Genomic DNA, 142,139 nt, shown 5'->3' on the forward strand with positions numbered 1-142,139 from the left:
CGTTTTGGTGTGCCGGCTTCTCATTGTGGTGGCTTCTCTTGCTGTGGGGCACGGGTTCTAGGCGCACAGGCTTCAGTAGTTGCAGCACACACGCTCAGTAGTTGTGGCTTGCGGGCTTGGTCACTCTGCGGCATGTGGGATCTTCCTGGACCAGGGCTCGAACTCGTGTCCCCTGCATTGGCAGGCAGATTCTCAACCACTGCTCCACCAGGGAAACCCCAGATTTGGAAGTTCTGATTGGCAGGGCCTGGAGCTGGGGGTGGGGTGAGCCCTACTAGAAGCACACGTATGAGAGTATGATTCCCTGAAAGAAACTGAGGGGGTTTAGATGGTAGATAAGATAATCCAAGCACACACTAGAAGCCAGTAGTTCAAATGGTTGTTGTTAACTTTTGAAGGGTTAAAAACCACATGATGACCAGAACTTTATCTCTATCCAGTGAGAAACAAGCTATTTAAATAGTCACCTCAAGTCCATTTTTCTCTCTGACCCCCAAAAAGACTATGAAAACAAAAATGTGCCTAAGATGGGTACAATGTGAAGAAAAGCTTCTTATCACAGAAGAGAAAAAGAGAAAGGAAAGAAGAAGGAAGGAAAGGAGGGAGGGAGTGAGGGAAGGAGAAGAATGTTCTTCTTAAAATCTTATACGTAGAAAAACCCACTCCACCAGAAGACATAACAGCAAAACAGAAGAAAAACTTTGCTAAGGAATCTGTGTCCACATCAATTCTGTCATTAGGAAGAGAGTCTAACGCTGCTTGTGGCCATTCATGCTCTATAAAAATTGAAAAATTTATGTTGATAGTTGAGTTTTATGAAAGACATGGTGGGTTTTGGACCAAGGTACTATTTTCCAGTGTAATTCTCTTTTTCTTACAAACAATGAATTCTTATAAACAATGACTTCCGCCGGAAGGTTTTAGACACCTAGGATTCCAAGGATTCTAAGGCTCTCCTTCCCGCCATGCTGACATATTTGAAATCCACCCCAGGGTCTTTCCCAATGGACTCCTGAACAGAAAGCAGTGGACTACGTGTTTTACTGCAAGGGCACTGTGAAAAGGAATCAGCACTCCCTACGGCAGCAGTGCAACAGTTTTCACTGGTTCTGGAAAATTCTAATCCCAATTTGAACCCATATTTAAGCCTAATTTAAACCCATGCTGATATGACCAGTAGGAACTGATTTTTTTGAAAAAGAAGAAAGCAGCATGTCCCTGGCCACATGGAAAGCCATGTGCACACAATAGGAAGAAGTCCAGGCAAATCTCAGACCTCCAGGCAGACTTTTCTGCTCTTCATGCTGCTTCCTAAGCACCGCTTGCAATTTCCAAACTGACCTCACCCTTAAATTCTCAAACTGACTGAATTTTGTTAAACTCTCATAGTTTGACATTGAAATATTCACTGTCGTGAGGACAGCCTTATGCAATTGGGGTTCTGTGCTGTGCAGGACACCCCAGGGTTGGAGCTAGCTTGCCTGTCCAGCCACAGCATCCCTGGGGTCACACATCCCACCTGGCACGACACCCAGTAAGCAGCTTGTTTCCTTCTCAGAGCAGGTTCTGCTTGGGACTCTGCCCCTCTTCCCGGCTTCTAAGCCTAAGACAAATTATACTTGCCCTTTGCAATCCAGCCCTGAGGATGTCCACCCCCACCTGCGTCCCGGCTGGGTCAGGTGGCTGTCCTGTGTGCACCCTGACACCTAATTGACTACTTAACACGCTACAGAGTAATTTCTTGTTCCCACGGCTGTCTGATTCTTAGATAAAAGGATCTAGGTTGTACTTATGTTCTTATCCCAGGCTCCTAGCACACTGCCTGCTATATAATAAGAATTCTAGACATATTTGTTAAATGAGTAACTGAATAAGTGAGGAAGGAAATGAATATTTATTTAGAAGTATTTCTAGAAGTTTCCGGAAAGCCACAGAACTCCTTTCAGCTGACTTTTTTGTCTATCTCCCTTCTGGATTCTGCACATGCACCTGTGACATCCTAGTCATGCCCCTGTGTGTATGAATTAATTAAGGACACCCAGCAGGATGGAGGGCTCAGTGTCACAGCATTTTAGGGTGGGAAGGATAGAGGCTTCCGAGAACGGCAAATAGGTCACCCAACATTTTCTGACCAAACAGAGACTCTCTTGCAGCTCATGACTTGTTGAATTCTGAGCTGAGTGGGGGAGCAGCTGAGGATGGAGGAGCATCTGAACGCCCCTTGATTCCCTGCATCCCTGCACAGTCACTGGGCTTTGGGGGCCCAGCACCTGTGAACCTCTCCACCGACACCTCTCATGGCTCTCCACCTCACTCTTTCATTTCAACTGCACTGCTGTCATGGCAGTTCCAGAAGGGCATGAAGCTTTTTCTAGCCTCTGTGAACTAAAATATTGCCTGCCGTACCAGTAAACAAAGGACGTTGCAGCCATCAAGCCATCACATTAAAGCTGCCCGGATGGTGAGCCCCAAGGGAACTCTGAATGGAGGCAGGATGCTCCCCCCCATCGAATCATCAGGCTGAAGCCACCCACCCCACGCATGGTGCACCTGAGGAGACTCAGGATAAGAGAGCACAGGATGCTGGCCCCAGATAGCTGAGGTGCACATCAAAGGAATGATTTCAGTGAGCCCAGACTCTTGCATCTTCCCATACGTTAAAAAAGCGCTACGCTCCTTAACTTGAGATACCTGCTTTTCCTTTATTAACGGTAATCTTTTGATGTTCCGGCTACCTGGTCTTTGTTGCAAAAACTCCTATATATCCTGGCTCCCTCCACCACCCTGCCTCTTCAGAACAGTTTCTTAGCGTTATCTGAGATATTGTGCCCTGGGCTTGAAGTCCTCGGAATGTCTGCCAAATAAAACATAATGCTCAACCTTTACGTTGTGCCATTTTTTTCCATCCACACCTCCAAGTCTTTGCATATGCTGTTCTCTCTGCCAGGCGTGCCCCTCCCTGATTACTTTCACTTTGGGTCTGATGTCCCCTCCCCTGAGGGCCCTCTCTAGCTGTCCTACCTAAGTCAGGTGTCTCTTTATCTCTTGGCTCAGGTGATTTCCTTTAGAGCATGTGCCACCCACAGGCTTGTCCCTCTCCTTCTGTCTCAAACCACCACTGGACTCTCAGCACCACGAGAGCAGAGCCAATGCTGTCTCGCCCAACCTCCTGTTCTCAGGGCTGAGCCCAGGGCCTAGCACACAGGTGTTCAATAAATATTTCTCAAGTGCACAACTGTCACTCTTTAGGCTCGTGGCTCATGCCGGGAGCATCTTCTCCCTCAACTGAAATCCACAGAGGGTACTCAGCCAGGCTAGGGTTTTCCCAAGGACCCCCTCTTCACATTCTGAGTCAGAGACAGCAAATTTGAAATTCCATTCGGCCACATTGATGATATAGATTCCACTGGAAAAATACCTTATGCCTTATGCTCATCTTTTCTCCCTTAGCTGTGTTTTGTATCTTTTTATTCTCTTTTCCCCATGATGTGGACATTGGGTCTTTACTGATTTCACTTCACCAAAAGAACATCATTCTTGGGGCTTCCCTGGTGGCACAGTGTTTGAGAATCCACCTGCCAATGCAGGGGACACGGGTTCGAGCCCTGGTCTGGGAAGATCCCACATGCCGCGGAGCAACAAAGCCCGTGAGCCACAACTACTGAGCCTGCGCGTCTGGAGCCTGTGCTCCACAACGGGAGAGGCCGTGACAGTGAGAGGCCCGCGCACCGCGATGAAGAGTGGCCTCCTCTCTCCACACCTGGAGAAAGCCCTTGCACAGAAACGAAGACCCAACACAGCCAAAAATAAATAAATAAATTTAAAAAAAAAAAAAAAAAAAAAAAAAAAGAACATCATTCTTTTGATTTCCTTGTTGAGAATGCCCTTGTACATAGAAAGATACTTTCACCATGAGCCCACCTGAGATTTCTGAGTAGTTACTTCCTAATGTGAAGAATATTTTTACAGGTGGCTAGAATGCTACAACATTAGCAAGTTTTGGTAGAGTTCAGGGCAGTATATATCCCTTAGGAGTTATTCTTGTTTGAGCTGTTATTTCTGGCAGTGCTGTAGGTACTTTGGGAAGCCCCAGGAATGAATCTTTGGTGGTGATGGTTGGTGTGGATTACGCTCACACCACCGCTGCCTTAAATAAAAGCACTGCCATGTTGACGGCCCAAATCCACTCCAGCCTCCTCTAACTTCCTGTGCATTTCACTTTCCTACACACAGGAGACTTCCTAAAACGGCATTTTCTCCGATACACTGAGTACATGCCATTATAGAGGAGCTCACACTCCTGGAGAAATTTGGCAGGTGAAGTCATTTTGTGAAGTCTGAAGGTCATTTTCTTGGACTCTCTCATCAACACTTTTCCCTCAGGGTAATGAGGTCAGCTCCTTGGGAACTAAGGTGGCTTGCAAAACGGTACGTCTACGTACCGCTGATATAAAACCAGGAATGAAAGAATAACTTGTAAGTATGTGTGTGTATACATGATAACAATAGATTATATTTATAAATGCTGTATGCTCTACGCTGAGCAATTTGCACAAAATATTTCATTTAATCCTTGCAAGTACTGTGCCCATCTCAAGATGAGAAAACACCCAGCCATTAAGTGGTGGGGCTGGCATTCGACCCTGGGCAGTTTGATTTCAGTATTCTATTTATTTGTGCGTGTGTATATTCATATATGTATATGTACACACATCCACATCACACACATGCATCATATATACATACACACATGCTAACGTATATGTAAATGCTTAAGAAAAGTTTCTGGGTGGACACAATACTCTGTTAACTGTGGGAAAGGGTATGAAATTGGGGGTCGATGCCTACTTGTTACCCTACTCCTCTAATCATTTGAATCCTTTGAAACAAACATGGATTATTTCTGTACTTAAAAAAACAAGTTATCGATTTTGCTGAATGTGTCTCCACTAGATATGCTTACTGAGTCACTGAATGTTAAGTATGGTTCATGTTTTTTTCTTTTCTTTTGCCTTTGGAAGGGCAAGTAGGAAAAACTGGCAGGATGAGAAAGCATAAAGTTAACAGGAGCAGCATCCTGAGACCTCCCTGACTTCCAGAACGCCAAGGACAGAACAACTTACCCCTGGCCATGGGACACTGTCTCTCCGGCTCATTCCTGCCTCAAATCCAAGAGCTTCAGCCGTAAGAGTACAGGAGAATCTGTTCATGTCTTTTTCGCAACTGTCTTTAAACATTCTGACTGCCAGGGCTTTCCTGGTGGCGCAGTGGTTGAAAGTCCGCCTGCCGATGTGGGGGACACAGGTTCGTGCCCCGGTCCGGGAAGATCCCACATGCCGCGGAGCGGCTGGGCCCATGAGCCATAGCCGCTGAGCCTGCATGTCCGGAGCCTGTGCTTTGCAACGGGAGAGGCCACAACAGTGAGAGGTCCGCGTACCACAAAAAAACAAAACAAAAAACCCCAAAAAACAAACAAACAAAAAAAAACATTCTGACTTCCATAAATTCATCCTCTCGAAGGATGCCAGCTGGTTTGAAGATGCTCATGGCACCATGATACCAAGTACTGGGTTGGTACAGCTGTGGACACCATGAGACATGCTCTTTGTCCCTCAAGGTGAACGGAGCAGGCGCTTTGCTTATTTGCACTGTACCTTGCATTTCTACCGCAATTCATTTTTTGTGCATTTTAACACCTCTTCCTCCCTCACTGATCAGTGAACTCAGCTTTTCCCAGACTGGACCTTGACTTTCTTATTTGATTGTTTTTGTGTTTTGCCCTTGCTCCCTTCCTCAGCGTGGCTGCGAGCTTTTCCATGCGTTGGGCCATTTGTGTGCTTCTGGGAATTGTCTTTTCATACCCTTTGTCCATTTTCTACTGGCCTGTCTTGTTCAGTGCTTTACAGGCATTTTTACACAGTAAGGCTATTAGTCATTGGGAAAAGCAGTAATGATAGTAGCTAAAGCATAACGAATGCTACTCTGTGCCGGGCCCTCTGCTACGCACTTTACATGCTCCACTGAATTTTCATTCTCATTTAGGAACCTCAGTCACAGAGATTCAAGCCCAGCAGGCTGGCTCCCAGGTTAGTGCTCCAAACGTGTTCTTATACCACTAAGGACATCCTGGGCCCTCACACGCCCTAGACACCCTCCTCCTCTCTGAGGCTTTTCTACCTGTCCTTTCAGGGTGACTGCTTCCTTTTGAAATCTGCAACATATATTTTAGGGCTAATTGTATCCATTTTCAAAAATTCAATTGTCCTAACACATAGATGACACCCAAATCAGAACACCAGTCTCCACCCTTCCAGATCCATGTCTCTATCTTCCTGTGTCTCCTTCTGAAAATTCAACACGGACTTCAAGTTGAGTGGTAGAAAACCAGATCCCTGAGGTAAAGGGAGGTCTCCAGGGCCAAAGGAGCTGCAAGGGCTTGGGATCCAGAAAATACTGGGTTTAAATGTAGACTCATGCCCCAAGGGATCATGACAGTGCATAGGTCTAAAGTCACCTACAAAACGGGAATAGTAATACTCTTGGCTTTGCTAGGTAATGGTGAGGAATGACTCAAGGAGTGTCTAGTTCTGGCCACGGAACAACAAATGTTAGCGTTTCTCCCGCTAAAGACCTGTGTTTCCTTCTGGTTTCTGCGTTGCAGGGGCCTTCCAGGCCTGCAGTAGGGTAGTTGGTGGTCCCCTAAGTGGTTAGAGCCCAACTTCTGGAGTGGCCTCGGGTCAAATTCTGGTTCTACCAGTTTGTTGCTGTCAAATTAATTCTCCAAGGTTCAGGCTACTCATGCGTGAAATGGACTAAGGAGGGTAGCCAAGTGTGGGATTTCTTGAGGATTAAATGTTCCAGTCCATGGAAAGTGCTTGCCACACAGTAAGTCGTGCGTTCATTCACAGAGCATTTATTGAGTACCTGCTACGTGCCAGGCATGTTCTAGGCGCTGGTGACCCAGCGGTGTACCGGCCATTGAAAGTGTAAATGGCTAGACGCTATGTATTCCATTTGCGATCTGCTTAGCAGGAAGTTCTTTGTAATTCTCGATGTGACTGCCTTTTTCTAGTGCTTACTTCTTAAACTTTGCGCTGGTCCGCAGTCTCACACCTGCTTTTTTTCCACGGTCCTAGACAAGTGTGCTGTTAAGAAAGATTTTGAGAATTAGGAGCCACCGTCCGCGGCCTGGTCAACGCCAGCTTGCGGATCCAAACCTCACCCAGGAGTCTCCGCTTGGGGCTCCCAGAGAAGGAGTGGGAGGATGGAGATGCCAGGGGCTTATGAGCGCTGCCAAAATGTCGCGTTGCAACAGCCACTTCTAGATTTGCTCGGTATCAAGGACCGCGATCCCGGGGGCGCCCGGCCGCCTGGACCTCGCTCCCTGGCCGCCGCCTAAAGGAGGAAGAGGAGGAGACGACGAGGCCGGATCCCCGCCAGGGCTCGGGGAGACGCGGCGCCAGACCCAGCCTGCGCGCGCTCCCCCTCCCGGACTCCCCGCGCGCCGCGGCTTGGCCACGCCCCTCCGCCCTCGCCCCGCCCCCGAGGACCCCACCTCACCCCCGCCTACCGGCCGCCGCGGCTTGCCCCTCCCCCAGCCTCCAGGCGACAAAGGCTCGGCCCCACCCCCTGCTTTTCCACCCCTCCACCCCGCCCTCCCCCCGGCGGCTTCAGATAGGCCCCGCCCCTCCACTATAGCCTCGCCCACTAATTATTCACACCCCGCCCCGCCTTTCGACCGCCTTCTAGACCCCCGCCCCCTCTGAGCTTGCCCCGCCCCCTGCTAGTCCACACTCCGCCCCTGCCTCCCGGAGGCCCAGGCTAGGACCCGTCACCTCCTTCTCCAGGTTTTCCTCCCACCCCAGTCTCCCCAGGGGGCTCGGCTCAGACTCTGCCCCCGCCGCCCAAGGCCCAGCGCCGGCGCAGGACCACCCCTCTCCCGCGGCCCCGCCTCCGAACCCCCCGCCCCCTGGACCCCGCCCGGGTCGGGAGACCACCCCTGCAGCCGGCTCCCTGGTCCTGGTCTCGCGCGCCCCGCCCCCGCCCCCGCGGCCCCGCCCCGGCGCGGGGACCACCCTCCGCCCGCGGAGGCGGGGGCCAAGCGCTCGGGGCACTCTCGGCTGTCCCGGCCCTTCGCCGCTGCCGCCGCCGTGCGGTGGTTCCCGCGGATCCGCGCGCGCCGCCGGCCGGGAGAGCTCTCAGACTGCGAGGAGAGCCGCAGGAACCCGTGGGACGCAATGCGAGCCAGGTAGGCAGGCTGTACCCCGGGCCGTCCCCTGCGGGCCGCTCCAGCCCCGCGCCCAGCCTCTCTCCCGCGGCGCCTGCTGGGGTTCGGCGGGTTTGCACGCCTCGCGGGCGCCGCTCGTTCCCCCGCCGCCTGAGTTTGGGGCTCCGGGGTGCCCGGGCGCGGCTAGCGCCGGACGTCTTCGGGAAGCCTCTCGCGCCCCTCGTGCTCCTGGGGGACCCAGTCACCCCGGAGCAGGCGGACGAGCCGGGGTACCGGGCCCGGAGCGGCACTCATGGCCCCCGCGTGCGCCCGGGGATCCCCTCCCCTGGCCCTAGCGCCTCCCGAGGCCGGCCCTGAAGGGTGGCCCGCCTCGGCGACCGGACGCGTCCTCGGGGCGCTCGGCTCGGGGGGCTTGGGCGCTCCGAGGGCTGGAAGGGCCGGGGCTTCCTCTGGCGCGGCCCTGGGGAGGAGGGAAGGGCGCGCGGTCCCGGGTTAAACTTGGTGACAATGCATATTTCAACTTCTTCGGAGACCTCTCATTTTAGGATGGAAATGAAAACCCCGATTTCTGTCTTGGCCGTCCGGGAACCGAGCAGCCGCGAGGTGACAGCGCCGGCGGCGGGCGGGTGGGGACGGCCGGCAGAGACGCACGTTGCTGAGTGGTGTTTCCCGGGAAGCCCGCTCCGCGGTGCGGATTCGTGGTCTGTAGGATCCCAGCCTTGGAGTGCGACGACTCCTAGCCCGGGGCCGGTCGTGCAGCCAGTGGGACCAGGCCGCGCTGGCCCTTCCCCGGGGTGTTGGGCGGCCGGCGGTGCCGCCAGGGGGGCGCAGCGGGACGGCGGCCGGGCTTCCTGCGTGCGGAGAGGCCGGTGGAGCCTCACCGGTCAATGAGATTTAAAAACGGAACGCCGGGCTGGATTTTATCCGTGCTTATTCTTTCCAAGTTAGTGCAGCAGATCGGTACCGTGTGCTTTGTCAGTAGTAAGAAGTTCGCATAACTTTTGTTCCGATCACAAAAGCAATATATTCTCTGGGTAGAAATCAGAAGTATAAACAGTAAAACAAACCATCATTGATCCCACAGTCCCTACCGGCCTCAGTATTTACACTCCTTGATATTCACATTTCACAGGCTCGCCAATCTAATCGATAAGTTTACCAGTGGAGCCTCTCTTGACTAAATGAAAGCAATCCCTTTGGGCAACTCTCCCCTTCCCACCCTCCTAAATGGGTTTGTCTCCGAGCACCAAAGTTTGGGGGTGTTGGCCAGGCTCCCTTCTCAGGCTGAGTCCCCTTTCCAGTGTGTGATGTTCTCCATGCCTTCTGTAGGCTAGAGGTGGAGAGAGAAGCCAGCAGTCAGCTAGACCACTAGCTCAGACTGGATTGGCTGTGGTTTTGGTTCCTTGCCTTGAAAAAATGAAGGTAATGATTCTCAATCTGCTGCTCAGAGCACCATAAAAGTTAATGGGTGGTTTGCAAAGCGTTTTGACACCCTTGGGTGGACAGGGACTGTACTTTGCGGGGCTGGGGGTGTCCCTTGCTTTCGTCATCAAATAAAACAGTCTATCTCCTACTTGGCCATCCTGACCAGGAAACGGGCGCCAGGAGTGACTGGTGGGGTCTGGAGAAGGTTCCTGGTTCCCTGCTCAGTACAGTCGGCCCAGGCTAAGCCCCTCAGAAAATTGGGGGCTTGGAAGGAGACAGAACTCCCCAATCCACCTTCCCTGTCTGCTTTCTGCACGTGGGCAGATGTGGAGAGTGTAAGGGGGCTTTGACGTTAAGACGGGACCCAGGATTCACAGGCCTGATGCCCGGCCATCCAGAATGCCGAGGCCTGCTGATCCAAGAGGGAACAGTTAGTTCTGGGAGAAGGGCTCAGGCTGTGAACAACCCTGGCTTCCTAGACATTTGTTTTATGGCTCTCTTGTTTACGAAATGAACAATGACTAGCTCAGATCTGCCGTGCCTGAGGAGCTTCTGTGAGCTTTAATTTTTTTCCTGTTGTCCCAAGCCTCTGGCATCGTGCTTTACAGGGCTTTTTAAACAATTGGGAGAAACTCATATCATTTGTTAACGTCTGATACCGAAAGCCGGAGGTGCCACACAGGTTGCCTTTTGTTCCCCTTGCAAAGCAGCCGTGAAGGAAGCTCCTCTTTCTTTAGCAGGTCTCGAGGGCTCCAGTTTGTCACTTGATAGTTTCATTTTTTTTTATTGTCGCTCCCACCAGCACTTTGTTCTGCCCAATGTCTAGTAGCTGACCACAGCCCAGACACAGGGGGGACCCAGAAAATGGTCTGAACAAGTTGCTGATAAGTGTCATTCCGGGGCTCATCGGCTCTTAGTACTGTGCCCCGAATTTTCTCCGTGTAGGGAGGAAGGGGGGAGTCTTCCTGGATTTTCTTCTCTGCTGCTGTTTGCTAACTGGATTTCTGGTTACCCAGCAGCCTGGAATTGTTTTCCTGCCGGCTGCTTCAACGGACCTTTTTCTTATTCTAATGGTTCTAGTGTGAGGATAAGATTTGCTAACGTAAATGGGGTTTGCGCCCCGGGTTCTGGGAGGCCACTCCTGAGTTAAAATCCTGGCACTCAGGCCTGTGAAGTGTGGGAGGGTGTGTGCGCTTCCTTCTTCCCGGGGAGGAGGCCAGCTGGCTTCCCTCAGCTTCTTAAGGGGAGCCCTTGGCCCAAACAAGGTTAGGAGTTAACCGCTGTGCTCGGCCCTGGCTGACCTCACCCCATGCTCGGGGTAAACCTCCATGGCTCCGTGTTTGAGGAACCAGCCATGTGCCTGCCCGATACTCAACTGAGGAGAAGCCGTTGTTCAGCCAGTGGGCCATGCTCCATCCACGTGGGTTTCCCTTAGCTTTGTTATTTTCAAATTCGACACCTGAATTGGGCCACGTTGCAGTTTTTCTTCTGAGAATTGGATTCAGGCCCCTGGGATGTTTCCTAAGGCCCCGGAGATGGGCACTAGGACTTCTTTGCCCTGAGGTCACTGTGTGATAACCAGGAACTGGGAAGGGTCACCGTGCAGCTAAGTAGACTTCACCGAGACTGCGTGGCCCGGAGGGGAGCCCGGGGTCCATCGAGTGTTGCACTCAGCTTCCAGCGAGCTGGGTCTCCCGCCTCCCCAGCTGTTTGCGCAATAGAAGCCCCATGTTCTCCCATCACACCCTGGAGAGTAACAAAAAAAGCAGTTCAGCCAGCCCTCACACACAAGGGAACCATCCAGCTACTTACTCAGGGTCTTCCGGGGAGCCCAAGCCTGCTTCTCCGTGGGCCCTGAGGGCATCGTGTGTTACTGGACTGCATGTCTGATGCCATGAGGATCAGCGTCTCAGGGGAAAGGATGTCGCGGTGTTCAGCCTTTAGAAGGCAAGAGAACGCCGAAGGTATTTTAGAAGCAGAGTGTGTGATGTGTTTCTAGGAAGGGTGAAATTCCTTATCGTGCCTCACTGCTTCCCATCCACCAGGTGTAGAAAATAGCTTCCCAAACCTTCAGTAAGAAAATATGGACTTGTGGGAATAGAATGGTGTCCTGAGTTCAACTAATTTAAGTCGAGATTCGGGGTGTTTTTTAATGGGCATCGCTTGCTGAGGGTTTGTGACAGACCAGGTCTGGTGTGCACACTTTTTTTTTTTTTTTTGCGGTACGCGGGCCTCTCACTGTTGTGGCCTCTCCCGTTGCGGAGCACAGGCTCCGGACGCGCAGGCTCAGCGGCCACGGCTCACGGGCCCAGCCGCTCCGCGGCATGTGGGATCCTCCCGGACCGGGGCACGAACCCGTGTCCCCTGCATCGGCAGGCGGCCTCTCAACCACTGCGTCACCAGGGAAGCCCCGGTGTGCACACTATTATCCTTGCAAAAACAGCGAGGGGTTCCATTTTACAGGGAAGCTAGAACTGAAATAGTTGCTCCAATCTGCTCGTCCCAGTAAGTGCTTGATTTGAATCTAGACCTGCCTGGGCCCAGAGCTCTTCATCACAGCTCCCAGTGTGCCAGAACGAAAGAAACAGGTCACAACTTCGGGAGCATGAAGACACAGGCATGGAGATAGCAGAGTGCCTGCCTCCCTTACACAATGACCAAAAAAAGGTGATGAAATCTTTAAAACCCTAGGAATCTTCATTGTCTAAATGGAAAGCAACCCGTTTGCACCTTTGCTCCCCGGGAGCCATGCCCTTGCGCCCGGTTTGCAAGATAAAGTTTGATGTATTTGGAAGATAGCGATTTTGGAGGTGGGACAACTCAGAATCTGCTCTGAAGTTTGTCCTTGTACCATGAAAAGAGGGTATTCTGGGCAGATGAGGTCACTAGAATAAGATTAAGATTATGGGAAGGCTGTTAAGTAAATGTAAGATAAGGGTCCACCTTCCACTTTACAATCAAATAAAGGATATACTAATGAGATTATTTCTATCTGCTCCATCAAAGCTGGGTCTTCGGGGAACTCTCAGAGCTGATGCCTGGTAGCCCAACTCTTCTGAACAAATTGAAAAGAATCTTTTCCGTGAAAGGATTTTTGTGGTTCCATATTCTTACTAAATCTCCCTCTCGTCTCTCTCCCCTTCCCTGTTCTCCCAGTCTGCTTCACTGAGGAAAACCCTGCCCTATTCTTATGAAACAGGGAAGCCTCCTAATAAGCTCTGTAGGCCTGGAAGGAATTCACATGTTCCCTTTCCTGGCTTTTTCCATGTTGCAGGTCCCTGAGCCCTAAGTGTGCTGGTCAACCTGCTCCCAGGAAAAAAAACAGAGCATCTTGATGGTAGCATCTGTCAACTGCCCTGGTGTAAATCCTCCCACCATGAAATCATGGCTGATTTCAAGCTCCCAGTTGGGTTTGGCAATATTACTAAGTATTTGACAATCTGTGTAGCCAGTTAGAGTGGGCTGCAGCTTGCCTTTCATTGCACTGAGCTCACCAGCACAGCCCCCCTTGTAGAATGGATGAAATGGTTGCCTGGCTTCTGCTTGGACCGCGGCTGCCCAGGAGCTGTATGTACGGAGAGGATTTGGATGTCATTGAGTAGCTAGTTTGGCCAGCAAGAGTAGAGTGCTTCAAAACTCAGACTCCACGTTAAAGTCACCTGGGGGATTTTAAAAGCTGCCCAGTGGAATCGGCTTTCTGTGTGTATCCAGGGTTGAACTCCACTGATGTAGGGAATTTGTGTAAGAAGAAAATTAGAGGGCTTCCCTGGTGGCGCAGTGGTTGAGAGTCCGCCTGCCGATGCAGGGGACATGGGTTCATGCCCCGGTCTGGGAAGATCCCACGTGCCGCGGAGCGGCTGGGCCCGTGAGCCATGGCCGCTGAGCCTGCGCGTCCGGAGCCTGTGCTCCGCAACGGGAGAGGCCACAACAGTGAGAGGCCCGCGTACAGCAAAAAAAAAAAAAGAAAAAAAGAAAAAGAAAATTAGAGGTGTGGTTTGGGATTAGGCATGGTAGACCCTGTATTTGAGGCCAAGGAGTTGAACGTTTTCCGTGTGGGGTGAGGGAAGGTTTGCCAGCAGAAGCCTCGGAGCGGAGGAAGGGCCCACATGTTCCCAGTTGCCAGTCGCCAGTCTGACTCCAGTGGCCCTCCATGGTGGCGGACGACATTGTTTTGCCTTGGTTGCTTCTGCTGGTCTGGAACGGAGATGGGTCTTCGTGGAGGAAGGGGTCAGGATGAAGTGAGAGATCGCTCCTTGGGGAGACGGCTCCTTGGGTGGGTTGGGTGAGCTGACCTCGGATGTTGCAGCAGAGAGCCGGCGTCTAGAGGAGCTTCCCAGGACCATCCAAGTGAAGAAAGGAGGAGCTCAATGGCTGAGGGCTCTTTAACAGTCTCAGCTTGGTTGCTCACGTAAGCTGATCCCTTTTTCTCTGTCATGATTAGCAGTCCAATTATTTAAAATGTAAGAGCTTCCTTGAGAGGCAGCAAGCACGTGGGAAGGGGAGTGTCACTGAACTTCTGAGCCAGGCTTGTGAGCAGGAAGGGGCCAGCCAGGCCCTCAGGTGCAGACTTAAGGAGGCCTCACCCTTGGGTTGTACACACGCAGGGTCTGCCCTGCTGGTCAGGGGTCACCCGTGTGAGAGAGGGCTGGCTCGGGCCTCACTTTCTTAGAGTCGAACCCGTGATCGTGGCAGAGCTCACTGCAGCCTTGAGTGTGGAATGGGCCTGGGAGCATGCTTCTCAGTCACCCCCTGAAGATGGGGCGGGAAGGCCAAGGGGGCGGAGGACAGAAGCAGCTGGAGGTGGGAGAATGTGTACCGTGTGTCCCTGAAGCCGAGGAGAAGGTTGGGGTGTGGAGGAAGGGGATTGGGAGCCCCGTGCAAACAGGACAGTTCTGGGTTATGAATCATCAGAGAAGTAACACCCGGAAGTCTAGGGGCCACTGGGTTTGGCTTGTTAGAACCATGTGACTGTGGTAGTGGGGAAGCTTCTAGAAAACCAAGGACAAGGGGCATAGGCCGCTGAGTTAGTGATAAAAGAAAAAGGACTGTCTTTTGAGGATATCAAGGCAGGAAGGACCCAGAGTGGTGTCAGAGGGCCTGGGATGCTCTGGGCTGCGGAGTCCTGGTCGGGGGCTGACAGGGTGTTAGGACCAGCACGAGCGATGGAGGGTCCAGTGAGGGGGTGTGAGCGGCCCCGTGGGCTGTGAGGGAAGGAGGTGGGTGTGAGCGGTTGTCATCAGGAGGAACTGGTTAGAAGGCTCCCTCCCCCCCATGCCTTTTCACCAGCTTTTTCTGGGGGTTGGCTGGGGGCCTCATTTGCCCCTAAGTCCCAGCTCCCTGAGGCTCCTCATGGAAGCCTTTCCTGACTGCCCAGGCCAGGAGCTGACCGCTGCTTCCTCACCTGTCCGTTGTCCCCCTGGGCGGGGCTCTGCCAGGCATATGGGGCTGCATTGTTATCTCTGCATCCTCGCCGCACAGACAGCACATTCCGGGAACGAAGTGGGACCAGCCAGGATGCAGACCGAGGGTGGCGCCTTACCCAGTAACCGCACAGCAGCAACGCTGAGAGCCCTCTTAGACCTCTTCACAGCTAAGAATTGCGCTAGAGGATAGAAGTAATTTCTATGAATAATGATCCTCTGACTTGTAAACGCTGTCCAGTGGCCCCCTCGCAGCTCTGCCCTTTACCGTTTCATTGAGTCCGGCTTCCCGCCTTTGTTTACCCGTTCATGCTGTTGCCCTTTTGGAAAGGATTTTAATTTTTATAGCTTTCAGGTACAGAGAAGTACAGCTCTTGCTCAACTTAGGATGGGGTCGTGTCCCGGTAAATCCATCGTACGCTGAAAATATCGTCAGTTGAAAGTGCATTTAATTACACCTAAACTACCCAACACCATAGTTTAGCCTTCTCTAACGTAAACCTTCTCCAAACGCTTAGAGTAGCCGACAGTTGGGCTACTGTCATCATCGAACACAAAGCCTGTTGGGTAATCGAGTTTTGAATATCTCATGTCATTGATTGAATATTGTACTGAAAGTGAAAAACAGAATGATTGTCTGGGTGCAGAATAGTTTTCAGTGTGTCCGTTCCTGGCCCTGGTGGTCACTCCCTGCCCTGCGCAGCATCATGGGAAAGCATCAAACCCACATACGCTAGCTCCAGAAAAGAGCAAAATTCAAAATTAGAAGTACTATTTCTACTGAATGCCTATTGTTTTCACACCCTCGTAAAGTCAAGAGATGTAAGTCAGGGACCATCTGTAAGTGGAATATCTGAAAAATGCAGGTACCTTTAAGCATTTTAAAATTACCCTAAGAATCATCGTTTTGACAAGTGGTGTCAAATATTTGTATATGTCCCTTACAGAAGTAGAAAATAAAGGTCCGTGTTTGAACTTAACTGGGAATAATGGTTGGAGCTGGTGTATTGATAGCACATATAAGTAATTCATGTAAAGGGCCGGGCCAGGGCCTGTGATCCAGGGCCACTCGGCAGCCTGAGGTGGCGGGAGTGATGGTGTAAAAGCAGTCGCCTACTGTGGTCTGGTCTCACTTTTCCTCCCCATCATCCCGTCCCAGATATCCTCTTGCAGAAGTTGTGGGGTTTTCCCCCTTGTGACTTCAGAAATCAGTGTTTACGACATTTTTAGGAGGACGGCTCTATTCTGGTTTTGTGCCGGTTGGCAGCCGTTTGGCTGTTTCACCTTTATGTGCTGGATTAGGAAACCAACATTTCAAATTTTGGTCACATTTCAGGCCCATGTTGGAGTCTTCTGTAAATGGCTCTTTCTTTTCCGTCAACCAAATATGAAGTAACACGATTTGCACAACTGAAATTCATTATAGGTGATTCAAGAATTAAGTGACTAACCATCCATCGTGTTCTTCTAAACGCTGTTTTTTTTGTACCCAAGGCATCGTCAGGGAACAGGAATAGCTGAAATAAGTTTTCACGGACTGGAAGGTGACAAGTGAGGGGAGGGGTGGAGTCAGCAAGTGGCACCCCAGTCTGAGACCTGGGATCCAGAATGACCCTGGCTGGTAGGCTGGGGGGACCAGCAGCCAGTGGCTGGAGGCCTCTGTGCCTCTTTGCAAGAAGGCCTTACCTGCCCTAGCTACCTTGGGGGGTGGGGGAGGGAGGTGAAGCATCTTGTGTTCAACATATGTCCTTTCTAGATATATGAATTGTTATGGGAAGAGGGAAAGGGTTTGCTGTGATTTTTCATTCTTTTCTTTAAAAAACCCTGTCTGCTTAAGTCCCCCCCCCCACCCCCCACCCTCCCGCAGCTACTCAAGTAATCGTATGTTCATCTTAGAAACCTTAGAAAATGCAAAAGGAGAAAAAAGTTTCATCCATGGAACTCGCTGCCACTCATGGTAACTGCTCTGGGCATTTTTGTGTCTTTTGGGTATTTTCACGTGTAAATCTAGACTCTTCGAAACAAAACAGGATGGTGGAGTGGGAACTTGTTTTTAGTTCACTAGATACCTGATGTGTAGTAATCCTTCAATCAGTCATTCATTGTTGAATGAACATTATGCTTTTTATTGAAAATTGTTGACATATCTCCAGATTAATAAGGACAGGTTTGCATCCTGTACTTTGCGTCACATTTGTTCGGGGATGCACCCTCTTTAACAAGTCTGCATTCATGGACAGTTTCTAGTGACTTTGAAATTATAAACAGCACTGCAGCGAACATCTTTCAGTACATGTAAGTTTCTTCTTCCAATGAGTTTTATTCTTCTATCCTTAAAATGTATAAAAACCTTTTAACTATATTCACGGTTGAGTGAACCGTATAATTGCTGCTCAGAAAAGCACGTCCAAAGGTAGTGATATTCAGGAAAGTTCCATCCGTGGAAGGTATTAAGTACTTTGAATAAGACTTGGTGAACTTTGAGACCAGTCTTAGCCTTGCTGGGACTCCTTTGGGGGGAATTGATTTCTGATCATCAAGAGTGCTCAGGTGGTCCAGTGGTTAAGACTCTGCACTTCCAATGCAGAGGGCCCAGGTTCGATCCCTGCTCAGGGAACTAGATCCCACACGCGTGCCGCAACTAAGAGTTTGCATGCCACAACAAAGGAGCCCTCGAGCCGCAACTAAGGAGCCCTCGAGCCGCAACTAAGACCCAGCGTCACCGAATTAAAAGAAGACAAAGAAGAGTGCTAATGTTCTCTGCATTGTGAGCTTTGCGGGCAGGGGTTGGACGTGCACATCTCAGTTTTAGGGAGAGCACATACATGCCAGTTCCAGAAACAGTAACATACGGGGGAAACCGAGTGTCCTGAAACCTAGGAGATGTCTCTGGCGGACGTCTTCAGGGCTCACTCCTTCCCGGAAGGGGACGAGTCTGGTTTCCATGCATTCAGCTTCAACAGCTGTCAGTTCAAGCTCCCCAGGGTCCTGTCGCTATGGGCGTTGAGGGATTCGTGGGGCTGCGTCCCTTGATGAGCTGCAGTTTGATCTGGCACACGGTGGTGACACAGACCTCATCTGTGAGACCTTTGGGTTCAGTAAGAGAAGGAAGTACGCAATACCTTCCGCTGATGGTGAGGCTGTAACTTTGATCTCTAGCTGTGGTCTGGTGTCACAGGACTTCTTCATTCTGGCAGGAGAGGGAAGCTGAGTTATGGGCGGAATATCTGTTGGCCTGTGTCCTGAGTGTGGTTTTGCAGGGGGCCTGGCTGCCCCCTCTGTCTTGGCTCCAAGGTATCCGTGAGTCATTGTCGACTAGTGTTACATGAGGCAGCACTTTTCAGGCTGTCCTTTCATGCTGGCTGTTTGTGCTGGGCGCCAGGTCCACCTCATGGAGTTCTGGGGGGCTTGAGAGCCGGGCCCTCTTGTAACTCTCTGGGACGTTGCCCTAGCCCCTCCCTGCCCCCTTGTTAGCTCGTGTTTGACTTGAACTCATTCATTCCCTCCCTCACTCCGAATCCAGTGTGTGCCAGATGGGGGGTGGGGGATTGGGGGGATGGAGAGACCACCAGGGACAGCCTCTGTGCAGGGAATCGGCCACCAGTGCCCCAGGAGAGGAGGCCAAGGTTCCCCGGGTGTGCTGGGGTTTCGGACTGGCTCCCCAAAGAAGCCCTACTAAGTTGGGGGACTGGAAGGAATTGGGTGGTGCCCGCTTGGGGGCAGCGGGTGGTTGAGTGAGTGCCAGGAACCGATAGGGGTGCCGGCTTTCTGGGAGCACCTGGTGGGGATGCGAGAGGCAGGTGGCAGGTGGCTGGAAGGGCAGGTCCTTCTGGGCTTCAGTCAGCTTTGAACTTCTATCTCAGGCCACCAGGAAGACGATTACACGTGTGAGCCTGACTTGCAAGGGGCCCGGGAGGTAAGCTGATGACCGTGCCTCCGTCTCACAGCCCTGATGCCCCGCAGCCGCCTTGGGTTCCCCTCCTGGGGCTCCTGGCTCCCCACTCTGTGACCCACATGGGGCACCTCTCCCTCCTGACCTGTTGTGAGAGTCTCATAGAATCATTCGATTGATTAAATGACCCCCCTGTTCACTTTTAAGTGTTACGCTTCTTACCCAAAATGATGCTTAGAAGAAACTGAGCCAACTGTTGGGTCATTACAAGAGTCCCAGCATCTTATATTCCAGAAAGGAAAAGGTACTGATGAAGATGTGGAGATTTTCCAGATAAAACATCAGAGGGACCCAGTGAGACTGATCAGAGCACCTTGCCCTGGTCACTTGAGTCCCTGGTGGTCTCTGAGCATGGCTGTCCCCCCCAGGACACGGCTCGGGAGCCCAGGCAGGGCGAGTCCTGGTTTTCCTTGTCAGGTTGCAAAACTCACCAGGCCGGGCAGTCATTCCCCTCCTGACCTCCCCCTTCTCTACCCGACTTGGGTTGGCCGCTGCAGAGTCGGAGCTTTGCTGGCCTTCTGGAGGATTTCTGTGTTTAACCCACATTAACCTGGCTAATCCTGTGTCTACTTCTGGGGAAAAACTTCATTCCAGCCTTCTGTTCCAGTCGGACAACCAGCTGCCCTCAACTTGCTCGAGGTAAGACCGTGACTTTATCAAGGTTAAAAGGGACAGAAGTGAAAGCTGGAAAATCATGTCATAAACACCGCTTTTTCTGTCATTAGTGAAATTGTCAAGAAGTTGGCTGCTTGCTAAATGGAGGGTCATTATTATTCTGGAAAGAAGCGGCGTTATTTTGATGAGCAGGAAAATGGAAAGAATAGCAGCGATTCCCTTGGGGACCCGGTGTTGGCAGCCTGAGAGTAACAGGTGAGTCAGGCTTTCAGGACAAAGTGCCGTTACGGCTTAGCAGATGATTGTAAATTAGGGGAAAACTTGAGCATGTGCGACTTTGAATATGTCAGGTTGTTTGCGGTTGTCCTTTGCCTTCAGGTTTTACTGCTGGGAATTGCAGATAGGCAGCTCTGTAGAGCTTGCACGCAGGGCTGGAAGGGAGTGAACAGAAATAACAGTGGTTTGGGTGTGAAAATTGGTGGGCAGGTCTGGGGCCGTCATCTCGCGCCCAACCGCAACCCCCTCCATTGTCTTTTAACAAAACAAAGTAAACTGTAAATTTAACATGTTTTGGAGAGAAAAAGGAGGAATGGTGGCTAATATTTGTAAAACACCTACGGGCAGTCAGTGTACCAGGTCCTCTCATTTACACGTGAGATCCTCCCAAAACGCAGAGGGTTAGGTGGCATTGCTCACATCTTACCGATGATGAAACTGAAGCCAAGAGGACAGTTATCGTGTCCATGGACACAGCGAGTATCGGAATATACCAGGGAGTAAACTTCTATGTGGTCTTTATGCCTGGATGTTAACCAAGGGGGTTATTTACCCAAAACATGAATGCCAGGCCTTACGTGCAGCTGCCCCATTGTGGATACGTGGACTGTTGGAGTGGGAGGATTAAGTGCGTTGAAAATGACACAAAGCCAGACGTCGCCCTGGAGGGTATCCATGCACGAGCACCTGTCAGGTCAGCGCTGCGACACGCCTCCCACTTCTGGCCCCTGTGAGCCCGTCTTAGACAGCGGTACCTTGTTTTTAATGTTATATCGACTCTTTCTCACATCCTGCATTTGAGGATGCCTGTGCCTTGACTCTCTTATCTTCCTTTGAATTACAAGGATACTCAGAAACTTCGGACATAGTTCTTTTCATTGATGGCAGACAGTGCCTGTATCAAACTGATGTAAACATTGCCTGTCTGTGGAGAAAGCATACGTGCTCTCCTTAACGAAGCTAACATTGTCCTTGATAATAGGAGTCGTAAAAAAAAACATGTAACCCCACTTTGCTACCAAACTGTGTTTACGTATCCCCTCTCCTTCGGGTCCTCGTCTGGCTTTCCTGCATAGCACCTTTATGCTGTGCTCGTGATGATGGTAATAATTAGAACACCAGTAGCATATGCCGTATGCCAGCCAACGTCTTCAGCATTTTACCTCTAAACTATTCATCTTTCCATCCTATGATGGGAGGGGCTCTTAGCATATCTGGATCACAAGGAAGCTAGGGTGCCAAAGGGGAAGGGACTTGTCTGACCCACGAGTGCAGAAGCCAGGATTTGGGTCTGAGCCATCAACTTTTACCTGTTCTGCCGCGCACCGGGGGCCAGGTCTCCCCCAGGCAGGGAAATCCTGGGGCCAACAAGGTGCTTATGGGAACCAGGCCGGGGGCAGGGCGGTGGGGGACGGGTCAGGGAACGTGAGGTCTCAGGTGAGATGAGGATGGGCAGGTAACGGCCAGGTGGCTCGTCTGACGGGGACGATTCCCGACCCCCAGCCGGAGCCAAGGCTTGAGCACAGGAGAGAGACCTTAATGCTGGGTGGGGGAGGCGGGGGAGCTGGGCAGGAAGGAGGGGGTCTCAATCTCAACCCCCCCCCACCCACTGCACTGTCACACTTGGCACACATGTGAGCCCTCCTGCTGTGGCCCAGTCCTCTCCTGCCTCCTTCAAAGCTGTCGTTTATCAAGATCTGCACCCATCAGGCCCTGTGCCAGACACTCGGTCAAGGTGTCTTCATGACTCTGCGTGGTAAATGTTTTAGAGGTAAATCTTTGTACCCAAAGAGCTTGTACTCAGGTAACTCTGTTTTATGGTGCTTTTCTGATTAGCCATGACATGTTCAACTAAGAATTAGTGCAGTATGGGAAGCTCCCTGCTTACTGCCACGGTGCCTCCGGTTTTCCTGCCTGCCAGCCATGGAGGAGCCCCACTGGACTTCCCTCCATCAAGCGAGGGCGGCCATCTGGTCCTCTGAGACCCATACATCCACAGCTGACGGGATGAAAGGTGGGCTTTGGTCCACCAAGGGATCTGGGACCCCGGTTACCTTGGTGACCACAGTGATGACTGATGAAAGGTTCCAGGTCTTGCCTCTTTGGCCGCTTGAACTCATGGGGGAATGTTTGGAAGTAACAACATCAGTAGAACCATTGGTGGGCCGTGGGGTGGGTGGGTTTACAGTGGTGTTTCCAGGATGGGGTACTCTGGAGAGGCACCTGAGTGCCTGGCGCCAGGTGGACCCCAATGCCGTCCTTGTTGTTTTCTAAGGCATCTCTCGTTTCTATTTTAATATCCTCTTTATCCCAAGAGTTATTTGTTTAAGTATTTAATTTTTTTCCTTGTCTATTTTCCCTTTTCCTCCCTCTTACTTTCTAGTTAACTTCTGGTTTGACTGTACTGGGCCCAGGGGCTGTCCCATACCGTTTTCTAATTTGGAGAGTTTGGGGGGTTTCAAGAATGCTTCTGAGTGTTTGCGAATGTTCCTTGGATACCCGCACGGCCTTTGCATTTTCTCCAGGACGTGGAGGTGGATGTGGATCATTTAAATTATGCTCGTTGATTATGTTATGTTTCATGTTGTAACCAGATGATGCTCTGTCCGCTGCGCTGTCAGATTCGAGGGTCGGGCTCCTGTTTCCCGACGTGACTGCGGTTTTGTCAAGTTCTCTGGATCAACTCTAGCAGCTTCTCCTTCGTACATGTTCGTTGTTCTTTCAGCATAATTGGATCTTTTGATCGCTTCACCATTTTGTCAATCACAAAATGCTCTTGTGTGTGTATTCAGTGTTTGTGGCCTGAATTTTACCTTTTCTTATACTGCTTTACTGTCACCCCTGCTGGGTCATTTTCAGGCGTGTTTCACGCAGAGACAAGTGCTTCTCCTCTCTGGGTTAGAGCCCCCTCCTGGATGATTCACGTTTGCTGTACTAACTCATACGCCTGGTTGCATCGCTGCCCTGTTCCTTGAAGGGCTTGCTTCTCGTGTCCTCTTGCTGACTGTGGTTTGGAAGGCAGACCCGTGGCCGGTGGCTTAGTTACATTCATTGAAAGGGAGAAATTCCTGCTGTAAGTGCTTGGTGCGTGTTGAGAGCCGTGTCAGGACTCGGGTCTGCTGCTCCCCGGACAGAGTGAGCGTTTCAGCCAGGCTTCCTCCCCCAGGTCCCCTCTTCCCAGGGTCCACAGGCGCCGTTTTCCTCCTGTGATGTTGCATCGGTGACGCTGCCGAGTTCTCTGGTTCTCTAATCAGTTGGGGTTTGCAGTCTTGAGTGTGGTTTGATTTTGTGTGTGTAACACTTGGATCTGGGGATGACTGAGGTGCAGTCAGAGTCTGGCCTGTAGACTTTCGGGGCCCCCTCCCCAGCGCTCGGTCGCTTCTGTGTGTCTGGGAGGTTGTGTGTTGTCACGTGGGCTGTGGGTTTCGGTGGGACCCTGTGGTCACATGGCACTGGGTGCTGGCCTCAGTTGTGCCTGGTGTGGCTCTGTGACCTGCCTTTGCCTGGGAGGCCGACCCCCTCCCGTTCTTGCTGCTCATTCCTTCGTTCCCTCAGCAGACACGCCTGGCGGCTTCAGCATGCTGGACACGGTTCAGCCATGATCTTTGCCCTTTGCCAAGAACTGAGACCACACAAGCTGATCGTGTTTCTTCCTGACCTGCACACTCCGAGGCCTTCCTGGTTTCACAGAGTAAGCCTGACCTTTTAAGCACAGCATTGGGTCTGGCAGGCCGGCCTTCGAGCTTTCTGTCTGGCCTGCCCGTCTCTGCAGCTGCCCACTGGTCCCTGAGATGCCACAGTGGTCCCCAACCTGATGCGTGTGGACCCTCCTCCTCAGGCCTTCAGGCTAAATGTCACACACACACACACACACACACACACACACTCTCTCTCTCTCTCTCTCTCTCTCTCTCACTCTCTCTCACTCTCTCTCACTCTCTCTCTCTCTCACTCACTGTAACCCCTAATGTCTTCCTGTGTTAGCTCCATCTACGCTGGTCACAAAAGTCGCAATCATTGGTACTGAGGACTGGCCTGGATGCCATCCCTCCTTTCCTCCTGAACTTAGGGGGGTCTTGGTGAATCTCTGTACCTCAGCTGGGCTTCTGTCGTTCTCCGAGCATCACATTCACCAATGAGGGTTGCTCAGGTCCCTCCCTTAGAGTCAGTTGGCCTTGGGCTGGGCCCCTTGCATCCTTCGTTTTAAAAGCATCCTAGGTGACTCTATGCCCAGCTTAGAGTGACCCCCCATTGGAACCCATGTCTTGAATGGCATCATTCCTTAGATGATGGTTTTTCAAAAATGTCTCTGTGCTTATTAAATTGTTTTATTGTCAGAATAGAGTGCTTTTGTAACAATTCCAAATATTACCGACACCTGGCAAGTGAGAAGTGAGTCACTCGTCCCCACTGGAGCAGGCTGTGTCTCTGCTTTTAACAACCTTCCTCGGGCTAATTCCATTGTGTTGTGGATTCTTCTGCCGACCTGTATCGCTCAGGTTTCCCGAGTCTGTATTCCCAAGTGGGGCTTAGGTATAGTTTCCTTTTTGGTTTGTTAGCTTTAGGGATCAGGATCACTTTTTGCCTCGTAAAGCGATTGGCAAGGAGACTTTTTAAAACTGCTTTAGACCTATCTTGTGGGGCACCAGGCCCCAGTGCAAAGGAGTTAGATGTGTGTTGCTGCAGGGCGTTGCCAGACTCAAATTCCAGAAACTACGTGAAGAAAAGAAAATAGGCTACTGTATAGGACCTCCCTCTCTTTTTTTTTTTTTTTTTGCGGTACGGTTGTGGAGCACAGGCTCCGGACGCGCAGGCTCAGCGGCCATGGCTCACGGGCCCAGCTGCTCTGCGGCATGTGGGATCTTCCCGGACCGCCCGTGTCCCCTGCATCAGCAGGCAGACTCTCAACCATTGCGCCACCAGGGAAACCCCCTCCCTCTCTTTTTAAAAATTTTATTTATTTTGAATTGTGGTTTAAAAAAAAAAAAGTAGTAAAAAATTTACCATCTTAACCATTCTTTAAAGTGTACAGTTGAGTAGTGTAAATTGTATTCACATGGTGGTACAACAGGTCTTTAAAACTTTTTCCTCTTGGAAAACTGAAACTTACCCATTAAACTTTTCCCCATTTCCCCCTCTCCCCTAGCACCACCTGATAACTAACCACCGTGCTACTTTCTGTTTCTGTGAATTTGACTCTTTTACACGGCCCATATGAGTGGAATCATATAGTATTTGTCTTTTGGTGACTGGTGTTTATTTCACGTATAATGTTCTCAGGGTTCATCCAGGTTGTAGCACGTGACAACTGTCTTCCTTGTTAAGGCTGAAAGAGTCTGTTATGTGGAGAGACCACAACTGGTTTATCCATCCCTCTGTTCTTGGACATTTGTTTCGTACCTCTTGGCCATTGTGAATGATGCTACTGTGAGTGTGGATGGGCACATATCTCTTTGAGATCCTGCTTTCACGTCCTTTGGATCGATACCCAGAGGTGGGGTTACTTTATCGTAGGATAGTTTTATGTTAAACTTGTTTTGTTTTTTCGGTACGCGGGCCTCTCACTGTCAGGCCTCTCCCGTTGCGGAGCACAGGCTCCGGACGCGCAGGCTCAGCGGCCACGGCTCACGGGCCCAGCCGCTCCGCGGCAGGTGGGATCTTCCCGGACCGGGGCACGAACCCGCGTCCCCTGCATCGGCAGGCGGACTCTCAAGCATTGCGCCACCAGGGGAGCGCTATGTTTAACTTTTTGAGGATCCTCCATACCGTTTTCCACGGCGACTGTACCAGTTTACATTCCCACCAACGCCGCACAAGGGTTCCAGTTTTTCCATCCTCGTCCACGCTTGTCAGTTTCTGTGTTTTGCCCGTAGCCAGCCTAAGGGGTGTGAGGTGACTGACTGCCCATGGTTTTGCTTTGCATTCTCTAAAGATTAGTGGCACTGAGCATCTTTTCATACGCTTATTGGCTTAGCCTGCCCTTTTTAGGCAGTATTCAGTTAGACTTTCTGTAAAGTGTTTTTGAGGAGCCTTTTTCTTTATAGGTACTTGTGGTAAAAATGAAAACTCAAGTGAATTGATGTAGATTTTGAGGGATTCTCCCACGTACATGTGCTGGGGGAGCTTATTTCTGATTAGACCATTTAGAAGGGGGAGTTCCTTGTGAAAAGTGGGCACACCCCCACTCCCACCCCCCCTCTTCCCCGCATTCATCCCAGAAAGCCACTTCCCCCTTTGCGGGTTGTTTAAAGAGTCGATATAGTTCAAGTGCGTTGTGATGAATGACACCTGTAAAACACGACTGTCACCCTGTAGACTTGAAATGTAAGAATTGAAGCCACCCAGTGCCTCTAAAGAGGGGCCGTCGGTTGTCTTCTCTGTTTCTTTACAAGTAATCCATGCTTATCACAGATTTAGAAACTACAGCTTGCAGAAGAAATGAAAAGTCATCTGACTGCCTGTCCCCCCATCACTGTCACATGGATGTGGTGTTAAAAACGGGGTCATTCGTGCTCACTCCTGCAGCCTGCTTTTTTCACTCGGCAGCTGTGCGGAACAGCGTTCTCTGGCCACACCGATGTCACCCATGCCATGCGGCTCCTTAGCCATCCCTGGGACGAGCTGAGTGCCGTGGTCTGAGGAGGTGGTGTCAGCACCTCTTCACGACCCCTGCACTGACTGAGAGCAGCAGCTCACCCACTCCTGTGCATTCCAGTTTGGACATCTCCCTCCCAGCCTCGCTGCCTAAGGTGGAATTGTAGCAGGCGTCCTCTGGCTGGAGAAGCACCTTCACGCTGCAGGTTGGTAGTTTCAGGGCTCTGTTCCGAAATGGAGCCAGCAAGCAGCTATCTCCTCACTGCCTGTTCTGCGGTGGCACCAGGCTGAAAGTGATTCCAGCTTCCGGGGAAGAAATGCGCGTTACACACCCTCTGGGACAGGGAGGCTGCCTCGCCCCTTCAGCTGGACGCTTCCCAGAGACCCCCTCCTTTTTCTGAAGCCTGAATTTGGGGGCTGTAGCTCGCACTGCCCACACGGAGTGTGAGCCCATCTCGAAGTGTATTTCCTGCGTCCACGTTAGTAGGTGTGGTTTGGAACCTTCGAGAAGGAATGTTTTCACTTACCTCAGTGGGTCAGCTCCTCACCTGGGGGAAGGTCAGTTGGAGATTCGGGAGAGGCGTGAACTGGATCCTTTGCTGCCCCCTAAAATGTGCAGTGTGGGGGCGGGGAGGGTGGGCGGCCCTGTGGACTCACAGCCCTTGGCTAACAGTTAACCTGAAATGCAACTCTGGGTTTGCCAGGCCCGCTGGGAGCCCAGAAGCTTCTGGAATCTTTAGCTCCACTAAGCCCTGAGGCTCCCGCCTTGATGGGCTGGCCCTTCAACTGCTCCGCGAGGCTGGAGCTCCGTTCCCTCGCTGCATGGACCAGCTTCCTTAGCTCAGAGAGAGTGAGGGGTTCGTGCCCAGCACAGCTGCTCCGGCTTCTCTGTACCCCCCGCCCCACCGGCTTCCCTGTTCACTGACAGGTATTGGGTTGCTTTTGGCCGCTGGGTGGGAGGAGGGGCAGGAATTAGGTGGCTCTGAGCCAGCCTCTGTGCCCACCCTGGGGCATGCAGCTCATCCTTAACCGCTCAGGCCTGCTGCCCGAGGCATGTGGCGATTTGTGATGGGGATAATCGTAAAACTTAACCCCGATTACAGGCGCGCGTGGCGTGTGCCTGGCTCACATCTCAGCCCAGCTGGTAGCTGCCTGGCACCCCGAGGAGACAGGGCAGGGACATGGGTGTGTGTTGGCTGGGGTGCGGTGATTTCTTGGGATTGGCTTGGTGCAGAGCTGGACGTGCCTGCCACTGTCCAGCAGCTCTGTTTTGGAGAGCTCTTCGGGAGAAAGGAGTTTGGTTTGGGTTGAGCTGTTTTCCCCAACAGGAATCCTTCCAGCCTGTGAGCGCTGGGGCAGCGCAGTACTGAGCCCTCTGCCCGCAGCTGCTGCCCCTTGTCCCTTTCACAGTTGGAAAAACTTCCCTGGGGAAGTTCAGTCACATGCCAAGGCCACCGTGGCAGACCTGAACGCAGACATCCTGCTGCCCCCGAGCTTGGGGCCCCTTCCATCCAGGGCCTGAATTCCATCCTGTAACCAGCTTTCACCTTCCCTTGCCTGGAGGCTCATGCCTGGTTCTAGAATCCTACCTAGGAAGCAGGCACTGTGAACCTCTTCATTCAGCGTTTGGGGAAACCGAGGCATCAAGAAGTTTCCCCCAAACTTTGAGGGTCAAAAATCGAACAAGAGTGGTTTGACTTGGAGCCTTCTCTCTTCCCTCCCCACCCCCCAGCCACTTTGCTGCTTCTCTTCCAGAAAGGACCTAAAAGAGGATGTGTTTCTTTCCTCCCGTCTCATCCTCGGGGATCCTCCACCCAAAGTTTCCAGGTCGCACACAGACGCTGAGCAATTCTCTGGACTGATTGATGACTCCAGAGCACAGGGGTCTGGGGCAGAGTTCAGTGTCAGGGACAGTGTATGTCCCCATACATGCCGGCGTCTCCTAGGGTTCGGGGCCCAGCTCTCATCCAGTGACCCCTCTGAAGGACACCCACAGACTTGAGGGAGTTCATCAGGTAATCCATCCATCTGTGCAGGGGGGCCCCCCAGGTCACCTGGCCAGGTACGTATAAAGGCCCAAACAGGACAGGTGGTATTTGGGCCCTTCTCCTAGAAATGGCTTTTTTTTTTAATAAATACAGGCCAGGTTTTCACCTCTATTTATTTATCCAGCCTCTCAGGTTGTGACTTCCTGTTGATGTTACAGTCAACTGAAAGTTCTGAGTCGCCAACTTAAATCCTTAGGAGAGTGGAGGGCAGTGTGTGTGTGGTTGAGAGGCCTTTACATAGAGCTTCCTGCAGCCATGCTAGGCTTTTGTTCTCTTGCGCTTGGGCTGAGCACTTCTGTTGCTTGTTTTATAATAAATAGAAAAGCTTGTATTTTTTGCCCTTCTGGCTGGCAATGGATGTAGGGGGATCTTTCAGCGGAGAAGGAGGGACGGACCTGGAGAAGGGGGTTCACAGAGGCCAGGCCAGGTGACCAAGGTCAGCATCATCCGTATTAAGTCCTGTTGACGGTACGTGCCCTTGATACGGTGTGATGAGGGTACTTCACCTCTGCCCGCTACCTCCCCTGAATCCACAAACCTAGTCTCACCATGAGAAAAACATCAGACACGTTCCAGCTGAGGGGCACCTACAAACTACCTGCCTGGTCCTGCTCAAAACTGTCAAGGTCGTTGAAAACAGAGAGCGTCTGTGGAATTGTCACAGCCCAAAGGAGCCTCAGGAGATAGGGCTGAATGTCCTGTGGCACTTGGATGGGATCCTGGAGCAGAAGAAGGACATCAGGGAGAAATTAAGGGAATCTGAACAAAGAACGGACTTTAGATCGTCATAACGTGTCATCCTCATTCGTCGGCGAACGGGCTGTCCGAGTTAATCTTTGGGAAGTTATAGGTGTTGGTTGGCATATGGGATGCTATCGTTTCTATAAATCTAAACCTATTCTGAAAGAAAGTTTATTTTAGAAAAGAGAACGGCGGCAGGGAAGGCCAGTGGGTGGCAGGGATTCCATGGCACGGCTCTCAGGCCAGGAATGGGCCTCTGCTCTTGCATCTGCTTTGTGCACTGACCGCAGCTGGTGTCCGGAGGGCGCCCTGCAGTGCCGGCCAGTGGTACCGGCCACCCCCTGCCAGGGAGAAGCCCAGGCCTCCACACCCGGGCTAGTAGCTGCCTTTTCTGCCAAACGTGGTACCCAGCCCCCTCCAGGTCAGGCCGTGGCCTGTCTCTTCCAGCCAGCGTGTTCTTTGTTCTCTCCTGGACCAGACTTTGAACAGTGAGCTGCTCTCCCAGCCAGCGGGGCAGCCGGCTTCCAAACACAAACACAGGTCATCTCTGCCAGGTGAACTTGAGAAAGGCAGCAGAGCAGCGGGGACAATGGGCCTGTTTATCAACTGCTCTCAAATTCAGAACGTGGAGCATTAGGCTGGCGGTGGGAGTTGCGGTGGTGACCGAGGGTCGTGCTCATCCTGTTAGCAGCTCAGGGGTTGATGCACGGAAAATGGCATGAGCTGGTGAGACTGTCTCTGCTCCGAACATGGCTGATGAAAGTCTGCACGGCTGCATCGAGGCATCTGCTCCTTTAGGTATTCTCTGCTGATGCGGTGAGTCAGGGCTCAGGGAGTGAGCGCTGTTACACGCCCAGCACCAGGAAAGTCACTGGACGCACATACACACGCATACACACGCATGCGGGCACAGGGCCCCTTCACTGGAGCTTGTAATCTTCTTAGGCCAGAAGGCTTTCCTAGAGGACCGAGCTCCAGGACGGCATGGGGACAAATGTCCATCTCCAGCTGGACCTGCCGTCCTCCGGCCAATCTTATGTGCCTAGGAATTGCCCGGGACAGCGGCGTTCCTGACCAGCTCCCTAGTGACAGGGAGGAGGTGGCCGGCGTGGGGGCCGCACTCTTGAGTTGCAGAGGCTCAGTCTGGGCTGGTGGGGGGTGACTTCTGCAAGGAGTGGGGCTCATGCTTCTCCATGGGGGCTGGGACTGAAATTTTTTCAGGTGGATATATCGGGAGGTAAGCCTGAACGTGAGTACAGGGATGAGATTGAGCTGGCAAGCGACAAGGGGGTGGCAGGTGGGAGAGCAGGAGAGTTGGCAGCCGTCCTGGGCAGCCCTTGTGTGCACACGTGGTCCCTCATCGGAGAGTAAAACCGCGAGCACCTATGTAGTGTCGACCGAGGACCCGGAGCTGTTCTAAGCGCTTCACATGTACCATTCAGTCCCCACAGCAGCCTGCGAGTTGGATGTCCATTTGGATGCTGTTTTTGCGCCTTTTTATTTATTTATTTTAATTAATTTTTTTGGTGGGGGGGCCATGCCGTGCAGCACGAGGGATCTGAGTTCCCCGATCAGGGATCGAAATCGTGCTCCCTGCAGTGGAAGTGCGGACCGCCAGGGAAGTCCCTTTTGTACCTTTTTAGAGATGAGGGCAGGTCTGCTCCTTGTTTGAGTCCCCACTGGTGGGAGGAGGGTGGGAGCTACGCTCCTGGACCCCGGGCAACCCACCCAGCCCGGCACCTGCTCAGGTGGGGTTTCCCAGCCGATGTGTTTACACGGACGAGCATCAAACCGGAGCTTAGGGTCCCTGCACTGGGTGAGCTCCGGGTCCTGGGAACTTCTGGGGTCCCCCATCTCTCAGACGAGCGCTGGGTCCAGAGGCTGACGTACGTGATGGACATAGAGCCGGGATGGCTGCTTTGGTGTTCTGACCCCACCAGAGGCCTCTTCCTTGCTGTCTGGGCTTTCCCGAAGGTTCTCTCTTCACCACTCTTTGCTTCCCAAACTCAGGTGTGCCGATCTCGTCCCTGACTGAGACTCTCACAGTAGTTTGAGTTAATACCACCACATTCCCCAGCCCTTCCTGGAAGAAACTCCTTCAGATTCCTTACATGCTTCGGGTGTGCTGTGAAAACACCTTTTCTGGTCTTTTCAGCTCTTCAGTGCAAGCAGGCTGTGCAGCTTGTGGAGGATTTTCTACAGAGAGCCTGATTTTTCGGTACTGAATGTTCCCTGTGCCTCTGCCGGCTGTGGGACAGGAGCCCCAGGAGCAGTGTGGCCGCCTTGCCATGGTCCTCAGGGGCTTTGCTCTCATGGCCAAGAGCAGCTTCACCTCCCTTCCTCACGCCATCTGGAAAGCGCTTTGTCACTCATTCATTCAACAAGTATTTGAGAGCCCGCTGTGTCCGGGGGTGTAGGGGGCGGGCAAAGGGCAGGGCTCCCCGCACAGTCTGCTTTCCGTCCGTGGGCAGCAGGGACCAGATACCCTTTCCCTGCACCTCACGACCTCCCAGGCCCAGCTGGCGTGCACTTACTTGGTCATGTGTGCTCACCGGACAGGGTCACCCTGTGCGCTGCTCTCTGGCTGGGCTCCTTCCCTGCTGCAGGCTGCAGTCTCGCCCATCAGCCCACGTAGAAAGTTCTTTTGTTCCATGATATTGCCATGATTGAATCCATGCCGCAGCCAAACAGGATGTGGTCTGGGTCACTCCCAACTTCCAGCAACCGAAGGTTCTTGTTTTCTGCTGCCTGAAGAGGGACAAACCCCACAATCACAGGGCACTTCAGGGCCCTGGGTGGGGGAGCCCTGGATTAATGAAGAGCCCAGCTCAGCAGCGTCTGGGACCTGCGCCTTGAATTGCAGGGGAGTGAGCGGGAAGAGGTGGGGCGAATTCTGAGAGTCTGTAATCCAGCCCAGGAGGACACGGCTTCCAGGTGAAGCTGGAGGCCTGTGAGTTTGGTTCGGGAGGAGGATTTCTAGGTGGGGCCCTACTTCAGGTCACAGCTGGTCTGTTTCTCTGCAGGGCGAGGTGAACGGGAAGCAGTGGCTGGATCCCCAGCCCTGCAGTGCTTGTCCCTTCTATTCCGTGGGGTATCAGGGGCCAAGCCCCTAAATCTTGAATAGGTACAAATAAAACTTAAATATCTGGGATGAATAGCAAATTGCAGAAACAGTGAACACTCGTATAGACTGGTATAGCCTCTACCAAGGCCAAGAAGTGGAACTTTACCCTTGACTTTGAAGTTCTGTTGCCCCTCCCCAATCCCAGCGCCCTCTCACCTGCCCCCTTCCGAATGTGTTTTATCTAATATGCCATAGATGTTCAAAGTAGTCCCTCAGGAATTTTGTGGTTGTCATTCCCTTGCTATTTATAGTTGTACAGCACAGCTAGCATCGTCTCCTTAAGCAATATCATTTGTTTTTCACGTCTTCTCATTTATGTAAATGGAACCACACGCTATCTGTCTGTGGCTGGCCATCCCTAATGTGGCCCCCGTAATCTCCACCTGCAGGCATTCACAGCCTTGTGTCATCCTCCCTGGGATGTGGCCAGCCTAGCAACCTGCTTCTGACTGATGGAATTTGTCCAAAGTGATGGGTGTCCCTGCCACAAACAGGCTACATAAGATTGTAACGTCCTTCTTGAGAACGGACTTTCTCTCTGGCTAGCTTTGGCGAAGCAAGCTTCCATATAGAGGGTCCCACATGGCAAGGAGCTGAGGCCCTCAGTCCAACAGCCAGCCAGGGACCGAGTGCCGCCATGAAGCATGGGAGTGTAGGAGGAGAGCCTTCCCCAGTCGAGCCTTCAGTGAGACCCCAGCCCGGCCCTAGGCATTGACTGCAGCCTGAAGCAAAGGACCCAGCTAAGTCACACCTGGATTCCTGTTTGTGCTCTTTTGTTACCCAGCACTAGGTAACCCATAGACAGCCTTCTGAGTGTTCCCTTCTGGCTCATGTGTTCTTGAGGTCCACAGCTGCAGTTCTCTGACACGGTTTTCCATGTGTACTAGACCTCAGTTTCCTTATTCCTTCTGCTCTTGGGGATCAGAGCTCTTTTCAGCACTTTGCTGTTACAAGTCGCCTTTTCAGTATAGCATCTCTATACCCATCTATGGGACAAATCTGTCTGTGGGATGGAGGGTGTCCCCTTCACGTCCCACCAACCACATTCCGGGTCATTCATGTTCCACATCCTCACCATCCCTCCATCCCTGATGTTGTCTGACTGTTCATTTTGGGAGGAGGTCTGATGGAGGTGAGAGGGCTTTTAATTTACGCTTTCTTCATTATCAGCCATAAACTAATGTTTATTGGCTGCTCCAGTTTCTTCTGATCTGAAGATCGTTTTCATGGTTTTTCCTATTTTTCTTACCGTATTGTAGTTCTTTGAATTTTCTGGAAAATAAGCCTTTCTTGGCTGTGAGCATTGCAAATATTGCCTCCCAGTTTACTTGCCCACCCAGGCTTCAGAAATCCAGCAAGTCACTTCCCAAATCCTGTCCTGGGCAATAATTTGCAGAACTGTTTTCCAGGCGTTTCCAGTTCTGGCCCATGGGTCCTTGGTCTTGGCCAAGGCATCGTGCCTGCGAGATTAGGTCCCACGTATTGTAATTATTTGTTGCTGCCTTCGCAGGGCGTCTCTCACTTTCTGTTCCCCTCCTGGCTCACCCTCTGGTCTGGGAGTGCTTTCCTGCTCAATTTGCTTGCTTTAGTCTCTTAGTCATTTTTGGAGAAAATCTGAGTCAGCACTGGACCTCGGGCGGGCGCGGGGTGCACTCCTCCCAGCCCTGCAGCTTTAAATCTGCATTTCACTGTGGCCCCTGGAGGTGGGTGTTTTACTAAAGGAATGCGGGGTCTGGGGAGCCTGGGCCCAGTGTGTTTAGAACGAATGCATTCCTGGAGGAAGTTAAAATTAGAAAAAGCGGCTACACTTCCTGCCATTCAGCCGCAGTTGGCTGGTGTTTGTTTGCACAAGGATTCTTCTGGTAACAATCTGGGGTCGGTTTCTGGTGGAATGTGAGGTGAAGTCATGATTTTCTGGATGGAGGTGATCCGTTTCCATGGCAATCTTTGTTGTCAGAATCACGGCTTTGTTTGTGGATTCTTGTAGAATTATGCTGGCATGAAAAAATATTCTTGAAACGACTCCTTTTTATAGCCAGCAAGAAAGGTTTTCTTTTTTGAGAAAGCTCTTTAATGGGAAGTTGATACCGTGGAGTGCATCTCTTTGTCAGTGAATTCTGGAAGGAGCGGACCTGGACCCATGGGGGCTTGGCTCACCCTGCCCCCTCCCAGGGGGGCCACCTCCCACCTCTCCCCCTGAGGCTGGACTTTTTTGGGGGACCCCCTCTGACTGGCACAGCCTGGGGGCCCACCCTCGCACCCCCCTTCCTCCAGGTTTAGCAAGTAAGAATGTACTACATCCCAGTATGTTTGACTATTTGGGACATACTTAGAGTAATAAAATTATTTGTTGTGTATCTGAAATTCAAATTTAACTGGGTGTCCTGGATTTTATCTGGAGGCCCTAACACACCCCCTCACCCCCGGTGATACTTTGTGGTCCTCGGTCTTGGTCTGTCTTGGTCTCTCCCAGATGAGGAGGGATGTCGCCTGCTCTTGGCTGGCTGGTGGCACCTGTGGCTTTTCCAGGGTTGTCCCTTTTGTGTTTGGACACTTCTTCGTGCCGGCGCTGGGCCGGTCGCTCTCACCTGCTGGGGTAAAGCTTGCGGTCAGGCGGTCATGGATCATGCTGCACCCATTTTATGGATGGAGGGCGTGCTGGACGGCTCGAGTAGCTCATAAACATCAGAGTCCTCCTGCTTTGTCACTCGAAGCCCAGAGGCTGGAGGGCACAGGAGAAATGGAGCGTCATCTTCCCTGGAGAACAGAAGTGCTCCTCAGAGGCTCACACCCAGGGAACCAGAGGCATCACAAGCTCTCCTGCACCGGACTGCCCAGAAGTGCCGTCCCTTAACGGGGGGAGGTGGCGTGCGTGTCACCAAGACCTGGAGTCACATGTCTCTTTGTGGGAGCCCTGGCTAGCCACTGGGCCTTGAAGGAGGAGGTGGGATGTGTGTGTAGGAGTTTTCTGGTGGGTGGCTGATCTGGCCGGAGTGAAGGGAATTGGCAATGGGTGCTAAGGAGGCTGGTGGGATGGGGCCAAGCTGGGGAGAGCTTAAGCTGGGGCAGAGAAGCCTGGCCCCCAGGTGGGGTGGTGGCAGGAGGGAGAAGGGCACTTTGTGTTCATGGGTAGGGGAATAATCGCTGAAGGTGAGGGAGCCGGGGTATGGATGGTGTAGGTGCAGCTGGGACCATCCGGGAGGTAGCTGATCATTTGCTTCCAAACTGGGATGCAGATCACAGGTACCTGGGGGGACTTTTCTTCTATGTTCAGGCAACAGGTGCTAAGAGCATCTTACCTTGTGCTTCGTGCAGGGACTGGGATGCAACATTGAGTCAGGAGGGTGGATTCCTGCCCATGGACCCTACAGATGAGCTTATGAAAGATACAGATGCTGATTCCTTGAGAGGATTCTGTAGCAATTTACTGAGTGCGTGCTGTGTTCCAGGCGGTTCTGGATGTACAGCATGGAGTCCTTGCCTTCAAGGAGCATTTTCTCTGGTGGAAGAGAAGGGAAATAAACAGATGATAAACAAAGAATGTTGGGAGTGATCCCTGAAGCCAGGTGGAGGCATGGGCGGAAAAGCTGTGTTGTTTTGAGAGGGTGTGTAGTAGGCTGAATAATGGCCCCCCAGGGGTAGTCACATGCTAATTCCCGGAACCTGTGCATGTGACTTTAGATGGCAAAAAGGACTTGGCAGGTGGGATAATTTAAGGATCTTGAGACGGAGAGATTACCCCGCATATCCGGAGGGGCCCTGAATGTAATGTAATGACCAGTGTCATTTTATGAGAGGGGCAGAGGGAGATGTGATTACGAGCAGAAGGCCATGTGATGATGGAGACAGAGGCAGGGTGCTGGGCTTTGAAGGTGGAGGAAGGGGCCACACGCTGGGAATCCAGGTGGCTGCTAGGATGCCAGCAGGGAAACGGATTCTCCTTTTAGAGCCTCCACAAGGCACCAGACCCAGCAATACCTTGACTTTTTTTTTTTTTTTTTTTTTTTTTTTTGCGTTACATGGGCCTCTCACTGTTGTGGCCTCTCCCGTTGCGGAGCACAGGCTCCGGACGCACAGGCTCAACAGCCATGGCTCACGGGCCCAGCTGCTCCGCGGCATGTGGGATCTTCCCAGACCGGGGCACGAACCCGTGTCCCCTGCATCGGCAGGCGGACTCTCAACCACTGCGCCACCAGGGAAGCCCAATACCTTGACTTTTGCCCAGTGAAACTGGTTTCAGATTTCTGGCCTCCAGACTGTAAGAATAAATTGGTCTTAAGCCACCGAGTTTGTGGCAGTTTGTAAAAGCAGCCTAGGAAAGTAACACTGTAGCCTGGGGATTGGAGGAGGTGCCATTCGAGCAGAGCCCTAGGTGTAGGTGACCGAAGGTCCTAACTCATGATGCTTTCAGAAGGTGGGGGTGGGCTTCCCTGCTGACCTGTGGGCAGGGACCACAGGGCCTGAACCGGGATACAGGCCCAGCTTAGAGTCAGAAGTTCCTTGGGAACCATGAACTCTCATGGCCTCCAGCCTGGACCTGAGTGAGCCGCAGTGCCTTTATACGTTTTTAATGTAAAAATGTCAGTCGGGATATAAATACCCTTTGCTTTTCTCCAGTTTTAGCTGAGTTGTAAGTGTATCTTATTAATGGAACCAAATACTTCCTTGGCTTTCTAAATCGGGGATTTCTAACAGTACAAAATAGCCCACCGGCTCTGACCGGAAATGACCAGGAATGTACACGCACATCACTCAGCTGGGCTTGTGTCTTGACCAGAAGGCCCCCGGTGGCCTAGTGCCAGCTTGACATTTGCCGTCTGTTCTCGTTTGGGACCCTCGAATGCAGAGCCTGAGGCGAGGACTTGGGGATTGGTATTCTGGGGAGAGGTGGTCCCCAGAAGCAGGAATGGGACACAGGAGGACGACATGAGGAAGTGGGGGAAGCAAGTGCAGGGCGAGTTACTGCTGAGCTCGTGGTCCCCGTGACTGCTGGGGACCCTCCTGAGGAACCTTAGCATCGTCCCTCTGGAGGACAGGGGCTGTCCTGGGGAGTATGTCCCTGCAGGCTGAGTGAGGGCTGTGGGCCTGGCTGCTGTGGAGGGGTTGTAGCCGCCCATTTGGAGGGTATCTTGACAGCACAGCAAGGGGGTAACTGATTGCACACAAATCCAGTACGGTGTGGCCTCCACGAAATCCAGACTTGACTGTTCCCCTGTGGATCGTGAGAAAAGCAGGTATTTCAGCCCCGTCCAGCGAGAGCTGAGACAGCCACCAAGGTCTGTCCTCACGACTGTCAGTCACCAGCAAAGCAAACGGTGTTCAGACGATCATTGGAGAAATTTCAGATGTGTGTGGGGAGTGATGGGGACCCAGAGGTACCGAGCACCTCACCCGCAGAAGGACTTTTGACCCCTGTGTGTAGCATCCTCTCTTGATACCTGTTTGGAGCCTGGTCAGCCCAGGTGGTACCCTCTCCGTGTCCCAGGAACCCCTTCTCCATCCAGGGGTTCTCTCTCCACCTAGTTCTGTACTCACACCAGCAGCTTTATGTCCTGGCATCTTCTGTTTTCAGCCTTGTCTTTTATTTAGGTACCTGCTTTCTCTTAAACTTCCACTATAGAGCGCAGGGCCCACATGTTGTATTGATGTTGTCCATCCCTCTGTAGTTTGCAAGGAACAGAGCCGGAGTGAGGATTTGGGAGATGACGGAGGGATCTGTTGACACTCTAACCTCATGTCCCTCAAAGCCAAATGAGCACCAGCCAGGAGAGCCTGAACTGTGTTTAAAGTTGTGTTATCCTTTTACACCTAACTGGTGGTTGCTTGTGACGAAGGTAAGAATAAGTACCTATGCAGAGCAGTCAGTGGGAGGAGAGACTCATCGTAGAGCTTCAGGTGGCTCTGGCGGGGAGTGAGGGACGGTAAACACAACCCACCTTTCATGTCACATAATAACTACCTGGGCTGGAGGGTTCTGACCAGGACCTGATTCCACACTTGCTCACTCGTTCCAGCCTGTAGTTAGGAGCTGGGGGATCGGAGAGAAATGACTCCATGGAGCTGTGCCCTTTGCCCAGCCTTGCTGGTGGTGGGGAAGTGTGGTCACCCAACCCTGTGTCCACTAATGCAAGCATCTGCCCAAATGCCCACCACTCCAGTGGACAGCCGGCCATTGAAATGGCTTCTTCAGGTTGGCTTTTTTTGTTTTAAACTTTTTTGGGGAAGATTGCATTTTTTTAAAAAGTCGTTCAAAAAGTAGGATATTCCGGGCTTCCCTGGTGGCGCAGTGGTTGAGAGTCCGCCTGCTGATGTAGGGGACGCGGGTTCGTGCCCCGGTCCGGGAGGATCCCACATGCCGCAGAGCGGCTGGGCCCACGAGCCATGGCCGCTGAGCCTGCGCGTCCGGAGCCTGTGCTGCGCAACGGGAGAGGCCACGGCAGTGAGAGGCCCGCGTACCGCCAAAAAAAAAAAAAAAAGGATATTCTGCGGTTGGGGACCACCTTGTATTTCTGGATAGCATTGTGCTTATCTCAAAGAAGTGATTAAGAAACTGAGGATTTACTTTGGGGGAAAAAAATAAAACTACAGAATGGTCCTCTTATAACCAGAATCAGGTCTTGGGCTTCAGAAAATGTTTGTTGCAGTGATTCTGTTTCTGACCCAGTTTCTACATGTCTTTGAGAGTAGGACTTGTTTTCTAAAAGTAGGGGGTGGTCTGTGATATTGCACTACGTAGCAGATTAACGAATTACAAATCATTCGATGCTCTTATAGAGTAGGTATTCCGCCCTTTCTCCACCGCTTTGGCTAGGTTTATGGAACTGAAATGAGCCCTCTTTGCAAAGCTCAGCGGGGAAGGGGCCTCTCGGGGGCCTTTTTCTGGGTGAGTCGGGCGTGGAGGGGAATTTGGGTCAGCTGGAAAGGTCCGCTAGGGTGGCTCCAGCTGTGTTTACCCCCTCCTGCCTCTTTCACAGTTGCTAAGGTGAGAGGTTGCCCGGGTGAAGGTCCCCAGGAAGAAGAATCCAAGAGGTCAGAGGGTGGGTGGTCCTCATCGCGACAGCTCTGCCCCAGCTCTCCCCGAGGTCAGGAGGGGTGAGCCAGCAGGAGGGCAGCTTTGAGGAAGGAGGTAGCTGTTGGGATTCTGGCAGAAAGGGACCAGCGCTGGACACCATGTGTGCAGGGGCCGAGGCTGCCACTCACACAAGGCCGGGTAATTCCCCGCCCCACCTGGCACCGAGGAGCAAGGGTACACATCCCGGGGTCCCACGTTCAGGGGCCGAGCTGGGATTTGAGGCCCTGTTCCAATGGAGTCTGAGCTTCCACCACTGACTTGTCCCAGGATTTTCAGCCTCTTCTACGTTTGTCGGGAGGCTCTTTGCTCTGTGCCATCTCCCAGGACTGGCACAGAAACTCCCTTCCTGTGGCTCATAAACATCAGGCAGGATATTGCACTTCTTCCTACTTTAGTAGACTTGGGAAGGGGGTGTGTGGTTATAACTGCTGTCTTGGAAAAAGGAAAGAAGGAAGGCCGTTCAATGTGGGAGCCCAGGCCGGCATTTTATACCCTCCCATGGAGACATCTGGTCTGACTGCAGCCTGCTTTGTCTTTTTCTTTTTTAATATTTTCTTTTTTTATTTTTTGGCCAAGCCACGTGACATGTGGGATCCTAGTTCCCTGATCAGGGATCGAACCCGCGCCTCCTACATGGAAAGCACAGAGTCATAACCGCTGGACTGCCAGGGAAGTCCCTGCAGTCTCCTTTTTCTGCCTTTGTTTTCTCTGCACTTGACTGTTAGTCTGTTCATCAAGGTCAAGGGGGCTGCTCTGCACCGGGGGTTATGACCCCAGCTTCCCATTTCTTGACCTCGGGCAGTCATTGAAACCCGTGTTGAACCTCAGTTCCCTCGTCTGCTGAAAAGGACACAGTGATGCCGGCCTTGCCCACCTCCAACCACCAGGAGGCCAGATGGAGAAGCACCTTGTCAGCTACCGTGCATGATATCAGTGGTTTTCACAGTGTGGTCGAGGGACCAGCTGCACCAGCATCACCTGGGTGCAAGTTAGAAATGTATATTCTCAGACCCGGCTCAGGCCTCGGCCGGTGGAGACCGGCAGTCTGGGTTTGAACAAACCCTCTAGGTGAGTCTGATACGTGCCCGTGGTTGAGAACCACTGCTTTATTCACATGTAAGAAGTTAAGTTCTCAGCCATTTATGCCATAAGCATTTTGCGAGTTTTGCACTATGTTTTTGGCTTAAATCTCTGGACTTTTATGTTTCAAAGAAGAGAAAGGCAGCGTCCCTGCCCTCAGGGTGGTCCATAGGCTAGTAGGAAAGAAGGAAAGCGTATACTCTCATGTGACATGGAGAAAAAAGATGATAAAGTGGGCAAAAAGAGAGAAAAGAGTAATCTCTCGCGTGATATGAGAGCCCTTTTACACTTGAGGAAGCCAAGGCCCAGAGTCAACTTAGGTCATGGAGCAAAGGTTGTCAGGCCAGTGAAGGGTGGCGCTGACCTGTGAGCCCACAGGTCTGACTGGGGACCATCTCAGAAGCCTCCGTTTCCAGGCTGCCTTCCTTCAGGTGGTAGCTCCCACACCCAGCCCCGGGCTGGCGCCGGCTCCCCGATTATTCAAAGGATGAGGTTACGGTCAGAATCAAACACATATATATGGAATCTAAGAAAAAAAAATGTCATGAAGAACCTAGGGGTAAGACAGGAATAAAGACACAGACCTACTAGAGAATGGACTTGAGGATATGGGGAGGGGGAAGGGTAAGCTGTGACAAAGCGAAAGAGTGGCATGGACATATATACACTACCAAACGTAGAATGGAGAGCTAGTGGGAAGCAGCCACATAGCACAGGGAGATCAGCTCGGTGCTTTGTGACCGCCTGGAGGGGTGGGATAGGGAGGGTGGGAGGGAGACACAAGAGGGAAGAGATACGGGAACATATGTATACGTATAACTGATTCACTTTGTTATAAAGCAGAAACTAACACACTGTTGTAAAGCAATTATACTCCAATAAAGATGTTAAAAACAAAAATAAAAAAACAAAAAAACCGGGCTTCCCTGGTGGCGCAGTGGTTGAGAGTCCGCCTGCCGATGCAGGGGACACAGGTTCGTGCCCCGGCCCGGGAAGATCCCACATGCCGCGGAGCGGCTGGGCCCGTGAGCCATGGCCGCTGAGCCTGTGCGTCCGGAGTCTGTGCTCCGCAACGGGAGAGGCTACAACAGTGAGAGGCCCGCGAACCCCGCCCCCCCCAAAAAAAACCTAGGACTTCCCCGGGCAGCACTCCCTCACCAGCTTTTACGTGGTGATCATCAAGACATTGGATTTAAGCCTCCAGCCCCTCTGGGAGCCCAGAACTGTGACCCGGGTCAGATTGTAAAAGTCCCTAAGTCATTGGTCAGTGAGTAGAAAAAGTTAGTCTAAGCCTGGAAGAAATAGAATTTTTTTTTTTTTTTTAATGGAAAAAGCCAGTGTCCGTGGATCTTCCAGTCTTCCTATATGGGGTGAAGGTCTTTCTCTGAGTGTGAGTTTCATGGCTGTGTCTGGCATGGACCACAGCCTAGTACATCCTCTTGATTCCCCATTTAAAGTCAGGTGACAACACAAAGGCTAGCAAAGCTGAGTCCAGAGTTCTTCTGGAGTTTTATTGTTTTTTCCTTAAATGTTTAACGTGGTCTAGTTTACCAGCCTGTTTTTAAGCGATTCCCTATTATCGAGTCTTTTACAAAATATTCCACCTGACCAGTCCTGGAAACTGCTCATCTCACATAATTATTTATGTGATAATTAAATCCATTAAAATGTCCATAACAAGGCCCACCAGCTCCATCCAGTGGGAGCAGAAGCCTAAAGGAGGAGGAGACAGCAGCCTTCTGGCCACAGGTGTGGGCGCCCACATACCTGAGAGACAGTGGGCACAGGTCACACACAGGCGCGTCCACCCTCTTCCCCGCCCTGCCAGGGAGGAAGGATGCTCAGAAACGCCGGCCACGCACAATGTACTAAACCACCCACTTGATACCATGTCAGGCACCAGGTGGGAACCCACAGATGTACAGGGTGAAACCGCTGTGGGCGTCTGGTTGATGTGTGTCTCAGTAATACCCCTTTTGTGCTTCACATTCAATATTGGTTTCATACACGAGAGAGGAAAGGGTATTCCTTACCGCACCATCTATACCATTTGAAATGTTGTGAAATTTTAGGAGAGGTAGGTGAACCAGTTCCGTATTCTGTGTAAGAAGATTCTGCCCCATAGATCAGGCACGATTTCACTTGGCTGCATCACCCACCACGTACCTAAATACTGTTCCAGTGAACAGTTTTACAAGTGTTTATTTTGTTAGCATTAAATACAAAGGTCAGTCTGCAGAAGCGTGATTTTTCTCAGTTTTGTCAATTGGTTGCCTTGTAGTTTCTTCCATAAACAATGAAAAACCAAGGGTGAAGTCCACGGCCAGGCCACAGGACCCCGATGTGCCCTGAGCATCCCTTGCAATGCCTTGAGCATCCCATAGCGCTACAATGGTGCTAACCTGCGCTCAGGGCTTGGGGCCGGGAACCCTCCTCACTGGAGGTTGGAGCCAGCTCCAGGAAACAGTTTCCAGTGGATGAAGTTTACCTTCGGGCCATTCCTGTTTCCGTTTGGAGCCACACCTCCCATTGTTTGCCTTCCCTTCCCTCTTGCCGTCTCAGATCCTACCTGCTACCTGGCCAGCCCTCGGCCATTCGGCTATGCACCCGCCGTGGGTGCTGCCCACTTCTCTGTGGCTTGAGCCTACCCCGGCCTGGCCCTCTGCCCCGTGGCCTGTGTAGGGCTGGTGTAGAGCAGGGGTCGGCATACTTCTACTGTAAAAGGCCAGGCAGTAAGTATTTCGGCTTTGTGGCCCCTCAGGTCTCTGCGGCAGCTACTTTTGACACACAAAAGAACCACAGACAAACCGTAAAGTAACGACGGGTGTGCCTGTTTTCAATAAAATTATATTTCTGGACACTGCGACCTGAATTTCGTATAATTTTTATGTCATGAAATAGTCTTTTGATTTTCTCCTCCAACTGTTGAAAACTATTCTTCATTCACGGGCAGAGACACGTGTCGGGCTGGGTTTGGCTCTGCTTTGCGCTTTAGCGCTGCTACTTTGGTGTTTCCACGTGTGGTGGGTCAAGGGTGGGTGAGAACCTAGCCCTGCTGTGGAGGGATCCCAGTCTAGCTCTTGTCAGATGCTGGATGTAAAGGATCCTTTGGCTGGTGGATTCGTCTGTCTCCATCGTGACGGTTGGAAACCTAAGGAAAAAGCTTCCTGGTTTTCCAGTCTCCCCAAAACCACCCTGGAAACGCTTCCTCTCCAGCTTTGAAGAACTGTGTTGTGCGTCTGCGTGGATATAGGGCCACTGAGCACATACTGGGATTGTAAGAACAAAGCACACAGGTGTGGGTGTTCAGTGACATCAAAGGACCATGTAGGTCCTGCCCCGAGAGGCTTGGTCCTGCAGCACGGACGGCTCTTGTGCGGTTAACACAGGCCAAGCTGTAGGTCGAGGTGGATCTGAGGTTACAGAGCATTTTTGAATCTGTCACTTTCAGCTCTGAAGACAGGCAGCATGGTGAGAATTCCTAATCCCATTTTGCAGATAGGTTGTATTAGTTTGCCAGGGTGCTGTAACAAAGGACCACAAGCTGGGGGGCTTAAACAGCGGAAATTTATTGCCTCACAGTTCTGGAGGCTGGAACTCTAAGACTGAGTGTCCGCAGGGTTGGTTCCTTCTGAAGCTGTCCCAGAGAAGCTGTCCCAGGCCTCTCTCCGGCTTCTGGTGGTTTGCTGGCAACCCTTGGCTTGTAGAAGCATCACCCTGACCCCTGCCTTCATCTTTATGTGGAGTTTTCCCTGTGTGTGTATCTGCCTCCAAATTTCCCCCTTTGTAAAGACACCAGTCATATTGGGTTTAGAGTCACCCTAATTGACCGCATTATAACTTGATTACCTCTATAAAGACCCTTTCTCCAAATAGGGTCACATTCTGAGGGTCTGGGGGTTAGGGCTTCAACATAGGCATGGGCTGGGGGGCATAATTTGATTCATGACATAGGGCAAGTGGAGAGAATGGCTGAGTGTCTTGTTGGGGCCTGTCCTGGGGTGAGAATTGAAGACAGGGCCGTCATCTCTGTCTTTGTTGGAATAGAGTCTACTGTCTAAGTTTCTTGAACCTCTAAGTTTACCTACCGAGCTTTCCAGATTTCCTCAGGTAGGATTAACTCTAGCTACATCGTCAGCTGAGATTGTAAGCTGCGGCTAAAACAGCTACTAAGTGATACGTGAGGGCGCCCTCAATGCTGTTCTCACTGGACTGTAGTCATGCTTGGAGGCTCTGGAAGACAACAGTCTTCTCAGCATTGCTTTTTACAGCTCTTTGGTTCTCGGAGATTTCCCCCAAACTTCGGCTAATAAAACCACTGATGTGTCTGGAAACAAACCAGAAAAGCAGGGAATTAGGCACGTGCTACACTCCAGAGCTTTGGGCTAACTTGGTCCACATACACTAAGTCCCGTGTTTTCTTTTGGGGGCCATGGGGACTGATGGGCCCCCTGGTGTCTGGCGGCTCCCTCTTTGAGCGAAGGACCACACCCCTCTCCTGTCAGGAAAGCTGGTCTTTGTGCAGAAACCTGGGGCTTCCAGAGAGGTAGAGCCTGGAGCTGGGGAGGTGGAAAGGGGCCGGCTGGTCCTGTTCACCTAATCCCCCCACCCCACCCTGGACCTCATCGGCATGACTGTTCACGGCCAGAGCTGTGAACACCAACTGGGTAGAGCGCTCCAGGTGTGCACTTGTACCTGCCCATGGCCCATCCAGGAACCTGCCAGGGTCCATTTGAGGGAACAGAGCTCAGTTTCAGGGCCGTTGGGCTGTAAACAGAAGCTCTGTACCCAGGAGCCTGCTGGAGTAGACAAGAGAAAAGCCCAGTGGCTCCCCAGGCCCTTGCCCCAAGTGCTGAGCGGCCCGGCGCCTAAAGACGCAGTGAATGAGGATGCTGCAAATGGACTGAGAGGGGAAACATACTTCTCTCTTCAGAAAGACCTGGTGGCGGTCTGCTCTGGTTCCGCAGAGTGTACAGTCACTCTGTGTCTGGGAGATGGGCTTTAGCGTGAGCAGTGACGTGGATGCCAGAGGCCAAGGCCGTTAGCTGCATGGAGATGCTCTTTGCAGGGAGATCCCGTGGCCTCGCCAGCCCCCAGCCACTTCTTGCCCTTCCAGAAGGGCCTGCAGATGGACCCGTGCAGGGGTCAGAGGCCCAGCAGTGTGGGCCCCTGATCGGGATGTAGGGTAGAAAGTCCCATCCCCCAGCCTAGATACGGGGGCTTTGGGGTTTATAAAGGAAAGGAGACATCCAAGTTTTTAGGCTGGTATAGTGACTTGAAAACGAAAAAGAATACAATAAATGCATACTGTTCTCACCATAGAACAAAGTGGAAAGATTCGAGAAGTCTGAAAAAGCAGCCAAACACCATAAGCCCACTTCTGAGAGGCCACGTCTGCAATGTTTCACTTGCCCCGGGTCTTTTCAGTGCCTCCACCCCCTTAATACAACAAGGTTCCCACCTGCTCTGTCTTGACAGTCTTTGGGGTACTGCGAGCCCTCTGATGATACCCCGAGGTCCTTGGACCCGAGAGCAGCGTGGCGGACGCATCCAAAATCTGCGTGATGGGTGGACAGCGGCCTCTGGGTCCTGAACATTCTCCCTGATCCCTGCATTTTCTCATCTTCTCAGGATCTAAACCTTTTGTCACATTTGAATATATTTCCTCGGTCGTTGGTGCCTTTTTCGTAGCATTCATCGATTTCACTGGAGTTTTTGCTTTTGCCTTTCTGGTTTCATACGTTGCTTGTGCGCTTCGGTCTGTCTCTACCTCGAGAGTTAACTGTACACCTGCCGGATTTTCTCTTTGCTTCTAGTTGATTTCCTTTCGTGCCTCCCTCTCCCTCCCTCTGGGCTTTCTGTACATCTGGAATTCAATGAACCGTGGAAGCCCCAAGGGGAAACGATGTTCTGAAGACCGGCCAGCTGCCCCGGCATCTCAGGGGATAATCCTTGCCCTCTGGTGATGCTCCTTGTAATTGCATGTGAATCATTTACGTAGCTGAGGGTCTGTTCTGGGCTGTCTGTTCCTGCGAGGACAATGATTTAGGGAAGGTATCCAGGATGAAATTTCCTCCTGTTTCACAGTCTGGCCAGGCGCAGGCTTTCTGTAAAGCTCGGAGCAGCTCTGTTACTGCCGTCCAGAACATCGGGGTGGCGGGGGGCTGCCATGCGGTGGTGGTACCTTCAGTTCCACCATCCGTCACCATCCTTGTTTAAGGAATCTGTCACAGACATGGCCTCCATGGTTACTTGTTAGTACCCACCTCCTAAATGACCAGCAAGTGAGGAGGAAACCCCACTGCTGGGAAGGCATCAGGAATACATCTTTTGGGTTCAGCTGATTATTCTGTTGAGCCAACACTGCCCGTCTCTGCAGCAGAAATAACAGCAGGTGAGGGAAGATGGTGCAGTATCGGGGAGACACAAGCAAAAAAAGCCCTTGTGGCAACCTGGGCTCCCAGAAGACAATGGTGACACAGGTCACCATGCAGGTTTACTGTGACGCCCTCTTGGGGTCGGCCCCCTTGGAACGGACCAGGGGTTGGGGGCAGAGGGAAGCCCTTGGAGACCCCACAGACACTCTGGCCCTGGGACTACACTTCCCACTCGTCCGGGTTGGGAGAGGGGTGGCGGGCATCCTTTCACCCCTTTGTAGCTGCCCCAGGGCGGGGCCGTGATCTGGGGGAGGATGCCTCTTTACAGGAGGCAGTTCTAGGAAGCTTGGCACACTCCCAGCAGCGGGGATGCAAAGGGGTCCCGGTGCCCCATCCCAGCGATCCACCGCTGTCCTCACCTTGCCGATAAATGCAGTTTAGAACATAATCTGCTCTTGGCGTGGAACAGTCTTGGAGGGAAGAGGTGGAAATGAGTTCTTCAGCTGAATGAGACTCTGAATCTTAGTCACGTTTCCCCCTTTTGTCTGGTAGCATCTTCCTCCTCTGGACAGAAGGCCGGGTCCTGGTCGTCTGACGTCAGAGAGCTGGGGGGCCCTTGCATGTGAGTGCTGCAGACAGGGCATCTGATGAGCAGCCGGACCGGGGCCTGCCGCGTGGAGGCAGCTGTGTCGTGACCGAGAGGCACAGACCCATGTTGGGAGACGGGCCCCGCGTGCCCACAGAGCCTCTCGGGAGGGAGAGGTCACTTCCCCATGACCTTTCTCTGCCCTTCCCGGCTCTGCAGCCCTGTCTTCACATCCTCATCAGCTCTCCGTGTCCCCACGTGGGAAGGTCAGATGTCGCCGGTGTGCCTGGCACTGGCGAGTTCCCAGAACAGCCCCTGGTTTCTGTTTACCTCCGCCACGTCCCTCTCTGTGGCCACCGATGGAACGTTCTCGCTCTCCCCAGAAACCAGCCGGGCAGCTTGTCCTCCTCCCCCGAACAGCCGGGGGACGGAGCCCAGGTTGGCTGTCCTGTGTGTTTACACAAAGGAGTTATTCTTGAAACCTAAGAGGTTCTGAGTTTCCCGAACAATGGCCACCAGTGACGAGGTGCGACGCGTTTGGCTGTGTGGGTCTGGGAGAGGTTAGTCCTGGGAAGGAGTGCGATGGCAGGAAATGTTAACAGGAAGCATTAGCCCGTGTTCAGGAGTAAGAATGGGAGGCATCCGGCAACTCCCAGCAGAAGGGAGAGTAAGGGTGGCCGGGTAGAATGTCCTCGGATACTTTCTCGGCTGTTTTTTTGTTTTTTTGTTTTTTTTTTTTTGCGGTACATGGGCCTCTCACTGTTGTGGCCTCTCCCGTTGCGGAGCACAGGCTCAGCGGCCATGGCTCACGGGCCCAGACGCTCCGCGGCACGTGGGATCTTCCCGGACCGGGGCACGAACCCGTGCCCCCTGCATCGGCAGGCAGACTCTCAACCACTGCGCCACCAGGGAAGCCCCTTCTCGGCTGTTCTTGATCTTTATTCCTGCGGCTGGCAATACTAGTAGGAAAAACCATCTTTTGTAAAATCAGTTGAGGAAGATCATCTACATAATATGGTGCAGACTTCATGTGTTTTAAAAAAATGAGACTTTCCTCTCCAGGTGAAAGGAGTGGGTATAAGTTAAAGGGGTCATTTGCAGACCGGGGTGAAGAGGGGAGTTGAGACAGAACAGCTCAGAGGCTGCTTCCTTTCAGGGTCAGGTTTGAATAATAAAAGCCGTTCCAAATAAAGTGCTTGAATTAGTGAAGGTTATTCTTTACATCATGTGTGCCTTCTGTTCACCTGGGGGAAGATGATTGGCTTTGGTTCAACTTTCTTCCCTCCCCACCTTTTATATCACATTTCTCTGTTTTCCAGTATCAGCCTGTGCTTTAGGACCGAAAGAATGTTTGAGGACATTTGCAGGTTATGACCCAGGGGCTTTTAATGGTGAGTGAGGAATTCAGGAGTGTTCTGGTCCCAGGGTTAATCCTCACCCTGCTGAGGTCTTAGAGACTTAAAATATTTCTGCCCAGGAAGCAGCCATCAGCAAGCCCCAGTGAAAGGCATCCACATTCCTCACATTCTTTTGGACTGGCATTGGCCTGAATGCTGGGGTTTCTGAAGTCCAGCAAGCAAATATGCAGCTGGGTTTTTTTCTGTAGATAAACGTGATAGATGCCAGCGGTGGTGTGGCAGGGCTCTCTGCCTGACCTCCGCAGGATCCTACCTCTGCGTTTGAATTGGGGGTCTGGTGCAGACCCCCTCCTGAGCAAAGCAGAAGAGGAGGTCAGTGGGGCCCCGCCTGGGACCGCTCTCTGGCTCTGGCACTTCCCTCGGTGTCATTCATGTGGTTTGCTTTTTCCGGCACTGAACCAGGATACCCGGGGCAGCAGGACTTCTGGGAAGAGGAAACAGGAGGTTGAGATGGACAGCCTTCCATCTCAAGATGAGCTGAAGCAGCGCCCGCTGTTCTCCTCTTGTCATTAGGGGTTCCTGGGAGTCTGGAGGATCGCCTCTGCTTGCCTTGGAGATGACAGATGGGCCCTGTGCGGAATTTAGGGGAGTGGGCATGTGTCTCCCAGCATTTAAAGAGACCACCCACTGGCTGTGGCCAAAATGGGATCTTGACATCTGGCCGATTTTTGTGGCTTTTTTTCCTCCAGAAACATACATGCAGTGTTTCCTCTTTGCTTCTTAATATTCAAGATCTGATTTATCTCAAGTTCATTGTGAGGCAGAACTTCCCAGGGTTTTGCTGGTGCCTAACTTTGTGATTTGAATGTAATTCCACCTCTGTTATCACTGTCAGGAATAGTTTATTGAAGGGCTGGTGGATGCTGCTCTTCAAGGTGTGATGGACCAGGTGAGGGAGAAGGAAAGATGCCTGTGAAGGACCCTGCGAAGGACCAGTGTAACCGGCAAGTAACAGCTTGGCCCGACAGCTCCTTGGGGGGTGTGCCAGCCAAGGAGGAGCTCTGTGGGGAGACGGAGGTCAAGGCTGGTTCCCGTGACCCTGCCAGTGGCCGAGGAAGCGGGAGCTCCAGCCTCCGCTCACCCTCCTCTGTCGTATCTCCTCCAGCCCAGGAACACTCCATACGTCCTGCCCATTTTACAGACAAGAAGTGAGGCTCAGAGAGTGCCTCACTCAAGTTCAAGTTCAGAGAGTTATTAATAAGCCCGTTTGTGTGCCCCAAGCCATCCTTCCTTATTGGGAGCACACACGAGCTACGTGGGCCAGTATCCTCGAGTCCCACTCTGGTCAGTAGCTGTCCACTGTGAGTCACAAACGTGAGCCACGTAGGTAATTTTTAGAGCAAAAATAAACAGATGGAATTAAAGTTTTTCTCTTAGAACTGTAAATTTACTTAAAACGGGATACAGTTAGGAAGTGAGCTGGATGATCTCAAAGGCTGGTGCTGTCCAGCTGCCTGGACTTGTCCATTCTTCCTGTCCGGGGACTCTGGCCAGGCACCGTCTGGACCACGTGTACAGTCACTGACAAATTCTTGCTCTGCAGGGGTTACTTTTCAGATCGGGGATCTCCACATTTTCTGATTGTGTGAGTTTGTTTTGTTTTTTTGATGTGAAATTCACATAGCATTCAATTAACCTTTTAAAAGGGTACAGGGCTTCCCTGGTGGCGCAGTGGTTGAGAGTCCGCCTGCCGATGCAGGGGACACGGGTTCGTGCCCCGGTCCGGGAGGATCCCACATGCCACGGAGCGGCTGGTCCCGTGAGCCATGGCCACTGAGCCTGCGCGTCCGGAGCCTGTGCTCCGCAGCGGGAGAGGCCACAACAGTGAGAGGCCCGCGTACCACAAAAAAAAAAAAAAAAGGGGGGGGGGTACAGATTGATTGGCATTTAGTGCATTCACAGTATTGTGTGACCACCACCTGTCTCTGGTCTCAGAACATTTTCATCACCCCAGAAGAAGACGGCCCTCCCCATTAAGTAACTACTACCATTGCCCCCTGTCTCCATGCCCTGGCCACCACTAATTGGTTTACTTTTGAGGTTTGAATTGGGGGCCAGTCTGTATGTAAGGGAGATCCTGGCTTTCAGGTGTCCTCAGGACAGAGCAACCAAGGCTGGCATCCCAGGCCTGCAGGGCCCCTCTGGAGGTGAGGTCTGACATCACAGGGGTCGGCAGGCGATCCACTGCGGGGATGGGGACCCGGCCCCGCATCCCCTGAATGTAAGGCAGTGCTCAGCCTCCTTCAAAACCTCTGTATGGATAAGCCTCACATAAGTGCTGCCGCATTAAATAAAGGCTGCAGTTGACTGTGAGGTCAGGCGCCACGGAGTGAAGCCTGGAGAATGCGGGCGGGTGAGAAACCCACGTGCTCCCCCAGAAAGGGCATCTGCATCCCTACAGGCCTTGTGTTTCAGTCTCATCACCAGCCTGCCTTTTCACCCTTCTTAAAGCAGGCGTGTCATGAGGACCGCTGAGACATTTTTAACATACTTGAGGCTCTGGAGATAAAAGAGGTGAGACAAAGAAAGATTCCACCGTCGTTTATTCCCAGAGCCTTCCAGTCTCGCTGAAACCTGCTTAGACTACAAAGAACTTCCCAATCTAATCAGAAAACCCCAGTTTCCCTATCTCTGGCTGGAGTTTTCCCCTTTTGTTCATTATTTAAAGTCGACTGGGCTGACTGCAATTTAGGAAGGACAGAGTGGCTGTATTTCATTCTTGGGTCAGAAAAATGTCTATGCAGAGAGCTTATCGCCTTGGTCTTTTCCAAGCAGAGACAAATTTCAGTTAGGAGCACATAAGCATTTTGCATAAATTAATTTCCTTGGTCCTCGGTTTCCTCATCTGTAAAGATGGAGCCAGTCTCAGAAGGTTCTCAGAGATAAAAAGGAATCGAATATGCACTCAAACTTGCTCAAGAGAAAAAGTGGGGGGATTGTTGGAAGGATCCAGAGATCAATCCCCCAGATCACAGAAGACCTGGCAACTGGGATTTAAGAAGTGAAACTGCTCTTCAAGAATCGAATTGCATGTTCCCCTGTCACCCAGCCTCTGCTGCTCAGCCAGTGTGCACCTGGCCTAGGAATGGCCACCAGCCAAGGCCCAGCAGTCCCGTGCAGGACGTGCCCCTGGGCCACTTTTGACTTTCTCAGCTCCCTGCTCTTAGAAGTGGGTTGGGCCCCACTGACCCTTTTGAGCTGGTCCTCAATTGCTGGGTCGGTAGGCAGACAGTGGGTTGGTTTACCTATACGTGGTATCTGTTGCTGACCCATCGGAGGGGACGGGGCCATGGGGTGTCCAGGCTGGGGGTGTGCCTGGATCGGGCAGTGAAACTCCCAGGAGAGTGAGGAGGTGGCTCGAGGGCTCAGTAGTTGCGGCACGCGCGGGCTTAGTTGCCCCTGTCGACCACCTGCACAGCATCTCTGATTTTCAGGTATTAATCAGAGCAAGCCCAGGTCAGCTACAGTCCAAAGGTGATTTTCATAAGCCAGGTCCTCCCCATTCTGTAAAGGAGCAAATATTGGGACTGAACAAAAAGCAACAGAAATAATAACCAGATAAAGGAAAGAAGAGTTTCATCTGGGCTTGGGCTGAACACTCTTGGTCAAGGGCAGACCTTCAGGCCCTCAGTCAGACCCAACACGGGCTTATCTCCCGGTCACCTTATCTCCAAGCCGGTCTTAGGTCTTCCTCCAAGTCAGGGTTTTTGAGGGCAGAAATCATTTGAGGACTCTGATAAGGGCTATGGGCTTTCCCTTTAGAAAATCAGCTATACCTGTAAAGTTGTACGTATCATTTTGGGGTCTTGACCCTCTAAATGGACTGACAGCTAGAGGTCCATAAGCCCCACGGGGACACACCTGTTACTGATAAAGATTGTGTTCAATGGGCCAAGGCCCAGACCATCAGGCTCCATCAGAGGACACCCCAGAGATCTCTAGATTTCCAATGGACTTAATGTAACTTGAGAACCAGGCCTCCGTCTGCTTAGGCATAAATATTTGTCACGAGGCAGGTTTGCATATGTCGCTAGGAAATAGTTTGCCCTCCTTGGGATGCTAAGTTTTGGTAGACATTCTTCAGGGTACCACTCAAGAGTGAACTTCAGAGTGAATCTCACTAAGCTCCGGTTGATGGGATCCTGGCCACAGGGTGTGGCCTGGACTCTGAAACAAGCCTGTCCGCGTGCAAATCTCAGTCACTAAAGCTGTGTGGCTCTGCCCACCGGCCCTCAGTGGTGCCTTAGTTTGCTCTTCTGCAGAATGGGGATGGGGGCTGCAGTTAGGGGAGGGTGGTGCCTTCACAGTTCGCTCCCGCATCGTGGTGGAGAAGTGGATCTGGTGTAATGAAGGTGAACCCACAGGGGTGAGGACGAGGGCCTGCAGGCTGGGAGGCCTGAGTCTCTGCATCCAGGTGGCTCCGGGCCCCCATCCTGTCCTCCTGCAGCTTGCTTTGGCTGCCCCAGTCAGGTCCCGTCTTTGCTTAGCGAGTTTGAGTTGCGTGTTTAGAGTCCTAACCCCCCACCACCACTCCCCGATTCCCCGCACCTGTCCCTACTGGGGATGCCTTGCGCTAGTGGGACCACAGTGCTTGGGGGCTCTGGGTCAGCACCCTTGACCAGCGGCTGCCTCCTGGCCGTAACTGGGGTGCAGTTCGCCTTGATTCCTCCTGTTACGGCTTCTTCCCTTTGCTGGACCAGCCTCCCTCCTGACTACATGTAGGTTTTTTTTTCTCCATTCTTTAGTAGTTTACCCCGATTATAACAAAAATATATCTCAACGTATACAGTTTTTTAAGTAAAGGTATCTTTTCAGACTATGCTCTGTGCACACACACGTTTTAGCCTGAATTGGATTTCTGATGGGCACATTTTCAGGTGTCCCGATGTGGTGATACTTAGTATATTCATGAAGTTGTACCACCACCACCTCTAGTTCCAAAGCCTTTTACCAACCCAACAGGAGACCTGGGAGCAGCCACGGGGCATCCCTCCCTTTCCCAGCTACTGGCAGCCACTGACCTGCTTTCTGTCTCTCTTGATTTGCCTCTTCTGGGTATTTCTTATAAGCGGAACTGGACAGTACGTGACTTTTTGTGACTGTCTTCTTCCATTTATCGTAGTGTGTTCAAGGTTCACTCACATTGCAGCATGTGTCAGAATGTCCTTCCTTTTCATACTGAGTGATATTCACCATATGGAGGGACCCCGCTGTGTGGGTCCGTTCATCCGTCACTGGATGCTCGGGTTGTTTCTGCCTTTGGGCTGTTGTGAATAGCGCTGCTAGGATTCGTCATACTGTGATGTTCTGACTTAACTTTAACAGAGCCATCTTCGGGCTTCCCTGGTGGTGCAGTGGTTTAGAGTCCACCTGCCGATAAAAAAAGAGCCATCTTCTCTCATTTCCAAGTTCTTGTCGAGACCCCTAGTTTTAGACTCCAGCTCCCTGCCCCCACCAGCTCTGTCCCTCCGCCTGCACGCCTGTCCCTGGCATCTTACAGATCTCCAAGAGCCAGGGCTTGCCCTGGACTTGAAGTCACCCTTGGCGTGGACTGGCTTGGGTCACTGTCCTGCGGTGGCAGGTCTGGTGCTCTCCCCTGTGGATTCACCCATCTGTGAGCTAACACGGCAGTGCCGGGAAACGCTGCTCACTGAGTGAGGGGCGTCAACAGCAGGCCCAGGCCAGGCGCCTCTCCAGATGTGGCCCCTTGGTCGCTCGCATCAGGACCGCAGGGAGGCTTTGCTGCGAGAAAGCAGCCTCCTGGGCCTCATCTGCGGTGGCTGCCTTGGGGCCGCCCCTCGTGCGCTTTCCACACCTGCGGGGAAATGCGGGTGTTGGCCCGGGGGTTCATCTGAAATCAGGTGGGCTCCCTGGCCTCCAGTAGAAAGGCGGGGGGAGGTTGGAGCAGCCCTTCCCTGACTCCCCGGATCCCAGTGCCTTCCTCGCCCTCCACCACCCCCTGCTGTCACTACCCCGGGCATTCCTGCAACCCCCCACCTTGCTGTCATTGTCCCTTTACTAAACTCCACTCAAATGGTGCTCATCTGAGTGACAGCTCAGCCTGTCTGTCCCTACCCAGAGAACCTCAAGGTGGGCCCAGGAGCCTGTATCCTGCGAGGGAGGGGTTTTGACCTCCAGGTGGGTGGGGAGCAGGTAGAGCCCCCGCCGCTGTCCAGCTCCAGCCCTCTGGCTCCGACCCTAATCCTGTCCTGGGCTGGCCGAGCGGGGGCACCCGAGAGAGCTGCCCTCTCTGTACTGGGAAGCCATGCTGGGAGCCTGCTCTCTCTTCCTGCGGGGGGCGCAAAACAGAGAAAGGACGGCATGTGGGAGGGGGGGCTCAGGCTCGCCCCCCCCTTCCTGCTTTGTTCCCATAAGGAGCTGCTTCTTCGTTTCCTTTCTTTTTTCTTTTCCTCTGGGCTTGGGCACGTTCAGAAAACCTCACAAGGGCTACTTGCTGCTTCGGGGGTATGGTACCTGACATTCCTAGGTTTTGATAAAGAATAGATCTACCAGAAACCTCTGGGTTAGCATTTTTATGGGAAACAAAGTATATTCTTTTTCGTTTTTAATGATTTTTAAGTGTAATACAAAAACCTTCCAGAAAGGAAACCAGCCGGACCGAGGCAGCCAGGACCACCGGATGCTCTGAACCATGGGTCTCACTCTGAGATGCTGCCCGGGGCTGCCGGCCTGGATTTCTGCTGGGCCCGGGTCCCCAGGAGGGCGTGAACCCGTCCCAGGATGCGAGTGTTGGTCTGTGCTGCCGCCGGCCTCCAGCGCCACCCCTCGGTCCCATGGCCCTGCCCGTGGACCCAGAGGGGCCGAGACAGGAGATGGTGGAGGAGGGCTCCGGGGGGTCGGGCAGTGACAACAGTGAATTGTCCACGTGGGATCCAGGTAGGATGAAGGTGTGGGGTCCACGCGGTATCTGTGTGTCCTAGGACAAGTTGGTTCTCCACATCTGCTTCGTTATCTCTACTCACTGGATCCCCTTTGGAGATTTAAATTAGTTGGTAAAGCCTGTAGCACAGGGCCTGGCCCAAGATAAAGGGTGTTATCTTCCTAGTTAGGATTCAAACGATTTCTGTTTTTGTAGGGTCAGGGTGGCCTCGTACCTGAGAAATTGAGTAGGAGATCCAGATGGCAGGCAATTTGAAGGACGTGGGTGTCCAGGTGAGGCATGGGTAGTGCCCCCAGAGAAGGCACGGAGGGGATGGGGAGCGGAGCTGGCCAGAGAGCAGGTGACGCCCGGAGAAGGGGCCAGTGGGGTGTGGCCTCAGGACCAAATCCTGCATGCACCCTGCTTTTGTAAATAAGGTTTTATTGGGACCCAGCCATGCACACTCACTGTGGCCGTCTTTGCCTTTCAGAGGCAGTGCTGAGTGGCTGGAGTTGAGGCCAAGGGGCCCACGAAGCCCGCGATCTTCCCCGTCTGGCCCTTTGCAGCAGTGGTGTCCTCAGGGGACATTGGCAGCGTCTGGAGACATTTTTGCTTGTCACAGCTGAGGTTGGGGGCAGCTACTGGCATCTAGTGGGTGGAGGCAGGTGTGCTGCTGGCCATCTGCAGTGCACAGGACGGGTCCCACAGCAAAACATGATCCGGCCCCAAATGTCAGTAGTGCCAAAGTTGTTAAACGATGCTTTCCAGAAAAAAAAATTCCTGTTTCAACTAGAGAACGGACTGGTTTGGGGGAGGTGGGCGGTGCTTTTGTTGGAATGGGGATGCAGGAAATGGGGCAGGCTCGGGTGGGGGAAGATGAGCCAGGCATGCTGGCCCTGAGGTCGCCATCCTGAGGGCGTGTGGGAGGTGCTGCAGAGACAGGGCTGCCAGGCAGACCAGGCTTTGGGCATCAGCAGAGACTAGGTGGTCCCATATCCTCCCTGTTCCCTGGGGTGGCTAGGCCTCCTAAGGAGAATGCTCCAAGTGACAAAAGCAGAAGGGCAAGGATGGACGCGGGCCATTGGACACTTGAAGGCAGACAGAGGAGGGGAAATCTCGGAAGGAAGGGGAAGGACCAGCCATGCAGGTGCTGGGAAGACACCTGCAAGACAGGTCTCAAGGGCCAGCTCAGAGAGGAAGGAGAGGGCCGTCACCCTGGGAGTCCATGGAGAGGTCAGTGGTTAGAAAGCCGCCCGGTGAGACGCACACAGGAAAACGCCCTCAGGACCTGGGGCTCCGGTGGCCTCATCACCAACCCCAGTGGGAACAGTGTGTCCAAGGCTTGGGGCAGGAGCCGCCTCGGGGGAGGGGAGCAGCAGCTCAGGGGCCGTGCAGAAGGGCACCAGCGCCAGCCAGCGAGGAGCCCTGGGCTCTAGCCAGCTGCCGGTTCTGTAGGAAAGGGAGCCCCGGTACCGCCCGGTGACAGAGATGACAGAGGGCAGAGCCTTCCTGCGGACCAGGAGGAGGAGGAAGGATGGGGAGGGGCGGCAGCAGGGAGAAGATGCCGCTAAGAATCCGCTAGACGGCTGGGTATGAATGGTGACAAAACAAAGCAGAGGACGGGAACGGTTGAGGAGGAGCCCCTTTCTACTGTGGGTAATTTTTTTCTTCCCCTGATCCTTTTTCTTACTCTCTGTATAAAATAATCATCCTTGGGCACTTTTTAGTTGGAGGCGAAAGGAAAGCTTCTCCGACTGCCCTCTGGCACCAGGTCACACTTTCTCCCTGGCCCAGCGCCTCTTCTGTGTCACCCTCAGAACTGGAAGGAAATTAGCTGATTATCAAAAGGCCAGGGACCTGGATTCCAGGGCCTCTGGTGAACTCACCCTCCCCGCAGGAAACCTATCGGGTAGGCTGGATTCCATTTCATCTCTGCCTGGTACAGACTTGTAGCAGAGGCTCTGCAGAAAAACAGGGAGTGATTTCACGCCCGGTTTGTTAATTTATGCATTGATTACAAAACAGAACAAAACCACAGAGCAGACACTTAGACTGTCCTGCTCTGGTCTCCAGGAGCCGGGCTGCGGTTGGCCCAGCGGACAGGGGAGGAGCAGCTGGGGGTCTCGGAATGGTCTAGAAAGGAGCGGCTCCAACCCTGCCGTCTTTGCGCTGGGCTCACACCAGCCTCGGGCTCACGCAGCAGGCCCTGCAGCCGCCCAGCTGGGAAACCTTGGACCCGTGACCTAGCTTCTCTGCACCTCGGTTCTCTCGACTGTCGTTGGAGGGAATGGTCAACCGTCTGTGTCATGGGGTGGCTGTGACGTGTAAATCAGTGCCTGATTCTAAGAAGCACATGGGGTGGCTGTGACGTGTAAATCAGTGCCTGATTCTAAGAAGCACTTACAATAGTGCCTGACACACGACCAACAAATGCTGTGGGGGTAGGGCGGGGCGACAGGCACACCTCGTTTTATTGCACTTCGCAGATACTTTTTTTTTTTTTTTAGCAAATTGAAGGTTTGTGGTGACTGCACATCGAGCAAGTCTGTTGGCTTCCTTTTTCCAGCAAGAGTTCCTCACTTTGTGTCTCTGAGTCACGTTTCAGTAATTCTTCAACTATTTCAAACTTTTTTTTACTTTTTAAAATAAATATTTATTTAACTATTTCACATAATAACTATTATATTTGTGCTGGGGATCCATGACCAGTGATCTTTGATGTGACTATGGCAAAAAGACAATTCACTGAAGGCTCAGATGATGGTTACCATTTTTTAGCAATGAAGTATTTTTTAATAAAGGCCTGCACATTTTTAATTTATTTTTATTTTTTAATAAATGTATTCTATTTATTTTATTTTTGACTGCGTTGGGTCTTCATTGCTGTGTGCGGGCTTTCTCTCGTTGTGGCGAGCAGGGGCTGCTCTTCGTTGCGGTGCGCGGGCTTCTCATTGCGTTGGCTTCTCCTGTAGCAGAGCATGGGCTCTAGGCGCACGGGCTTCAGTAGTTGTGCCACGCGGGCTCTAGAGCGCAGGCTCAGTAGTTGTGGCGCACGGGCTTAGTTGCTCTGCGGCATGTGGGTCTTCCCGAACCAGGGCTTGAACCCATGTCCCCTGCATTGGCAGGCGGATTCCTAACCACTACGCCACCAGGGAAGCCCCTGCACATTTTTTAGACAATGCTGTTGCACAGTCAATAGACTATAGTACAGGGTGTAGAGTAACTTCTCTATGCACCAGGAAACCAAAAGATTCATGTGACTCGCTTTATCTTGATATGTGCTTTATTGCAATAGTCTGGAACTGAACCTGTGTTATCTCGGAGGTCTACCTGTAGTTTCCCAGGGCTGCATAACAAATGACCATAAACTGCATGGCTTTGAATAACAGAAATGGATCCTCTCAAATCTGGAGGCTGCAAGTCTGAAGTCAAGATGTCTGCCGGGCCATGTCCCCTCTGAGGGCTCAAGGAGGACTCCTCCTTGCCTCCTTCCAGCTCTGGTCGTTTACCCACCATCTTGACGCCCTCTGGCTTGAGCTGCATCACTTCCATCTCTGTCTTCGTCGTCATGTGGCCATCTTCTCTCTGTGTGTCTGTGTCTCTGTATCCTAGCATCTTATAGGGACACCAGTGATTGATTTAGGGCCTGTCTGTGATTTAGGGTTCGAGCATATCTTTTTGGGGGGGACACCATTCAGCTGACAGCAGTGGATGTGGTTGGCTGTTTTACCTGTATTATGGTTTCTGTCGTAGTTCATGTCTGTGTCTTCATCATTTCCACGATGGTCTTGCTTTTCTTTGTGTTCTTGTAGCAGCTAACAAGGTGCATGACAAGTGCTCAGCACCCCTGTAGTTAGTGACTTAAATTAAAGAGGACTCCACTCGGCTTCCCTGGTGGCGCAGTGGTTGAGAGTCCGCCTGCCGATGCAGGGGACATGGGTTCGTGCCCCGGTCCGGGAAGATCCCATATGCCACGGAGCAACTAGGCCCGTGAGCCATGGCCACTGAGCCTGCGCGCGTCTGGAGCCTGTGCTCCGCAACGGGAGAGGCCACAACAGTGAGAGGCCCGCGTACCGCAAAAAAAAAAAAAAAAAAAGGACTCCACTTCTGATAACCTTCAGGTTTTCAGGACAGACGTGAAGAAGGCTATGAACATAAGAAGTCTTGCTTTGGAGAAGCCGCCCCATTCATATACTGTGAGATTGGAGCAACCTGTAAGCCCTTGGTTGGTGTAAGTGCTACTCATTGAGAGATTGTTGCTGTGTGCCAGGGATGCTGGAGGTCCTTGCTGATCTCGAGCTCACAGCCTGGTTGGAGAGACACACAATTAAATGAGCAGTTACAGCCACGCAATTAGGTCCTGTTGTAGGGGAGCCCGGGGTGCCAGGGCTGGTGACCACAGATGTGGTGTTGGCAGAGGGCAGCCTATTGCTTTAAGGACTTGGGACGTCCCTCAGGCTCTGGCAGCTCCCCGTTTGCCCTAGCATGGGCGCACAGGGGACGGGAACGTCCCTGCACCTGCCCACGGGTCCCCGCGGTACGGCAAAGTTTAGTGACTGACGCAGCGACTGACCCAGCATCTTCTCCAGCCAGTCTGTCATCAGAGTAGGCTCTGTTTGCCCCAGTGAGAAGCGTAACAACAGTTTAGAACGTGCTCCGTGAAGTTATTTTAACTGGAGCTGAGGGTGGAACCCGAGTTACCTGCCAAGTTTTCACCCGTATTGTTACTGGATTCCCTTATGTGGGTGTCTTAGGTAAAGAAGGCCCCAAAGGGCTTGACGCCTCTGTGTCTAACTGGGCATGTGACCACTTCACTAGACACGAGGGACATTCCCTTAACTCCCAGCCAGCGTCCCACAGAGTCCCAGGCCACTCTCACAAGGGCTCAGGTCTCACCTGCCCGGCCGGCTGGGCCGAAGTCCCCGCGGGGCTGCTCTGGGCAGGAGCCAGCCCGCCGCCTGCCTCTTGCCTGGCCTCCCCCGACCTGCCTCCCCTTGTCACTCCACGTCCAAGGTGTTGTCGTGTCCCCGGAAGGTCACGTCTACTGGCATCTCGGAATGTGACCTTCTGTGGAAACAGGGCCTTCGCAGATGTAACTGGCTTAGTCAAGGTGAGTGGACCTTAATCCCATGACTGGTGTCCTCAGAAGACAGCCACGTGGAGACACAGGGAAGGAGGCCACGTGAGGTGGAGGCAGATTTGGGGGCATCTGCAAGCCAAGGAAAGACAAGGCTTGCCTGTGACACCACGAGCCAGGAGAGCGGCCTGGATCATATTCTTCCCGAGCTTTTGGGAGCAGGGCCTGCAGAGACCTTAACTTCAGACCTCTAGCATCCAGAGCTGGGAGAGAACGGTTTCTTTGTTTTAAGCCACCGCATTTGGGGTGATTTGTTACAGCAGCTTGGGAACCAGCCTGTCCGAGGCCTCGCTGACCCCAGGGCACCTTGGCGAGGTGTTAGCCAGCACAGCACGTCCCGGGGGCCCCCGGGGACTCGGAGCGGCTACGTGGGGAGGGGGAGGGGGAGGGGTGGTCAGGTAGGCCTTTGTCTGCGTGGTTGGGAAGCCGATCATCGAAGACCCTGGTGCGTGTGGGCACATGGGGGCCAGGCTTGGGGCATCGGCTGCAGGTGATGCCAGATAATTCTGTCTGGCGCAGTGAAACCCTCCAGTCGGTGGAGGCTCCCCGGAGGCCTGGTTCTCAGCCCAGCTCTGTGATTAGCTCCCTAACTGCAGGCAGAAACCCCACGTTTCTGCTTCGGTTGTTTCTTTGTACTTCTTTATACTCTGAAAGGCGTGTCATGTCATCGTTGAACTTTCGTACGTCATGCATCCTTGAGGTTTGATGCCTGCGTCACCCGCACTCCTTCAAGCGGTGTCACCCTCACCCAGTGGCTCCCTGTGCCCCTCCCCATCTGGCCCCGCCTCCTCCCGCCATCCACTCTTGCTGACGTCTGAGGGTCCACCTGCCTGTTCTCATACATCCTATAAGACACGTGCTCCTGGGTTTGGCTTCCGTGTTCAGCTTCATGCCCCGGGCCCGCCTCTGTGTGGTGTGGATGTGTATTTCCTATCAGTGGTGCCATATGAATGTGCCCCCATTGGTTTATTTTCTCCTGTTGGTGGATGTCACGGTTGTTTCCAGTTTGGGGCCATTATGAAAAATGAATCCAGTCCAAACATCTGTACTCGAGCCCTTCTGTGGACATCCACTTCCTTTTCCCTTGGGTGCGTGTGCCTGGGGTGGAATGGCTATGTCTGGTGCATGTAAAGTGTTCATGCTGCGCTTCATGCAGGTGGATGGTCAGTGGATGATTCCTCCATCTGGGGTAGGAAGTGATGGGGCTGGGCAAGGAGCAGGTAGGCTAGCGGGTGGACCCGTCTCCTCCCCAGACCTGTTCTCACGCCTCCCCTTTCCACCCTTCTGACGGAGCTGCTTCGTATTTACCTAGTTCTGGCTCAAGGTTTCTGCAAAGATTTTCTTTGAAGAATGTGTCCTGCTTCTAAAAATAAAACCTTGCATGCTCCCAGGACCCTCCTGATACCGGAAGTTCTCCCAGGTGCTTGGTATTCCTGTGATCTGCTTCAATTCAGACTCAACGCCCAGCGAAGTGCAGTTGGATCTGTTCTGGAGGCAGCGACAATGACACCAGGAATTGGGGTTGAAGGCCGTGAAGAGGTCCTGGGATTCCTGAGGCCACATCAGGCTGCTCTGTACTGGGCCCTCTGTCTGGCCTCCAGCCGTCACTTCCCTGTTAAAACACATGTGGAGGGCTTCCCTGGTGGCGCAGTGGTTGAGAATCTGCCTGCCAATGCAGGGGACACGGGTTCGAGCCCTGGTCTGGGAACATCCCACATGCCACGGAGCAACTAGGCCCGTGAGCCACAATTACTGAGCCTGCGCATCTGGAGCCTGTGTTCCGCAGCAGGAGAGGCCACCGCAGTGAGAGGCCCGTGCACCACGATGAGGAGTGGCCCCTGCTTGCCGCAACTAGAGAAAGCCCTCGCGCAGAAACGAAGACCCAACACAGCCAAAAACAAATAAATAAATTAATTAATTAATTAAAAAAAAAAAAACACATGTTGATCCCTTCGAGGTCAAATGCTTTTTAGGGCACAGTGGCCCATGAATTCACAGAGCTTACGTCACCCGCATTGCGGGCTTGTGCCTTGTGGGGGATGAGTCATCCATCTGGAGAGTCCCTGTGTCTGTGCTTTGTGTAGTCTGCAGAACTTGCCTCCAGGACTTTAGTTCCCTGGGTGTGTTGACCCAGGACCTTGTGTGTAAGACCCAGAAACTGCCCTTGGGTGGTTTTGTGATGGGTCGGGGTGTGGGATCACTGACAGCAGAGCCGTTCTGGGGAGGATTTGTTGAAGGGTAGATGGGTTTGGCCAGGGTTAGAGGAGCCAGAGGGAACCTTCCCGGTAAGGTGAGTAGCATGCCCAGCTGAGTGTGCTGAATTTGGGGAGGGGACCTGTTAGCTGGCTATTGGGACCCTTGTAGCTGGGGGTTGGGTGGGCATGAAGCAGGGGGTTGAACAAGTGGGCTTTTTTCCAAGAGGTCGGTGGGGACCTCAGACCACTATTTGAAGTTGAGGCAATGGGGCCTGGGTTCTAAGTGAAAGGACTGTTGTAGGTTCTTTGGTGGCCGGTGAGTGAGTCCGGGCTGCACAGTGATTCTCTGCCCTGTGTGTGCATTAGAATTACGGAAGAGCTTATTAAAAATACTGCTGAATCTCCAGGGTGGGACTGTATTATTCGAAAGCCTCTCCAGGTGGTTGGCATTGGCATCCAGGGTGGGGAAACTGTTAAGAAGAGCCCTTTGGGGTGCAGGGGTGCCAGACGTGGCTATGGGGTGGAGCGTGGGAGGTGGAGATTGGAAATGGAAGGAAGGGAGCCAGAGAGAAGAGGTGGCAACACACCAGCCCGGCTCAGACTTAAAGGTAAAGGAAGAGGATAAATAACATTAATAACAACAGCCCTCACCGAGGACAGTGGTCATCAGAGGGGCGATATTGGGGGACACTCGGCAGTGCCTGGGGACATTTGGGTTGTCTGGGGGTGGGGATGCCCCCAGCTTTTGGCGGGTGGAGGCCAGGGGTGCTGCCAGGTATCCTGCAGTGGGCAGGGCGGTACCCACAGAGCATGGTCCCATCCAAAGTGTTTCTGGCGCCAAGAGCAGGAAGCCCTGCCCTGGGGAGGAGAGCTGTGTGCTGGCTCACCCCTAAGCCCGTGGCATGAACCAGCAGATTTTATCCACACGCTCTGAAGAGGTCAAGAGCATAAGTTTCCCCAAGTTACAGATGAGGAAGTGGAGGCCCCAGGAAGTTACGCCCATCTGAGGGGTTGCATAAGGTACGAAGGGGAAGTCATCGAAGGTGAGCAGGTGGGGACCTGGGTTTTGAGTAAATGCCAACGCCTCCAAGTGAAAATGCAGAGACTTTGTGGTTTGCAGGAGACTTTGTAAGTTGGTTTGAGTCCCTGATGCATCACTGGGGACATCAGTGCTGGGCCCACGGGCGTTCATCTCCAGGCACGATGACGAGGAATGGTCCTTACTGAGCGCCTCCTAGGCGCTCACCTGGTGAGCCAGATTTTACTATCTTCCTGCTGCAGGTGATACAAATAGATGCTCAGAGAGGTTAAGTCACTTGTCCAAGAGCACACAGCTGGAGCTGCCGGTCACACTCCGATCTGGCTCCAAAGCCCTGTGTTTCCTTCTTTATAGGATGCTGTCAGCCTTAATTTAGTCCCCCCTACAGGCGAGGAGGAGGAGGAGGAGGAAGACGCCGGTGATAAAGGATCAGGTGAGGAGACCAAGGGCCGCGCTAGAAGGCCAAGCAGGACCTCGGGGAACAGAGCTGGGCCTTTCCACGTCCGGGCTGGAGGCAAGGTGCTGAGCGTGCAAACCTGCCATGTCTCCCCTTTGTGGTGAAAGGAACGGCTTATCCTCTAGGCTGTAGAGACGGTTGGCCTGCGGGGAGAGGGTGAGCTTGTGTCCGCTCACAGCAAATGTTTCCAAAGCAGCCTTTTCCTCCCTGGTGTTTTCCCAGTATTATTGTAAGTCGAGGAATGAGGGAAAGTGGGATTCGGCTTGTGCCAGAAGACGTATTAACCCCTAAATGCCCGTCAGCAGGCTGTGTGGCCTGCAGGCCTCTGCCCTCCCCGCTGGCCTGTCACTCCCTCAGCCGGGCTTTCTCCTTCCGGACAGTGGGCCCCATCGAATCTCCGTTGTATCCGGAGCTGTGCTCTCCTGCCCCCTCCGTCTCCGTGCCCCTGGGGAGCCCGAGTGCCCCCTGCAGCCTTATCTGTCGCCCTCAGCTGCTTTCCCACTCGGCTTCTACCAGCGGCTGGAAATTTCTGTCAGGGTTTTGCCTCTGCGCTGAGACTACGTTGGGTGTCTTTCCGTGTTACTAAATGTTTGTTCCTTTGGTGCATGTCCTGCTGCAGACCGGTTGGGCCCCCTCAGAAGGAACCTGACCTCGTGGCCTCGGAGCCCCTGCGGTGGAGCCCGGGGCAGGGGGCTGTCCCCGGTTCTCCCCCCAGCTTAGGGGACACTGGCCTCCTATTTTCTAATGGTTCCAGTGTGTTCTCAGTGAGTCGAAGTGTTCGGAGAGCTCCGGAATCTTGGTGAGAGTAGCTTGTTGCACACCCCGACTTATTTTGTTGCCACCGAGAAATGCCTCTGCGGGGCGCTTGCGGTGACTTAGCAAGATTTTCCACAGTAACACTCGGGATATAAAGGTCCGATTGCCCCCAGCATCAGACTCAGCCATCAGGAATGTGAGGTGACTGGCAGTCGGGCGATGGCCTGGTAGTTTGGGATCTTAGGAGAGAATGTTCTGAAAGTGTGGAGGCAAGACCACACTTTGCAGAGGCCGGGACTCTGTTTTGGGGTCTTGGCTTTCATTTGCTTCGTGGAGTTCCATTTGTGTTAGATGTGACAGAAAGAGAGGAAGTGGGGGAGAAGCTCGCTGGGGGCAGGAGGGCACACCGGCCAAGGAGAGTGAAGGTCTGAGAAGCCGAGTCTGTGTCCATACCCCTAGGAGGGTGTGTGACTTTCCTGAGACCGCCAGAACAAACTGCCACAAACTGGGTTACTCAACACAACCGAAATTCATTCTGTCATGGCTCTGGAGGCCTGAAGTCCGGGATTGAGGTGTCGGTAGGGCTGGCTCCTTCTGAGGCCGTGAGGGAGAAGCTGTCCCGGGCCTCTCTCCTTGGCTTGCAGACGGCCGCCTTCTCCCTGTCTCCACGTCACCTTCACTCTGTGCCCGCATTTCCCCATTTTGTGAGGACACCTGTCATGTTGGAGGAGGGCCCACCCGTAGCACTTTATCTGAATGTGGTCATCCGCAAAGACCCTGTTTCCAAATAAGGTTGTATTTGCAGGACTTCAGCATCCTTTGCGGGGGAACACAGTTCAACTCATAACAAGAGGGTATTAGAAAAATGTGAGCATATGTGACTTCTCAGTGCCATCCTCTCCCCAGCCTGGTGGCTTTTAAGTTTTAGCCAAAAGATGCTTGCTTAAGTGCTTGACCTGAACCCCTTGGTCGGGCCTTAAATAGTTCAAGCAAATGGAAATAAGGTACAGTGATACTAAACTTTCACTACCCACAACCCACAGTTGTAGTCACTAGCAATGGAGATAGAATTTATGAAGTGATTAGTGGTTAATAAAGAAATTATACTACCTCATTTAGTAAAGCACCTATGAGCTAAGGAAGTTTAGTTCTTTGCTCCAGTGAAACTCATAGCGTTCCAGACCGTGGTGGTGTGTGGAAAAAAAAGAGGTGTGTCTCGAACTTGGTGAAAAGTACAGGGCTTATGCGTGAACTGGGTCAGTGTAAACAGCATGACCACAAACTCTGTGGGGGTGTGTACCGTGCCCGGGGGCCCCTGTGCCCTGTGTGTGACAACACGTGATTCCCATGTGCAAGCTCTCTCTATGGTCCTCTTGCACTTGGGGACAGTGAGGCACAGATGTAAGACTGAGCATGGCTACGTTGGTGAGTGGTCAGGTGGGTTTTTTTCTGATGTGTGACATTGACCTGAGTCAACCTGAGTGGCGAGAGGTGTCAGAAGTGAAGTTTGCAGGACAGAGCTTGCCAGCCCGAGGGAACTACCAGTGCAAGGGCCCTGGGACAGAAATGAGTTAAATTCGGAAACTGAGTGCACAAGAAGGAAACGAGGCCGTGGAAGAGCAGGTGGGGCCATAGTCACGTAGTCCCAATGAGGAGGTTCGATTTATTGTGACTGCAGGGAAATGCCCCTGGAGAGACTTACTTTGCTGAGGGGCCCAGCTGCTCTAAGGAGAATGGTTTCGTGGTGTGTTTGGGGGGCCGGAGGAGCAGGGAGACCAGGTGGGAGGCTGCTGAGGTGAGTCCAGAGAGACACGAGGTGCTTAGCTGGAAGCAGAGAGCAGAGAGAAGCGGTCAGATCCACATACTTCGGAGGTGGAATTGCTTGGACTTGTGGAACTGCCTGGATTTGAGGGGTTTTGACAGAGTCCGTATGGTCCCCAGAGCTTAATTTACACTCCGCCCCTTTACAGGAAGAGTGTGCCAGTCCCTATACACTGTCCTGGCACTCATGTTTAAATAAACAGAGACCCACCATATTTCTGGAAGAAAAAATAAAATAGTATAAAGATGTCAGTTCCTGGGGCTTCCCTGGTGGCGTAGTGGTTGAGAGTTCGCCTGCCGATGCAGGGGACACGGGTTCGTGCCCCGGTCTGGGAAGATCCCACGTGCCGCGGAGCGGCTGGGCCCGTGAGCCATGGCTGCTGAGCCTGCGCGTCCGGAGCCTGTGCTCCGCAACGGGAGAGGCCACAACAGTGAGAGGCCCGCGTACCGCAAGAAAAAAAAAGAAAAAAAAAAAGTCAGTTCTTACCATTGCTGTGCCAACAAAAACAAAAACCAACTGGGGTAACTTTTTTGAAGGAATGAAGAGGTGGGAAGACATATTACTTAATTACTTTGAAGTTCATTTGGAGGGAAAAAACAGGTTCAAATAACTGATAGGAGACTTTGAAATGGAATGGTTCTTGGGGGCTGGTCCTTCCAGATGGCCAAACTTGGTAAAGCTCCCGGAGTTACATAAGGGCTGGTGTTGTTACAAAAATAGGCAGACTTATGACATGGAATTGGCCAGATTCAAACCCTGGTGTCTATACACATTTAAAAAGCATTAAGGTGACATCACGGAGGGGCCAGATTGTCCGGGAACTGATAAAGGAGTAATCGCTTAGCTGTTTGCTAATTAATTTTGTAAAGTTCCTTGCTGAGCAGCAAAATAAATTCTTTGTACATTGAGGTCGGTCCACACACCATTTTTTTTTTTAAATAGAGGAAAATAGATGTGAAATGTTTATCACATTTTTCATTAGGGGAGCCTTTTCTGTGCTTCAGGGTGAAATTACAAAGGAAGGATTGATAGGGTCAGAGAACTCTACCTAAAGTTAGCAAATGGATGGGTGTGGGTGAGCAACAGTGGGGAAGATATTTGAAACTGATATTAAATTTCAGACTCGAATCAAGCAGAGGATGCAAAATGATAGTCACGAAGCAGGAAATAAGAAATAAGACGTAGTCCATATTTGAAAGTTTCTGACCCATGGTCAAAGGAATGTGAATTTAAACTTGGTATTTCGTTGCCCAGTTGTCATATTAGGGAAGGTTTTCTCAGATTGCTGGCGGAAGGGTGAAAACAGACCCCCAGTGCTGTCACGAGGATAAATGTCTGCAGCTTTCCAGGAAAGCATTTGGCAATGCTTCGTCCTCTACTAGAAAGTCATCTTAAGAAAATAATCCAAAATTCAGAGGAAGATTAGGGGTAAAGATGGCCACCAACCACCCTGCCGTTTATAGTAGCGGAAAGTTGGGAGCCTTCGGTGAGCAGCAGGTCAGGGGGCTCCCCCTCCTCAGACCTGAAAACAAGCCCCGCTGGTCGGAGCTTTGGTGATGACTTTCCATCGGGAATGATTCTGTTATTGAATCAGGTCCCGCTGCTCGCCGCATCAGTGCTCACAAGTGTTGGTAGAAAGGAAAGATGCCCTTAATCGGAATGCTGGCCATCTGGGGAGATGGTGGACTCCGCGTCCCCCAAAAAACCACCTCCAGAGATTCTGCTTAGCCATGAAAGCTTTTGAAGGGAAACAGGGAAGTCATCTCAGTTAATCACTGAGGTAGGGAGGGTCAGCGCTGTGGCCATCCCCCACTGTGTGCAGGCTTGTGTACAGGCTTGTCAACTCCTCGTGGTCTATCTTTAGACACTATTTTGTTCAGTTTGTTGGCGAAATTACTGAAGGGGGAGCTAGGGAAGAGATCTCGTCATCTGTTAATTACTTATTCTTCATTTCCACTTCTTCCATCTACGGAAGGAACCCAACAGGTTAGGCAGAGGATTTCGTGATCAAAAGATTTGAAAGGTGTGCTAGGGCCAGAGGTGAGTAGTGCATGGGGGCACCTGGTTTAAGGTTAGTGACAGGACAGAGGGGCCTCCTGCAGAGAGCTCTTTCCTGCAAAGGGCTTTCTCCTGCCAAAAACAGCTTCCAATCCTCAGACACCGGCTGGGTGTCCAGCCAGTCAGCTCAATTCGGACACTGTCTGCCTGGAGATGAAGTCTGGTCCCACAGGTTGAGGGCTCAGTCCCACAAGACTGTCCCCCCACCTCCCCACTTCAGACGCCCATGACAAGTCCAGGTTGTCACTTGTGCTTCTGACCAACTGGCTGTAGATTGGAGCTTGCCGTGACCCTCCCTCCTTGGGTTTGATTAATTTGCTGGAGCAGCTCACAGAAGTCAAACATTTTACTAATTAGATTACAGGTTTAGTATAACAAGGTATAACTCTGGAACAGCCAGATGGGAGAGACACGTAAGGCAAGGTATGGAGAAAGAGCGCGGAGCTTCCATGCCCTCTCCTATCATCCCCTCCCCAAATCTCCGTGTGTTCACCAGCCCAGAAGCGTTCAGAACTCCAGCCTTGGGCTTTTACCGGGGGCTCATTATACAGACATGATTGATTAAATCATTGGCCATCTGTAATTTATGCAACTGTGCAGCCTCTCTCCCCTCCGCAGAAGTCAGAAGGCAGGACTGAAAGCCCCCATCTTTAGGTTACCTGGGGGCGGCCCCAAAGTTACCTCATTAACATAACAAAAGACACCTTTACTGCTCTATTTGCTTAAGAAATCCCCCAGGGTTTTAGGAGCTCTGTGCCAGAAATAGAACACAGACCTATATATATATATATAAAATATATACTATAAATCACAATATCACAATCACATATCCTCTGTTTCCTAGTTAGTAGAATCATGAGGCCAGGAGGAATAGGAATGCATTTTTTTCAGTTATTGGGAAAATGACTTTCCCCAAGTCATGGAGCTGGAATTGGGAAGGCTGGATTTAGATCCACTGGGATTAATACATCGTTCTAGGTGCTCAGTCAAGTGTTTGAAAGTGTTAGGAATTAACCCCACAGATGGCATACTGTTATATACGCTCAGAAAATGACCTTGCAAGGCTGCAAAGAACCTGCTGGAATCCTGGTGTTTGGGAAGGAGACTGGAAGTTTATTTTATAAAATGTGTTTTTTTTTTAATTACAAAAAGTAGAAAACTTAGGAAAAATAAAGAACAAAATGATCCATACGATTGCCATACCTGGACGTGGTTGCTGTCAGCATTTGGTGTGAAAATTACTCTTCTTTTTTCTAGTAAACATACATTTCTAAGAACAAAGTGGAATGAGTTTTATTGTGAAGTTTGTGGATTTCATTTTTCTCAGCGTTCTGTTGTATGGGTTTTCCATTCTGTTGAGTATTAGACAACAAATTTTAACAGCTACGTAACCCGTCCTGGAGGTGGAAACCCCTCCTGGATCACTGTAAACCGTGCTGTACGTAAGTCAGTTCACCTACATCTTTGATTCCCTAAGGACAGATAGTTTGAGGGGCAGTGGGGTGGGAGACAGAATAAGAATCCTGTCCTCTCTACTTCCCGTAATAAATATTGATGAAGTGTATAGATCAGTGATTGGTTTATTGCCCGGGATATCTCAATTCGTCATTCGTGGACACGGTAGAACTTCTGTAAAGAAATTTCTTCGTTCCATGAGTTTCATTGGTTGCTTACTGGGCTAGATGCCAGATCCTCGATAAGTGGGTGGATAAAACTGAAACAGTTCTTCCATCCGGGGGCGGGTCTGGCTGAGACGCAGCAGTGAACCAGTCAGCTGAGCACGGACCTCACCTCGGTCCTCAGGAGTTGGGCCGCATGTAGCCGTCTCTTTCCCAGCTCTGGGGGCCCATCGACAGGCTCTCACTGTATTTGCTGGTTGTTTTCAGTGGTGCCGTCTGGTGGGCGTGGCTCTGGTCTCTGCCTGGGGCATGTTCTCACCCTGCTCATCACCCGCCCCCCCACCCCGCTACCACTTTGGTCTCTGCAACTCTTGCCTCCTCCCCCGTCTTCACTTCAACTTGAACTTGAGTTCATCTATCATTAAGGAGAACCCATCAGTAGATTTGGGGGCATCATGAAGCATTAGGAGCTGCCTCCCCAGGCAAGCTAGCTTGTCTGAATCTGGCATTTTTATCTGAGTCTCAGAAATGAACCCCGGGGAAAACCCCTTTCAATAAAAACCAGAAGACCCTCAGTTTCCTCACCTGTAAAATGAGTGGCACCAGCTTCTTTGTGTTTCCCAGAATGGTAGCTAAGATGAACTTTAAAAAAATGTTTTAAGTTAATATATACTAGAAAAGATTTATCCGTATATCTAAGGAAGACCTTTCTTTGTAAAGGATAGAAGCTGCCTTTTTAAAGACATAGAAAGCTGCCTTTAAAATAACTTTCTTGAATAAACTGACATTGTTAAAGTAGGTTGGTTTAAAGAGAAATATTAAATAATTTGATTTTTTAAAACATTTATTTATTTATTTGGCTGCTCCGGGTCTTAGTTCTGGCATGTGGGGTCTAGTTCCCTGACCAGGGATCGAACCCAGGCCCCCTGCATTGGGAGCACAGAGTCTTAACCACTGGACCACCAGGGAAGCCCAGTAATTTGATTTTTTTTTTTTTTTTTTTTTAAGGAAGACAGTAGATCAATGGTTAATGTTTGGAAACCACATGGCCTTCCAGTGCTTATGTTTTGCAGTTTTGTTGAACTCATCAAACGGGGGTCAGGAATCTGAGTCTACCCCCAACCAGCCCGTCAAGTGAATGGGCCTCTCTTCTCATGTCCTTTGTAACATCTGCAGAGATAATCGTGCTTTTTCTTTCTAGTCGCTGGCTGGGGACCAGAGTGGGGAAGTTTTTCTAGTCTGGGCTGATCACAAGATTTTACTCCCCAGCCTGTCTGCTGCAGCTCTTCCCATGTGACTCGGGGAGGCTGACCCCACCCCACCAGACCTCCTAAACCCCATGCTTGGGGAGCACTTGACATGCACGTGTCGGGTCGTCTTTGAACTCCTTGCTGTTGTCAGCAGCAGGGTGATGGGGCAGGAGGACATGTGAGTGGAAGGCATCCACATAGCACACACGGTGTGTTGGGCAAACCAAGGTGTCTGGGCTTCCAGTCCCATGCAGGCCCAGAAGGTCTGTGCAGGCCCGGAAGGTCCCAAGCAGGCCCGGAAGGTGTGGTGGAGACATCACCCGTCCCCCTCCTCTTGGGGTCAGTTTCATACACGTTGTCATCCCAACTAAATGATCAGCAGTTGAGGGAAAGGACCAGGTCTCCATCCACTTGTGTCTTTGGTGGTCCCCGCTGCACGGTGGTGCTGGATAAATGTTTGGGTGGAGCATTTGTCCTTTCAACAGGTGGCACCACACACCAGCTTGGGCCAGGCACTGTGCTTGGTGCTGGAGGATTACAGAGGAGCCAGGTATGCAGTTGGCTTTCGAGGAAACGAGGGGAGTTGTTAGGGAACTAAGAAATCACGTGCAGAATCACAGCTGTGATGCCCAGAATGCAAGCAGTTAAGTGCCCAGAGAAGATGACGGATGAGTCCCCAGAGAGCTCAGAGAAGAGGTAGGATTCCCCCTGCAAATGCACTGTTTGACGGGGGTCCCTGTCAAATGGGTAGGTTCTAACGTAGCAGAAACTGGGGGCACTGTTGGGTCTTCAAGTCAGTGGGGTGCAGAGGGAGATGGAGGCTTAAGGTCAGGGGATGGCTGGGGGGTGTTTGGAGCCGAGTGAAAGAAACAGTCGCTGTGCTTGGAGAGCTCAGGGCATCCAAATGAGAGTTTGACGTGGACATGGAGGGTGAGTTAGTGCAAGGAGGGTCTGGAAAGACAAGCCAGGTTTGGATTGACTTCTACAGACTGTAGGAGCCTCTGAAGAGGCTGAGATTGTTGTTGTTTTGTTTTTTTAATTTATTTATTTTTTATTTTATTTTATTTTTGGCTGCTTTGGGTCTTCGTTGCTGTGCGCGGGCTTTCTCTAGTTGCGGCGAGCAGGGGCCACTCTTTGTTGCAGTGCACGGGCTTCTCATTGCAGTGGCTTCTCTTGTTGCGGAGCAAAGGCTCTAGGCGCGAGAGCTTCAGTAGTTGTGGCACGTGGGCTCAGTAGTTGTGGCTCGCAGGCTTATTTGCTCCGCAGCATGTGGGATATTCCCGGACCAGGGATTGAACCATGTCCCCCGAATTGGCAGGCGGATTCTTAACCACTGTGCCACCAGGGAAGTCTGAGATTGTTGTTTTTACCCAAGAAAATGATGGGATTGGTCCAGCCCACCCTGAAGCGCAGTCTCGCAGCTGGGCATCTAGTAGGCTGGAGACAAGAGGCCAGGGCGTAAGAGGCTCAGGCGCCGCAGAGGCGGTGGAGAGGGGCTTGGCCACCCCTTCCCCTCCCTGACCCTTGCCCGCAACCCGTGATTCTCCAGACTCTGATTTTCTTACTTTGTCACTGGCTGGTGAAAACACCCCGAGTCATTGGGCCAGCTCTCTCCAACGATCACACTTTACACCATAAAAGCAGCAAGTGAGAAGCGGGCACCCACAACTGCGGGGTCCCCTCCCATGCACCCCGTAGAGCCTGAGGGGGTGTTGAGCTTGAGTCACCAGCTTTGGGTGGACAGAGAAGGCCTTGAACGTGTGCATGTTGCCAGCCCAGCGCCTGCACACAAGAGCCTTGTTCCTAGAAGTAGGTGCAGCTCTCGTGGGCTGCTCACCCAGGCAATGTGGTCCCCTGCTCGGGAGGTGCTCGGGGACCAGGACACACGATTCTGCCCGCGAACCTCATCACTCTGCCCAGATGGCCTGCTGGGGGCCTCCGATAGCTGCTGCTGCTGCTGCTGCTCATAAATTGAGGTCACTGTTGAACCAAAGTGAAATACATCCCAGACGCTGGAACGACCAGCTGATTCCCTGTGGTCCCCTCTCTCCGATGGGGCCATGCTCTTTCCCCCCAAAGGAGGCAGCCCTCCTCCAGGCCACCGGGCAGCGCTTTCGACTCCGCTCCAGGTGGATACAGAAGGGTTCTGGAGATCAGGCTCCTGTAGGTGGGAGGAAGTGTCCCGCCACCGCGAAGGGAAGGTTCGAGTTTCACTGTGTAGGACCGTGGTCTCGAAACCGGAGCCTGTGCCTTCCCTGCCAAGAGAGGAGAGCCTGGAAAGGGGACACCAGTCACGTTTTGCCTTTCCACTGGGGCCGTTGCCCAGACCGGTCGGGTCAAAGATCAGGAGGCGGGGGGAGCTGGGGTGCTGTTTGGAGTCTGCGGGATGGGCCTCCCTCCAGGGCAGTTTGCTTTGGAGGGAAAAGGATGTCGTAGACGTCTACAGGCGCGCAGACAGGCTCACTGTCACCCCGCTGGGTCACCACCAGCTCGCCTTCCTCACGGGCTCTTCCTCGACCTGGGGGGGTGTGAAACCAGATGTCCCTGGTCCATCCCTGCAGCCTGACCGGGCATGTCGGCTTCTCCGCGGCAGCCCGTCGGGTTGGGAGCCCAGGGCGTTGGGTTTCGGGCAGTTGCTCACAGGAAGCAGATCAGCTTGGGAGGGAGGGTATCTCTGGATTACTTTCCTCCTTGGGAACATGTTCCTTCTTGGGGAGAGAGTGAGGCGGGGACAGATGGGATGGAGTGTCTGTCCACAGAGCCTGGTGACTGACATCCCTCGGAGCCGGTCGAAACTCACGCTTTCTTTTTAACCCGGAGGAAATGTGATGAAATCAACATGATACTCCTACTCCAGAAATTAAAGTCAAATGTGGAGAATGAGTCATCTTAAACAAGGCACGGAACAGAATTCTCCAGGGAGGAGCCAAAGGCAGTCTCGATGCCCGATGCCCGATGCCCTCCTGCGGGAGGGGCCCAGGCCCAGTGCCTTCCTTCTGCACCTCCTGGGTCTGGGCCACCCGGAGGACCTGGCGCTTGGCCGTGCACACGCTGGGGTCCTGACCAGGGTGCTCTCCATCCTGCAGATGCTCGTGTTCCGTTATTTTTCTTGGTTGGTTTGTTTTTTAATTGTTCCTCGGGCAGAGCGTTGGCATACAGGCCCCCACAAGAATATTCTGGGATTCTAGGATCTGGGGAGTGGCAGATCCACAGGGGTAGCGGAGGGGCTGTGTGCGGGGTCGCGAGTTTGCCACCGGAATCTGTAAATAAGTCTGTCCTTGTACAACGGTGTCATCTGTTCAGAGGCCAGCCCCGTAGTTAGCAGGGAGGCACTGGCAGCAGGCTCTTTCCTCTCTAAGTGAATTGGCCTTCATACTAAAGATAAGAAAACCTCATTAGCTGTGACTCAGTCATTAGTAAAGCTTTAATGTCCCTTCCTGACTTCTTAGACCTGACTCCTACCGTGTGGAGGTGAAGGGGGGAGCGGAGGCTTCCCAAGTCGAGGCGTGGTTTCGGGGGTGGGGGATGCAGGGGCTACCACAGCCTACCCTTCTGAGATGTCCTGAGGTCCAGTGCCGGCCGCCCTGACCAGGAGTGCATATGCAGCTGCAGGCTGTCCCGGAGAGGTGATGGCTCCCAGGGCCCATGGGTGAAGTCCAGACCCTAGTGGAGGGTGGCCGAACTTGTAGGCCAAGCTGCCCACGTACATCCCAGGTGCCCACGCAGCTAACCCATCAGTGTTTCAGAAATGTATAACTTGGATTTCCAAAAAAGGGTAAGATTCCTAAATTTAGCCTGCTGAGTATAATTAAGTCACATCAGCCATCTGGGGGGGCATTTGACACTCTTGGGGGATTTGGGCTCTTTCAAGGAGATTATCCCAGGGATACCTACCACATAGCTCCAAGGCTGTACTCTTTATTTAAATGGAGTTCATTTGTTCATTCATGTTTGAAAGCCTGCTCTGTAGGGAGCAAGGAAACAGGCTGAGTCCCGTGGCCTCGGAGAGCTTACGTTCTCTTGGAGAAATCAGGCTAGAAAGCGAAGAGCACAGGATATGTCTAGTGTTAAAAAGGAAAGTAGGGGAAGAGGGTGGGCTGAGGGATGTTGCTGTTGCAGACACCTGAATGCAGTGAGGGATCCAGTCTGGCGAATAATAGGCAGGGGCCTCCCAGGATGCAGGAACAGCATGTGCAAAGGCCCTGCAGTGGGAGGGAGAGAACTTCAAGAAATGGGCCCAAAGAGCCAGCAGGACCCAGGATGCTGGCCTTGAGGGCACTGTAAGCACGAAGACCTAAGGAGCTTTGGAGGGTTTTGAACAGAGTCCCGACTGACTTTTTTAAAGTCCTGACTGCTAATTGAGGGGTGGACTGCGGGAGGGCAGACAGAGCTGGACGCGTTAGACCTGGTGGAAGGGAGCTGATCAGTGAGTTGAGAGGTGACAGTGGCGTGGAGGTGCTGAGGGGGGCCCAGCCGGAGCTGCCCGTGGTGGCGTGGGGTGGCGTGCGCACACGCAGTGCACACCCTCCACAGAGACGGGTTAAGGGAGGGGCCGCTGGGGACGGACATCGGCTTTGGGGCTGGCTGAGGGAGCCCTTCACCTGTTGGCTGAGATGGTGAAGTTGGGGAGGAGGTTTGGTGCAAACCCCAAGTTGGGTTTGGACCTGGGAGGTGCCGGATGCCCACCAGTCCTAAAGGGGAGCCCTCGGTGATTGAATCTGGCGTTCAAGGGTCACTTGTCAGTAAGTGGGAACCCAACCACATCCACTTGTGCTGTGAGGGGGCTCAGACCGCCTGGGCATTTGGATTTAGGGCTCCTTAGAGTTTTTCCCAGTCAGAAGAAGACACACACAGACACACACACACACCTTCATTCCTGACACGTCCCTCGTGGAAAGGCAGGTGATGAAGATTTCCTAGTATTACTTTCCTAATTTAAAAAAATGTTTTGTTGTGGACATTTTGAAATATGTACATAAATAAGAAAATGGTAAAAATAATTAATAATGAAAGTAATAATAAAAATTAAACTAGAAAATAGAGAAATGGTTAAAAAATAGAAAAAATAGCATAGCGTATAGTAATATATACTAGTATAACATGCAGTGAAATGCAGTGTTAGTGAACCTTTGTGAGCTCATTATAAAGCAGATCAGAGCATCAGGTCATCTACCCCCACGTTCTTTTCTTTTCTTTTTTTAACATCTTTATTGGACTATAATTGATTTACAATGGTGTGTTAGTTGCTGCTGTATACAAAGCCAGTCAGCTATACATATACATATATCCCCATCTCCCCTCCTTCTTGCGTCTCCCTCCCACCCTCCCTATCCCACCCCTCTAGGTGGTCACAAAACACCGAGCTGATCTCCCTGTGCTACGCGGCTGCTTCCCACTAGCTATTTTACATTTGGTCGTGTATATATGTCCATGCCGCTCTCTCACTTCGTCCCAGCTTCCCCTCCCCCGTCCCCGTGTCCTCAAGTCCATTCTCTACGTCTGCGTCTTTATTCCTGTCCTGCCCCTAGGTTCTTCAGAACCATTTTTTTTTTTTAGATTCCATATATGTGTGTTAGCATATGGTATTTGTTTTTCTCTTTCTGACTTACTTCACTCTGTATGACAGACTCTGGGTCCATCCACCTCACTACAAATAACTCAGTTTCCCACATTATTTTCTAATAAAGCAGGGGTTAATTCAAGTGACGTGGCCTTGAACTTGGGCCACTTGAATTTGAGGTTCCAGGATACTGGCTACAGAGCTGAGGTCAGCACATTGAGTCAACCAGGAGCTTGCAGGGCTGTGGGGAGGAGGGTGGAGCAGAAAGAGGGTGGGGAGAGAGAAGACGGTTTTCCTGGTGCCACAGGTGAGGGCAGCGAGCTCCAGGGAGCGGAAGGTGAAACACACATGCTTGAGAAGTGTGTCCCTGGTTCACATGGGGGTGGAGGTAAGTGATAAATCTGGGTGCCCGGGTGAGCCTAGCAGCGGAGGGCTCTGAGTGCCAGGGCGGGAGGTCCACCTTTAAAAGCAAGTCACACCTGGAGGGTTTTGAGCTGCAGGAGGGACCTTTGAGAAAATTAAGGTCACATACGGATTGCACCAGGGAGGGAGTATTCAGGGATCTGACTGCCACAGGCAGCCGCAAAGGTGTGGTGAGCTCTGTTAAGCAGGGCGGGAAGCTGACAGCATCTTGTAGCTTCGCCTCCGGCAGGCGGGTCCCTGCAAAGAGAGCCTCAGCCCTGAGCCCTCACCCTGAGGGTGTCAGCTCCAGGAGGTGCCAGCCAGGAGGGGCAAGCCCCCCAGGCGTGGCCCAGCCAGGCTGCCTGCCTGTCTTTCTCTGCTGTAAAATAACATGCCTGAGGCGAAGGTTGGTGTCTGCACTCTGCAAATGTATTGGTGGATGTCAGGACTGGGTCCAAGGACGGTCTCCCCCTGCCCCTGGGAAAAGTTGCCATTCTGGGCTGCCCACGGGGCATTGAGCATCACGGGACAAAAGGGTCCTGGTCCCGAGGAAGAGAGAGTGAATGGGCGCATTGAAGCTCCTGTGAACGAGGCTTCTGGTGGTCCGGGAATCAGACTCAGACTTCAGTCCCTGGCTGGTAAGTGGCGACATTGTCAGGGCCGCGCAGTTAGTGGCTTCCACCTTCCTTGAATGGCAAGCTCAGTGCGTGTATCTGTGTTTTAAAAGGACTGCACATCTCTTTATGTAGCTGCTAACACACAGTGGCTCAGGGTAATCATTGTATCCCCCATCAATGAGAAAACAGAAACAAGGAATGTCTCCCAGAGTCCCAGTGGTGGTCTGTGCTCTGTTCTCCCTGCCCAGCTCTGAGGCCCTGCTTTCCGCGCCCCTCCCCCCACCGCCCCCGGCCCTCCTGCCTTCTTGGCAGGGGCGGCAGGAATCGGATCGCTCTTAAATGTTAATTTCCGCTTTTCTTGGCCGCTCTCGGCAAGCTGTCCCAGTGTTCTGTAGGGGCCTCAGCTGAGTTCTCGGCTATCACTCTCCCAGCCCTGGGTAAAATCCACCCCATCCGGACTTCAGCTCCTCTGTTGAGGCCGTGGCCGTCTGTGCGGGGCTTTGAGGCGGGCTGGGGTTCATCTGGACATCCCCTCTCCGTTGCCATGTCCACCTGTGTCTCTCCCCTCCACCAGCTCTCTCAGCAGCTTCTCCTAAACTGTGCCAGGAGTTTTGAAAGACAAAACGGCATTGCTGCTTCCATTTATGTCATCAGCAGCCAAAGTTTCTCTATCAGAAGCCTTCTGTGGCTTCCCGTAGCGTCCAGGGCCGAGGCTAGACCCTTGGCCGTCACGTTCTGGCCCCTGCCCTCCAGCTTCTGCAGTGCTCAGCCCGCCGTGTCCTCCAGGCCTGCGTGCCCTGCTCTGCCTGGCTATTCCCCCTGCCCACCCCGCTTAGAACCCAGGCGCACCTCACCTCCTCTGGGCAGCTGGCCCGGTTCTGCAGAGCCTCACTGGTGCAGCAGGCCTTGGGGTCCTTGGGAGCAGGGCTGTGCAGTAAGGCCTCGAGATTGTGCCCGTCTCGGCTTCTTTTAAAACCCTCCACTAGATGCTCCGTAGTGAGTGGGACTTGGTAATACTCCCAAGGGCGGTGGGGGCCAGGGCCGGGGCCTCTTTCACTCCATCTCTCGAAGCGTGGTCAGGATGAGCTGCCCTGGGAAAGCCCTGGCGTCCTTTGTCCTGGCGCGCACCGCTGCTGGGGTTCCCGTGTCCTGAGCAGGAGCCTGTGGGATGGGGGGCCTGGAGGTTGTGCAGCAGGAAGGGTGGTCCCCTCTCTGGGCGTATCTCTCAGTCCCAGTCCCGGGAGCAGCCTGGCCTGGGGTGGGGGGGCCGTCAGATCCCGCAGCTAACCGCATCCCCTGGCCGTAACCGCATCCCCTGGCCGTAACCGCCGCCGCCTCCCAGCTCCTTCCCCTGTGTCCACCTGCCGCCTCCCAAGAGGCCCGGTCAGACCCAGAATCTCAGGTAGGAATTGTCATTAATGTGACAGCCCGTCACACACAGACTGCGGGCTCGAAACCATCATAAAGCTCTCCTCGCCGCCCACCCGCCCACGAATCCCATTTTATCCTCTGCGTTGATTCCCACCAGGAAAGGAGGCTTCATCTTTTGGATCCGAAGTATTTTCACGTTCTCTTGAGTCAGTAAACAGCTCCACACGCGGCCACAGGCTGCCTGGTCGGGGCAGAGCCGTGACAGCCCGGTGACCAGGTCTCTGGTTCGGCTCCGACACAGCACAGCCTGTGCGGACAGAGCCGTGCGGCCACCGCGGCTGATGGGCGGGGGCCGGTGTCCCTGGCTGGAGGGTGGACCCTGGGTGCGGAGGAGCCATGCAACTGCGTGGGGACCGGGAGACAAAGCCCGGCAGCACTTCCTGGCCACAGCTGCCTCGTGCCTCCAGCTGGGTCACTGCTGTCCTCTCCTGGGGGCCCGGCTCCGTGCACAGTTCTCTGCGGAGAGGAGCCCGGGGGCGGGAAAGGGAGTCCGAGCGTGTGGTCACATCCGTTGTAACCTCCCAGGGCAGGCATGGAAGTAACCTGGGATCCCACTCAACTGGGGAAACCATCCAGGTGCTTCACCCCTTCCTTCAAATAACTGGTATGTTTGTGAGTGCTGATGCATGAGTCACAAATAGAAGTAAGTGAGTGTTGTGTATTCCTATACCTTATATCCACAAGTGGCCACGTGTGTCTTATTTGTGTTTGTTTATCTGGGGTCCAGGGGGGACTTAGGGAGCGTGTGGGCAGGGAGCCGCCCCCTCACACCCACTGCAGCGATGCCAAGTGCTGCCTGCCCGGGGCTGGAATCACAGCGGTGGCTGTTCCTACGATGGGACCGGCCACTTTCTGGGCAGAAGGAGATTTAGTTCCCCTTCCCTGAACCCTGGGACTCGCGGTGTGGACAGATCCTGTTTTGTCCTCCTCTTTGACTGTAATGAATGGGCCGGCCAGGTGCTCAAGCAGATCTCACAAGTCTCATTGTGCCCCAGGAAGAGGGAGTGCAAACAGCAGGATAGGGAACACTGCCCGGGCTGTGTGCAGCACGAGGCCAGATGAGACGGGCATGAAGTGGGCATAGAATCCGGGGAGTGAGCCCCACTCTGCTCCCTTGGGCCAGGAAAAGTGACACGGCCTCTGGGGGAAAGAGGGTTCCCACTTGCCATCAGTTTACTCTTTAACCGTGTTTCACTTGCTCAAGGGAAATTCCTTTCTTCCCCTGCTCACAGGAAGAAGCACATTGCAGAGCTGATGCCGTAGCGCAGCATGGTTGCCTGAGACAGAAGCTTCAGCAATTGCTGGAATAAGTGGAGGGGAAATATGAAACCTTAGCCGTTCACCCGGCAAGAGAGTTTCAAGATGGCAGCTCAGCGCATCCGAGCTGCCAACTCCAGCGGCCTCCCGCGGTGCAAGTCTGAGGGGACCTTGATTGACCTGAGTGAAGGGTTTTCAGAAACAAGCTTTAATGATGTCAAAGGTGAGCTCCTGGGAACGGCACTGGCTGGGGTTTGCAAGAGCTCTAAGACCCAAGGACTCTTCTACTTACAGGCTGCCAAGTTCACGTTCAGATCATTAAATCTTAGCTCTCTAAACTTCATCGTGTTATGAATTCAGCCCTGGAACAATAGCCACTTGTTTTGTTTTGATGGGTTGGGAGGTTGTTTTGAATTTTCCTCTTTGTAATGAAACTTCTTCTTAATGCAGAATATGTTTCTCTTTTCATGAGTTTTGGTGACATTAAGGTAAGAGCTTGGTGGTGTACAAAAGTAGGGGGAAGGACAGTGTACTAAGTCGATGAGGTCCTGAGAGCCACTGGAGACTAAAAGGGGGGCCGGGGACAGGGGTCAGCACGCTTTCTCTGCAGAAGGTCAGAGAGTGAATACTTGAATCTGTGTAGGCCGTACGGCCTCTGTCACAGCTGTTTAACTCCGAGATTGTAATGAGAAAGCAGTCACGGAAGAGAGAAAACAAATGGGCGTGGCTGTGTTCCAGCAGAACTTTACAGAAACGGACGGCTGAATTTGGCCCGGGGGCCAGAGTTTGCCAACCCCTGGTTTAGAGGTGGCCCCGGGGTTTCCCTAACAGCCACGTAAAACTGGGCTGGTGATAAAGCCTATCTTTTGGACACCGAGGTGGATGCCAGTGGGTCATTTTCCTTCTGGAGTCCATCCTGCCCTCACTGGCCATGGTCAGTGTCTCCCGTGAGCTTCCTGGCAGCTTGTGCTTCATCGTCCTCATCACCATCACCACCGTCAGTTGACTTTCCCACCACGTTTACCGAATTCTGTTGAAATGATCCATTGCGCTGCCCACAGACAGCTCAACAGCAAGAGCTTTCGCTTTACCTTTGTGTCGTTAGCCCCTGGCACAAAATCGGTGCTAAATAAATATTTCTGGAACTAATCTGCTACCCCCCAGATAAAATCATGATGCACGACCCCGATATACTAAAATCGTAACGTGCCTGTTTCTGCCTTCCTTCTTCTCTCTTCCAGTTACCCTCAACTTCCTCTTCTTCCTGTCTGTCCTTTACGCCTGTGGCCCTGAGCATTGCTTAAAATGTTCTTTTAAAGAAAAGACTAGCAAGGGAGTTATGAGGTTTTATTAATAAGAACAGCGGACCTATTGGGTGTTGCTATAAATAATCACGCCATTTGTTTTTCATAGTCTGGTAATGGGCATTGTTTTCTTACTTTGTAACCCAGCTAGTCATGGTTGAAGCGGGAAACTGGGAGCTCAAGTCATGCAGTTTGGGCTGGGATTTTTTTTTTTTTTTTTTTTTTTTTTTTTTTGCTGTACGTGGGCCTCTCACTGTTGTGGCCTCTCCCGTTGCGGAGCACAGGCTCCGGACGCGGAGGCTCAGCGGCCATGGCTCACGGGCCCAGCCACAACACGGCACGTGGGATCCTCCCGGACCGGGACACGAACCCATGTCCCCTGCATCGGCAGGCGGACTCTCAACCACTGCGCCACCAGGGAAGCCCTGGGCTGGGATTTTGAAACGAGGGGCAGAGAGCTGAATTTTAAAAGATGATGATGATGATAATGCTGATCTGGGAGGAGCTGTTATTCCTAAAAGAACACTGCAGCTGGGGGAGGAAGGCAGGCGAGACAGCTGGGGATGTGAGGAGGGGCTGGTTAGTTTGGGGGGGTCGGGGGAGGAGAGAGACCCCCTGACTCCACTCCCGAGGCGCAGGCTGTGGCCCAGGCAGCATTTCGGCCCAGCTGCCCCCCACACATGCCGATGGTAAGATCGGCTTCAAGGTGGGAATCTATTCCAGACAGAATATCTGCTGCAGAATCTTCTGCCCTAATGAATGTTTTTCCTGCATAAGAACCGAGGCAGAGGGTAGGAAATGTATTATTCAGTGAACTGAACCTCCTGACACCCAGGGATATTTTTCTTGTATTAAAATCAAGGTACCTGGGAATCTGGCAACACTCTCCAGAATTCATTAAGATGGAATTCGATACGGATTTTCCCGCATTTGATTGGATAGAAGCCCCAGCCTTGTGTACACCCCAGGTGTCTGTGGCCCTTGTCTGATAGAGGGCCTGTCTTGGAAGGGAGCTCACACCGCAGTCCACTTCCACGGGGGCCCAACAGGAAGGGGCGCCGTCTCCCATCAGACAAGCCTCATCCTTGAGTGAAATATCTATTACTGCTCCTCTCCTAAGGAGAGTGCTTAGAATTTTGAGTAAAACCATTTTTATTCTCCAGTCTGGTAAGAAGACTAAAGTGATCATTTGCACTGATACGTTTTCTCAGGTTATGTACACAGCCTGCCTAACAGCTTTGGTTTTTAATTTAAAAAAATATTACTGTAAGGGAATTATTCTGGAGGAACATAACAGGAATATAACTTGTGAGGAATTCTAACAAGATTTTAGTAGCTGGCCAGCTTTCTTTGATTTTCACTTGGTTTTAATTTTTATGTGACATTTTCATTAGATGTGTCAAGGAAACTGGAGCCTGTGACTGGAAAACAAAGTGGGAGGGAAAATCTTATATTATCCCCTGACCCCAGCTGACTCATCTGCCTTCTTCCACCTCCCCTCGAAGCCATTATCTTTGACTTGGCTGTTTTTATTCACTGCCCCGCTTCAGTGTTAAGTGATTGCTCTCTGGTGTGATTTTATAGCAGAGGGCACAGCCCAGGGGGATTCTAACTTAGCCTTTGGACAACACCTTGTCCCAATAACATGGATATGACGTCTCTGTTGTAAGCTTACAGGATGAGCATTCATTCCACGGATGTTTATTGGGCACCTGCTACGTGACACAGGCCCTGTTCCAAGGACACCACTGCGAGCAAAACATAGACTAACAGAGCTTACACCCTAGAGGGGCAATGGAGCCCTCTCCGACAAAACCAACATAAATATGTATGGTACATTTTATATTGGTTAATGATAAATGCTATGGAGAAAAATTAAATTAGGAGGGGGCCGGAGATGTCTATTTAAACGTAACATTTTGTGAGTCTTTACCTTGTACTAAGCATCATTGTGCTAATCACTTCATCACCACCATCTTGCTTAATCCTCACCGGTGCCCATCGAGGGAAGGTGGTTCATCCATCGTGAAGAATGTCGGGCTCCGGAGATCACACCACTGCTAAGGGTGTAGATTCAAATCCCAGGTCTGGTGATCCCAGTACCAGCTTCTCCCCGACACCCCAGACAGGGTGGTAGGTGACAGCCTTCGAGGCCCAGGTTCATACCCTGCTAATAAGCATATCTCTGTAATTTAGTTAGTGTAAATAAATAGAAGCTTCCTACTTTATTGCCTGAGACTTTGCTGAGGACATGCAATTTAATTTTCATCATTTCCTTTTATTTATTTATTTTTAAAGATTTTTTTTTTTAATGTGGACTTTTTTATTTTTTTAAGTTTTTATTGAATTTGTTACAGTATTGCTTCTGTTTTATGTTTTGGGTTTTTTTGTGTGTGTGTGGGATCTTAGCTCCCTGACCAGGGATCAAACGCACAACCCCTGCATTAGAAGGCGAAGTCTTAACCACTGGCCCGCCAGGGAAGTCCCCTCACTATTTCCTTTTAAAGGAAAGGGAAACTGGCAAATGATTTTTTTGTGGGGGGGGAGCCAGTTTGGTAGAATAGGATGTCTGTTGACTTAATCATATATTAGGCAAGATGTAGGTGTAGTTCCACTAAAAATGTAGTCCTTTCTTTGCTTGTTTACATAAGCAACTAAAAAAAGTTTACTTTCATTTGTTTGTTTCAGGAAGGCAGCAGACTCCATAAAACAAGGGACAGTTGGGATGGGAGGGTTGGAGAGAAATATATGGGCTTATTTCCATCAGAAAGAAGGTTCTTCATCCTCTGAGTATATGTACTTTGTTATGTATGGGAGGGAGAGAAAACACTGGTTTCTCATTATCTGTTATTTTTCAAAACACACCCTACTTGTTTAGATGACCCTTTTTTTTTTTTTTTTTTTTTTTTTTTGCTGTTCCAATTGCTGTCTACCTTGGTAACACGCAGTTGAACGCCAAGAACCATAAATTAGCTTGAGTTGCTGTTTAAACTGTTGAGATTTTTCAGATTGCTTAAAGAGTTGTTCAAAAAGAATGTGAATTACGACCAGACCTAAACCTTTGATTTTCAAGGGATAACAGAGAGACCATTTCCATGTTGTTCCGAATGATCCTTTAAAAGAGTTTGAAAGAGGGCTTCCCTGGTGGCGCAGTGGTTGGGAGTCCACCTGCCGATGCAGGGGACACGGGTTCGTGCCCGGTCCGGGCAGATCCCACATGCCGTGGAGAGGCTGGGCCCGTGAGCCATGGCCGCTGAGCCTGCGCGTCCGGAGCCTGTGCTCCGCAACGGGAGAGGCCACAACAGTGAGAGGCCCGCGTACCGCAAAAAAAAAAAGAAAAAAAAAAAAAGAGGTTGAAAGAGACCAACCTCAAAAATCTTATTTCATATAAACAGTTTGATGAAGAATGGGTTCAACTTGGAAACCAGGAAACGGGCCTGATAGTCAAGGGAACCTTCCCCCTTGGTTTATGTATTTTATGCTGAAGGCAGGACATGGAATCAGCTCTTAGACACCGAGAGATTCTGTTGCAGGTCTTTTCCAGTCCCTGGTTACATGCAGTGGGTCACTTAACTCAGCATCACTGTGTTTTCTAAGTAAATCACATTCAGCTTCTCTTTCGACCTAGCAGCAGTCCCGGTAAGTCAGTAACAAATAGAAAAGTTGAGTCAAAATGAGATGTTTAAAACCTGGGACATATTGATAATTCCATTATGCTGATTCATGTTTCTGTGGATGGTGGAGAGACCGTGGCCTTTCCACCTGACTCAGACTGTGCGTTGGAATGTGATGGAATCTGGAGAGACAACGCGCTCGATTTAGGCTGTCGGCCAGGTGAATCGCCCACCGGATTTTACTTGGGTTTGTTTCTGTTGTTTACTTGCCGGGCTCGTCTCTCCCTGTGGGGGGTGATGGTTTTCCAGACCTCTCTTCTCCCTGGTTTTGACGATGCTCTGCCGGGCCCTGAGGGCCCGCCCTCACCTCCTGTTCTTTGTGTTTTCCGCAGTGCCTTCTCCCAGTGCCTTGCTCGCAGACAATCCCACGCCCTTTGGAAATGCAAAGGAAGTGATCGCAATCAAGGACTACTGCCCAACCAACTTCACCACCCTCAAGTTCTCCAAGGGCGACCACCTCTACGTCCTGGACACGTCAGGCGGGGAGTGGTGGTACGCACACAACACCACGGAGATGGGCTACATCCCTTCCTCTTACGTGCAGCCCTTAAACTACCGGAACTCCACCTTAAGTGACAGCGGGATGATCGACAATCTTCCAGACAGCCCGGACGAAGTAGCCAAGGAGTTAGATTTGCTCGGAGGATGGACAGATGACAGGAGGGAGTCAAGCAAAACCTACAGTAATAATCCTTTCTGGAACGGTGTCCAAACAAACCCATTTCTCAATGGGAATGTGCCAGCGATGCCCAGCGTGGACCTACCGACTCCCCAAAGCACCGTGGACTTGCTCCTCTTTGATACGGGCACATCTTCATTCACCGAGTCCAGCTCAGCGACGACCAACAGTGCCGGCAACATCTTCGACGAGCTGCCGGCCACCAGCCGCCTTCACGCGGAGCCGACGGTCAGGCGGGACAACCCTTTCTTCCGGAGCAAGCGTTCCTACAGCCTCTCGGAACTCTCCGTCCTCCAAGCCAAGTCTGACACTCCCGCATCCTCGGGGTTTTTCACGGGCTTGAAATCGCCAGCCCCCGAGCAGTTCCAGAGCCGGGAGGACTTCCGGGCTGCCTGGCTGAGCCACCGGAAGCTGGCCCGGTCTTGCCACGACCTGGACTTGCTGGGCCAAAGTCCCGGCTGGGGCCAGACCCAAGCGGTGGAGACGAACATCGTGTGCAAGCTGGAGAGTTCGGGGGGCGCCGTGCAGCTTCCCGACACCAACATCAGCATCCACGTGCCCGAAGGCCACGTGGCTCCAGGGGAGACGCAGCAGATCTCCATGAAGGCTCTGCTGGACCCCCCGCTGGAGCTCAACAGCGACAGGTGCAGCTGCATCAGCCCGGTGCTGGAGGTGAAGCTGAGCACCTTAGAGGTGAAAACCCACATTGTCTTGGAGATGAAGGTTTCAGCTGAGGTGAAAAGTGACATTTTCAGCAAAAGCACAGTGGGCCTCCAGTGCCTGAGGAGCGACTCAAAGGAGGGGCCCTACGTCCCCATCCCGCACACCTACAGCTATGGGGACACGGTCCAGGTCCAGCTGGACAACCTGGAGCCCTGTATGTACCTGGCCATTGTTGCCCACGGCCCGAACATCCTCTACCCTTCCACGGTCTGGGACTTCATCAATAAAAAAGTCACCGTGGGTCTCTACGGCCCCAAACACATCCACCCATCCTTCAAGACGGTGGTGACCATTTTCGGGCATGACTGTGCCCCCAAGACCCTACTGGTCAGCGAGGTCACCCGCCAGGCCCCTAGCCCGGCCCCAGTGGCACTGCAGCTCTGGGGCAAGCACCAGTTCGTCTTGTCCAGGCCCCAGGATCTCCGAGTCTGCATGTTTTCCAACATGACCAACTACGAGGTCAAAGCCAGCGAGCAGGCCAAGGCCGTGAGAGGCTTCCAGGTGAAGCTGGGCAAGGTGAGCCGCCTCATCTTCTCCATCAGCTGCCACAGCGCCAGCGAGCTCTCCGACTTCACCTTGCGGGTCCAGGTGAAAGACGACCAGGAGGCCATCCTGACCCAGTTTTGCGTCCAGACCCCACAGCCACCCCCGAAAAGTGCCATCAAGCCATCCGGGCAGAGACGGTTCCTCAAGAAGAACGAGGTCGGGAAGATCATCCTGTCCCCGTTCGCTGCCACCACCAAGTACCCGACTTTTCAGGACCGCCCTGTGTCCAGCCTCAAGTTCGGCAAGTTACTCAAGACGGTGGTGCGGCAGAGCAAGAACCACTACCTGCTGGAGTACAAGAAGGGCGACGCCATCGCCCTGCTCAGCGAGGAGAAGATCCGGCTGAAGGGGCAGCTGTGGACCAAGGAGTGGTACATCGGCTACCACCAGGGCAGGGTCGGCCTCGTGCACGCCAAGAACGTGCTGGTGGTGGGCAAGGCGCGGCCCAGCCTCCTCTCCGGGCCCGAGCTGAGCACGTCGGTGCTGCTGGAGCAGATCCTGCGCCCGTGCAAGTTCCTCACCTACATCTACGCCTCCGTCCGCACGCTACTCATGGAGAACATCAGCAGCTGGCGCTCCTTCGCCGACGCCCTGGGCTACGGGAACCTGCCGCTCACCTTCTTCTGCCGGGCCGAGCTGGACAGCGAGCCCGAGCGGGTGGCGTCCGTCCTGGAGAAGCTGAAGGAGGACTGCAACAGCACGGAGAACAAAGACCGGAAATCCTTCCAGAAGGAGCTTATGATGGTAAGTGCCCGGTGGGGCTTGGATTCGTGGTGGATGGGACTTGGTCCAGCCTCAGCCTTTCCCTTGCACGTGTGGGAACGGGTGTGGTGTCTGGAGTCAGTGGACCGGTGTCTGCGCCCCCATTCTGCTCCCAGAAACTCACACACACCTGGGGATAGGCATTGACGTGGGACCGGTAGGGGCCCCCAGACAACTCGAAGCCACTGCGGCGAGGGTCATTCAGGTCTCTTCCTGCTGAATTTGTGAGCTCCTCTGGAGGTCCGGAATGCATCTCTGCCTGCGTGGTCAGGGACGCAAGGGGGGCCCTGTGCGCCACCCGCCCCTGTTTAGATCTCTTGGGACAAGATCCATCCTTTCATCAGATTCCCAGCGGGATCTGTGACTCGAAAGTTTGATGAACCACCACACCAAAGTCTGACTTTATCTTGTTGTGAATTTTTCTCTCCAGGCCTTACTTGAAGGTTCTCCCCTCTCTCTGTGTCATTTCCTCTTCCTCCTTCTTGCGTGTGTTTGAGTTGGGGTGAGGACGGCCTCTGTTTTGCCAGCACAACTGGGAACTTGGACCCTAAGAAGTAAAGAGGGGGGAGTCCCACTGCTGGGCACAGCCGGCCCGCAAGCCAAATGGGAAGCTGTCTGGACCCGATCACGGCCTCCAACAGGCTTGTGCTCTGCGCTGGTCATGCCGCCCACAGGTAGTCCACTGTAACTGCCGGTTCGGTTGTGGTGGCCTTGGAGGAGTTACCTGGGAGAAGCCTAATGTCCTCTGGGCATCCCTAGTCAGATCTGTGCCGGACATTCTCTGTCGACTTCTTTCTGTGATAGAAGCCGACTCGAGTCTCTTCCTGGTCCTCATGATGTGGACACGCCCCTGGTTTTTGTTCCCACGGGAAACCCCCAGGCCTCGGTCACAGGCTTTTCTCTCGTGTTCCGCCGACCCCACACAGTTCTTCTCGCCTCCTCTTCTCTGTGAGGTGTGACTCCCAGCGCCCCTGAATTTCTGCTGCTTCAACTCCCCTGCTTCCCCCCAGCACTTGCCATCCTGAGCGAATGCCTGTTGGAACGGATGGGCCAGGCGTGTCTGCGTGAGCGAGGATGCACGCGTGGACGGAGGTGTACAGCTGAGGGTCATCATTGCATGCACGTCCTGGGCTGCCCCATGGGGCTGGGGGGACAGAAGGGATACGGTCCACGGTGGCATGGCCCCTGCTGCAGGGAGTATGCATTGCAGTCCGGCAAGGGATCGGGGCATGAAGAAAGACCCCTTGTCGGTTGCCCCAAGATACTAGAAAGTGCCAGATGCATGGAGCAAGGTGAGAACCTGACATTGCCCGGAGGAGAGAGACGGGAATTGGAGGTGGCATCCAGGGGGTCGTTGGGGGCATCCATCGCTGATGGGTCGCTGATGGCAGCTTCAGTTGGGTGGGGGAGGAGGAAGCCGGCTGTCATGGCAACGGGGAGAGGGGAGGCGGGGGTGGGGATGGGCATCAGAGGAAGCTCTCCCTGCGCTGGATGGGGCTCCTGCACAGCTGGGACCCAGGACCCTCCCTTCAGTGGCTCGCCTCGCCGGCCCACCTGTGAGATCAATTCCCGGAGCTTGCTTCCAGCCCGAGCTGCCCGGTGCCCTCGTGGATGGACCTCGCACAGTGGGCCGGGGTGAGCGTCCAACTGGGATCCTCCGTCAGTGGTGGAATGATGTGCATTCATGGAACATAAGGGGTATTGACCGTTCCTTCTTCACAACTAGAAAATGCTCACCTGGAACCGGCAGAGGTGCAGGATGCATCAACCTAAGCGGCCTCGTCCCGCCCTGGACAGGGGTGGCTCTCACATCCATTTCCTCCTCATTTCTTTTCATCTTTTTTTATTCAACTTGGAGAACTTTCTCTGAGAGCAGGTTTTTCAGGTGGCTTCCTTGGGTTAGTGTGTGTGAGGACGGGGGTCTGAGTGCGTCCAAGACGCTCTCCCTGCCCCCCCGCTCCCCCGCCCCTGCCAGGCCCACAGCCACCAGCACTCCCAGAGAGGAGGAAATGAACCTTGACCTTGGCAGGAACATGGCCCTGAGACAGGTTAGATTTGCGGTACAGAAGTGAAACTGGTTTTGCAGCATTTCCCCCCCCCCCCCCCCCCCCCCCCCCGCTCCTCTCCTATCTCTTCATCTTGTGGGCTGGCAGATTTGAATGGTTGGCCAGACTTCTAGAAACCACAAGCTGATTTATCCCAGCATGTCTCAGGAGTCACTGGAAGCCAGGTGTTTTATTTCCAGGGACGTAACAAACCAGTGAGCAGTCAGGCTTCCTGGGGCCTCAGCCACTGATCTAACCCGCCCCCGCTCCAACCCTGTTGCAGCCAGACCACCTCTTCCCCACCCCTCTCATTTTGAAGGTAGTTTTCTGCTTAGTATGGCTCCTTGGTTTGGAAGCAGTGATTGAATGAATTAGAAGTGGTGAAGGTTTTGGATGGTAAATTTGCGGGGAGATGGGAAGGAAAAAAGAATCAAGAACTGAGTTGTCCATCCCTCCACTGCCCTCAGCATGAGGTCCAGCCCCTTCCTGTTCCCCACAGGCCCTGTAAGACCCAGCCCCGCCTAACACAGCCCGGGGGCCCCTACCTGCCCCTGCACACCGGCCACTCTGACCTTTTCTCTGTATCTTGGACACACCCAGCTGCCCTGCCCCAGGCCTTTGCACATGCTGTTCCCTCTGCCTGGAATTCTCTTCCCCCAGTTTCACGTCGTGGCTTTTTATCGTCCTTCAGATTCCAGCTCAAATGTCCTCTTGTCAGACCTTTCCTGCAACCCTGGATAAAGCAACCTTGTGTCTCTGGGTCACTGACCCTCTGTGTTGTTGTATCATTGTCTTCACAGTGCTTTCTCGAATCTGAAATGGTCTTGTTTACTTGTATTCGTGGTTCTTGTCATTAACCTAACTGGATACGAACTCCACGAGGGAAGGGACGCTGGCACATAGGAAGCAACCAGATAGCTGATGAGTGAATGAATGAGTGAATGAATGAATGGATGCAGGCTAAGAATCTGATCTGGACGCAGTCTCGTGAGGTCAGATGTGTTTCTGTTCTCTGGTTCTGTCCCCACTTCCTATTGTTTTAGCGCATATTTTCAATCTCAGAGCTGGTCCAGAGGCATCTTATGTAACTGTATGACCTCCTGCTGTGCCTCTGCTGCCCTTGCTCACCCGCATGGTGTGACCACCGTGGAAAATGCCCCTCTGTGCCCGGTCCACCCAGCTCTCCAGTAGAAGCCATGCATGTCTGTGACAGAGGATGGCCATCCAACACCGAGGATGCCCCTCCCCCGACTATAGTGAAAATGGGGGGAGGCATGATGCTGGGCTCACCCCAAAGAGAGTGGCCAGAGTGGACAGAGCTCCCAGAGCCCCCGGGCATTAGAGGTCATTGAATGAACCCCTGGAGATCTCTTAGCTGGGGGGACTTGTGGGTTGGAATGGGCACCACCTATCTGAAGAGCTTTTGAAGTCAGATTCTGTTGTCAAAAACAGGCCAGCGAGAACGGGTGGCGGGTATATGGCTGCAGCTTCTAACAGAGCTCAGAAGAGCCATCACGGCCAGCCAGGGGCAGGTGTTTGCGCTCCATACTCATTCAACATTTCTTGGGTGCCTCCTGTGTGCTTAGTGGGGATGCTGGGTGCCGGGCCTTCCCCGGAGGGAGATGCCAAGTGAACAACCACAGGAGTGCAAGACAGACTCGTAATGGGCCCCGAAGAAAAGATCCCCTTGGCATGGGTGGACCAGGGAAAGGCAAACATCCCCCCTGACTCAGGGAGGGATGTGCAGAATCCCATCCAACAGGGAGGGGCTGTCGGGTTGAAAGTACAGTATGGGCAAGGGCCAAGGGTGCAGAGGAATGGGATGGGGTCGAACCAGAGGCTGGGAGAGGCCGGAGGCTGGGTTGAATCAAGATGATGGTACATGGCGGGATGGGAGGGAAGCACGCAGCCACCTGGGCTGGATAATGCTTGTGCTTTATTCTGTGGGCATTGGGGAGGGGGCTGTTAAGTGTTTTAGGGGACGTGAAGGGGAGCCAGGTGGATCCAGGTGTGTCCTGCTCCTTGGGGATCCAGGTGTGTCCTGCTCCTTGGGGATCCAGGTATGTCCCTGCACCTTGGGGATCCAGGTGTGTCCCTGCTCCTTGGGGATCCAGGTGTGTCCTTCTCCTTGGGGATCCAGGTGTGTCCCTGCTCCTTGGGGATCCAGGTGTGTTACTCTCTGCTGCCTTCTAGTCTCAAGAGCCACTCAGGTGACAGCCAGTCTCCCCCTCCCCCCCCTCACCCTCTGAGTATCATTCTTTCAGAATACCAGGACACCTGGCAGTGGAGGATCTAATTTTCACACACATCCCTGGATTCTCCTTTTGTTAAGGCAGTGAGTGGGCGGGTCATTTTTAGCAGAGGTCAGAGATGAAAATTACAGGTCAAACAGAAGTGCTATGAGGCGGGGAGCCCCTCACACACTTGTGCCTGGATCCCTTGGCTTTTACCCACATCTGCCTTCAGACCTGGCCGACCTTAGCAGGAGGGCGCCCTGTGCAGTAGCCCTGGGTGTTTTTCCATCCTGCCCTGGCAGGTGGGGATTGGACGGCCGATGGCCCTGGGTCTGGGTTGCAGCGTGGCCAAGAGGGGCAGTTCCCAGGCCACGTGCACATCAGTGCTGACCGTCAGAGCCTCTGGGGTCCTGGCGTCTGCCCCGCTGCCGTGGCTCACCCCAGGTTTTGCTTTTTTCCAGAATGAAGATCATCCTCATTGACTTCTCTATTTGTAAAAACAGCAGATACTGCTTTTTGCTTTGCTGTTTGCCAGTCCTGAGGAGCAGCAGCAGAAGGCCCCCAGCCCGTCTCCCAGAGGCGGCCTGTGTTAGTGGTCTACAGTGTAGACACTGCGGATGTTCCTCAGTCCCCTGAGTTTGCCCTGCGCTGTCCATATTCTGCATTCTGTACACGCCTGGAGAGCACGTACAGGCGGCTCTGTGTCTGCGTGGAGCCTGCGGGCCCCCCAGCTGGGCAGGTGCCCTGGTCCTCGGTCTCCGGTAGGGCAGTGGTGCCTGGTCTCACCATTACCAACGCTGCTCTGAGCCAGGTCCCGGCCCCGTGGCTCTGCACGCTTGTCCCTGTTCGTTCCGTGACAACATTCTGCGAGCTGTAGGAGCCCTCCAGAGACAGGAGGAGCCAGCGTTGGCGCGTGGCAGTGGGTGTCACTTCGGAGCGTGCAAGGCCTGAGAATGACAGGGAACGCCTTAACAGCCCTGCTGGTGTGTATACACTCTCCTCACCTCTCTGAGACTTGGGTTTCGATGTCGGTGTTTTTTTTGTTTCATGAAGGCAAGAAATGACAGAGTATGTTCCTCTGTTTCTAGGGCATTAATGTTGCTTCTGATACAGTTTGTGGGTTTGGGGAAGGGTTTTCTGAGTGAGGTCGAAAGCCCAAGCAGACGACACTGCTCTGTGTTTGTACCAGGACTTGATGACAGCGCTCAGCACTGAGTAGAGAGAAGGATTTGCCTCGTGCTGTAGAACTGTGTGGATTTGGGTGATGGCCATCTCGCGTGTGTGTGTGTGTGTGTGTGTGTGTGTGTGTGTGTGTGTGTGTGTGTGTGTGTGTGTGTGTGTGTGTGTGTGTGTGTGTGTGTGTGTGTGTGTGTGTGTGTGTGTGTGTGTGTGTGTGTGTGTGTGTGTGTGTGTGTGTGTGTGGAGGGTGGCAGACAGAACCCTGAGGAACCCAGCTCTCTGAGAACTGCAAGTATTTTCGTTCAACAACACGCTTTCAGTGTAAGAGATTATTCCCAACTCGGGGGATTACGAGAGGCACAGTGTCTGTCCTCCTGGCCGGCCGGGAGGGAGAGAGGGAAGGAAGGAAGGAAGGAAGGAAGGATGCTCTGGGCTCTCGGAGAAGTTTCTCTGAAAAAGGGAAAGTTACTGTAGGATATAAGTCAAGGTGGGTGGTTGCTTTAGGAGTGAGGTGTGGGGTGAAATCAACACCGAGAACCTTGAAAACTAATGAAAATAAGGGGGGATGTTGAGATCGGGGAGAGCTAGGGCTGGAGAGGATGGCGTGGGGGGATTCTCTGAATCAGGAGCAAAATCTCTGTATCCCCCAGAAGGGGACACAGTTAACTCCCTGCTGTGCACTTAGGGAGGTTCCTGGGGGCTTCCTGCCAGGTGGTCCCACAGCCCAAGGCTGCTAATACAGGGAGGAGCAGGGTTGCCATGGGGACTGCCCTTCTGGTGTTCCAGCATCTCAGGAATGGGAGCACGACTGGGGTGAAGTGAACATACAGCAGAGTGATGTTTTGTTGTATTTTCATAAAACTGTCTCTTCAAACAGGGATTGACACACTGGCCCGCGGGCCACCTGCTTTTGTAAATGAAATTTTACTGGAACGCAGCCCTGCCCACTCGTTCAAGTGTTGTCGTGCTGTTCTCACGCCCCACTGGCAGAGTCGAGTGGCTGAGGCAGAGATGCCACGCCCGCAAAGCCAAAAATAGGTCCTGTCTTGCCCTTGGGACAGACTTGGCCACCCTGACTTAAGTCATGGGTCACTCCAGCTCGTGAGAGTCCAGCTGGAACCAGCCTTGCGCTTTATTTCTGGTATCACCTGTGTATACTGGTGTGTGTGCAGAAATTAAAGAGGATGCTACAGGGAAAAGGTTCCAGCACCATATCCCTGCCACTGAGAAATTTTCTATTGCTGAGACTTGGTGGGCACCCAAAATGTGCCATTCAGGAAAAAAAAAATGCATGAACTACTACCCCTTGGCAGTGGTGTGGGCAGCGCTGTGCCCCAGCTGTGACCGCTCGGGGCCAGAGAGAGGGTTTGAGTTTCTCAGGACCTTTGTGCCTGCACCCAGTGTCCTGGGAGAGAGCAGCTTTGATCGCCTCCGCCAGGGATACCCGAAACAGAAGCAGGTGACTCTGAAGTGTTCTGTTACCTGGAAAACAAGGCCACCTGCGGAGCCTGCTAACTGAACACACAGACAGTGCTGGGACACTGAGGAAGCCTGGGTGGGACCATTGTCACGGGAGGTTGGCCAGACGCCTTCTCGGGACACCAGGCGTGGCTGGAGGGCACCCTGCCTCTCCTGTGTGTCTGGGCTCAAACCACACCACGCCAAAAGAATTTTTTTTCCTTTTTTTTTTCCCCCTTTTTGCGGTACGCAGGCCTCTCACTGCTGTGGCCTCTCCCGTTGCGGAGCACAGGCTCCGGACGCGCGGGCTCAGCGGCCATGGCTCACGGGCCCAGCCGCTCCGCGGCACGTGGGATCTTCCCGGACCGGGGCACGAACCTGTGTCCCCTGCATCGGCAGGCGGACTCTAAACCACTGCGCCACTAGGGAAGCCCAACTTTTTTTTTTTTAATTTATTTTATTTTATTTAAGTAGAGTTGAATTACATTGTTGTGTTAATTTCTGCTGTACAGCAAAAGGGCTCAGTTATGCATATATATACATTGTTTTTCATATTCTTTTCTACTATGGTTTATCACAGGATATTGAATATAGTTCCCTGTGCTATAAGTAGGACCTTGTTGTTGTTTTTTATTCAAGCAAAAGAATTTAAATCCAGAATTCTACCAATTTATCACACGTCTCCCCCGTACCATAAACACATCCCTGTATACTCTTCACATCTTCTGCAGCACAAATCTAGTAAACATTTAAGTTTTTTCAAACAATTTCACTTGAAGATACCAAAGTTCAGAGACCATTTTCTGAAATCTGTAAATCGTTGAGATGAAGCCTCGTGCTCAGTTCCTGATGTCACGTGGTGCCCACGCAGTTGGATAGGCCATTGGCCTGAGCACCGGGAAATCTGGACCTGCCTCCACTTCTGTGCCCTCGAGCTGTGGGACCCTGGACAAGCCCCCCAGCATCTACGGGGTCTATAAAACAGACACCGTGCAACCCACACGGTGGGTAACAGCTGGGGACAGGCTGCCTGGAGGCCAGACCGGCTCTGACACTCACCAGATATGGGAGCCCCTCCCTTTCCCTCTTGATTTTACCTGCAAATTGGGGTGAGCTTGGCTTCCCTTCATGGGGGTTCTGAGAGGTAGATGCACCCTGCACCCAGCTCACTGGAAATACTCAGTGAAGGTAGTTTATTTAAAATCAAAAATAAAAATCAGAGAAGGACCACGTGGTCCTCAAGCTCCCTTCTGCCTTCCCACCTTTATAGCCCCCTTGGACCCAGGACAGCCTCAGATTGATCTTATGTTTTAAAGGCAAAGATTGAGATGCTGGGCATCAGCCTCTGCATTCAGGGACTCCCCCAAAAGTCACCATTTCTTCATTTGTTAAGTTCCCCCCAAATAAACATAAAACGTAGGTGAGAATACTCAAAAATAGCTGCGTTCTTTCAAGTAGCAGCCCCGCAGATTGATCCTGCACAGATGCCAGGCCGCCTGCGTCTTCACGAAATGTTTGAAGGGAGCGCGTGAGCGGGTGTTTGGCTCAGCTGGGGAGGGGCTGGCTGGTTGGTCAGTTGCTGTTTTTAACACTTTCTCTTCGGAGCCTTGAAGTGATGTCAGGTGCTTGGACAGAGCGTAGAGGGACAGAAAGAAGGCCGGGCCCGGCGACTGGTAGCAGCATCTCTTTGGTTGCATCCTCGATGGCCGGGGACCCAAGGGGGTCTCAGATCCCGTCGCTTCTGCAGGTGTCAGGCTGTAGTCCAAGGATGTGCTGGACAGCAGAGGCTCCACAGATGAGCGCCTGGTCCTCACCGCGCCTTCTCCCCCTGCCTGGGGCTCCATCCTGGACACCCAAAGCTGCACACTCACTGTACCGGCTCTCACCGGACCCGCAGCCCGACACCCAGCAGCCGTCCGTGTAGCTCGCAGCTTGGGGTGATGCGTGCGGACAGGAGGGCTGCGGGTTTGCGCTACTGATGTGGCTTTTTTGCCTTGAGCCAGAAACGCTCATGTGACACAGCCTCCAGCCTGGGGCCGCACAGAACCCACAGGACGTGGGGCCCTGTGTTGGAAGCCCTCCTGACTGACCAGCCCCTTTCCTGGATGGGGGGTCGAGTCCAAGGTGGCCCTGTGCTGTTCGGGCCGAGCCGGGACTTGGGCAAGGCTCTGCCCATTGCCTCCTTCCCGGCTGACGGGCGTTTGTTTCCCTCCTGAGCCCCTGTCCCTCCGTAGTTAGTGATCCCCATCCTAGAGACACTAGACGGCCCTCGCAGCTTTGTCAAGGGAACAGTCCCATCAGTTCTGGAGACTTCCTTGATGGTCCTGTTAGCCTCCCCTCCACGCGAGGCCTTCGTGTGTCTCCAGAACCTGAGAGGCCTGGATCTGAGCCCTCACCTGCACCTCTTTTGCCCGTTAGGACTCCCCACCTGCTGACATCAGCTTGTCCTGCTCTGAGCCCCAGACCGTGCCGAGCTGGCTGTCTGGGCAAAGGGCATCACCTCTCCAGGTGCCCCAGTCAGGGAGGGAACAGATGAACAGCTGTCATCCCACGCATCCTGCCTGTCAGCGTCCTGGGGCTGCCACAACAAAGTACCGCAAGCTGGGAGGCTCCGAGCCACAGAGGTTTATCCTATGACAGGTCTGGAGGTGTCAGCAGTGCTGGTTCCTCCTGGAGACTCTGAGGGGGTCTGGCCTGTGCCCCTCTCCCAGCTCCTGGTGGCTCCAGTGACGTGGCTGCATAACCCCGTGTCTGCCTCCATCTTTACGTGGTCTACTAATCTCTGTCTCTGCATGTCTGTTTCTCTCTTTATGAGGACACCAGTCATTGGATGAGGGACCCACCGTAGTTCAGTGGGGCCTCAGGTTAGCTAATTACATCTGCAAAGATCCCTACTTTGACATTCGGTCACGTTGGGAGTTTCCAGGAGGACGAGAATTTGTGGGCGGGGGACCCAGGACCTCCCACAGATCGTGGTTTTTCCTGCACCTGGGAGTCCCGGCAGTGCCGGCGCTCAGGCCTGGCAGCGGTGAGGGTACCGGCTCGTGGTCTGTGCAGTGCAGGCCTCCCGTGAAACCAGAGCCTGCCCTGTGTCCTGCCTCACGCCTGCTCCCTCCTCCTTAGGCCTTACTGAAGATGGACTGCCAGGGCCTGGTGGTCAGACTCATCCAGGACTTCGTGCTTCTGACCACGGCGGTCGAGGTGGCCCAGCGCTGGAGGGAGCTGGCCGAGAAGCTCGCCAAGGTGTCCAAGCAGCAGATGGACGCATACGAGTCTCCTCACCGGGACAGGAATGGCGTGGTGGACAGCGAGGTGAGTGGGGCTGCCCTCCCCTCCACCTGTAAAATGCAGTGATGATGGTGTCTACTGTAGAGCGTTGTTACGAGGACCACGTAGGTAAAACGTGAAGGCAAGTGCTTGGCACGTAGCAGGCTCTCGCCGAGCGGGAGCAAGTCTCATCCTCCTCGCGATCCTTAGTTTTGTGAGCCCGGGCCCTGGCGGCGGCAAGGCCACTCTCCCATCAAGTGGGACGTTGGAACAGCATCCTCGCAACTGCCCCATCCGTCCCTGATCCTGATCTTAAATTACCTTCCACCCGATGATGCTTGACGGAGCCCTTTGTGATCAGTTCTGGTTGGGGCTCTGCCCTGCACGGTGTGAAATGCATACCTGGTATGTTGTCAGCTTTGGCCAAGGCCGGTTGGGTTCCTGCTCAGGGAGTCTTTGTTTTCTCACTTGTCTTGTGGTGGTCACTTTAAGTTTCTGGAAAGACAGTCAGGCTTGCAAGACCTCGGAAGCCAAAGTCCCAAGAATAAGGGCATCCTTTATGGATGTGGTGAGTTTCTAAATAAATGGAAAGTGCTACGGGAGGTTGGAAGGAAAGAGAAACCCTTTCTCTTTGTTCGGTCGCTACTTGGTACTGTACACCTGCTCTCACACAAGGTGTGTTCTTCCTTCTGTAATGTGCTGGCCCAGGACGGAGGCGGCTTCTTTGGGTTCATTTCACTCTTTAAAAAGTAGCATCAGTGGGGCTTCCCTGGTGGCGCCGTGGTTGAGAGTCCGCCTGCCGATGCAGGGGACGTGGGTTCGTGCCCCGGTCCGGGAAGATCCCACATGCCGCGGAGCGGCTGGGCCCGTGAGCCATGGCCGCTGAGCCTGCGCGTCCGGAGCCTGTGCTCCGCAACGTGAGAGGCCACAACAGTGAGAGGCCCGCGTACCGCAAAAAAAAAAAAAAAAAAGTAGCATCAGTGATGAACAGAGATGCTGGTACTAGGAGAGGTTCTAGGACCCAGTCTCTCAGTGTCCCCTAATCTTTTCTCTCTCTTTTGGTTTTGGACAACTCCACTACCCAGGCCATGTGGAAGCCCGCGTACGACTTTCTACTCACCTGGAGCCACCAGATCGGGGACAGCTACCGGGATGTCATCCAGGAGCTGCACACCGGCCTGGATAAGATGAAAAACCCCATCACCAAGCGCTGGAAACACCTCACAGGGACCCTGATCATGGTCAACTCCCTGGACATCCTGCGAGCGGCTGCTTTCAGTCCCGTGGACCACGACGACTTTGTGATTTGAACGGGTCTCTGACCTCCTGATGCCCTCCCGGAGGGCTGCTCCGGGGCGTGTGCCCTCTGTCTGCTCCGGATGCCCAGGCGGGCACGTAGAGCTGGGGAGGGAGGGAAGGTCAGCTCAGACAGACCCAGGGTCCCTCCTGGCTGGATCCACACCCAGGACCGAGCACACGCGATGTTCCACCGCCTCCTCTGTCACGGGGGAGACCTGAAGGGAATTTCTACTGCAGGTTGTTGCCAATCAAATAGCTTTCTATTTGTTAAGTATAAATTTAAATTTAAATAACTTTTTTTTAAAGTATGGGGGGGGGGTGTACGAGAAAGGTGGTATCTAATTTTTTAATGGACCATAAAGGTAAAAAAACAAACAAGAAAACACTTCATAGGGGCAGATGCTGTTGAGGTTTTTATGTTCTATAAAGACCTTTTTAAATTATGTTACAGATGTATATATGTATTTAAGGGTCATGGGGGCATTTCTGATTGCCGGATTCTCTTTGCATTTCAACACTTAGCACGGAAAGACACTCGTTCAGATGTTGGACCTTTTTGCCTCTGTACTTGTAAAAAAAAAAAAAAGAGAGAGAGAAATCAAATAGGAAACGTCGTGTTTCAGTAAATGAGTGTGGTCCGTGCCGATTCTTTCTGAGGCTGTCCTAGTCCTGCGATTCCCTGTGATTTTTATTACCTTCTGTACCTTGGCCTCGTGTTGCAGTAAAGGAATGGCCACAGCACAGGGGAAGCTTTTTTGAGCTTTAGCAGGAAGAATGAAATCCAACAGGAGCGATTGGGTGCACCTGAGATGAGAAGGCGGTGGGCAGGTGGCATTCTCTACGGCCTCTGCCTGTGCGCCCTTAATCCTGCAAGAGAACTACACCATTTGGAGAGAGGTGGCCCCTGCAGCTCTGAGAGGTCCTGCTTCTCCCCGGGGACAGGGGAGTGCTTGCTGCGGAGCTCGAAGCCTCTCCTCTGGGCACGAAGAAAACATCACCACAAGCACACCCTACGCTGACGTCCAGAGGTGCCTGCTGCCATTTGCCAAATTCTCTACTTCATTCCACTTAAAATGTAACCCCTCTCCCCTCCCGGTGTGCCCATCTCTCCTTGGAAATAAATAGCATAGGGAAATCTCTTTTTTTAAAACAATATGAAGATTTTCTGAGCAGGATGAATATCATCTGAAAATGTTCCCCACATAAAATCTGGGACTTGGCGGACTGTTGCATTGATAACCTTGATGGTTGGAGATCAACTTGCTGGGCTGAATTCTACAATTGCGTTGTGGATGCATCTCGGAAGAGAGTGAGGGACAGGGAGGAAGAAATCCTGGCAGATCAATAGAGCTGATCTCCAGGAAAGGGCCAGGATATGCGCTGTGCTTACATGAGTGATGCTGGGCCATCTGGGGTTCTGGCATCTCATTCTCTAAATCTGCTTTCTGGAAACATGCTGATTACTTAGTATAATAAATGTAAATCCTTTATTGGGCTAAAACATTCTTATATATCTATTGATTCAAATACGGAAGACCAGCTGACTAGAAAACAACAACAACAATTAAAATAAAAAACACTACATGTTTTATGCTGCAAGAACCAAGATACACAATTCCCCCAAATCATCACATGAAATCACCTGACATACTGGTTCTTCACTCTCCGCCTTCAGTCTTCCCAGAGAGCGTCTCTCACTCTTCCCCAAAGAAGAAACAAAACCAGTCGCACCTTAAATATTGAGATTTTTCCTCAGGGGCTTTAAATAGTTTCCTATGCAACATGTCTTGTAGCACAAATTCAATTCTACGAAAGTTGCAGTAAATTTTCTTTGGATATTTTAACATAAGTGTGTGTGGTTTTTTTTTTTTCTGTACGCACCCAGACTTTTAATAAAACACAAAACCTAGTGTAAGTATCTGTGCATAGAACAGTGGCTCCGTCCCAACCCGGTCTCCCCTAGGTGACAGTGTGACCGTTGGTTTAGTGGGTATCTGTTTTCTTGCTATTGATCTAATTGTTCTTGGAATATAGGGATCTCAGTCATCAGCTAACTAATGGGAATCAGTGTTGCCTAGAGCACCCAAAGGGTGCAAGTGGGTGGCTTTCCTTTCTCTTGGTCCTGTGTACCTGGAATTGGCCAATCCCAAACCCACAATACACAGCTGAGGGCCGAGCCATTTCTGAGTGCTGGGCATCTTCATCAGGTTACAACAAGCCAGACTCCCATGGGCCCTGCGCTCACCAAGCCCTCCGAACCAAGCCCAGGGAGAGAACAGGATGAGGGTAGGGGGGCAACTGATGGAGACCAGCCCCACCTGCAGGTGGTGGGGAGGAGTGGGGCTAAGGAGAGCCCCCTTGAGAAGTAACTTTAATCCGAGGCCAAAGGCTGAGTAGGCACCCGTGAGCCCGAGGCCAGGCCAGACCTGGGGAACAGCGTGTCTGCAGCATTGAGAGAGAGAGAGTACAGGGACCGCAAAAGGCTCACCCCCTCCCCACCACGGGCCTGGGGCGTGTTGTACAAGCAAGAACCTCAGGGTGCACCTGTACCCTCCGTGCTTCTCAGTTCCAGCCCCGCCAGCCGTATCCTGACACCCATTTTGCAGCTGACTGACTTGCACGGCTAGTGGCAGAAGTGGAGGTTTTAATCCAGAGCTGTTGTCTCTGGATTAAGTGCCCCCTACCGGGTGGCGTAAAATAACATTTATTTTCTTGAGGTTCTGATGGCCAGAAGTCCAAGATCAAGGCATCGCTTGGCCGTCTGCCCTGTGTCTGCATCCAAACCTCTCCTTTCTTAAGGACCCCGGTCATGGATGAGGGCCCACCTGAATCGAGTGTGACCTCATCTTAGCTTGATTACTTCTACAAAGACACTCTCCAAATAAGGTCACGTTCACAGGTTGGAGGGATGGGACCTCCAACCCATCTTGAAGGACAGAGTTCAACTCACAGCCCCACCTCCTTCTCCCAGGCCTTTGCATGTGCCTTGCTTGGGGAAAGGTAGGGAAGGAATCCAGCTGGATCTCTCTGGAGGTCTCTGCCCAGGTTAATGCAAAAGTCAGAGGGGCAGAGGAAGGTAAATCTTTAAAAGGGGAAACTACTTCAGATGGAACTGGCTAGGTCACCAAACCTACTTTCTTCCTGAGCAAACAGCTCAAGTGTTTTCCAACTTCCCTGGCAAGTAAGTGTGGCCGAGTGACTCAGCGAGTGGCACGTGACTGTTGGTGATACAGGCACCATCAGGCCGGTCCCAGAGAACCTTCCGGGCGCCCCTCCACTGTCCCAATTGAACAGAAGGAATTCCAGGGACCTAAAGGTGAGGAAGAGTCAGGCAGCAAAGCCCAGGTCCCCGAATGACCCCTTTGAAGGCTTTCCTTGCAGCAACCAGAGTTTACATCCAGGCCCCGGAGGCTGTGGAGTTATGGCGGCCGGCATCGCTTTAATCGTATTCCCAGATTACTGCTGTAAACAGAAAAGCTGGAGGGGTGACGGGTTTGCTCTTAAAAGGGAAACATCCCTCTCACACCTGGATGACGTCAGGTAAAGATGAGGAGAACTTAGTCACGCTAGTTTTCCTTGGCTTGCGCACGTCCAGAATTGGGCACTACTAGTCTGAACATGAACGACTTTTCTACTTTTACTGAATATTCTCTAGGCTACTCCAAGAAGCTTGGTTAAATTTTCCAGTTCTTTTTTTTTTTTTTTTTTTGCGGTACGCGGGCCTCTCACTGTTGTGGCCTCTCCCGTGGCGGAGCGCAGGCTCCGGACGCGCAGGCTCAGCGGCCATAGCTCACGGGCGCAGCCGCTCCGCGGCATGTGGGATCCTCCCGGACCGGGGCACGAACCCGTGTCCCCTGCATCGGCAGGCGGACTCTCAACCTTTGCGCCACCGGGGAAGCCCTCCAGTTCTTTATTGATGTTGATTTTGATATTGATAATGGTAATAATTGGCATATAAAGTTATGGTATTTGTAGGTGTTTTTGAGGACCACATATTCAGAAGAAAGACTTCGTTGAAAAAAGCTGTTCTCTGATTTCCCAAAGAAAAGGGCAATTTTGCGCATGGTCAGTTCCTGCCTCGGTCTTCGCCTGACTGTCGAGCAGTCACATCAGACGGGGCATCCACCAAATCGTTTACTTTGTGGTCACCAAGACCCCACCCCTCAGGTAGTCTCCGGTCACCTGGCCACAGCCGCCAAGCCCAGTTTTCGTCCTGGGACCCTCCCCTCCAGGGGTCTGGTCGGCAGATCCCCGCAGCCCAGAGTTGGTCTTCCAGCCATTCCTACTGCCATACCTGCACTTAATGACCTCTGCCTCGTGCCTTTGCTCTCATTCCTTTTTATGGCCAAGCTACTCCAGCACCCTCTCACCTAGTCCACCTGCCCAGGCTCCTCCCCCCTCCGCGGGATACAAAGGAAGATCCAGAGACGCACCTCGTGCCATTGTTTAGTCAGCTCTGGGTTTCCCCACCCGCGATTGCAGAACTCCCTTGACTATCTCCCCTTCTCAGAGCTCCCTGCTTTTGCCTGGGCTCTTCTTGAGGTGAAACACCTGTCCTTCCTTCATCAGCCACACTGAGCTCCTTGGGGCAGTGACCGTGTCTAAACTCGTCTCTGAGTCCCCAGAGCTTTGTGCAATAAATGTGTGTTGCATGAGGGAACTACCCATACCTCTGCCATAAGAATGCATCTCAGAATGTGGATGACTTTGGCTATTGGAGTGGGTAGAATGGGCCTTGTGCTGGGTTTACAACCAGTGTTAAAAATAAGTGAATCTTGTCCAGCAGTGAAGGCATCAAACCCAGCTCATATTTTTAAAAGAATTCAGGGAGTTCCCTGGTGGTCCAGTGGTTAAGACTCCGCGTTCCCAATGCAGGGGGCCCCGGGTTCAATCCCTGGGCAGTCCGCGTGCTTCGACTAAGACCTGGCACGGCCAAATAAATTTTTTAAAAAATAAAAAGAGTTCAAAGGGAAAAGCATGGCAAGGATGGAACTCAATGGAGTGTACACCAACAGCAGTGACACGCCCTAATGATTCATTTCCTGGCACAAGGGCAACGTATATTTGGACCTTGGTTTTTGCTGTAATAAAATTGAGTTTTACATAGAATAGATTGAAATGATCTCATCCTAAATAGTCAAGTAACCTGAATGTTGGGGCAAAAGGGAATGCCAAGTGCCCAGGCTTTGCTTAGCGCCTGTGCTCTACGAAAGGTTGGTTCTGTTTAACCCCCCGGACCACCTTGGTTTCACAAATGGAAACCCTGAGACTCAGGGAAAGCGAACAGGCCCAGCTGGCCCAGTGGCCAACGCCCAGCTCTGTCCACCCCCAGCCGTGCCACATCAGAAGCAGGAAACGGTGTGAAAGCCATTGCTTGAGAAGCAAATGCCCAAAGCCAGAGCCGGGGCAGTTTCATTGACAACCCGGCTGTGGGTCAGGGTTAGACGGGTGTCTCCACCATGCCCTCACAGATCTCTGGCAGGATGTGTGTGCACGCTGGGCATTACTATTTTGTGACCATTTCCCTAAAATCAGGAGTATTTAAAATATTTGCACTTAGCCAAAGTTTTCCCTTTTGGGTTTGTTTTTGGAATTTTAGCTTTATTGAGGTACAAAGAACATGTAAAACAAGTTTTCCTTTTTTAAGACCCAGTCATTTCCACCCGAGAGCTCATCCTTGGTGGGTTACACAGCAATATGCGTGTGCTTGACGCTGCTGAACTTAGGGAACCACTTAAAAATCAGGAAGATGGGGCTTCCCTGGTGGCACAGTGGTTGAGAGTCCGCCTGCCGATGCAGGAGACACGGGTTCGTGCCCCGGGTCAGTCTGGGAGGATCCCACATGCCGTGGAGAGGCTGGGCCCGTGAGCCATGGCCGCTGAGCCTGCGCATCCGGAGCCCGTGCTCTGCAACGGGAGAGGCCACAACAGTGAGAGGCCCGCGTACTGGAAAAAAAAAAAAAAAAAAAAAATCAGGAAGATGGTAAATTTATATTCATTTTACCACAGTTTTTTTAATGTGAAAGAAAAAGGTTATAGCTCCAGTTCCCTGCACCCCCAGGGTCTGGTTATGAAAACTAGGGAGTGAGATTCAGGGCTCTTAACTCTTTTTGTGCCATGACCCCCTTGACAGTTTGATGAAGTCTGTAGACACCTCAGAATCACATAAGTGCATCAAGTAATGTGCATGCGTGACCTGGGATCACAAATGAAAGCAATTATTCTTACATACAGTTACCCAAAGATTTTTAAAAATTGCGATGTGCTTCTTTATGCACCAAATAACACTGCCTAGTAGCAGGTCTCGAATCCCCCCATAAGCTCCACGTAGTGATGAGGATTTCAATAGCTGCAAAAACATTAATGGGCATAAAAATATCTGAGATTTAGAAGTTGTTTACAAAATCACAGGAATTTCTAATATTATAGAGGTTTGTTGCCTCCATGCATACTTGAAGGAAATGCTAATGTTCAGTTAAAAGTTCATGAAAATAAAGATAGAATTTTTTCCCTTATTAAAAAAAAAAAAAAAAAAAAGCTCCTCCTAAGGAAAGTGAATCACCAAGATTTGCTATACCTGTTGTTTGAATTGCTCGTATTAACATTTTCTGCTCCAGGTTGGCAAGAATCGTCTTTTTAAAGCTTTGCTTCTCTGAGCCAATAGCGTACGTAACAGGGGAGAAGACAAACTGGAAGAAATTAGCTGGTTGTCTCTATGACTTTTTAAATATCTCAAGTCATTTTTCTCAACTTTGTATTTCAACTGGTTTGCTTTTTATCGATACAAGAATAGCTATATTCATGTCATATGTATATGGTACAATTTTCAAGTCAATTTTCATTTTGGGGACAGCAAAAGAACCACCAAAACTGAGGGAGCAGCGTAGACCTCAGCGGGATGCAGGCAGCTTGGCAGAAGAGCCAGCTGGCTACTCATCGGTATATGTGGTCTGGGTGCCGTCATGGGCACGCCGAGGCTCAAGGGCGACCCATCAAGGGAGAAGAGTCAGTTCCTGGGCTTCCAGGAGTTTGTAACCCAGAGCAGGGGCAAATATTCAGAACTCAGGGGAGATGGAGGCAGTGTCATGAGAGTGGACCAAGAAAGAATTCCAGGGAGGGGGGAGCCTGTTGGGTGACGGGGCTTTGAATGAGAGTGTGGTTGTATATTTGGGGGTTCTGAGAAGAAACCCCAAGGTGGAGGGGAAATCCTGAGAAGATTCTGGAAGGGCAGGGGAAGGGGGTTACTAAGAGATGCTGATCGAGTACCTTCTGTTTGCCCGGCACTGTCCCAGGCCCTGGGGGTGTAATCCTTGTCCCCGTGGAGCCCACGCGCTAGTGGGGAAACAGCCGGTAAACTAGATCCATGTTCAGTGTGAGGGCAGGTGGAGGTTAAGTGCTATGAGGGATACTGAGAAAACCGTGACCTTAGGGCAAGGAGCGGGTGTAGATCCGGACGGCCTGGAAGGCCTCTGATGAGTCCAGGTTGGGGGACAAGTGAGGGGTTCAGAGGCGCTGGCGTTTACGCTGCTCTACGAAGGGTCGTGAGCAGGCTTGATGCCAGGTTAGACCCAGAGGGAAGGGAAGGCTTCAGGGGATTGGGGTGAGGAGGTGACAGAGCCGGACAGGAGGTGGGGGTCGGATTAGCCAAGGAGAGGCCCGGGGTCCCAAAGCCCCTGCACTGACCTGGATGTCAGGGGCCGGAGGGTGTGGGCGACGGACGGCGGAGATGGACTCGGTGTGGCTTTTGATTGTGCAGCAACAGCGAGGCCAAGAGGGGCCTCTGAGAACACGGCGGGTCAGGACTGGGGGTCCCAGGCGTTGATGAACGGCTTCACTGGGAAGTGGGGAGGAGTTGGTTCAGCATCGTGGTCGGGGAGGGAAGCTGTGGAGGGCGTGGCCGTCGGGGGGAGCAGTTCTAGGACTCAGGCTCCAAACAGAAGAATGGAAGGCGTCACTGAGATACTTTAGACCAAAAAAGCCAGTGAGAAGCTGCAGCAGACAGTGTGGAAACCTGAGCGGACCTCCTCCTCGGGGCTTCCCCTCCCAACACCCGTGCCATCCCATGGACCTCTAAGGCTTCTGGGCGCCCCGTCTCATTTCCTCCCCTCTCTCTTTCCCGGGGCTCCACTTTGGTCCTGGCCACCATCACCTCTCCCGGTACCTGCAACTCCAGCCCCGCCCCCTGAGCTCATCCTCCACATGGCCGCCAGCATGGTCCTTGTGAACTAGAAACCCATGCCCGTAACCCCCACCCTTGCGGGCCGACGAAGGGGTGTCTCCCAGACGCTGGCACACAGGTTCTTGTTGGCCCTGCTAAGCTTCCACCTGTCCCCCCAAAATGAGAGGAATAAGGACAGTGCACGGAGGGCTTTCATGAAAGCCAGATTTACAGAAAGCAGATAACGCTCCCTGATCCTGAGATTAAGCCTTTTTAGTGCTAAGGTGTCCTTTATTTTGGCAACTGATAAAGATAGTAAATTGTCGTAGTTGTTTTAATGCCTTTCTTGGCAAAGTACAATGTTGGCTGATGACAGACACCCGTGTATCCCTCACGACTCGGATCGTCGGACAAATAAGGGAGATACAAGCTGAACTATCTGTTTCCATGGCTCTTTGCTCTTGTGGCAACGCACACTCACACTCAGTACATTCTTGGATGAATGGCTTGTTGAATAAACAACTTCCCAATGACCACTGCTGACCAATTCTCTTGAGAGGATGGAGGCCAAGTACCAAGTGCCTGAACAGGTTTGTGTGTAATTGTAATGATGTTTAAAAATCAAACAAATGTCAGTTTTGTGGCAAGTCCATTTTGGATTTTATTCTAGAAAGTTCTATCTCTACTTGTTTTAGTTCACTGGTCTTTCCACTATAACATTACATATGTTCAGCTCAGCTGAAGCTCACACTTTAGGGCAAAAAAAAAAAAAAAAAAAGTGTTTGCTTTATTTTTCACACAGCAGCATATTTTTCTACACTCCAAGTACAAAATCAGTTCACACCCAAGGTGTGGATGATCACACCTAGGTGAGAATAGCAGGCGTGGGTACACAAGGCCAACACCTGCAGCTTCAGGTGAGCTGTCCTGGTGTCACAGGCCTCCCTGGACAGTCACCTGAGTAAAGCAGGCAGGGTGGTTGCCTGGCAACTCTAAGGAATCACAGGGCCGTCCGTCCTTGCCTAGAAGAGAAAGGGTCTGGGGAACTGAGTCACTTTCATTTTTGACCCTGAGCCTGGTTAGAATCAACATCTGCAGAATGAAGGATTTATAGTAAAATCCTCGCTGACAAGTCCGCTTAATGACATGTGAGATTGAAATGTACAAATGCAACCTCCTGTGTGTATACGGAAATGCTGTATGAAGGTGTATTCTTTGTGCAACTGGGGAATTAATAGGAAAACAATTATGGGTTAAAATAATTTGGAAAATCATATTCCAGTTCTGCAAGTCATTTTTCAAAACACCTTTACATATTTCTAATTATCACGTTTTCTATGTGGTAGATGAGTTGAGAAATTAAAGACAGAAAAGGTGCTGAATGTGTATTGAGGGACTCAGGGCACTTGACCTAGTTAGAAATAATTTACGCAGACCTTGGAGGTTTATGTATTTTTCCCAGGACCTGGGCGACAGTGATCATTTTTCAAATATTAGCTTTGTGGAAAATGCATAGAGATGTCCTGGTGGCTGGTGTCACGATGCCATGCACAGTGTATCTCAAACTATCAAAACAAGAATAAATCGGTTTTGCATTCCGAAATTCATACCCAAGTAAAAGCGACTCCATTTTCTGTTTGTGACGTGATATATTCCAAAATTCTGCTGGAAGTATGACTGGATACCTTTGATGTATCAGGTAGCCCTCTATCCCTGAAAGAAAGAACTTTGCACAGTACTCATATATTTCACTTCAAACAAGGTGGTTTATTAGTATAATTATTCTCAAAATGCCTTCAAAATATATACATTATTCAAAGGTTTATAATATTTACTCTCATTTGGGTATTTTGCAAGTCAATCAGATCAGAGCAGAGCTCTAGCTAAAATATCCTTAATTATTCGGTATTCCCATAGGTTTGGATCCACAACTCTGGGAGGAAGTGAAGTGGGTACCAGCTTGGTAATCTTAAGAAAATGAAATAACTCCACTATTTAAGGCCATTTTAAAAAACGTAATTGCTGTGACCACTGGCCTGATTTTGTGTGTGTGTGTGTGTGTGTGTGGTACGCGGGCCTCTCACTGTTGTGGTCTCTCCCGCTGTGGAGCACAGGCTCTGGACGTGCAGGCTCAGCGGCCATGGCTCACGGGCCCAGCCGCTCCGCGGCATGTGGGATCTTCCCGGACCGGGGCACGAACCCGTGTCTCCTGCATCGGCAGGCGGACTCTCAACCACTGCGCCACCAGGGAAACCCTGGCCTGATTTTTTATGTGTGATCCACGGACCACCTGAATAGGACTCTCCAGCTGGCATTTTCATCTGTATTAAAAATGCAGATTCCAAGACTTCCCAGGGCTTTTGAGTCAGATGCTGTGGGACCTGTACAGGAAATCTGTATTTTACCAAACTTTCCATCTGATTCTTGGGTGCGCTGAAGCATGAGGACAAGCTCAGTTTTTCATTTTATGGTAAAACACTAGACAGAAAAGAAATGTAAATGATTTCTGAGTAGGAGGGGATGGGTATGGATTTCGTTTTGTGATTTCTAAATATTTCCCAGCTCTGGCTCCAGACTCCTCTCCTGGGCGTCCTGGCTTCTCCTCACTGGCCCACTTTTCAGTCACCTCCTCCTGAACCTTAATTAAAATCCAGGCAGTTATTTTCAGGGAGGCTTCTCTGATACGAACGATGTCTCTAGGGCTTGTTGGACTGTCCCTGATGGGAGGAATAAGTGGGCCAGTGCTCAGCCATGGGCCCGCCTCCCTCTGTCCTGGGCCTTCTCAGGCCTCCTATTCATCAGGGGTAGTGATGTTTATCCCCGCTGGACACTGTGCTCCCCAGGCCAGGCCGGGGTTTGGGCCTTACCCCATGTTCTGCATTCAGGGGCTAAAGTCCAGAGCTGTAGGGATTTCCAGCTGCTTCCTGTCCCCATGGGAGGCACCGTGCAGGCAGACGTACAGTCTCTCATTTGGTTAATGCTGGTCCCCAGGAGGACTTTGCAGAAGTCCCTCCCTCCTGCACACCATCCCTGGCTCAACAGACCTCAGATGGGCCTGGGCGGTGTGTGCGGGGTGTACTTGTGTGTGCACAAGTGTGCAAGCACACATGTGGGCCTCTGCGCCAGAGGTCAAGGAGGCTTCTGAGACAGCCTCCAGGCATTCCTTACCGTGGGCAGCACCACCACTGCAGAAGCCACTGACCCCTCAGTTTTATTCCACAGCCACCTAGACAAGTAACAGCCAACACTTAGCGCTTTCTCTGTGTGTCACAGTCCTAAGAACTTTAGAGATTTTAACTCATTTGATCCTCTTGACACCCCTGTGCAACCGGTAAAGTTATTACCCACATTTACAGATGAGAAAGTAAGGCACGAGAGGTTAAGTAACTTTCCCAAGGTCACATAGCTACAAAGTGTGGAGCTGAGATTCAAACCCAAGCAGTCTGGCTCCAAGGTCTTTGCTGAACCCCATTCCTACCATACCCAGGTGATGTTTTCCTGTGAGTCCAAAACCCCAGCAAGAGGAGGAAACAGGGACTTGCATAACTGAAAGTGGTAAAGAGCAAAAATTGTATTTCTGACTTCAGAATGTTCTACGTGGAGATGATGAAAAGTGGGGAGGGGTTTGTAACAGGCTTTTTGTTTTTAATTTCCTTTGGTTAAGCAGATGTCATTAGTTTGTATTCTCTCCACATATTTCAATGGCTGGCATGGAGACAGCACAGAGCCTGCTGAACCAAGAGTGATTTTAAAATCTTCCTCAACAGAAATGTCCATTAACACCGAGGTGGTTAAATAAATCACAGTACGCTTACACAATGGGATACTGTTCAACCATTAACAGGAATAGGCAGATCTGTAATAAGTGGTGTGAAAGGATCTCCAAGATATACTAAGTGAAAAACAAAATAGAGCAGTGACTCTAAAATCTCCCATTTATGGAAGTTACCCACAAAACATTTCTGGAATGACACCCAAGAAGCTCCGTCATGGGGTTGCTAGGGCCTGCAGTCCTGCCTTTGGGGGAAGAGCTCAGTTTTCGTTGTATATGTTTTTGTGCCGTTTGATTTCCTACTCTGTACTAGTGATTTTTTTTTTTTTTGCTAGAGAGAATGATTTATGAAATGAGAATAATTTAGAATTAGTAAGTATCCAAGGAATAAAACGAATACCCCAATTTGCAAAATTAAAAATCAAACAAGTACCTAATTAGCAGCCTGTTAATTCGCACAGTAAACCTTTAGAGAGGGATCATCAGAACTGATTGAACAGGGGCTTCCCTGGTGGCGCAGTGGTTGAGAGTCCGCCAGCTGATGCAGGGGACGTGGGTTTGTGCCCCGGTCTGGCAGGATCCCACATGCCGCGGAGCGGCTGGGCCCGTGAGCCATGGCCGCTGAGCCTGCACGTCAGGAGCCTGTGCTCCGCAACGGGAGAGGCCACAACAGTGAGAGGCCCGCGTACCGCAAAAAAAAAAAAAAACCTGATTGAACAGAACAGAACATTTGCAGCCAGCACCCCTGGATGGGTTTTAGGAAATTCTCTGAAACCCTCAAATGGTGCGCTTATGCTTTCTTTACTTTGGTCTGTGTATCCTCCGAGGAGGATGTCCGGAGTTTTTTTTTTTTTTAGATTCTCACACAGGTTCATGACCCCCAAAGTTCAACAACCACTAGCCTAGCGGCTGTGAAAAAAAGGCGATGTCCATTTCAAAGACTCTCGTATGCAGAGCATTAATGAGTATGAGAGGGACTCATAGGTACTGGCCTTGGTCAAATGAAGCCCACCCACGCCCAGGGCACGCCCTTCCCGGATGTTTCCAGCAACTGCGTCTTGCGCATATCACATACATGACATGCATCTTTCTATCAGTCTGCCGGGACCACTTTTGGCTGAATGCAGCTGACACCGGGCCGAAAGCGGCTGTGCCGAAGAAGGGGTTTATTTTTCTAACTTGACCAGTTCCCAGGCTGAGTGCACGGTCCAGGGCTGATGCACAAGCTCAGGGAACTAGACTTTCATCTCCCTTCACCGCCATCCTTAGGCTGTGGCTTCATGCTGCCTCTCTGGGTACCAGGTGCATTTTCCAGTCAACAAGAGGGGAAGAGGGCAAAGGGTATGGGATCTACCAGTTGTCTATCTTTTTCTCACGAGGGAAACAAGAACCTTCCTGGCAGCCGCACTCCGTAGAATTCCTTTGTGTTTCATTACCGCATACTCAAACAGCCCCCCGCCCAGCCGTAAGGGAGCCTGGTGCGGGGAGCATTCTGTTCACTAATTGGTTGTCGTGTAACCATAAACCAGCTCGAAATCCTGTTAGGATGCAGGAATAGGGACCAGTGCCGATTGCACGACCTCAAGTGGAGCCCGTACATATGCACGGGAGCACGTGTGTCTGAACCTATGCCTGCACCGTGAAGCAGCAAGCATGGATTATTCGGTCAGCTGGGCCTGAAAACTGGCCTAATACCTTCATTGTGAAAGTACAGCCTGGGGCTGTAACTGACAGACCTGCATCCATTAACGCCATTAGAGTCAAAGCTGAATATCATATAATTTTAAACTATTCCAATGTAACTCCAACAAAAGTGCATGACACAGCTTGGGACGTGGTGAAAAATTCCTGATGGAAGCAAACCACATTTCTTTTTCAGTTTTATTGAGATATAATTGACGTACAGCACTGTCTAAGTTGAAGGTTTATGAGTTTAGTGAGTTAGGTTTATAAGTTTAATGGAAAATACATTTTAATAAAAATGACCTACAGGGCTTCCCTGGTGGCGCAGTGGTTGAGAGTCTGCCTGCCGATGCAGGGGACACGGGTTCGTGCCCCAGTCCGGAAAGATCCCACATGCTGCGGAGCGGCTGGTCCCGTGAGCCATGGCCGCTGAGCCTGCGCGTCCGGAGCCTGTGCTCCGCAACGGGAGAGGCCACAACAGTGAGAGGCCCGTGTACCGCAAAAAAAAAAAAAAAAAAAAAAAAAAAAAAGACCTACAAGAAAAGAATAAATGAAGCAGCCACCTGTGCCTGATTCAGCCAAAGTTCCAATTCTGCGCAGACTCTCCAGGGCACCTCTGTTATCAACAAAAAATGCCATGAGCCTGGCTCACATTCTTCACTGTGAAAAAAACAAAACAAGGAAGCCTTTTCTCTGAGCTCTTTTCCTAGACACCACCAGATACCATATAACAAGGGTGGATTTCTCCGAACTAGGACCCGAGGCCTGGGGTTGGGGCCGGCAATGATGTGGGTCACCCGCGAAGAATTTTGATGGAAGAAAAGTGGGTGCTGGAAGTGATGAGATGTAGGTCTTGGACCAAATGACCAAACGGGTGTTTAAATGTACAGAGAGTGACTGTTCAGACAGTGCCATAGAATTTGAGTTTAAGGAAATAATACTGACATTATTATTGTGATGATGCCTCAAATGCTAACTAAAAGTTTTCTCTGCACAGGATGACAGCCAGCCTCCTGGGATCACACCTACCACTGCCCGTCTCTCTCTGTCTCTGTTTTGGGGGACGTTTTGGTAAGAAATTTTTGCAATGTGGTGTTTCTCCAAAAGCCAAGCACCCACTAATTAATGGTAACATTTCACCAGAAACTAAGTATGAATATAAACTTAAAAACATTCTCTCCCTTGTGAAACTTCCATTTTCTTTACATTAACTCTGAAGTTTTACTTTGAAAACCTTGTATTTTAAAGAGATGCTACTGGAAAATCTAGTGTTCAAATTTTCCCTCCTGTTTATGACTATATAATAATTGTTCTGAACATGGTAGATTTGTCTGGATCAAAATATAATACATGTGGGAAAAAATACCGAGTGTAATATCCTTACAGAAGTACCCACAGCTTAAGAAAAAAGAGTAAGATTTTCTTTGTTTCCAAAAGAGAAAACTCAAAATACATGGATACTTGCTCAGCCTTTTAGAGAGATTATTTGAGAACGAATTCATAGCTTCTCTTTCATGGTTACACAAGATGGTATTTTTTAAGTCTTCCAAAGTACCTTTGATTTATATTTTCTCTACACCCAAAGGAATAACTGTAAGGTGATTCAAAAGCTGTCGTTTTGGGAAATGTCAGTCCTTTCATTTAGTTTCTGAGGATAAATTTAAATCCCTGTTTCTTTAACATAAATATTCTTTGTTTATCACGGCTCTAAAATATTTTTATAGAGGTGGATTCCATGTAGTCTGATTCTTTAAGAGTATTTTGAAGCATTCTACGACAGCTTGTGAATCTTTAAAATGTCCCGGTGGGAGCTGCATACAAAACTAAAGAGACACCCGGGAAAAAATGTAGGCGCTGTAAGTGCCATGGCTGAAGTCAGCCCACGAGCATGTGCTGGGTGCCTGGCACGGCCCCTCCTCAAGGTGCTCCGGTCTCTCCGATGAGAGACAGCCAGCATTTCCTCATCTGGACAGACTCGGGAGGACCAAAATAACGTGATGTCAGGCCATACAGTGCCATACCTTAGCAGAGAACTCTTTGGGGACAAGATGAACAGAGGATCACATTTGAGACCTGAAAAATCCCATCTGGGAGCTGCTCTCGGTTCCCTGACGCCTCCTTGGCATGCGTGGGGTCCCCTCCTTGGAGACAGCTCTCTCTCCATCGTCTCCTTCCTGCCCCGCCCCCAGGGAGCTTCTTCCCCAGCGTGTCCTAGGGATGCTCTTCCATCCCTGGCCTTGGTTGTTTCCTTTGGTAGACCCATGACCCTTTCCTCCAGAGAACTGATCTCACTTTGTAATTACACCTTCTCTACTATGATTGTTTTCCTTGACGTCTGCACCCCCATGAGACTCGGGGCTCTGTTCCCCAGGGCACCCCTGGCTGCACAATAAACACTTGTGGGGGAAGAAAGGAAGGGAAGGGGAGAGGGCCGCTGGGGACGGGACGGGGCGGTGGCAGGGTGGTCGGGGGCGGGGGTCACATTGCTGAGCCACCCGAATTCCCGCATGGATGGTCTGGTCTGACAGCCCCTACAGAGCTCAAAATTGGAACTGAACACAGAATTAATTTGGCTGCGTGCTTTGATTATATCCAAAGGCAGCCAGCCAGCCACTGCCAGCCGGAGAGCACGAATTTCCTTCCTTTGGAGAACTCGGCCAACCTCCTTGCGGCTCCTGCACCATTTTTAATGTCGCTTTCAAGCAGCATCGTCTGTCGTGCCTAGAGTTGCTTAAAGGAACAAAACTGCCATCGCGTTTTATAAAAATAATTTTATACCCAGAGATCTGAATGTATGGTACGTTTCTGAAAATTGCCTACAGGTGTCTGGTTTGAATACCATTGCCTGTGACTTTACAGCTCAACTTCATCAAAATAGAGGGCTGCCATAGACCAACAGGAGCTCAGCTGAAGTTCCTTTTAGTCTTCTGGAAAAACTTAGGAATTTTAACTGCACTTACCAGCCTTTTGCTGTGCAAAACAAATATTTTCCATTGCTGCTTTTTCCTCCTGAGTTATCCATGCACATCCAGTGTTAAATGAAGAAAGACAAAATGATGCCTGAGTTCTGCAAAGTCAACCTGAACCTCACATCAGGGGAAATGCTTGATTCTTTGTGTTACAAGTGGAAGTCCATGAGGAGGTCAGCTCAGAATGTTGGAGATACAGCTGCATCTGCGAACATGAGTGGCTGTGGCTAGCTCGTATCCCCCTGGCTGGCCTGAACCACATTCTAGGAAACCCACTTCCACCCTGGAAGATCAGATGTGATCTCCACCAGGCCAACCGCTCACCCAGCACTTGGAGAAGCCTGCTTTGCCCTGCACCTGAGCGCTTGAGAGAGAGAGAGAGAGAGAGAGGAGGGTGGGGAGTTTCCTAAAGAGAAAATGAGTGGGGATTTCACTGCTCATCCTCCCTTCTTGTTGACTGCTCTCAAACAGGTTCATTTGTTTTGAATTCACACTCTTAATAAAAGTAGTTTTGTACCAACACCTCTCTACTCAAGCACTGTTGTTGGAAATTCGAAGCCCTCTGTGCCTGCCATGGAGATCAATGCAATTTTGCAATGTATTGAATCCAGATACTATTATATGTGGGTAGTAGACCAAGTCTTCTGGACTTGCTGTTGGACAGTGGCTGGGGAGCAAAGGATACGTCTGTTTCTATTTTTGGTTTTGTTTTTAGCCAGTGAGCTTGTTCATTATTCATTCTAATGATGGAATTCTTTAAATGTCTTTCAGGCATATAGGAACTGATTCCCTCTCCTATTCTGGTTTATTGTTGTTTCATTTTGTCCACTTTTTTTTTTCTTCCTGTAAAGATAGCACATGAAGAAATAATGAGTCATGGTCACTTCTTCCCTTCGGTGTCCCTCATATTGGACATAAAACACTGATTCTATTTTTGTCTAGGTCTCATTTCTGTCTCGGTTCATTTTGTAGAAGAAGCTTCTAGACTGGTTATATGACTTTTTTAAAAGAAATGATAAAGTTGGACTCTTGTTTCTAGCCAGGAGGTGTAACCAGCTCTGAACTTGCCTACCTACCATAAACAACGAGAAAACTGGACAAAATACAGGAAACAGCAGTTTTCAGACACTGGACCAATGTCAGTGTGTCAGTGCAGGATTTTGAGAGAAGGAAAACAAATGAGGTGAATGCCACCATGGCCCCAGATTTCCACCGGGAGGCACTTTCTGGACCACAGCACAGGGAGAAGGAATCCAAGCAGGTCGTAAAGATCTCGCTGACTTGAGCATCAGGGATTGGAGTTCAGAGAGGCCAAGGAGGCCAGAATCTGTAGAACAGAGTACTGGAGTAGAACGAGCTACACAGAAAAAAATGCTCTTTGCGAGGCCTCCTTCCGTGCCCTTGAGTCTCTGAAAATCATAATGTGCCTGCATAGGACCAGCTCTCCAAGGTCAGGGAAACAACTATTAAGGGGTTTGTAAGGTTAACCATTTCCAGACCTCACACAGTTCCAACCAGTCAAGTGGAGAGAACTCACAGAATGTACAGGGCATTCAGACAAGAACTCAGAAAGGTCATGCATTAGTCATAGATAAAACTAGCCCAACAGTAAAGGCTACTCTAAACCTGTCATTAAAACCTTAACAGCAAGACTCAAAAATATCAATCTGATTCAAAAATAATTTAACAGACTGCCAAAAACCCTGCAATACTATTTAAAGGAAGACCAAAGAAACCCCCCAAAAAACTGGACATTCAATAATGCAATAGTCACAATGTCCAATATCCAGTCAAAATTTACTACATGCAAAGGTGTGAAAAAATGTGACACATCACCGTGATAAAGATCAGTCATAGAGACAGACCCAGAAATGTTGTAGATGATGAAGAAATGATGGAATTAGCAGAGAAGGACTTTAAAACAGTTGTTATAAATATGCTTAAGAATTTTAAAGAAAGTAAGAACATAATGAAGAGAGAAATAGAAGATAAAACCAAAGGAAACTGATAAGCTGGATAATACACATCTGAAATAAAAAATTCTCCATACCTTTGCCAATCCAGAGGAACTAATTTCTTTTTATCTTTTAATATGAAAATATCTCAAACATACACAAAAGTATAGAAAAGAGTATGATGAATTCCCGGTGCTCATCACTCATGTCAACCTTTACCCAAATTCTACTCTTTGTGTTTCATTTAACCTCTTAAAGCTTTTTGAAAAACATCTGGAGTATTGAAAACAAATCTCAGATAGCATATCATTCCACTCATAAATACTCCAGTGTTCATCGCTAACAAATAATTGATCAAGGCTAAACACACACACACATAATACCATTATTACACCCAAAAGATTAGCAATAATTTCTTTATATTGCCTGATAACCAATCTACCTTTAATTTTCCTGATTGTCTCAGAAGTGCCTTTATGGTTCATTTGCTCTACTCATTGCTTTCGGATAACATGACTCTTAATTCTTTTGTAATCTTAGCAGTTTACCTCCTCTTCTGGTTTTTCCATGCCAGTTATTTCTTAGAAACAATCTGATCATTTTCCAGGTCACTTGTCCAACAGAATGTCTCACTTCTGGCTTTGGCTGGCTGACGCATTGGGGCATCATTTAAATCTCTTCAACTTCACATTTATTGTGAATGGGCAGTTAGTTTCTAAAGGCTTGACTGGGTTCAGGTTCAATCTATCAACAATAGTACTTCTCAGGTGGGTCTGTGGCCTTCCTATTGCAGAGCTTCAGGGGGTACACGATGTCTAGCTGCCCCACTTTTGGCAACATTAAGATAGATGAAAGGCATCAGCTGTTGTCAGCCTGCCAACTCTTCATCTAATGGTTTTAGCTGGCCCTTGGAATGATCATTTTAAATTATCTTTGCCAATTTGATAGCCGAGAAATGAGAGACATCTGTTTTAGTTGGTTGATGTTATTTGTTGCTTATTTTTCAAGTCAAGGGATTCCTCCACAATTCATCTCCCTACCTCCTTGCCAGGTCTCCTTGCTGGGTCTTGATCATCTCTGGTCTACTCCTCGTCTTGCCCTTCTCCTCAAGCCCTTTGAACTGCTTGATGCAGAAACCATTCCATGCACAACTCCTAGGAATTGTCTGCACATTCTGAGCCACCGGTAGGTATGAGGTGTCAGCCCCTGATTCCAGCTCACTGATGGACAGTCTGCAAAGCCACCAATTCTACATCCTGTCTCTGTCATGGTCCACACTGCAGAATGGGAGAAGTTTAGTGGAACATTAAGTCTGTTCATTCCTAACTCACTTCTTAATTTCTAGATCCTCTTTCTAAGACAGAGTCATGAGTCTGTATGGCTGGACCATGGGCAGTTTGTGGAATAGACACTGTCCTGGATCACAATGACCCCTCCCCTCCCGAGTCGGCTTTGGGTCACCCTCTGCTCTTTCCGTCTCCTTCCCCTTCAGATGACTTATCTCCCAGGAAGCTCCAAAGGCTCTCAACAAACGTGACCTTGGTGACATCAGCCCAGAGGCCACAGAGACATGCCCAAATCTGTCTCTCTTGGGATGAGCACAAGTTAGTCTGGGCCTCGGGAACCCTGTCCCCAATAAACAGTGACATAGAGCAATGTGGTCGGTATTCTCAGAGTTATGAGGCACTGCTACCAAAAGATTTTTTAAAAGGATAACAATGTAAAAAATCTTCTTAGTAATCCAGGTGTCTTTGTGAAAAATGTTGAAAATCCCCCGTGGGACTTTGTAGGAAAGAAAGACCTGAGAAGCACTGTTGTGACTGCTTCCACACCCACCCCTCGCCCACAGGGAGCGTGTAGAGCAGCTACAGGGCAGGCATGTCCGTTCCCTGCCACAAGAGACTCTCTTGAGCTACAGGTCCTGATCAAGGACATGTTTTGGAATTTGGTGTCTTTTGTTTTTTACCAGTTTTTGTCATCTACTGGTTTGAGGGGATTCCAATACAGAGTCCCCAGTGGAATGGTGAGGGGCACAGGGATGGACTCCAGCTAGTGACCATGGCAGCAGTGACATTCACACATCCGCGGAGCACAGAGGGGGGTAACGGTTGAGTCTGGAGTGCTGTGAAGGCAGGATATGGTCCCTGAGTGGCCCTGGGTCCCAGATCCCTCTCTCAAAAAGGCCCCCAAGGGGAAATCATTCACACCTAAAAAATAGCACAATGAAGGACATGGGATTCTCTTACTAATCATTCACATAGATGCTTCTTTTATCTTTGGAAAAGTGATGTACAGGTGTTGCTGCCCATTTCCACAATGAGGAAATATCAGTTCCCACTCAGCTCCTGGCCCCAGGGCCCCGCTGAGGCCACTGGCCGCCCCCTTCCTCAGTCTGTTTCCCCTCTGCCAGCTCCCCAGCCTGCTTCCTTCTCTCCAGCCAAAAAGCCAGTGGATCCCAAACACTCTTTGAATAGAGTCGTCCGATTCTCTTCTCTCTCATTAGAATGGATTTATTCCAGTGAAATCTCAACTCATTGTATCTTACTCAGGGAGCAGCTGCCAAGCCCGAACAACAGTGGGGAAGACACTTGAAGAGCATGAGACGTGGACCCCTCGGCAATTTTGAGTCTGGACAGTTGGTCCTTCTCCCTGTGTGGCTGGATTAAGGGTGCTGTGGAGCTGCCCAGCTCTCAGGTGCTGGGAGAACGTGACCAAGGCACCAAGTCTTCAGAGTTCCCCAGGCTGGGCTCCCACCACCCCAACTCCAGCCCACCGTGCTCTCTCCTGGGACTCTCAGAACAGCTGAGCTGCCCTTTCTTTCAGACTGAGCTTCCTTCCCTTGTTGTCTGTAGTTTAAAAAGGGCACCAACCCCCTCCTCCCATCGAGATGTGCATTCTCTGCACCCTCCCCTTGAAGCTACAAGGACTGTGACTGCTTCACCCAGCAGAGTATGGCCAAGTGATGCTGTGTGATGTCTGAAGCGGGACAGAAGGGACCACCTACTTTCTGCCATTTCTCTGGAACATTTGCTCTTGAAATCCTGACTGCCATGTAAGGGGTCCTATGAGGCTGCCATGCTTGCAGAAAGCCCAAGCCACATGGGAGGCTATGAGAAGCGCTCTGGTCAAACATCAGCTTCAAATCACCCCAGCCCAAGCACCAGACATGTGCGTGAAGAAGCCTCCAGAAGATCCTGGATTCAAAGATTCTGAGTTCAAAGGAAGTTATGCCATCAGTACGCTCATGGTGGAATCTTTTGCATCAGCCATGAGCCATACAATAATGAAGGTGGCGGGTAAAGGGCCACATCCATGCAGTGGACTTTGTGACAACTTTACCTGAGGACAGTAGAAACAGGACATGCTGTTGTGTGCATTTCCTGAGGAAGACAGATATGTGTGCACTGAAAATAGTTCTGGATAAAGTAATTTAAAAAGAAGAGAGACAAACCCTGGAGACAGTGCTCGCATACAACAGGAAGCTTTTGCAGGAATGTTCATTGCGGCCCTAGGGCCTTAGCAAAGACGTGGGAACAACCTCAAGCCATTCAGTGGGAGAGAAGACCCCTTCATTATTACCCAGCAAGGTGATAAAACTATACAGAAAGGAAAGCCGGGGAAAGATGCACCCAGGGTTCAGGGTGATGATCAGCTTCTGGTGGCAGAAGCCAGGAGGATGGGCAGGTGTAGAAAAACCATGTGGTGACATGTAGGTCATTGTCAATGTGCCAGCTTTCATTTTGGGTGGTGAGTTCAAAGGTGCTTAACAATAATTAGTAAGTAAATAAACAAATGTGGGGCAGCCATGGATCGACCATGAGGGTAGACCAGGAACCGAGGACTGTGATGAATCCGATTCTGTGTCCATGAGGCCCAACAGAGCACAGAAGGAGACTATGGATATGGGAGGAGAGAAGGTGTAAAAAGCAGCTCTTTCAAGAGGCTGGGCAGAGAAGGGGAGAAGAAAACAAGGGAGCAGCCGGAGGAGCAGGTAAGGTCCCCAGGTGGTTTTGTGTGTGTTTGTTTTTAGTTTACTTGCTAATGGGAATCACCCAGTAGCTGGAAACACGGAGGATGCAGGATCAAGGGAGATTCAGGACTGACATCCTTGAGGAGGTGAGAGGGAGTGTGACCTGGAGCCAGGGGAGCAGACCCACTCTCCTTCCCAAGCAGCAGAGCCGCCTGCGAAGGAGCCCGTCCCCACCTGACAAGGTGTGGTCCTCCATCAGGGGAGCGTGGTGCCAGGTGTGAACTGAGACCTCGCGGCTCCCTTACACACCGGCCTGTGGGCGTACAGCAGGCTTGGCCGCACCTGCAGGGATGTGAAAAGCCCCAGACACAAGCTATGTCCTCCACCTGCCTGCGGTTCCTCCAAATCCAGCCTGTATCCCCATTCTCCTGGGGAAAGGAAGATCTCCCACTTTTCCAAGGAGGACACATTCAGCTGCCGTTTAGCCACCGCCAGGTTTGTGGGCTCCCCCAGCTGTCTGCAGAGGGACCCTAAGGCTCCCTGTACCTGCTGGGGCCCACCTGTATCTCCCCCTTCAGAACCCTGAGCTCCAGACACTGGACCTTCAACTCTTCCATCACGCTGCTCCCGGGAGTGTCTTCCTTCCTTCTCGAGGGTAAGAAACGGTTCATACGACCTCAGGCTTCGTGCAGATGCTGCGTCCCGCACGCAGGGTCTCCAGGTCCCCTACCCACCCCGCCCCCATCTCCCAAGGACTCAGTGGTGTCCGGTCACCTTGTGTGCCCGGGGGCAGCCCGGTTCCCCAAACCCTCCTCTGCCCTCCCAGGCACCGGGGGCCCGGTGCTTCCTCTGACAGGGCTGGGGCGGCCAGGAATCAGGCCTCACCCTGAGTCAAACTCATCACTCAAAATTGAGCCTGAGGGACTTCCCTGGCGGTCCAGTGGTTGGGACTTCACCTTCCAATGCAGGGGGTGCGGGTTTGATCCCTGGTTGGGGAGCTGAGATCCCACCTGCCTCGTTGTCAAAAAGCCAAGACATAAAACAGAAGCAATATTGTAACAAATTCAGTAAAGACTTTAAAAAGGGTCCACATCAAAAAGAAAAAAAAAATCTTTAAAAAAAGCCCAAAAAACAAAAATCAAAATTGAGCCTGAGTGACACAGTTTTACTTTCCTGAAAATTATCGTGCTTTCTCTAAAAAGGGGATTTATGTGTTTGTAAGGAGGCTCTTCACCCTGTGGCTGGAAACTGATGTTTCCAACTCCTTCTGGAACATTCCTTTTGGGCTTCCTCTCCCTCCCTTCCCCCACGGAGCCTCTCACCAGTGGCGGCTGGACTCCTCTCCTTCTGCTCTCAGCCCGTCCTGGCCCACTGCCCAGTCATGCCCACTCCTGGCCACACACGGCCAGTCGGGTCTCCACACAGTTCCCTCCACTTACCTCCTTGTCTTCATCCCCACGGGACACTCACCAAGCCCCCCGGCGCACCCTGCAGCCCCCTGGAGCCCTGAGGCACCTTCTGATGAGACCAGGGGGAGAGGCTGACCTTGACCTTGGTGCTGCACTCCCTCTGCTCCCTGGGGAGCTGGGAGCACAGACTGGACCTCAGACCTTGGCTGGAAGGGACAGGGGAGGCTCTGATTGACACCCCCCCTCCCCCAGACCTTTGCCTACCACCACAGCTTCTGGGCTGGAGGAGGAGGAGAGGGTGGGACGTGCTTTTCCAGGCTTGGTTTCTATGAATTATCTGGATAACAGCAAGAAACCTAGAAGAGGGACCCACGATACTACACATTGCATCACCTCCATGTTTCCCAAAAGTTGACACCTCCAGCTGTGCAGGAGGATGGTGAGGAATGAGGGCTGTGGCCTTCGGGGCAGAGATCTCCCACAGCCCAGTCATCCTGGACGTGAGGGCCCCTAACAGGAGGGCGGTGGACTAAATCCAGTGGGTGGAGAGATGGAAACATCTGTGGATCCTCATGCTCGGGGCTGACCCTCCTCTCAGGAATTTTCAGAAACCATCTTGCTCCTGGCATAAGAATCTCCATTCCGTCCACTCCTGAGTCAAAATAAGAGACAGGTTTCCTAGGCAAGCAAGGAAACATCTCAAGAGAAGGGTTATACTGTTTTGAAGTGTTTTGAAATCTTATCAATGGTTTCCAGGGAAACCCGGGATGATGAATCACCATTTTGCTAGGTAACTTGAAGAGGCACAGGGGAATGTATTTGAATTCACAGTATGCATGTATTCAGTTATTTATTAAGGCAGAAAAGCATATTTCACTCACATCTGACATTTTAATTTTATTGTTGTATGTGCAGTAGCTCCTTGGGGAGGTCGGCGTTATTTGTATCACAAAGTTTAAAAATTATGGAATTTATAAATCACATGAGAATCGAAATTTTAATTAATATTATGTATTACACTTTGGGAAAATAAAGATGTAAAGTAGTCACTGAGCTGCCAAATTTTGGTCAAAACAATTTGTAAATCGAAAGGCAGCAGCGTCTCCAGAAGAAACAATGCAACAACATATTACATCAGTGGAAAAAATGACCCAAAACACTGATGTTTCATACAGACCATCCTTACTGTGACCTTACCTTGTCAGTTACTTCTGTACCTTATTTACCAGTCCAAAAAAAAAAAAAATGTCTGGCAAGTCTTAATATCCAGTGCATACTAGGGTTTATTTAATTTAATTTAATTTAATTTAATTTTGCATCCATTGAGATTACTAGGTGCTTCTGTATTCCTTCAGCAGACACTATTTTTCCTTTCTTGGTTGGTCCATGATCATCTTTTAGGGTTTACTCCTGCATCTCAAATTCATCTTTGCCCTTGCTTATTGTGTGACTATTTAGAAAGTGTCCCTACACCTCCAAAGATAGCTCAAAAGAGCAGTGATGGAAAAATACATCCTCTAAGTCTGGTCAACCTTACGTTACCAAATCTCTTGAGAAATATCTTCTGTTTACTTGAAATTAATTTTAAATCCCTGAATAATATCTTTCATTGTCATGGTGCTGTATACATGTTTTATATAAAGTGACCCTATTTTTCTGGGCTTTTGTTATTGGGATCAAACAAAATTGACTACAAGCAGAAATAGATGAGTCTAACTATAGATCAAATTGATATCATAACCACATTAAAAAAAACAGTGAATTCAAGTAACTTCTGAAAAGTTTTCTCTGACTGTGGACCCTCCAGTGGGATATATTTTAAGGACAAAAGAACCACAAAAAAGTTGGAATTTACTTAATAAGTTTGTTTTCAGTAGTGATATTGGGGTAGTAATTACAAAACTATTTTGCATGTATTCTAGGACTGGGCACATGAGTTAGTATATAAATGTCAGAAACAAGGATTCTTTTTTTTTTAATAAATTTATTTATATATTTTTGGCTGCACTGGGTCTTCAGTGCTGTGCGCGGGCTTTCTCTAGTTGCGGCAAGCGAGGGCTACTCTTCGCTGTGGTGCACGGGCTTCTCACTGCGGTGGCTTCTCTTGTTGTGGAGCACAGGCTCTAGGCACATGGGCTTCAGTAGTTGTGGCATGTGGGCTCAGTAGTTGTGGCTCTCGGTCTTCAGAGTGCAGGCTCAGTAGTCGTGGCGCATGGGCTTAGTTGCTCCGCGGCATGTGGGATCTTCCCGGACCAGGGCTGAAACCTGTGTCCCCTGCGTTGGCAGGCGGATTCTTAACCACTGCACCACCAGAGAAGTTGGAAAACAAGGATTCTTGAAACAAGGATTCTTGCTGTGTTGGGAGATAAACTAATATGAGGTGTGGGAATGTGAGGACAAACCCTCTGACATTGCATTGGAGGTAAAGTCACCATCAGTATGAGCACATGATTTTTTTTTAATATATATTTTGAGTCTTTTTCCATTGAAGAGATAAGGAAACAATGACACAGCTGCAGGGAGCACACCTAGTACCCAGATCTTGGTTTCTAAACACTTTTCTCCACCAAAGGGAAAAATTAGACTCCAGACCTGGAGCAGAGAAAGTACAAGGTCAGTCCAAAATGTCTTACAATGTCAGAAAGAAGGAAGTGTCCAAAGACGTATGAGGGCACTTGAAAATAGCTGACGTGAAGGGCCTCTCACTGTACAAATTTGGAATGATTTGGGTGCAAACAGATTTTTGATTGTAACACATTGAATTTTTTAGAAAAGTACTCATGAATCCAAAATAATACCTTAAAAAGTGGAAGGGACAGGTCTTCTTTAAGGAATAAAGCCAGTTAATTAATAGAGAAGAAACAGTAGAATTAGAAAAAGCACTGTTTTAGAGCCACTGATGTAATAACCTGTTCAGGTGAGGATCATAACTGATGCTTAAACCATTAGGTAGAAGGCTTTTGAGGAACAGGATATTCACATCATCTCAACATGTCACTTCACTTCACAGATTACTTACTAAAGGATAAGCTACATACATACATATATATATATATATATATATATTTTTTTTTTTTTTTTGCGGTACGCAGGCCTCTCACTGTTGTGGCCTCTCCCATTGCAGAGCACAGGCTCCGGATGCGCAGGCTCAGCGGCCATGGCCCACGGGCCCAGCTGCTCCACAGCATGCGGGATCCTCCCAGACCGGGGCACGAACCCATGTCCCCTGCATCGGCAGGAGGACTCTCAACCACTGTGCCACCAGGGAAGCCCGGATAAGCTATATTTTTAAATGGTAATTTAACATCTCCAACAACAGGACAAACGCATGTTCATCTCGTGTGTTTCCTGATGGGGTGCACTTGTCCACACACCTCATCCATGTGGTATTCCTGCTGAAAACATCCATCCTCAAATCTATCATGAGAAAACGATGTCCCAAATTATGGGACACTAGGGAAAAAACGGAGCCCAGCCTGGACTCAACTATCATTCATGAAAGACAAGAAAACAGTGGGCTGCTTTAGATTAGAGAAGATGAAAGAGCCATGACAACGGAATATAATTCATGATTCTTGATTGAATCATGGATTTTAAAACAATCTATAAAGGACATAATTGGGACAATTTGAACATGGATTGAATATTAGATAGTGTTATTATATTAAAGTTAAACTTCTTACGTGCAACAGTAGTATAAATGGAGATAAAAGATAATGTCTTTATTTTTAGTTTGGGTTGGCCAAAAAGTTCGTTTGGGTTTTCATAACATCTTACGAAAATCCCGAACGAACTTTTTGGCCAACCCAATATTTACGAGTGAAGCATCAGGATACCTGCAACTTCTAAATATCAAATAGTTCAAGTTCATACAGATATACGTACATGTACATATACATACATAAGATATATGCAAAATAATGTCTGTATATATACACACATACAGGGAGAGAACAAATGAGGCCAAATGTTAAGTGATGAATCAATGTCAAGATTATTCTTTCAACTTTGCCGTAAATTAGAAATTTTTCAATACAAAAAGTTGGGGAAAGTTGAAAGCTATTTTATCTTTCATCCCTGACACAGCCTCCTACAGGTCACAGAAGAGGTGCTTTCTCTGTAGCTCAGATTTGCAGGCAGCTGGTGCCCACCCCCAGGCTGGCCGAGAAAGGACGAGGACAGCAGGGCCCAGGGATCAGAAGCTTCTAAGCATGAACTGAACTGGCCTCCTGCACCTCCTAATGACATCCTGCTCCCCCCACCCCACCCCCATATACACGGACAAGTGTGATTCGTCACGTGCACAAGAGCTCTGTACGTGTGAGGGCTCAGGCGTGGGTCCACAGAAGGCATGCGGGTCGGAGTTGGGAGGATTGCATCACTGATTTTCCCATCCTAAGAGTCCTTGAAAACGGGCACGGGGCAGATGGCAGCCCTCCCCACACACAACACCAGGAAAGCCACACGGCAAAGAAGCCCAGAGCTCAAATGCACAGAAAACTGGGTCTGCGGGTGCCACTGAGGGCTTGGAGTCAACTCTAAACCCTCCACTCAAGGCCCAAGAAGGGTAAGGGAGCGGCCACAGGCCCCTGGCCCATTTGCTCCAGAAGGAGGATGTGAAGACTCCACCCTGAGGATCCTTGGCTGACTTTCTCCAGTCCCATTTAGAATCCCCATTCCCATTTTTTAGGTTTTCTTAGGACCCCGTGTTGGCAGAAGAGGGACCAAATCTCAATATATATCTGCCAGACACTGTGCAAATTTCACAAGTTTAATAACTTTGCAAAGACACAGACTTTTTTTTTTAATTTATTTGTTTGCACTGGGTCTCAGTTGCGGCAGGCGGGCCCCTTAGTTGTGGCATGCGAACTCCTAGTTGCGGCATGATGTAGGATCTAGTTCCCTGACCAGGGATCGAACCCGGGCTCCCTGCATTGGGAGCACAGAGTCTGAACCACTGTGCCACCAGGGAACTCCCAAGACACAGACTTTTGATGGTGTCCACCAACACCCTACCCCACCCCAGCTCCTGTTCACACCCACCAGCAAACATTTTCCAACCAGCAGGAAGGCCATGTAAACAAGGCAAATTACATTGCTTCTGCTGTTGCCCTGCACGTCAGGTCAAGGTCAGGCAGACTGAGAACATGCAGGGCCTTCCCCGGGTCACCCTGAGGAGAGTGGGCCCCGATGCTCAGGCTCTAGTCCCAGCTGCAGAGTGACCTTGGGCAATCTTTTATTTAGTCACAGTGCCCTACTTTCTCGCATGTGATGGATACTTTTGTCTGTCCTTTGGGGCGCTTATAAACTGAGTGAAATAAGTTTTTGAAAGAGTATTTGAAAATGCCTCCTTCTCTGCACATACAACTGCAGCCAGGCTGGAGGTGATGCCTGTCTCTGGCAGAAAGTGATCGTTCATCAGATGTGAGTTTCCTTGCAGTGTGAAGCCTTCCTAGGAACCATCCTATCGGGATTTGGGGTTAATGGCCGGAATTCTTCAGCTGCCCGGCGCCAGAGTGATTTGACATAAACAAGGAAAAGTGTTCGCCAGGTAACATATTGGCACCTCCAGAGCGGGCTGGCCCTCCTGTCTGTCTGGACCCCTGTGCTTGTTCTTTCTCAGCCCGTGTATCTCTTCTTGCTGATGAGCTGCTGCTTTGGAACGAGGCATACGGATGAATCCCTAGAGGTCCACACATGGCAGTGAAAAAGAGAAGAAAAAGTGCTGTTATAGAGCACACAGCTTTCTCCCTCCAAAGTCTCAATTTTTCATTTTGAAAAGCCTATCCCAATGTAATAGAAACCCTGTGTGTCAATCTGTAGCCAGAACTCAGGGCTGCGCTGACACGGTTTCCTAAAAACCAGGGGTCGAGCTGGTCAATTCCGTACACTGGACATCACCAGCCACTGAGGCAGCCAACTTGGAGGATCACCCAAATCGGGAGGAGGATGAGCTGGGAGATACGTCAAGTGTCAGCTGGCAGACCAGATTTTAAGTTAAGCAACAGAAACCTGATGAATTGTATCAGGCCGTGTCAGAGGAAGAAAGCTGTTGATCAGGCATAGAGATCTGGTCTCAAACATGGGCAGGGCCCCGCCAGCCCCGCCAGGGGTGAGGGGAGCTTGGCTAAGCATTCTCGGTTCACTGCCCAGGAGTGGGTGAGAGACCTTCCACACCCCCAGACCGGCCTGGCTTCAGTTCTATCTGGACAGAGCAGCGTCTGTCATCCAGCTGCCCTGGCGACCAGCCTGCGGAAGAATGAGCCTTGTAAGTTGAGACATGCCACCCCTTCAACAATCCCATCCCCTATGATTGACAGAGAAAGCAGTTTCAGGTTTATACATCAGTCTCTGTGAGTCTAGTTAACTTGTATCTGTCCTTGCGAGATAGAACCACTCTCAGGGCAGTAACAGAATCAGGCTTCTGGAAACTAGAACTGAAAACCAAGTACAGAGAATTCACCGAAGTCAGAGCCCCCCAGGGGCACCTGCTTGTGTGGCCAGCTCTGCAGCCCCGGAGGCTTTGCTCACTCGCCCTTGAAACTCAGGGTCTGTGATCACTGAAGAATCATTTTTTTAACATTTCCAATTCTTTTTATAAATATCTGTCTTTTTACTTGCTTCCTGTGTCTATTTTCCCTCTTATTTTCACTGTAAGCACAAATAAAATGTTCAATACATGCTCATTTAATAAATGGATGGGTGAGTAATAGCCTCAATATTTTTGACTGAAAATGAATAAATATCTATGAGCTCAAAGGCAGATAGTATATGAAAGCACTTTAGGAGAAGTGTGCTTTATAAATACGGGAGGATTGTAAGTGACCCGGTGGGATTCCATTATAACACTGACTAACCACACACGGGACTCACAACAAAAAGAACTCCAGGTCTGCTAAGGGCTGTATGGTTATAAGTTCGTTTCTCATACATGCCCTCAATTTATCCTCACAGCACCCTAAGTGGGCAGGGCAGTGGCAGGCAGGAATTAGGGTTAGAATGTTGTGTCATTTGATTCAAGAATGCCTTAACCATGACCAGCCAGTCACCCCTTTCTTCCCTCCTCTTTTCCCCTTCCCATCCCTTCATCCCACCTTCCACCCTCCTGATCCTCCCCATCACACACAGAGCAAGGGGTTTTTATGGGAGTGAAATACAAAAGGAACACTAACAGGGACCAATTATTAAAAGTTAGCACAGAGCAACTGTGGACATGAAAACCAAAAACCCCGATAAACCTCTCCCTAAACCTAACATCTTATATAATTAACTCAAAGTGGAACATGGACTTACATGTAAAATTTAAAACATTTTAGCAACATGGATGGACCTAGAGATTATCACATTAAGTGAAGTAAGTCAGTCAGAGAAAGACAAATATACTATGATATTGCTTATATGGGGAATCTAAAAAAAATAATACAAATGAACTTATTTACAAAACAGATAGACTCACAGACATAGAAAACAAACTTATGGTTACCAAAGGGGAAGCGGGGGGATAAATTAGGGGTTTGGGATTAACATATACATACTACTATATATAAAATAGATAAGCAACAGGACCTACAGTATGGTACAGGGAACTATACTCAATATCTTATAATAACCTGTAAGGGAAAATGGTCAGAAAAAGAATATATATATATATATATATATATATATATATATATATATATAACTGAATCACTTTGCTGTACACTTGAAACTAACACAACATTGTAAATTAACTATACTTCAATGAAAATAAAATCTAAGAAAGAAAAAAAAATTTTTAGAAAAAACCTAGGAGAAAGTCTTCAGGATCTAGAGATGGGCAGAGATCTTAGCCTTGACATCAAATGCACAATCTATAAAAGGAAAAAGTGATAAATTGGACCTCATAAAAATTTAAAACTTTTGCTTTGCAAAAGACCCTGTTAAGAGATTGAAAAGACAAGCTACGGACTGGGAGAAAAGATTTGCAAACCACATATCTGACAAAGGACTTGCATCTAGAATAAATAAAGAACTCTCAAAACTCATTAGTAACAAGATAAACAATCCAACTGGAAAATGGGCAAAAGACATGAACAGACATTTCACAGTCGAGGACATACAGGTGGCAAATAAACACATAAAAAGACACTCAACACCATTAGCCAGAAAGATGCAGACTGAAACCACAATGAGTTAGGAGACAAAACGCTTATCAGAATGGCTAAAACAAAAAATAATAATAGCACCAAATGCTGATGAGGGTGAGAGGAAACCAGGTCACTCACATGTGGCTGGTGGGAATGTAAAATGATACGGCCACCCTGGGAAAGAGCGTGGGCAGCTGTTTACAAAACTCCACATGCACTCACCGTATGACCCGGCCATTGCACTCTTGGGCATTTGTCCCAGAGAAACGAAACCTTCTTTTCACACTCATGATTACATAAATGTTCATTGTCGATTTACTCGTAATACCCCCAAACTGGGAACAACCAGAATGTCCCTCACAGGTGAATGGTTAAAAAGCGGTGACAGGTCCATACCCTGGAATCCTACTCAGCAATAAAGAGGACCCAACCATTGGTACCCACACAACTTGGAAAGATCCCAAGGGAACCACGCTGAGTGGAAGAAGCCAGTCTCAAAGGTTATATGCTGTGTGAGTCCATATATATTGCATTCCTTACAGCACACAATTATGGAGATGAGAACAGATGAGTGATTGTCAGGGACCGGGGTGGGTGAATGGAGGGAAGTGGCTTTGGCTATGACAGGGCAGCACAAGGGATCCTTGGGATGGGATTTTTCTTTGATTTTTCTTTGTCTTGTCATGATGGCCACACGAATCTACACACGAAATAAAATTGCACGGAATCAAGCACACACACAGCGCATTTCACAAATGAGGAACGCTGAGTGAAGTTAGCATCCGTTTCCTAGGACTCCTGTGACAAACCAGCACAATCAGGTGGCTTAAGGCAGCAGACACTTGTTCTCTCCTGGTTCTGGTGGGCAGAAGTCTGCAATCGAGGTGTCAGCAGGGCTGTGCTCCTTCTGAAAGGTCTCGGGGAGAATCCTAGTCTCTTCCAGCTTCAGGTGGCCACAGCTTCCTTGGCTTCTGGAAGCATCACTCCAACCTCTGCCTGGTCTTCCCATGGTCTTCTCCTCTGTGTCGCTGTAACAGTGCCATATTATACTATAGTTATGCAAGGTGCTACCTTTGGGGAAATGGGTAAAAGGTTTACAAGATCTCTCTGTCTTATTTCTTGCAACTGCATATGAGTATGCAATTATCTCAAACTAAAAAAAAAATTTTGAAGTCGGCACAGGGACAGATGGAGAGAGGAGGAATCCATGGGTCCTGGCATCTGATTGGCTCTGGGACAGAGGGAGACGTTGAAGGCGACATCCCAGTTTCATGCCTGGATGGTGGGAGATGGTGGAACCAGAAGAAAACAGAGGACGGGAAAGAGGAGCTAAACCCAGCCCCCCAGGGGACTAGCGGTCAGCATGACGGCCTCAGGGACTGGGTTCTCTTTCTTTGGGATGCTGGTAACATCCGTAACATCAGGTAACAGGAATGAGCTTCAGTGGAAATGGTCAATTTCCTGCAAGGCTAGAAAGGGGACCATGGAAGGTAGAGGCAGAAATGCAGCTGGGCCTCAGGAAGAACTGGAGCTGGGTCCAGGGTGAACACACTCTCCAACTTTCACCTTTATTTCAATCTTCTTCCCTAACAGACCGGCTTTCTCTGTTCCTTAGTTCATACGGTGGACTTTCTATAGAAAATGGCTGTGTCAGCTCCCAAGTTCATGGGTTATCACTGCTGCTTGGAGAAACTGACCTCTTGCTATTGATCCTAGTCCCGAATTCCCAGGGAAAAGGTTCTGCCTGGGTCTCCTGGGCGGATGCCTGCTGCACGTGACCAGAGGCCAAGGTCATTTCCACAAGCACGGCCAGAGCTCACCAGGGTAGGACAGTGTAAAGCGGTCCTTCTGAGCTGGGCAGACATCCTAAAACGTAGCTAATCACAAAAGTCCTTAAAGGGCTCCTATTCAGTCCAATAAACTTGGAAGGCAAGAGAATTAACCACCTTTTCTTTTCCAAAAGGGGAGTGTCTACGTTTTCCAACCATCACATTTTATGAACGTTTTCAACAACAGCACTGAAACAAATATTTAGACTGGCTTTTATGTCACCTGAAAATTAAATTAACCAGAGCATCAAATCAGAAAGCATTCTGAGAATCAGAGTTTGATTTTATTATCAATCCAGAACTGCGCAATAAAAATCATTATTTTTCTTTTTGCGGTACGCGGGCCTCTCACTGTTGCGGCCTCTCCCGTTGCGGAGCACAGGCTCTGGACGCGCAGGCTCAGCAGCCATGGCTCACGGGCCCAGCCGCTCCGCGGCATGTGGGATCCTCGCGGACCGGGGCACGAACCCACGTCTCCTGCATCAGCAGGTGGACTCTCAACCACTGCGCCACCAGGGAAGCCCTAAAAACCATTCTTTTACGGATTTATAATGGCTGCTCCCCACAATTCCTTAAACTTTCTAAAATCATTACTTAATACTCCGTTAAAATAATTTTAGCTGGAATAGTTTATGGTAGAATAACAACTTTAATAGAGAAATACAGTTTCTTCTTAGAGACAAACACAAACAGAAGGCACTGTAGTTGTTTACAAGCTGCGTTATTCTCGGGGGCGTTTGCTGTGACAAGCTGGGTCATCAGCTGAAGGTTGGGACCCAGAGTCAGGGAGTTCGCATCAAAGGAACATCTCGGAAGCCGGGACGGACAGGAGGGCAGACTCTTCTTACCCTCTCTTGTAGGAAACCCTCTTGGTGGAGGATTTCCCCTCTTGTAAGAGCGTTTATGGAATGCAGTCACAAACAGCACAAAGGCTGAATAAATAAATAGGTTGCCCAGGCATCTGCTTCCTAGATTTGGGATTTGTTGGTTTAATCCTTCAGTTCTGCCTCTTGGTGATTCTTCATTAATTAAGTGCCCTAGAAACAAAAGAACTTTGTATTCCTTCATCATGGAATTTCCAAAACATCAAAGAGAACAAAGAAGTTTTCAGAGGCTCTTTCATTCTCCCCATCTCCCTTCCCGGTGAGGCCTCCACCAGGGAAGGAGGCTAGAGGTCAGTCTGGGGAGGAGGGGCCCCCAGAAGCGGGCAGGACAACTCAGAGACTCACAGAGGGGCAGGGGCTCTGGCAAATGTGGTAGAAATGGGTTTTGAAAGTTAAAGCTTTGAGCAGCCCTGAGAGATACCTGTGCTGGTGCAGCAGCTGGGGATATGGATGATATAAAACAAAATCACATTCCAAACATGCCATTTCTGGTGGGGAGTAAATGTACTGAGGTTCAAAGACAGCTCAGCATTAACATCCCCGTGAAATGTTGTTAAATTGTTGCAAAGGTCGACTTGGAGGTTTTCATCAATTTGCCGGCAGAAGTTTTTCTCAGAAATCAGGTAGGAAATGAACTAAAAAGAATCCTGATGAAATGCCACAGAAGGAGAGCAGTTACACCAGTTGTGTTATAGCAGGATTTTAGGGTGCCTGCAAGATCCCAGCCCCCCTGGGGTAGTCCTGGGTATAACCCCTGTCTACTGAAACAAAATGCACAACATGAAAGCTGAGAATTATGTTTTATTTGGCAGACAAAACTGAGGACTTAAGCCCAGGACACAGCCTCTCATAGGTCTGAGGGACTGCTCCAAAGAGAAGCCAGGAGCTATAGTTTTTGCAACAAAGACCAGGTGTAGGAACATCAAAAGATTACTGTTAATTAAAGAAAACCAGGGACTTCCCTGGTGGCACAGTGGTTGGGAGTCCACCTGCCAGTGCAGGAGACACGGGTTCGAGCCCTGGTCCGGGAGGATCCCACATGCTGCGGAGCAACCACGTGCGCTCTGGAGCCGCAAGCCACAGCTACTGAAGCCCGTGTGCCTGGAGCCCATGCTCCTGGAGCCCGTGCTCCGCAACAAGAGAGGCCATCGCAATGAGAGGCCCGCGAACCGCAGGGAAGAGTGGCCCCCACTCGCTGCAACTAGAGAAAAGCCTGCGTGCAGCAACGGAGACCCAATGCAGCCAAAAATTTAAAAATAAATTAAATAAATTAATTAACAAAAACCAAAAACCAAAAACCCAGATATCTCAAGTTAAGGAATTTAGTGCTTTTCTTTGTATGGGAGGGTGAAAAACTCTGGGCTCCTGGAAATCATTCCTTTGATATGCAGCTCAGCTATCTGGGGCCAGCATCCTGAGCTTTCTCATCCTGAGTCTCCCCAGGGTGCGATGGATAGGGATGGCTGCAGTGGCTGATGCCTTGAGAGCAGGCATCCTGTTTCCAACCTGAGCTCCCTCGGGGCTTGCCGTTGGGATGGCTGTAATGTGATGGCGTAACGGCTGCAGCATCCTTTACTGATACGGCAGGGAACGTTGTTTTTCACTGACACCCCCTCCCGGTGGACGTGTGAGGATGGGGGAGAGGATGGATGCTTGGTTACATTACATGACAAGGTGATTGTGTGACCTTCTCTAAGGCTCCCCACCTCCTGGAAGAAGCAAACCACTGTGAGAGGCAAACAGCTGCGAGCCACATGGCAAGGACCTGGGGGGGGTTCCAGGAGCTGAGAGCGAGAAAACCGGGGCCTCGGGGCTATAGGCGGCTGGAATGGGGCTCTCCCAACAACCAGGAGAGCTTGGAAGAGCACCCTGAGACTGTCAGCCCCTGTGGCCATACCCTGAGTTCCTCCCGGTGAGACCTTGAGCAGAGAACCCAGCCAACCGCCATCACGGAAACTACGAGATGAGAAACAGGCTGCTTTGAGCTGCCGAGTAGGGGCCAGTTTCTTACCTGATAGTAGAGAAAGAATACAGATCACATTCAGAAAGCCAGCACAATTTATCTCAGTAAGAGTTCGTTAAAAGAATTGTATGCATCTATCATAGAACAGAGAATCGCTGGTGTTGGATTAAAAGCTTGAACAGTCTCAATGCATCACGTAAAACAAACAGCACCGTGTTGAGAGTTTTTAAAAAAAACCTTGGTTCTGGCCCTTTCTTTACTGGCAGGCCAACTTGGACCAGTAAGTTTATTACTTCTGGTGCCAATTTTACACCTTATTAAATGAGGAAATGAGGCTAATTGCTCCCTAAGTTTTCTTCTCGTTTTAAAACACTCTGTCAATAATCCCCTAGCCTGGCTCTTTCAATTGTAAAAGTTATTCCTGTGAACATTCACTCACCTGCTTAAACCCTGGCTGCAGCCAGCTCCTCTGGTTTATTTAAAAGTCCAAATTACGTGGCCTCGTCCGAGTTTCCAGCCTGTCTTTTGTCTGTCCGTTCCCACCAGCTAAGCCAAGAGCCCAGAGGGTCCCCTTCCTTACACATGCGTGTGCCCCTTTCCACACCTGTGCATCCACCGCCTGGCCCTGACAGGTGACCAAGTAGGGGCCTCGGACAAGCTGCATAACCTCTTTGGGTCTCATTTTTCTCGTCTATAAAATATGCAATAAGGCTGCCTTGTCTTCCTGATAGGATGGTTCATCCGTTCAGCGATCGTGTATTAAGCACCTCCACCGGGCAGCTCCTGCATGGGATGCTGGGGTTACAGCAGTGAACAAACAACACCCAATCCCCTGCCCTCCTGAGCCTGTGTTCTAGAAAGGGTGGTCCAGGAAGGCCTCTCTCATGAGATGGAATTGGGACAAAGGCTGAGAGAAGTGAGGTCGTAGCCACGCAGACCCCCGGGGAGGGCGTCCAGGTGCAGGGGCAGCGTGGACCGAGGCCCAGCTGTGCGTGTGGCTGTGCAGCAGCAGGAAGCCGGGGGGGGGGGGATGGGCGGGAAGCTCCTGTGATTTTGTAGGAACCATGATCGTTCTGTGCTTAGCAGCTTAAAACAGCTTGGCCTGGGTCCTGGGGACTGTCCCTGGGAGGAGTACTTATCATTGAAAAGGAACGAAGTTCCCGAGTAACCCCCTCTGTTGAGCGATGGTAAGAAGTTGTTACTCTTCAGTGGGGATCAGAGAGCTTTGCGAACTCATGGGATGTAGTCCAGGGGGTGGCAGTCCCAACCCATTACTGATAAGCTATCTTCATTGCCCCTGGCTTGCTGTGCAACCCCAAGAAAATTGCTGTGCCTCTCTGAGCCTTCTTCCTCTCATTTGTCCAAGGAAGGCATTGGGCTCAAGCAGTGATTTCCAACCTGGGAACGCTGGCTCCACAAACAAAATGGTGTTGGAAAGAGACCGGTTGTCAGTGTTGTGAAGAGCTGCTGTGGTTCCCGAGCATTGACTCAGCCCCATGTAAAGCGAAGCCCATCCTGCCAAAGCTTCCACTGAGCTTTGTGTATTTGAGAGGGTGAGTAGGGAAAACGGGCTGCTGTTGAGAAGGCAATGACCCTCGTGCAAGGTGGGTCTTCCCACGTGGTCAGAGGCTGAGGAAGAGAAAAGGCTGAGCAAGACCGTGTGCAGGGGTGCAGACCACCGCCTCTGTGGGGAGAGACTTGTAGTGCATGCTGCCTTCAGAAACGTATTCTCTTCCTTCAAAGGAAGAGAGGAAGGAACATTAGACTGTACTACCTCTGAGAGTTACTGTTCTTCTGAGAGGTGTGTGTGTGTGTGTGTGTGTATACATGTGTGAGTGTGCATGTGTATATGTGTACATGGATGTGTACATGTGGGTGGTTATGTGTGTATACATACGTGGGGTGTGTGTATAGTCATGTGTATGTATATATGTGGGGTATGTATGTAGTTATGTGTGGTCTGTGTGTGTACATATGTGTGGTCTCTGTGTGTAGTTGTGTGTGTATTTATGTGTTGTGTGTGAAGTTGTGTGTACATATGTCAGGTAGGTATGTAGTTATATGTGTGTGCATATGTAGGGTAGGTATGTAGTTATGTGTGTATGTATGTGTGGTGCAGGTGGTGGTGTGTGTGTACATATGTGTGGTCTCTGTGTGTAACCTGTGTGTGGTCTGTGTGTATACTTGTGTACATATGTGAGGAGTGTGTGTGGTTATATGTGTGTACATATGTGGGGTGTGTAGTTATGTGTGTACATATGTAGGATAGGTATACAGTTGTGTGTGTACATATGTGTGGTCTATGTGTGTACATACGTGTGGTTTTTGTGTATATATGTGTGGTCTGTGTGGGTAGTTGTGTGTGTGTATATTGTGGTGTGTGTAGTTGGGTGTGTACATATGTCGGGTAGGTATGTAGTTGTGTGTGTACACATGTGGGGCAGGTATGTAGTTATGTGCGTATGTATGTGTGGTGCAGGTGTGATGTGTGTGTACATATGTGTGGTCTCTGTGTGTAACCTATGTGTGGTCTGTGTGTATGGCTGTGTACATATGTGGTGTATGTGGTTATATGTGTGTACATATGTGAGGAGTGTGTATGGTTATGTCTGTGTACATACGTGGGGTGTGTGGTTATATGTGGGTACATATGTAGGGTAGGTATGTAGCTGTGTGTACATATGTGTGGTCTCTGTGTGTATACATATGTGGGGAGTGTGTGTGTATTTCTATAGCTGCCCACAGAAGACAAGGAAAGCGGAGGGAGATTGAGGGGCTGGTAACCCCCCAGGAAACCAGGCTGGGAGGCCCCCAGCCAGCCGAGGGGCTCCGCAGTGCACAAGTGCCGCATGGCCTCCTAGATCAGGTACTCAGACTCTGGAAATGGCCTGTCCTGGGTGATCACAATCGTGTCCAGACGCACAGCCGAAGGGAGGGGAACTGATCTAGGCGGATTCCAGCCCCAGAGGCAGGGGCGATGTGCCCTAAGGAAGGGAAGAGCATTGACAGCCTCAGAAGAGGCGTGTCTTAGAGGCGGAAGAAAGGAGGAGGTTCCTTAGACTCCTCCGTCAGGGCGAAACTTATTTTTCCTGGACGTTGGGAAGAGTGATCCTTAGAATCACTCTTTGATCCTTAGATCACTCTGTGATCCTTAGAATCACAGGTTGGAGCGTCTCCCCGTAGTAGAGTCATGACAAGCGCCCCGTCTGTTATCAGGCACAGCCCAGGAGCAGTGGTGGGACAGTTAGAGAACAAAGGGTCCGTGGCGAGCCCGGCGCCAGGCACGCGTTCATCCCAGCCACTCGCTCCTTCCACGCACCGCACGCCGTGCGCTGTCCTTGCTGGGAAGTGTGGGCGTGTCGCCCTCAAGGAGGCCACCCTGGACTTCCGGGCAACGAGCAGGTGTGACACAGGCAGGGTCCAAGGTGGGACAGGGCAGGAACCCTGAGGGCAACTGCAAGTGGGAGATGTTTCTTGCCCCTCCTGACCCTCCACACGGAGGTGAGGGGCAGTGGGGCAGCCCGTGGGGTTCACATGAGAGAAACAAAGACGTTCCAGTTTAAACCTGACGTTTGTTGTTTGGGGCTGGACTCCCAGCAACTCTGATCTAACACTGGTTATCTTATTATGCCCTTCATCTGTGTAACTGAGTCATTGAAAAGAGGCACATAATTACTACTTAATAAGAACGTTTGTCCAGCAGAGGTTCCTTTTAAAAGAAGGACCGGGCTTCCCTGGTGGCGCAGTGGTTGAGAGTCCGCCTGCCGATGCAGGGGACATGGGTTCGTGCCCCGGTCTGGGAAGATCCCACGTGCTGCAGAGCGGCTGGGCCCGTGAGCCATGGCCGCTGGGCCTGCGTGTCCGGAGCCTGTGCTCCACAACGGGAGAGGCCGCAGCAGTGAGAGGCCCGCGTACCGCAAAGATAAATAAATAAATAAATAAATAAAAGAAGGACCATGACCAAAGGATCCTTGGGGACGATGAGCTAACGAGTTTCTAAGGTCCCTCCAGCATCATCCGGGCCCTTCCTTGTCCAACATCCAGGAATGCTTTATTCTCTCCCCCTGCAGCACAGCAGACCCACAACTCTTACCCAACTGAGACTGTCCATAAATGCTATTTATGGGGCAAAGATACCACTTTTGAATCAATGGACTTAATTCCCGGCATCCTGAGAAACATCAGTCCACCATAAAGAGTAACACTGCCCAGAGATGCAGGGCAAGAGTTGCCAGCAAGCTACTAAGAAACTGTCTTCCACCTCTTTTTTTTTGCGGTATGCGGGCCTCTCACTGTTGTGGCCTCCCCTGTTGCGGAGCACAGGCTCCGGACGTGCGGGCTCAGCGGCCATGGCTCATGGGCCCAGCCACTCTGCAACATGTGGGATCTTCCCGGACCAGGACACGAACCCGCGTCCCCTGCATCGGCAGGCGGACTCGCAACCACTGCGCCACCAGGGAAGCCCTGCCCTCCACCTCTTAAATGCTGATTTCTGCATTTAAAGAAATGGAGTCTGCGAAGGAAAAAAGGAGGGAAGTTGCTTCTAAAACTCCTACCAATCTGCCCTCCCACCTCTTCTGATTAGAAAGAGACTGAGGGTCCTAGAGAGAAAGGCCGGGATGATCAGGGGAGTGGGAGCCCCCGTCAGAAGGCAGTGCTCTGACAACAGAGCCTTCTCCGGGTGTGAGGAATTGGGGGACACACATCTGTCCTTGGAGGAATTGACGCCTGAATTCATGTTTTTCCGAGGATGCCTAGGGCTGAATCCTTCTGTCTGGTAACATGTGCTTCATCTGGCAGTTTTCAGGCAGGCATTT

General features: G+C 51.1%; 1 protein-coding gene across 3 annotated transcripts; it reads left to right on the forward strand.

Annotated features, from left to right (window-relative positions):
* Positions 1–7,861: 7,861 nt before the first annotated feature.
* Positions 7,862–102,454, forward strand: SH3BP4 (SH3 domain binding protein 4). 3 transcript variants are annotated; one of them, XM_081241742.1, is made up of 6 exons: positions 7,866–8,248; positions 64,561–64,639; positions 81,411–81,658; positions 86,746–89,105; positions 99,163–99,351; positions 100,392–102,454. In XM_081241742.1, the coding sequence occupies exons 3-6, from the start codon at positions 81,541–81,543 to the stop codon at positions 100,614–100,616; spliced, it is 2,892 nt and encodes a 963-aa protein (XP_081097868.1). In that variant the 5' UTR covers positions 7,866–8,248; positions 64,561–64,639; positions 81,411–81,540; the 3' UTR covers positions 100,617–102,454. The 3 variants fall into 3 exon arrangements, with proteins under 3 accessions (XP_081097869.1, XP_081097868.1, XP_081097867.1); XM_081241741.1 differs by lacking the exon at positions 64,561–64,639; XM_081241743.1 differs by lacking the exons at positions 64,561–64,639; positions 99,163–99,351; positions 100,392–102,454 and adding an exon at positions 93,864–94,371 and having other exon boundaries at positions 7,862–8,248.
* The last annotated feature ends 39,685 nt before the right edge of the window (positions 102,455–142,139 follow it).

The sequence above is a fragment of the Mesoplodon bidens genome, assembly GCF_964165515.1.
Source record: "Mesoplodon bidens genome assembly, chromosome: 8".
Classification (NCBI taxonomy): Eukaryota; Metazoa; Chordata; class Mammalia; order Artiodactyla; family Ziphiidae; genus Mesoplodon; species Mesoplodon bidens.

Excerpts from the sequence above, each read along its gene's own strand:
- SH3BP4 (XM_081241742.1), top strand. The coding sequence starts at position 81,541 with ATGGCAGCTCAGCGCATCCGAGCTGCCAACTCCAGCGGCCTCCCGCGG. Across the intron at positions 81,659-86,745 it reads AAGCTTTAATGATGTCAAAG|TGCCTTCTCCCAGTGCCTTG; the intron begins GTGAGCTCCTGG and ends TGTTTTCCGCAG. Across the intron at positions 99,352-100,391 it reads ATGGCGTGGTGGACAGCGAG|GCCATGTGGAAGCCCGCGTA; the intron begins GTGAGTGGGGCT and ends TCCACTACCCAG.